We start from the raw sequence: 141,169 nt of genomic DNA, 5'->3' as shown, positions 1-141,169 counted from the left end.
AAAAACAGAACTCGTGCTGCAAAGAGCCCCCAGACCAGTGGTGCCCAGTGCTGGGGTTGGCTGTGAGACATGCCGGTCACAGGGGCCACTGCATCCTGCAGGTGTTGACAGTGCTGACCTCATGAGCCGTCTAAGAGTATTGATCCTGTTCGCATACTATCAGCCCAGGTCTCCAACTCACTCATGATTCATGAGTCACCCAACATTCTTTGAATACCCTTTTGAATATCTATTCTTTGAATATCCTCTTCTGCTTAAGTTAACCTGAGGTAGTTTCTGATGCCCTCAACTAAGAATATTGCCTTATATAGAAATTGGTGCAAGAAGTGGTTGCAGGCAATAAATGTTGGAGGAAATTCAGAGAAGCTGGGGTGGGTTATCTGGGCTGCTTGGGCGGGAGACAGTAAAAATCTAGCATGTAATAAAGGATCAGACCTGGAACGCTATAGCATGCAGAAGGACACTGGAATTCAGATTCTCCGCTGGGAATCACCTGGCATGAAGAAGAGTCCATGGGAGGCACAGCTTTGAGACTGAGACTCCAACCTTAGATGAGCATGAAAGGGCTGAAGAATTAGACCATGGGTGTGGGCTGCTGATTCTCACAGTGCTGGCCAGTTGAAGAAACAGAAGACAATCTCTTAAGTCCTAAATTCTTGGCTCAAGACTCAGATGAAATGAAACTCAAAATGTAAGCCTGCGGAATGGCAAGTGACACCATTAGCTGATGCCATGGCCTCGCCAGCTCTGCCCTGTGGAAGCAAGACTGTTGAGGATGAAAGAGTGAGCTCAGTGTTTGCAGGGAGCCACGGGCTGAACCTCCTGAATCCCCGGTCCCCGCCTGGCCCTCCATTGCTGGCTGAAGCAGCCTCTTCTCACTGTCTAATGAAGCTGGTCCTATCACCACCACCCCTCAGTGTCTTCAGACCACAGCTGGGTCCCCAGATGGCCAAAGGGATGGGGCAGGATTAAATATCAACCCAAACCAAAATCTGGGCAAACTGTTGCTATTTCATACCATCAAAACTCTGGTGACAACGTGTGAATGGATCGACTGAGTGACACCTATTAACACAACATTCCGACCAGCAGTTCTGGATTCAGGTGCCAGCCTCAGAGTCAGGCTCTCATTGTTTCCAGGGCTGGTCTGTTGGTTGGCACAGGGCACTGAAGCCCGACTCAGCAGTAGCCCACACTTATTGAAGTGGACTGACAGAAACACCGACGATAATGTCGGATTACCTACAGATGACCACCGCACCTAACCACAACCTTGTGAGAGCCCAGAATACCATCATCCCTTCCCCAAGATGGCACAAACCACCATGAGACAACCCAACAAACTTCCAAAGGTCTCAGAGTAAGGTGGGAGATGTCTGGGGTGGAAACCAAGACCCTGGGAGGGCAGAGGTCCCATGGCAGGTATTGGTGGGGCTAATGGGTCACAAGGTTCCCAGGGCAAAATGGATAAATGACCCACAAGGACATGTGGCTTTTATAACCAGAAAGGTGTGGTAAACAGAGGTCTGACTTGAACCCCCAGGTGCAGACCCTGGTCCCTCCCCAGGCCCAGACCCATAGTTCCCAAAATAAAGAAATAACCTGATGTTACATTCAGAGTATGAGCCATGAAGCCCCCAGGGGACTGTGGCCACTTCCAAGAGAAGTGTGCCCTGGGGAGCAGGGGAGAGGCTTGGACTTCGCTGAGTCCTTGTTTTCTCATCCGTAACACAGGACAACATTTGCCTGAAAGGATTGCCGGGTTAATTGAGTAGAATAGTGGGACAGTGCCTGGAATATAAATGCATGTGTTGGCTGCAGCTGAACCTTTAATCCCTCTGTGATTTTGTGTGCATTCTTTCAATTATGTCCATCTTCACTCCACCGTTCTGTGATCAGCCATTTACCAGGTGCTGAAAGTTAAAAAATAATCTCTACCATTGACTGTTCTGCAGTATGCATCAGGAGCAGTGCTCAGCCTCACTCAAGTCCCTAATCTGCAGCAGCTCTGCCGGGTCTGCAGCAGGAAGCAGCAATGCTGGGATGAGGAGCTAGTGGTGCGCTATTGCTAAACCTGTGTTCTCTCTACTGTGGCACCAAGCTCCTCAGAAGTTAATAAAATGAGATGGCGAGTACAGAGCTTGGGACATGGTGACTGTGCTAGATAGAGATGAAATGAAGGAAGTGGAGAGATAGAAGTGGGTGGGTGAGTGGCTGGATGGCTGGATGGAAGATAGATGGACAGATGGACGCATAAGTGGGTGGATCGGTAGGTAGATGAAGAGCTAGGTAGACGATGGATGGATTGATGGATGGATGGATGGATGGATGGATGGATGGATGGATGAAGAGGTGTAAACATGGAGGGAGATGATGGCTGGATAGACTTAGAAGGTGGATTTGACATGACCCCGTCCCTCAAGGATTTTCTAGTCCAGGAAGGCGTAGTGCTAAGCAGGGAGCTAGCTGAGAGGCTGAAATATCTGTCGTTAGTGACCCCTTCAGAGTCTGTAGTTTTCCAGCCACATCGTGAGGTGTGTGATAAAGATCAGCCAGGCAAGCTATGACTTGGGACTGACACACTTGATTACTCCAATAACAGACTTTTATGTTCATTCATTCAACAGGCATTTACTGAGCACTTACTATGTGCCACTCACTCTTCTAGGCTCTGAGGACAGAGCTGTGAACAAAATAACTCTATGCAGAGCTTCCATGGGGAGACAAGGAAAGATGCGCACGTGGGGTGAACCCAATGAGGACAAGTACTATGGAGATAAATAAAGCAGGGGAGTGAAGGGGTCTCTGGGCCAAGGTCTGTGCTTTTGGAAAGATTGGACAGGCAGGCTTCCTTGGTGGATTGACACTTGCGCGGAGGCCTGAAGGAAGGGCAGGGGCCGGTCAGGCCCAGAAGCTGAGGTGCAGAAGGAACAGCAATGTTCCCAGTATCACACAGTAACTAGCAGCTGAATCAGGACTATAACCCAGGTTATGTACAGGTGTAGGGGTTCTGGGGCTCCTGGTCTGACCCTTAAACAGAGTTGAAACACATCAGATATGGTGTTGGCAGAGGAGAATGCTATTGGGATTTGGCCATTGAGGAGCTGTGTGATCCTATTCTAAGCCTATTTGCCATCACCTTGCTGCTCGTGTCCTGAAAACAATCTTACGAATATTAAGAATTGATAGATGTTTTACTTTATAAGCGGTAAACACTTATTATTTTGTTATTTTACGGAGATGGCAAATGCTAAGTGTCCAAAGAGGGCTACAGTACTGCTCTCGTAGGTGTACTGAGCCTTCTAACTGCCCACTAATTTCCATATCCTAGTGAAGATGTCCTCGCCTCTTCCCAGCCAGAGCCTTCTCTGGTGCCCTGGGGACCCAGGACACCAGTGTCTGGTGGAGAGGGGAGGGTCCTACACACAGGGTTGGGCAGACAGAGGAAGGTAAACCCCTCTGCATGCATCGCCCAGCACCCCACAGGTGGACTGTACTTCCTCAAGCACAGGGTTATGAATCTTAGGGTGAATATAAACCATAGTGTTATAAAAGCGCCCAGTTGAGACAGACATGTGCTAGGAGCTCAAGAAGGTGAATGAATGAATGAATGAATCAATCAATCAATCAATCAATCAGCCAATCTCTCATTTATGGGGAACTCAAATGTTATTCAGTCTAAACTCAGCCAAGTTGTCACCAAACTTTTACTTCCACACTTCCTGTGACAGAGGGCTCACTACTTTGGGAAGCAAAATGGTTTCCATTTTAGATCATCCTTATGATGAGTCAGATTCTCCATCTCCTGGGTTTACCCATCAGCCCCAGTGGGTCTGCAGATGGGACCTAGAACATGTTTAAAATCTTTTTTATGGGGTGGTCCCTAAGTCTGCACAGGCAAGGGAAAGCACAGAACCCCACAGCTAGATTTTAGAGGTCACCGGCCTCCTGGTCATCTTCTTGTGTTTCAGATGAGGTTCTGGCCAGAGAGGAGTCAAAGAATTGCCCAAGGCCACATAACTGGTTAAGACTGAGCCAAGATCAGACTTCAGACCCGCCTCTCAGCTGTGCTCCTTCTAAAGCCCAGAGGCCCTCGGGGACCTCCTCTAGCCTTCCCCACATTGAGGACCCCTTCCAACAGCCAGTCCAGGTCTGTGATGCTGAGGATCTGCTTCCCTTATGGAGACCCTCAGGCTGGAGAAAGCCATCTCTGGTCACTGCCAGTGAGATGCAGAGGGCTGGGACCTGGGGCCGAGTGTCAGGAGCTGCTGCTGCAGAACCAAGACCTACCGAGTGGGCTGTGTGGCTCCTGCCCACCCCCAGATGGAGGCTTCCCTCAGAGCAGTAGGCCCACGTGTGTACATATGCATGTGTGAGTGTGTGTGTGCCTGAGCGTGCGCTGAGCCTCCCAGAGCGAGAGGAACACTCAGCAAGCTGTCAGCAAGTTCTGCCAATGCAGAAAGGGTACTTGCCACACAAGATGCCAACAGACAGACCTCCAGCTGATTCATTTGGTTTGGTTTTGTGGTTATTTTTTTTTACAACTTTAAATACGGAATATAAATAAATTTTACATTTAAAAAATAAAAGGAAAGCCCCCAAAAATATAATCACCAACTTTACAAACTGAAGGAAGCAGATTTTGGAGAGGGGGAGGGGGAAAGTGCAGTGGGAGGTGGGGAGGGAGGTGGGAGCTCAAAGCCCACCCAGAGGGGGCCCTGGGGATCTTTTCCCATTCTCCCCACTCCCAGCTCAGGAGCTGTTTGCCTGGAAGAAGCCCCAGAGGTGGACCCCAAAGGGATATAAGATGGGAGAATGAGCAGGAGGGCACAAGGGCTGTTCCCTCCCGTGGAGAATTTCTCTTGGGTTTTTCACACCTGCCTGGAGGAGGGACTGCTTGAGCTGAGGACTTGGGGAAATGGAGGCCAAATGGACAACGTGTAACCTCCCTGTCCCCCACCATGAGCTCGCTCCAATCTGACCACTCCAAACCATGGGCTGGGTCAGGGGCACAGCCAATCCACACAGAGCCTTTGTGTCAATAAGGAAAAGGATCCCTTGCCTCAAGATATTTTACCTCCACTTGCCAGAAAATTGTCATAATAAATATACAAATTGGTCAGGTCTATGATGCGAACAGTGACCCCTGCGTGCGGTGCCCTTGTGCAGTACACCCCCTGCACCACCTAACATAGCAGTCTCGCTGGGCTGGGATATGGTGGGCAGGCCCCCTGTTGCCCTGGCCCCTGGTCTTCTGCCCCAGGGAGCAGTCACTGGGGTCATTAGGAGCCTCAGTCAGGTGTGCTCTCCTTGGTGAAGCGGACAGAAGGGCCAGGACAAGAGGAAGATGCAGGGTGGAGGTAGAGAGGTGAAACAGGGGGAAGTGGAACGGGAGTGGGAGGAGACAGTGGATGCCCAGGTCACCACCTATGCCCACCTCCAGAGCAAACTTCATCTCTAACCCATCTGAGAGGGCACTAGGCTGCCTGGCACTTGGGCCACACCTGTCCGGAGGAGTCCACATCTTCAAAGATTTCATATGTATAAAATGAAAGAAAGCCACTGTGAGCAGAGGTGACCAGGGATAGGTGACTGGGCCTGGGCACTGTGGGAGGGGGTCTTCTCCAGTCTGTGATTCCCCACCTGGTGTCATCACAGGAGTATGAGGCACTCTGGCCTGCCTTGGGGTGTTCCCATCAGAGCTGGCTGGGGGTCCAGAGACCAGGCAGGCGGTGCTGAGAGGTCTTCAGGGCCACAGGCAGGGTTGATCAAGCCAGTCCATAGTGCTCAGGGGTGGCCTGGCCAGGCATGGGGGAAGGGAACCTCTACCCCCATCAGTCTCTCTTGCATTCTTATCCCAGATTCTCAGGGTCGCCTCGATGGAGTCCAGGTCCTTCATTTCCTTCTCAAGTGTCCACACAAGACGCTGGAGGCTGCTGAGGGGAGACCCGCTGGCAGAGGGGTGGACAGATGTGGACGTGTGGAGGGGTGGGGGAAGCACCATTGGCCGTCCGAATCAGGCATCGAGACAGACGGACGAGGGAAACAATATTATCACTCCAAGGACCCCATGGGGGCGATACAGCAAATACCATATTAAATAACCCTGTAAGCCAAGCAGAGGGACACAGGAGCTCAGAGACAACATAGGAGATCCACGACATGCTCACATGGCCCCCTTGTTCGGGGCAGGGAGCTGGGGCCAGCCAGTTGTCCCTGAGCACCAGCAGTACTTGGGGCTAGGCAGTTGAGGTTTAGGTGGCCCATTCTCTAAGGTATGCTGGGACACAGCTGGCGTCTCCAAAGCCCCCACCCACCTGCCCTATGGAAAAACTCAGTTGATACCTGGGCAAAGGGGATCAACGCTTAGGGCCTGCGTTTTGTATGGGAAAATGCCTCTCCCTCAGCCCCTTCTGCAGTCTAAGCCACACCCCAGAGAGAAGGAAATACAGCGTTCTTGGGCCTCAGTTTCCCTGCCTGGCCCTTACCTGCCCGCACTCTCCTGAAGATGTCCCTAGGCTCTGAGGGTCTCCTTCAGTGCCATCTTGTCATGCGCGTGCTTGAACTTCCTGTGCTTCCCCTTGGGGGGCCTGCGGACTCTCACCGTTCGAATGGCCACCCGAGTTTGGGGCATCTTGGCTGTTTGAGAAGAAGAAACATCTTGTCAGCAGGCTGAAGACCACTGTCAGGGGTGGGAGGGGGGTCTATCCCTCTCCACTAAGGCCTGCCACAGTCCTCCTCAGAGCCTCTGGGCTGAGAGAAGGAGCCAGACCTCCTAAGATCAAATCCCAACTCTACTGCTCACCAGCTACAAGTGCCTTGGGAACAATTACTGAACCACTCTGTGCCTCAGTTTACCCATATGTGAAATAGGGGGTGATAGGGCTGCAGAGGATTGGTAGAAGGACTTAATGACAGTAGGCTGGCAAACACAGAGGGGAGTGGATTATAGATTCAAGTTCTTGGACATTACCCCACAGACATACCCTTTATTTCCAGGCCCCTTGAACCTGGCCTGAACTTGGATCTGTTTACCAATAAAAGGAGGCAGAGTGATGCTGTGTCAGTTCCAGGCATAAGTCTGGCAGCTCCTACCTATGCACTTTGGGGAGTCCTGTGCTGCCACATAAGAAGTTACCCTGTTGTGGAGGGCCCGGATGACAGGGAGAGGGACAGAGACCCAGCTGTCCCAATGAAGCCTCCAGATGACTGACCAGCAGAACCGCCCAACTGAGCCCTGTCAGTCCACAGATCAGAGAGAAGGAAATGGCTACTGTCCCTGCCACAAAGTTCAGACTAAGCTGTGATCAGAGAACAGCAGCTGCTCTTATTAACTTTTCTCTCGTTTCCTCTGCTTGACCCCCTATTAAGGTCTCCTTGCACCAAACTTTTAGCCTTTTGCAGTCATGTCATGGGGAGCCACTGGGCTTCAGGCCAGAATCAGGCCTCCCACCATGGAGCTGGGCCTTCCTGTCAGTTGCACCTGTCATCTGCTTGGCCCTTACCACTTGGAGAAGCAGCACAGTGGGGCAGGGGGCAGGCCACCTGGGCACGGGGCAGACAACCTGGGTTCAAATCTTTTCTCTGCTTTGGGGCAAGTCATGTAAACTCTCTGTGGCTCAATTTCCACTTCTTTAAAACTGAGATGCCAGCAGCACTGACCTCCTAGGGTTAGGAAATAATACATGGAAATAGCCAGAAACTATTAGCTAGCACTAACCATTCACCTGGCAATGTTCTAAGTTCATTTGTTCTCACAGAGGGTACAAGTATCCTCGTTCAACAGATAAGGAAACTGAGGCAGAGAGATTGGGATTTCACCCAGGCATCTGTCTCTAGAGTCCACACGTCAACCCCACTGCTATAAATCATGGTGCCTATGAGCCTCAGTCAAGGTTAGCACTCACACCTCTCTTCCTCCTGGGCACAGGGGACACCCCAGCAGTAAAAACTTTCTCTGCCCAGCTCAAGACCACCCCCTTCCTGGAGACTTCCAAGTTCTCCCTGACCTCCTGCCTTGAGGATACAAACTCCCATGTGGCAGTTACCCCACCTCTGTGATTCAGGGACTCCAGTCCTTTGCACCAGGAGAACCACTGAAGGGCCTAGAGTTTCCAATCCAGAGACCAGGCCATCAGCAGGACGCTGGGCTGGCAAAGCCTGAGTCAGTTCAAGGTTGTCACACAGCTCACAAGGGATAGAGCAGAGATTTGAGCCCAGAGGTCTGACACTGACCACCGCATCACATGGGCCACACCAACAAGCCTTGGCCCAGCCCATGGACAGCTGCCAGAAGTACCACCCCACAGGGCCAAAATGCTAAAACTGAAATGGCAAGACCGGTTACATACTAACCAGTCCAACATGGCTCCCAAGAAACTGGTTGGGGAAACAAATGCATGTAAAAAAAAACCCATTCTAAACCCAAAGAAGAATATAATTTTTCCTAGATAAAAAAAAAAAATCATTACCTGTGCTAACTCTATAAATAATTTATGTCAGTTTGAAGCTGTCAAATGAATCAGCCTTCCCAGTGCAGCCGGGCCTCAGCTCAGCTCTGGGAACAGGATGAAAAGGATAAGAGCTGGCCCTGCCTTCAGGAGGCTTTGTTTGTTTATTGTTTTTATTCAGAGAGAGGAGGGGAGGCAGAGACAGATTCCCACATGTGCCCCAACTGGTATCCACCCAGCAAGCCCTCTATGGGGCAATGTTCTGCCCATCGGGGGCTTATTTTGTTGCTCAGCAACAGAGCTATTTTAGTGCCTGAGGTAAGGCCATGTGGCCATCTTCAGTGCCCAGGGCCAACTTGCCCAAGCCATTAGAGCCATGGCTGCAGGAAGAGAAGAGAGAGTGAAAGAGAAAGAGGGGGGGAGGGGGGAGGGTAAAGAAGCAGGTGATCGCTTCGCCTGTGTGCCCTGACCAAGAATCAAACTCAGGACTTCCACATGCTGGGTGGACGCTCTACCACTGAGCCAACAGGCCAGGGCCAAGAGGCTTGTTAATAATAAGTAATAGTGGGATTGTTATGTCCCCTAAATAGAAAGTTACTGAAAATCAAATAATAACATGGGTGATATTTTAATGTTCATCTAATCACATTACTTAATGATTTTTATTTGATCCTTACTGCAAACTTTTGAGGGAGAAAAGGCAGCTGGAAAGAAACCAGCACTAGACATTACAAGACCCAGGACCTCAGCTTCTCTGGGCCTCTGGTACTCCCTCTGTAAAAGGTGGAGAAGGCTATTGAACCAGGTCTTTTTTTTTTTTTTTGTCCCTTTCAACTCTTTAAGCTAAACTATACCCATGCCTTGTGAAATCTAATGACAGGAATGAAACTCTGATTCCACTTGTCCATCTGATGCTTGAACCCTGTCTCTCATATCCCTGCTGTATGGTTGCCTGGCCTTCACTTATACACCTCCAGTGACAGGAAACTCACTACATCACAAGGAAAACAATTCCATCTCAGACGTCTGAATAGTATACGGAGTTAAAATCTCTGTCTGGTGGCTTTGCCCCGCTGATTCTAACCCTCTACGTCACCCACCCTACCAAGGCCACATGAATTAGTTTGTTTTTCTTCCCCAGGACAAGGTGTCAAATATCTGAAGATGATGTGTATGGGGCTTTCTTTTGTCCAGGCTCTGGTTCCTCCCCATTTCATGCACTCATTTAACAAAGTAGGGGGTTGTGGTATCAAGTCTGGAATGGGTTACTTTGCACAGGGTAGTCAGGGCAGACCTCTAGGAGGAGGTGACTTTTGAGCTGAGACCCAAATGAAGAGAATAAGTAAGTTTGTGAAGAGCTGAGAGAAGTGAGTTTCAGACAGACTGGTACATACAAAGGCCCTGAGACAGAAATGTATTTGCCCACTCAAAAAGGCCAGGTTGGCTGGGGTGGCAAAAGTGAAGGGGATTGGTTGGCAGCAAGGCCAGAGGGCTAATCGGGAGCTGTGTCTTCACATAGGGCCTCCCAGGCAGGAGAGGAATCTGGATTGTTCTCGGTGAGATGGAAAACTTTAGGTAAACTTCACTAGGACAGGGCATGCCTGATCCAGTCCCCCCCACCGGCAGCTGCCATGGGAGAAGGAGGCTGCCAGGCTGAGCAATGAGAGGCAGACCCTAGGCTGACAGTTACCTCGCTGCTCCTGGGAACTTCCTGGATTTCGGGTCACGGGTCGTGCAGCAACCACTGTCTCACACCTGCATGCCAGGTGGTCCTCCAGCGTCACTGTGGCCTTCTTAAAGGTAGGCTTCTTCCGCACGATCTCAATCTTTCTCACCTGGAGGACAGAACAACCCAAGTGCCTTGGTAAGACCACGTGGGAAGGGGCTGAGGGAGCCACCTGCCTGTTCTTCCCACCCCAGAATCCCCTGCAAAGATCTTTCCTCGAAAGCCTGGAGAGCTACAAGCAGCAGGGCAGACACTGTGGCCCAAACAATAGCAGGACCTTGCCCTCTGCCCTTCTCATAGCTTTTCCATCAAAACAAGCCCTCCTAACCTGGCCTCCAGCTTAGCCACAGCCCCCCTTGGTGCTTCCAGAGAGGGAGAATGGCATTTCCGGGTACAGCATGGGGCCTGTAGTGTCCTCATTCCTGGAGCGCCAGCCAAGGTCAGGGGCTGTGGCAGAGGCGGGGAGATGGTTGTCTGGAAGGAAGTGGGGGAGGCTTTATCCAGGAGGGAGGCGGGAAGGGGGAGGTCAGCTGTCAGGTGTCCATCTATAGAGCTGGAGGCATTGGGGACAGGAGATACCATGATAGTGGGCGGTGTGGTAAAGAGTGACACACTCATAATCTTGGGCACGGGGCACGGGGCACGGGGCCCAGGCCTGGGATAGAAGGTGGGCACGAGGAAGGGGAGCAGGGCATAGTAAAGCCAGTAGAGTATTCAGCAGGAGGGCTCTTGTTGCTGAGCCCTCAGTGTGTCCACCACCCAGCAGCCCCGCCCAGCCTGAGCTGGTGTTCTGGTGAAGCTGGCTGAGGGCTGCAGAGACCTTCCCACAGGAATCAGAAGACAGCTGAGGCTTCTCTGACACTGCTCTGCTCGCCTTGAGGTTGGGAGCCCACCAGGACGTTTTGACTCTAAAATTTCCCTTGAGTCAGAGCCTAGACCCAATATTTCCAGAAAGAGGCAGGATTCAGTATTCTGACTCTGTGCTAGGGGCTGCCCCACCTTTTGCAGTGTCTGTGGCCTGGAAGGTCTCTGCACTCTCCTTGTTAAAGACACAGCTTGTCAAAGGGGGGTGAGCAGGTGTCACAGACACAGGGGAGCCTTTCTTTCTGCAAAATACAGAAAACTGACCGGCCAGAACAGGGAGAGCTTTGGGGAGTCTGAGCAGCTGCCCAGAACATTCTGAGTGTTCAATCTGTTTGCAGACCTGTCTCTTCACATTTTGGGATTTTGTTCCTGTGAAGGATGAGACAGCACCCTTTACTCAACGTCCTACACCCAGCTGGCATTGGGGTCTGTCTGCCTGTGGCTTTTGGTCACAGAAGCTTGGGCAGCCTCGACACAAATGTCCGGAGAGTTTCCTGCCAGTGCCCTCTCTGGACAGAGTCCAGCAGCCTGCCAGGAATGCCTTTTGACCCACTGCAAGCCTGCTCAGGGAGTCACAGGGCCAGCAGGGAGCCGCTGCCAGCAGCAGGGGGCTGCTCACCTGGACGTGTCGCAGCTGCACCTGCGTGGGGCGGCACTGCACTTTGTGATTGTTGCAGCAGCCGGAGCAGCGCTGCACCTCCACGCAGGGCGGCCACACCAGGTAGTTGGCATTGGTGCGGTCTATGAGGCTCCGGGAGATTTTGAACACCTCTGTGCGTATCTTGCACTCGGCAATCATGGCTGGCTCTGCGACCGTCGTCGTTGGGGAATCTGAAGGGAGAGGGGACCTCGTCAGAAGGGAGGGTCTGCCTAGAGCCCCCATCTGGCAGACGAGCACAGTAGAGCACCTCTGGGACTGCTTTCCCCCCAAATGACCAGCCAATTCCCTCTTCCTTCCATTTCAGGGGAGGTTTTGAGTCCTGGCCGTTATCTGGCATGGGATTTGGGCAAGTTACTGATGTGTTCTAAGCCTCAGTTGCCCCATGTGCAAATGGGGATGATCTACACCCAAGAACCATTGTCAAGATCAAGTGAGATGATCAGAGGGTGCTGGCGTGTTGTAAATGTCAGAATCCTTCTGCCAGCCCTCACTCGTTCCACTCTGATTTCACACCCTTATGGGTTTGCCTGACACATGACCATTACTTGTCCAGAATTATCTTGTAACCACTTTACTTCGCCACTTTACACTGTAATCTATTCTGACGTTATTGCTTCTTTCGAAGCTACAGTTTCCTCATATATTAAATGGGATGATAATGGTGCCTACATAACACTTGCAGACCTAAGGAGCGATGTGAGTGACACCCTGGCTCACAGAAAGCATAGAGTCAATGCTAGGACTTGTCTTTATTCACAGATAGAGAAACTGAGGCTCCGAGAACTACACTGCTCACAGAAATTAGGGGATATTTCAAAATGAATATGAAGTGATAAAATATCCCCTAATTTTTATGAGCAGTATAAATTAGCTGCCCAAATTCACAGAGCAAGGAGAAGAATTCAAGCCACCAGCTCTTACTGGATAGCTCTCCCAGGCACTATGTATAGTATTTGGGAGAATGCAGGTGGGAAGAGAGGAGGAGGGGCTTGGGGTGGGCACTTGCTTTCCCGGGAAGGCTTCCATGGGACCTAATGTTCTACATTGTCCTTTGGACTCTGCAATAGAGCAGGAAGCAGGTCCCAGGCTTTGTTCCATACTTGCCGTCCCAGACCACAGTCCTTACTCACAGCAAAGACATGCAGCCAGGAGGGCACTGGGTTCAACCGAGGGAAGCTGTTAGGGTCCCAGCCCTAACGCTTGTTAGCTGTGTAACCACACCCACTTCTTAATTCTCTCTGGGCTCCAGTTTCCGACTCTATAAAATGGAGTTAATAGTATCTATTTCTAGGGCTGGAGTAACAAAAAATAAGTTTAAAAGCATTATATTTAGGAATCAGTGTGTGTTGGGGGTAGGGCATGATGACCCAACCCAATATAAGGTATTTAAGGATGTTATTTTCTCTTAGGTCAACTTGATCCCAAGTGTGGGACAAACGGGCTAGCCCTCGCAGCCTTGAGCAGCCCTGTCCTCCTTCCCTGAGCCCCGCCTTTGCGGGGGACCCATCCTCACTCGCTGGCTTACCTAGGCTCCTTCTCCCTCGGGATAGGCTCTCCGGCTCGCCTCCAGAATGGGACCGGGTCAAATTCAGGTCCAACTCGGCTCCATCTTCATCTGCAAGAGTAGGCACAGTCAGATGCACTCTGATAACTGCTGGCTCGCCCAGCCTCGGGGTGGGGACTCCAATGGGAACTCAGGCAGCCGGAAGGATTGCTGCTCACCCCTAACTGGGACTCCGCTCCAGGGAACAGACTCCTCTTCCACTTCCCAGTAAACCAGAGGTCTTAGCTTTGAGGAGGGGCCCTCCGGGCAAACCCCAGGTAGTCACAGGTCTCAGGACCGGGTGGAGCCCTGACTTTATCCTCTGGGAGGCTTCAGCCCCACTCTGGGCTCTTCAGTCACATATTTGGACAGAGCCCATGTCAATGGAGTTAAAAATAACCCTTCCCTTCTGCTACTGTAAGCGAACCCTCCTCAGCCTCCAGGGCAGGGCAAGGACCCAGAGCTCTGAAGGCCACTTTCCAGTGCCCCTCCGCCCAGCGTTCCCATAGGAAGTGCTGAATGGAGAAATTCCCAGAATCCCCGGGGGGACCAGCATGCCCTGGACACAGCCCCTCTGGAGTCCTTGACAATGGCCCAGTTGGGCGGGAGAGAGGGAGGGAGGGAGAGGGACGAAGGGTGGGAGCTGAAGGCAGAGAGGGATGGGGAGCTGGGAATGATGGGATTGGTGAGCCTCACCCAGTGCCCTTCTAGATCCTGGTCTCTCTTCATTCTCAGTCTCTCATTGTGTTTCTGCCTTTCCCCCTCTAACTTTTTGCCTCATGTCTGCCCTAAGCTGTCTATTTATCCCTAAGCTCACAAGTACAGCTCCTTCTCTAGCCTGGGAAGCCTTCATCTCAGTGCCATCAGTACTCCTTGGAGACATCTTTCACCCTCTCAGGAGACATGCCAGAAGCCCGCTGCTGGAGGTGAGGGTTGGGCAGGAGGACTTTGAGTGTGATGTTGAGTGTTGGGCAGATGCTTCTAGCTCCAATGGCTGAAAGCCAGCAAACAAGTTGAGGGGTGTCAGGGGCCCGTTCCTACCCCCTCCACGCAGCACCTGAGGCACACATTGTCTCCCTATTCCACTGGCCCTGCTCATCCCTGCAGGCTCCCAAGGAGTCCTGTTTGGAGGAGACTGTCCTGTAACCGGTGCATTTCCATCTAGCCTAGTGTCCCATGTCAACACGTCTGTCTGTGCCACTTGCTCCCTTTCTTTCTCTCTGCCATCTCTGGAATGTCCCTGGTGGGGAGGAGATGGGGAAAAGATGTGCTTTGTGGAAAGGTTAAGTTGATTAGGAAAAAACAGCCACATGGTTGCCTCGAAACAGGCCTGCTATTGAAAACCTCGTCTCCCTGACCCCGACCCCCACCCGGGGTGTGGAGGGGCTGTCCGAGGGTGGGGGCGAAGGCCCTTGGAAAGAAACAGCAGAAAGGCTAAATTTGGAAGTTGCCCCATTGTGTTGGCCAGGGCTGGCCAGTCGGGCATGGGGTGGGGGTGTGGGAGACGTTGGGTGGGGGGGGCTGGTGAACAATAGGGGGGCCCAGCTGGGGCCCCCTCCCGCCTGCCTCACCAGCCCCCAGCACAGGCGGGTTTGAAAGGGCCCGGGAATGCTTTTGAGAAGGAGCCAGGGGCCCAACAGGGAGAGGAAACAAAGGCAGGAAATGCTGTCCCCCGTAGATAGCAGTCTGGGCAAGGATTACAAAGTGACAAAGAGACAAAACCCCAGAGGGAAGGGGAGCTGGGGGTGCGGGGGGGGGTGCTGACCAGGGCTCCAGGGAACAGGCCAGAGGTTAGAATAGAATGGAATTTGCTCTGAAGACAGCGTTTATAAATACATTCCCCACCCAGCCCGCCAGCCCTGCCACGTGTGTGCCACTGAGCACGTGCCCACTGGACGAGTGCACTCTCGGGCACGGGCAGGGCAGTCTGCTGGTCTGGGCCAGGTGTCCCCAGGAGACCTTCTGGAGCAGGCCTTCAGTCAGAGGGGCAGGGAGGTGGCTCCTCTGGCACCACCCTCCCCAGCTGAGTCCACACCTGGATACTCATTGGGCAGATGTCTTGGACATCTTCTCCCAGCCCTCCCCCTCCCAGTGCCCCACCCTCTAGAGCAAGCCAGAGACACCTGTGGGTGTTTCTCCTGCCACACCCCACGTCCCAGGTATCAACCCGTCTGCCTATTTAGCCCTGCCCCAGACAGGTGTGGTCGAGCCCTTCCGAAATGTCAAGGAAGTTTGGATGGCCCTTGCCCTGCCTGCAGACTCCTAGGGACCCAGTGGAGGGCCAAAGCAGTGGATGAGGGTTAAATTTACCTATGGAATCTCCATGCAGCAGGCGCTGGAGGTCATCGAAGGAGCGGATCGAATGGTCACTCAGCATCTCATAGAGCTCCTCGGGAATGGGGTCCCCCTGCCGGGCAGACACCATGGACTCAAGTGAGCTGGAAGTTATGGCTTTCAGCTTTGACCCTCTTCCTTCCAACACAGACACTCCCTCCTATTTAAAGTTCTTGCAGGGTCCCTTGGCCATAGACAGATGGAGAGCCAGACTAGGGGTGGGCAGGAGGCAGATTCCACTCCTGACAACCAGGAGCACAAAGTCCTGGGAGCCAGATCTGCCAAAGGTTCTAAGACCCAGCTCAGATGCCTTATCCCCGCCCCCAGATAGGAACATCAGCTTGCTCTGAGTTCGACTTGATTGAGTACAGCCTTCTCTCCAATCACACCACAGGTCTGGGAGGCTCCACAATCTTTCCACGTCTCTACAATAACAGCTACTAACAGCCAGTATTTGTCATGGAAGATCCAATTATCCCCATTTTACAGATGAGAAAACAGAGGTTCAAATAGGCGACATCCTTTGTCCAAGTCCTACAGCCGGTGATCAGCAGAACCTGCATTCAAACCATAGTCTTTCTGATGGCAGAGCCTGTATTCCCAGCCTCCTGGGTACACAGGTGTTTTAATAAATGCTCACAGAGTTGGATGGTCTCAGCAGGCCACAGCCACTAACGGTACTTATTTAGTCTCTCACTCAAAGAGGAGAGAAGGGAATCCTCAGATGCGGTCGGGAAACCTGAAAGTTTATCCATACCCTGTGCCCAACCAAACCCTATTTTTAGAGCCCCTCTGGCCTGTTACCAAAAACACTTGAAACTTAATAAGCACTTTAACAGGCCCTACTCAGAGCCGGGCTTCCTCCAAGGAAACCACAGGTCCCACGATGGCATGAGAAGAGCCCAATAGGAAGGACGTGGTCCAAGGGGATGCATCAGCGGGGGGCAGATGCCAGAGGTCTTGAGAAAGAGGTGAGGGCAGATGAGAGGCTGAGAAGCATGACCCGGACACCCACTGCCTCAGGGTAAAGAAAATGTGGGAGGCGCTGCCGCACACCCAAACTCATGCTATGTGAACACACACATGCATGCGCAAGCACAGATGGCATGGGCTCGCGGAAGGAGCACTGGGGAGGGTGTCAGCTGACTTAACTACTACTATTTAACCTTGGGTTTAACAACTCTCTGCCTCAGTTTCTCTGGATTAAGAAGGGAGGAGCTCCTGTTCTAGTTGGTTCACTGAACATTCCAAAGACGAGTTCTGGGAGGCTTAGCACAGGGGCCTCCTCTCTCTGTCCAGCAGCAGAAGGGACATCTCACTCTGTGGCCAGCCCAGGAGGCTCTCCCCAGAAGCTCTGGTAGGAGCTCAGTGATCACTCAGTTTCTAACCTCCCCCCAAAGCGCATGACTCTGATCGTGCTATCTGTCCTCCAGAGGTTCCAGCATGTCCTGCTGTGGCCACCTGAGTTGACCTTGTGGGCATAACCACTTTTAAAATGAATTCCTTGAAACCCCTGAGCTCAGTTTCCAGTTTCTTCATTCATTTTAACGTGGAGCTTCAGACCCTCGCTGGTGTCTAGGCTGTCAGGAGGCTGGAGGAAAGAAAGGTTGGGAACGTAGCAGTACATTTGTCTGCTACAGGGTCCACGACTGTGCAGCCAGGTAGCCAGGGGCTGCATGTGTGAGGCGAGGAGAAGCATTGGCTCAGCTGCCCCTCGCTTCCTCTCCCATCGCCACCCCGCGCTGCCTCCTCCAGCCCCAAGAGAGAGACCACACCTTTGGTGGTCTCCAAACGTGGACACAGGACCCAAACCAAGAATGGAAGCCAGGTAGCTAGTCCCTACCCCCAGACCAAGGCAAGCCACTTCCTGGAGGGTTCTGTGACCCCCAGAACTGGCGGAACAGAAGCGGGAGTCCACCCTGTACTGGTACTAGCCACTGGTATCCTCAGGCTGATCACTGCCCCTCTCTGTACCTGGCTCTCGCCTAGCTAAATCCTGTACTAACTACCAATCCTAAGAGGCTGGCGTTATTTTTACCCCTGTCTTTCAGATGAGGAAGCTGAAGCTTAGAGAAATTAGGTAAATGGCTACAGGTCAACAAGGCTAGTGAGTAGCATAGCCAGGCCCCTCCCTCTCTCAGCCCTCCATGGGGCTTCTCAGCACTATTTTCAGTTTTCAGTTCATGTTCCTCTTCTCCCTGTCAAGATCATAGAGCAGAGGTTCTCAAGTGGCCCCCAGGAACACTGTCTGTGTCTGGAGGCATTTTTGGTTATCACAACTACAGGGGTGTTAATGGCATCTAGTACGTGGAGGCCAGGGATCCTGTTAAACATCCTACTATGCACAGGACTGCCTTCCACAATAAAGGACTACCTGGCCCAACATTTCAACAGTGCAGAAACTGAGATGAAAGCAAAGGCTTCAGCTGCCAAGGAAACCTGGATTCTTCAAATAAGTCTTTTAACAACCTAAAATCTCAGCCTCTTAATCTTTTAAATGGGGCTAATAATGCTTCACCAGGGTTACTGGGAGGCCTAATTGCACTTAGCAGAGCAGCCAGCAAATAATGGGTACTTAATGAGCTGTCACTGTGGTCATTCCTTCGGTGTGGCTCCTTGAAGGCAGCAGTGAGCAGTACACGGGCCCAGGGCAGCAGCATGGGACATTTTTTTTCAGGATGCCAATGGGTGGGTGAAGAGCAGCTGACCCAGGGAGTGTGTGGCTCTGCATCACCCCTGTGCTAGGCCACAGGAAATAGCAACCTAGCCCCACAGTGCCAGTGCCTGGGCCAGTGTGGGATAGTGTGTCCCTTCCAGGGCTGGGGGTAAGTGAAGGGGAAAAAAATTCAGTCCGTGGTCAGCTCCAGGATGCAGTGCCAAGGGGGAGACCTGCCTGGGCATGGTACCAGAAGCTCCTCCGGATGTGGGAGGGTGAGCACAAGGCGAGGGATTTCCTGGGCACAGGTTCTAGAAGCCTCTTTAGGTGGACAGCTCCCCTTGGAGCTGGGAAAGGAGGCCAGGAACTCTGAGGAAGCTGCCCCAGATCTCAGGCCTGGGTTTTCTGGCATGGTAAGGGCGTGGCAAGAAGGCAGCTGGGGCACAGCCAGCCAGGGAAGCCAAGGCAAACAGCCTCCTCCCCACCCTACCCCACCCCCAGCACCAGCTGCAGAAGGTAGGAAGGGCACCAGCTAGCGTGAGGCTAAATGAATTACCTGCTCCCAACCAGGCTGGCAGATCAAAGGGGCTTGGACCCTACCCTCCACCTGGGCCCCAGCACACAGACAGATACACTCTCACCAGCTTTCCTGCCCTTCAGCTGAGAGAGATGACACAGGCTCAGCCCAAGCAACAGAGGCGTTGTCTGTGGCTGGCAGAGGGAGCAGCCTACCAGGCCTCTGAGCGCCTGCCCGCCCGCCCGCCTGCCTGCCTGCCCGCCTGCCTGCCTGCCTGCCTGCCTGCGAGTCTCAGGCCTAATTTAGATTCAATGCCAAAGCCAGGCCCTTTGAAGAAGCCCCCTCTGGGCAGACCACAGAAGCCATTTAGAACCAGCCTTCCCTCCTACCATTTTCCTTCCTTGTTACTCCAGGGAACCTCCCATGACCCTACCCCTGCTTAATGTGAGTCCAGCCTCCCAATGGGCTTCCCACCTCCCCCTTGAGCAGAAAAACCGTTTGAGCAAGAAGAGAGTGGCCAGTGCAGCAATCTAATCCTGGAAGCCCATGGCAATCACTGCCCCTGCCCCATTCCAACTCCTAGTAGGACCCAGGACACTGTATTTTTAAGAGTCTTGGTAACTCTGCTGCTCTTGGGGAACTCTCAGCTAATCCAATCTTCTCATATATTTAGGTGGAACTGAGCAAGATACACAGGACCTTTGCAATCTGATTTACCTTCTGTTTCTTCACCTCTGTTCTGCCCATTTTTGGCAGTCCAAGTCCCAAGACAGGGAAAAGAAAGACATGCTTGTCTCTCAATGTCGGGGGTGGTGCTTGAATGAGGATACCTGGTAGAGGGCAGTGGCCATGCTGGGCTGCCCTGAGGTAAGAACATAAGGACTAAATGAAACAGTGTTTATAATGCACTTAGCAAGTGCTGGCCACATATCTGGGCCCTCCTCCCCAGGAGTCACTGTCCTTTCCACAAATATTTACAGATTGCCCTTCATAGGCCAGGCACTATGCTAAGCACAGGAGATGCTGGTTACTAAAACGAAAGCTCTCTAGTGGAGTGTACACTCCAGTGAGGAAAAACAGATCATAAACAACTAAACCAGAAAGTGAAAAGAGCTGTCCATTTCAATGGCGAATGAGGGAAGACTTTGAAAGGAGCTAATGAGGAGCATGGCTAACACCTCTTTACCACTCCTGCTGAATTTCTCTCTCTCTCTCTTTCACACACACACACACACACACACACACACACATATACGCACACAGAGTTCCTAGGTATTGCACCAGAGCCTCCGAATTGTTTGATTCAGAGGAGGTTAGACATGTCTAACCTTATAGACATGTCTATGGCTGGGAGACTCCAGCAAGTTGGTCTCCCACCACCTAAGGCATTAGCAAACCAGATGGAAACTGGGTAGTGAAGGGCTTTGAGGCCCCTTTGCTCTTTCGCAGCAGAAGGGTGCTGAGGCCACAGACATAACATGACAGTGGGATTCACCCTCCCCAGAAGCCAACTCAGCTGATGGAGCCATATGGGACCTCATAGGCCTCAGCCAATCCCCTGCCACGCCTTGTCTCAGACCTCCCAACCATCCTTCCCAGTTTCTGAGGCCTCAACCTGAGTCTCCTGCATGCTTGGGACATGGTGAGCCCCAAGGGCATGTACCTCAGCAATCCCCCCTGGACTGGCCCTATGTCCATAGATTTTCCTTTTATTTCTCTTCTTCCAGAGCCACCTGAGGCTTGCTCGGGCTTAACAGAAAAATGCTTTGTAAATCCCAAAGCATCACACAACTTTGGGTTCTTAAGGGCCATGTGTTCAAGGATGCTGTAATTAAAGAGAGAAGAGGGGCATCAGCTTCTGTGCCATACACAGCCTCCTCCTCAAACATGGAGTTGTGGGAAAGGAGGATGGAGGTGCTGGATGAAACTGGGAATGGAGAGGGCAGGTCTGGGAAAGCCTTACCCAGCTGTCACCCAGCTTCTCCAGAGCATGCTGGGATCAGCAAAGAGGACAGAACAGTGGCGGGGTGGGGGGAGAACCCTTCAGTGGCACAGGGTTCAAAGAAGGGCTTACTTGAAGGGAGAAATGCTCTGGACATGACAGTGGTTCCCCAAGCACATCAACATCATTTTCAACCAAATGGGAGTGATTGAAAAAGAGCAACCACAGGAGAGTGATGCTTGAAGGGTGTGGAGCTGACCTTACCAGGCAAAAACACGCGGATGCTGTGAAGCCAGGACTGATAGGAGGTAGCTGTTCCCCTTTCATAGCACCCAGGAAGGAAATGGAGTAGCTACAGAGGTGAAGAGGTGCCAGGACCCATCATGGGCCCACCTGCGGCACAGGGGTGGGCACCTGGCGCTGGGCCGTGCGTCCGTGGGTGTGCACGTACGTGTGCTGAGGCCGAGTGTGCGGGGGCCTTGCGTGCGTGTTTGTACGGCGCGCACGCGTGTGTGTCCCGCGTGTGCACGGGCGTGGCGGCGGCGGGCGCGCGACCCGGCCGCAGTAGTGCGTGCCCGTCGCTCTGCGCGCCCGCCCTCCGGAGCGCAGCATCGCCTCCGGCCAAGAGTGTGCATGCGTGGGGTGAGTGAGCGAGTCGGGGGGCCAGACGGGGTGGGCTGCAGAGAGCAGCGCGGGAATGCCGCCGTTCCCAGGACGCCCTGGCACCGGGCCCAGCCCCCAGGCCGCACGGCGAGGCGGCAGCTGGGGCCGGCCGGCACCCCCTCCCCAACAGCTGGCCGCGGCCCAGGGGGCTGCAGGAGGAGAGGAGGGGGCGTCTGTAGGGGCCTGCAGGCGGCTAGGCCGAACCCTGCGTCTTCCCTCCCGGGTGTGGGCAGCCGGGGGCGTCCGCGGAAGGGCGGGGCCCCAGGGCGGGCGGCCGGCGGCCCTCAAGGAGCCCCGAGAACAAAAGGAGACGGCGACTGCTCTTCCGTGGTCAAAACAACCTGCGCTGGCGGCGGCCCAAGGCCCGGCCGCGGCCTCAGAGCCCTTCACCTTAACCCTTTCGCCGCCGCCGCCGCCTCCTCCCTTCTGCTTCGTTGGAGGCCGAGAGGGGACCCGCCCTCCCGGGAGCAGGCGAAGTGCGGGCTCTTGGCTACAGCTGAGCAGAAGCGGTACCGGACCCTGGCGCGCCGCGCTCCCCGCAGCGCTCTTCTCCCCTCCACCTCGCGCCTCCTCCCTGCCCCGCCCCCTTTCCCACCTGGATTCCGGGTACACTTGCCAACTCACTGCTACGCGAGGCTAGCAGGGGTGGAGGACTGATCAGACCCGATAGCTCTCGCAGACGTTTTTATACCCCACCTCCCTTGCAGCTAGGCTTTTCCAGGCAGCGCGTTCCGCACCCTGCAAGCGGGGGAGAGAGGTGCTTCCTCTCGCAGGGGGCGGGCGCAGTTATGGCGGGGCCTCAGGCACACACAGCCCTGGGGCTGGATTCCTTAAGAACCCCCACTCCCTCTAATCCCGAGTTCCCGAAACCCGTCTTTTGCCCCCAGTCTCCGCTGCGCCCAAGACAGAAGCGCCTCCTGAACCACGCTTTGGGGCCGTGCATGCCCCGAGCCGGCCCGAGGGCGCACACCCTGATAGGGAGTGGGAGCCAGGGTGGGATGCAGAAACCCGCCGATGGCTGGTGTGGCTGCCACCAGTGCGCGAGCTCGCACCTCCTGTGCAAGACGGATCCCGGACAGAACCTAAGCTGGAACCGAAGTGGGTCGGGAGGACACGCTGCCTTCTGCACCCTCGGCACCATACCATCTCCTCTTCATTAGGCAGGGAAGGGGCTTGACGGTTCCTGAGGGGTGACGGATAGGACTACACCTTCATCCGACGCTTAAAGGCGTGGAGATCTGGGATCGCCCCTGGGAAAGCAAGCCACCTCTGCCTCCTCCCCTTAGAGCCTGGCACCTCCCGGACCTCGCGTTTCAGCCCTCGGAGGTCACCTAGCGCCCAGCGCCAGGCCCACAGTCTGCAAGGGTCCAAAGTTCACTATAGAGAGGGGAGGGGGCGGCCAAAAGGTGGTGGGGGTGGGGTGATGAATGAAGCGAACTAGCCCAACGCCGTCGCAACTCACCTCGGCGCTGACCAGCCGCAGGTAACAGCAGAGAGACAGGAAGAGCGCCCAGCAGCGATTCATGCCGACTCCGGGCCCGGCCCCGCGGGGCCCCGGACGCGTGGACCGAGCGCGCCGCCCCCGCGGCCAGGGTGGAGGGCGGGGGCTGGGGAGGAAGGTGGGCTCCGCTGGGGTCTGCGGTGATCAGGCGCTCAGGCCACTGCAGCCGCTGCCGCGGCTCACCCGCATGGCCCCCGGGCGCCGCCGCCCCCGGCCCCGGCTCCGTCGTTGGGGGACTGAGCAGAGCCTGGGCGTGGGACCAGGGTCCGAGGCCGCTACCTGGGCGGATCCCGAGCCGGAGCGAGCATCCACGGTCGGGGGGCTGCGTCGCGAACCAGCCGAGGTGTCTAGCCGTGTGGGGGCGCCCAGGGCACTCCAACCTCCAAGAGGAAACAGAACACGGCAGTCGATGGTTTGTTTTCTTTCGCCAGCTAAAGGCGTTCTCCTTGCCCGCTGGCTTAGCTTTTTTGCAACATTTTCTGAAAAGATCCCCGAAGTGGAAAAGCGCAGAGCTGGGCACCTCAAAGCCAAAGCCTCCCCCCGAAAACTTTTTCCAAAGTTGGCTTTGCAGCGGCGGCTTGAGTACCCAGGCAGCGAGAGGTGCAAACTCCCGCCCGGGCCGGCTGGGGGGGCCGGAGCGTGTGAGCCCTGGCTCGGGGCCCGGGCGGCGGGCACGGCTGCTCCACGCGCGGCGTGCCCGCTGCGTTCTGGGCCGGATGCAGCAGACAGGTGGACGTGGCGCGAGTCCGTCAGTCAGTCGGCCGGCCTGCTCGCCACTCTGGCGGTCCTCTACAGGCTGCGAGCTGCGTCTGCTTCGGCTTTCTCTTTACAACGAGGCTGGAGGGTGGGCTTTTATTTTTCCTTTTTTGCGCGTGTGTGTATGTGTGCGTGTGTGCAAAATATCTCTATCTCGGGAATGAAAGATGGGCGCTGGCGGAGGGAGGAGAGCCGAGCCCTCAGGGAGGCTGCAAGGGTTGGCTGCCGGCTGGAGGGGAGGCAGAAGGGCTGCTCCCGGCGGCAGGAGGAGAAGTTGCCACCCTTTCAGCTGTTCTGGCCTTTATAAAGAAGGGAGAGTGCGAGAGGTGGGTGGAGACAGCCTTGACAGCCTTTCCTCTTCTGGCTGAGAGTCAGCACCAGGAGGGAAGGGGGGGGGGGGGGTGGCAGGAGCTTGGGAGGGCCTGAGGGGAGGATGGGATGCTTAGGGGTCTCCAAGAGCCCAGCGGCCCCTCTGTTCAGGAATTTGGCCCCTGGAAAGGGAGAGCTAGGGGCAGCCAACCTCTGAGGCCCTCAGCACAGTGGTGGTAGCCTGGTTTCACCTGGTTGGGGAGATGTCTTCAGGACCACAGCCAGGAGTCCGAGCCAGCTTCTCTAGGACCAGACATTTGCCCCCCTGGCACAGGCATGGTGGAAAAAGTCTCAGATTCTGCAACTAGGTAAAAATCCTGCCCTGATGCTGAGTAGCTGGGTCACCTTGGGCAAGTCATTTCCTTTCCTGTGCTCCTCCCTCTAGCCTCAAAGTGGGATGGGGTTACTGTGAGGACTTAATACCAGAAAGAGCAGAAAGCACCCTACTCCAAGCCAGCTGCAAGGAGGTCACGCAAACCCACAGCCAGCACTATTCAACTGAAAGCTGGGTTTCTGTCTCCTTCTCTTAGCTGGTTGCCTGGCACATAACAGGCACTGACAGTGTTGGCTGAATTTGAATTTGTTAAACTGCAAAGTCACACAAACCCCCACAGCCCTGCAGTATCCTAGCCACCCTTATGTTTACTACCTCCCTCAGCATCTAGTTTTGAGGCCCTGGGCCGCCTACCCACACCAGCATTCACACAGTTAACACCTTCTACCCCCAGCCCTGGGAGTTGCTATGTCCCTGCCTTCAGCAGTCACACGGGTCACAGTCACAGAGTCACACGCACACCCGCTGAGCCCAGCACCCAGCTCACTGCATCACCCTGTTCCTGGCTTTAGGATATTTTATGTAGTCCCCTTGCAGTGTCTCTCATCTGTCCTTTGTACACAAACATCCCTCTGGGGTGGCAGCTAGCTGCTCCTTACACTTGTACACATGCTCCATCACTGAGACAAGCACACTAGCATCTCTTCATATCTGCTCTGGAAGCACAGAGCAAGATGCCTGGCACATGGAGGCATCGTTCCTTCAACATAGCTTTTGAGTCTCTCCTGGTGGCAGTACCAGGTACTGGGGAGCCAGCATAATGCTAGTGCAGCCTCCAGCCCTGGAGAAGCCCCCATCCAGAGGACAGACAGATATGCAAACAGATGAATTAGAGTGACAGGGGAGATAGTATGGGGGGAAGATAACCCCAAAACACAAGATTTGAAGTTTAATGGCTTAGAGATTAAAACTGTTCCACTGGGCAGCTAGGTGATCTTGACCTTGACCTTCCATATCCTTATCTGTAAATTAGATGATAATAGCTACCATTATTATTGAGATGACCATGTGGCAGGTAGTGTTCTTACTCTGTATGTAGCCTTTTAATGCTCCTATGAGATATGTTACTCTTATCTTACAAGTGGAGAAATTGAAGCACAGAGAAGTTAAGCAGCTTGTTCAGGGTCACACAGCCAGCCAGTAAGTAGTAGAGCCAGGTCTTGAATCCAAGCAGTCCAGCTGCTGATCCCACACACTTAAACCATCATGATGTGCTGTCTCCTGGCAAGTGATGATGATGACACTTTTTTTTTTTTGTGACAGAGACCGAGAGAGTCAGAGAGAGGGACAGACAGACAGGAAGGAAGAGAGATGAGAAGCATCAATTCTTCTTTGCGGCACCTTAGTTGTTCATTGATTGCTTTCTCATACGTGCCTTGACCAGGGGGCTACAGCAAACCGAGTAACCCCTTGCTCGAGCCAGCGACCTTGGGCTCAAGTTGGTGAGCCTTGCTCAAACCTGATGAGCCCGTGCTCAAGTTGGCGACCTCGGGGTCTCGAACCAGTCCGACGCTCTATCCACTGCGCCACTGCCTGTTCAGGCTATGATGACACTTTTTACACAAAGTTTGTATATGCATCAAACACATTAATATATGTAAAAGTGCTTTGCCAACTGAAAAGTGCTATACCAATCAATATGAGCTCTCACTTGTGTACAACATACTATAGGAGCACAAGGGAGGGAGCACGCAGCTCAGCCTTGGGAGACATGTAAAGAAGGGAAGGCTACTGGGCATAGCATCAGTGAGTGCCTTCTGTGTGTGAGCCCTGGGTGATGCACTGGGAATGGGATGAGGAAGGGGTGGTGCACTGGGAATGGGATGAGCTCTGGGGGCCCCTGGACCCCCACCCCAGTTTATTGCTTGCTTTGGGTTTTCATAGCATGTAGCCGTGGTATTGTCATTGCCCATTCACAGGTCAGCACTAGACTGAGCTCCAAGTGAGCGAGGGCCTCGTTCCAGTTCCCACCATACAGTAGCTGCCCCATAAATGTCTGCTGAGTGAATAAATAAATGTGTAAACACCTTACCTGTTTCTCTCTCTGAGTCCTGGCCTACTAATGAGAAGATGACAGACCCTGCCTGACATCTTTGACAGGGGTGGAGAGAGGTGAGGAGGAACTTGAGCCTCTAAGTCCAGAAGCAAAGGCACATCAGGGGCACTGCCCTTACAGGCCTGGGAAGCCCCCAGCTCATGTCAGGCGGTGGGGCCACTGAGGAATCAGGTTTCCAGTAGGGCTGGGAAAGGTCTGTGTAGGGTGGGGGCCACACCCTCATAACTCTCATCCCCCAATTCCCTGACTGGGCTGAACCAAGTGGAAAACCAAGTGGCTACAGCCCTCAGCCAATGCTGGGATGGGGGCCTGACCAAGGCAGAGAGCATTTTAGACTGGATGTTTAGAGCAATCCATGCACGCTCTTGTCCGTTAAAATCATCTCACACCTGAGGAGTGAGGACCCAGGGCTGTGGAAGGAGTTGGCTTCAATCCCAGGGGCAGACTCAAGTTTAGAGGGTGGGAATGTACCAGGTACCCCCCCCCCCATTCCACCAAGGGGGCCCTGGCCAAACACATGCTGGGCAAGCATGCTTTTCCTGGCTTAATGGAGAAGGACATGGGGCTCCAAATTGGAGACAGTCCAAGGCCATGCCACCAAGGGCCTGAGCCCCCAGCCCTGGGCTGTATGATGGCAAAGTATATACTCTGCACCACACCATAGAAGTGCAGTCCGCTTGCCCGGGCCACGGGCTAGCCCGTCCCCACCTCCTCGTCTGCACAGTTTTGCCTTGCTTTACCCTCATAGTCACCAGCGAGAGAGGCATTACATCATACGTGCTCATTTTACAGTAAGGGAAATGGGCTCAGTGATGGTAAGGTATCTCATCAAAGACTGCCTGGGTTCAAAGCCCCACTCTACCCTGTACTTGTTCATAACCTTGAGCACGTTACTCCACCTTCTGAGCCTGTTTGCTCACTGTGAAATGTGGCTAGCCATGGCAATTCAATTACTGTGTGGAGTTAAGTGAGTTAACGCAGCCTGAGTGTTGAAGGCAGGAATAAATGATCTGCAAATACAGGTTCTCAGGATTATCATTATCATTACTCCAAGCTCCATGCGTGTGTGTGTGGGTGCATGCGCACACACATACACGCACCGTGAACTCCCAGACAGCTCGAGGAGAAGAGCCAAAGGCTGGGGAAGCCAGGACACATCACCTGGGGTGAGGGGGGTGGGAGGAGTTCCTCACAACAAGCCCCCACCCTGGTGAGACTCTGGGCTCTGTGGCTATGAGTACCAGGGAGGCAGGAGAGATCCCAGGAAGGCAGGCAGACAGACAGACAGACTGACCCCCAGACCTAGGGCAACCTGGGGGAGCCCACCTCACCGCCTCTGCAACCTTGGCCTTGTGTCCTGTATACAAAGGCAAGGGAAGCGCAGTGTTTGTTTTCCTGGGCCAAGCAGTGCATTTTTAGCTGCTCTAGTCTCCAGACAAGGAAGAGGATGTTTGGACGGGACAGTTCAGATCTACCTGTCCTAGAAACTGGCTTGAAAATTGAGTGAAGCCCCCCAGAGTGAGGGGAGCTGGGCCACTCCAGGCTGGGAAATGTCCCCAAAGGGATCTTTGTGAGAAATTTCATTCTCACCGCACCCCCTTTGGGCCTCAGGCATTCTAATAATGGTGATACCCTGCCTTACTTGGCCGGACCCTGAACTGATTGCAATGAGGGAGATACAGCAAGTATTCCTGTTTTATCAGCAAGGGACTGAGGCTAACTGAGTCCTTACCCACTTCCTGGAGGGCTGGTGCACTTACGGTGTTCATAACTAAGGGTGGGGCACTGAGGCTCAGAGAGGGATACTACTAGCTTGTCCAGCATCAGCCAGCAAGGAAGTAGCAAAGCCAGGTTTCGAGTCCAGGACTGTGATGTCAAAGCCCACACTTTTGCCACTTCTGTTACATGATACTTCTGTATGTGGCCTGGATCAGAGCTGCTCAGGTTTTCATGTCACTTTACACATAGAAAATTAAACAAACAAGCTAGATAGAAGAGGCCGTGCAGGTTGAAGTCAATGGGCTCCAAAATCCACCCACCACTCCAGCGTAAGAAGCCATTTGCAGACCCCCAGATGGGGAGCTACAATAGGTAGGAAATCTGTGTTAGCCAGCCCAGGGAGTCATTGTCCCATGTTCTGAGGATTTGCCTGGGGAGTGTTGAAGAGATGGGACAGGAGGGAAAGAGGGGTGGGCAGCTGGCAGCAGCCCCGCTTGGTGGGGCTATGGCTAGGACAGCATGGACCCCCACCAGCTTTCCAGAGGAAGATATTTGTAACTGCAGAAAACATGATGGGCCTTTCAAAAGAATGGGAAGCCAGCCACAGTGTAAACAGTCACCAATTTTTCATTAATATTCATAAAAGCAAATGTTTACGTGGCACCCATTCTGTCAGCAGCTTGCTCGGAGCCCTTCAAGCGTACTCAGTTAAGCCTCACAACATACCTATTATGAGGCAGAGCTCCTACTAGAGGAGCTGTGATCACCCCCATTTTACAGATGGGGAAACCAAGATCTAGAGCAGCTTTGCAAGGTCAAGGATGAGTGAGGGAAGAACTGAGATTTGAACCTGAGCAACCTGGTGCCAGCATCTCTCTCTGAAGATCTGTGCCCATCTGCAGACCAGGCAAAGATACATGCACACAGGTGCCCTGTTCACCCAGGCCTCAGCCTCACTCGCCTACCTCTTTTGGCCAAGCTCCACCCTGCCAGGGGAAGGCCCTGGGCGAGTGTTAGGCTGAACCCCTGGCTGAAGGAGCCTCCTCACTGTAGCGAGCAGTGGTCACCATGCTGGGCTGACACTGGACAGGGGACCCTAGAAGCTGCTAGAAAGGAAGTGCTGATGGAAGGTGCAGTGGCCTGCAGCACTTACAGCCAATCCCCTTCTTGTCCTCTCCCTTGCCTCCTCCTACCCACCCAAGTCCTCGCCTCGTCCCACCAGCATTAGGAATCTCCCCTGTGGGAGATGGTCTGACACAGTATCGATGTTCAAAACCTTGTGCCCAGTCCCCACAGTGCAAACCAAGGGTGTTCAGAGGGGACATCTGAGGTTCAGAGATGTCATGTGACTTGCCCAAGGTCACGCAGTGAGTCAGGGACAAGAAATGGGGTGACAGTCAGGTCTGCCAACTCTTGAGAACCCCGGTCCCCTGTGCTGAGGGGAAGAACCCCAGAGCAGTGACTCTGGAAGTGTTTTCAGTCAGAAGTGAGGGGAGGAAGAAGGAGAGGCTGGGGTTCACAAAGAAGAGCAAGTGGCTTGTTTCTACCGCAAACCACACCTTCCCTCCTGCTCTTCCCAGAGAGCCCTTCACATTCCTCTGCAGCTCAAGGCTCACCCCCTTCCTTACCACTCCTGCCTGCCCACTGAGGAGCTTGCCCTCCAGTGAGTTCCCAAAAGTAGCTAGTTGTCCCTTCTCGCCACTGCCTGGAGTCCACTTGAGGATGTTTCTATGTCCTAGGTATATCTTAGGTACCCACCAGGGCTATAAGCTTCACAGAGGAAGGACCAGGAGCCTGTGCAAAGGTTTGAGCTAATAGACAGGGACCCTGTAAACCTCACAGGCCTGGTTTTGAGAGCTGCCGTGCCAGTTTCTGGCATTGTGTCCTTGGGCAGTTTCCTCATCTGCAAACTGGGGGTGGCCACATTTGCCTTGCAGCAATGCTGTAAGGATCAGATGTGAGAATGGGCATAAAGGGGCCAGCCCAGTGACTGGCACAGTCCGTGCATGGTACTGAATATATAGATCTGTACTATTGCTTCTGAGAGTGTGGCCCACTGACCAGCAACTGCTTCACCTGGGAGCTTGTTAGAAATGCACAGTATCAGACCTACCTCAGACTTGCTGAGCCAAATCTGCATTTTAAGAAGACCCCGGTGACTCATGTGCACAGTAGAAAAGCACTGATCTAGTGGGTAGGTCACAAATGGTCATGATTTCACGTGGCTCAAACTAATACATCAGCCCCTGAACCACCTGACAATCCAGGCAAAGCATAGTACATCACGCCCATTTTACAGACAAGAAAACTGAGTTCTCATTCACATGATCAGGAGGTGGCTGAGGCAGATTTGAACGAGTGTCATGAGTGTCAGAGCTACACCTCCTGCAATAGTCATTCTAGGCCTGCCCAATGCTGGGCTTAGAGGAGCAAAATCCAAGACCTCAATGTCCTTTTCTGTAGAATGGGGTCCCAACTCCATCTCAGTGTGGGAAGTACGTGCAGACATGCCCTGCATGGTACCCCAGGGTTTTCCTCACATAGAATTGGGTCTTAGTTCCATTGCCAGCTCACCCCTTCAGGGCCCCCTGCCCCTGCAGAGCCTACAGGCTGAGGCAAGCAGGTGGAAGACAGACAGAAAGACCAAGACAACTGTACAAACACCCTTGGGCAGTGCTTATGTAAGTCAATAAGCAAATAGAGGGTAGCCCAGTGGGGTAACTAAGCATCTTAATAGTAACTATCAGAGCTGTGGGCACATCGTTCTTTGGGTGAAGATGACCACCCTGACCACTGAAGCCACGGTGTTGTCATCAATGTTCCCAGGTGGGAACACAAGGCCCAAGATAACTGGGCTGCCCTCGTCCCACTTCTTCCTCCCGCCCTTCCCCTTCTCCTCAGGGCTCGGATTAGATCTTCATTTTTCCTTGGATGCCAACAGTGCTGAGAAGCCCAGAGTTGCCCACCAGCCTCTACCACATCCCATCTGTTTGACCCTAGGCGAGTCCCTGCCCTCTGGGCCAGAGATGAGCATAATTCTGGAACCTACCACATTTGATGATAGGTTGATCTAGCAACTGAGTGTAGGTGCTAAGCACTAGAGAGTGCTCAGTCAACGGGAACTGTGGTTCTGACTCCTTTCACTTGGACCAGGCAGCCCCCACGATTTGCCCCAGAGGGAATGACCGCCCCAGAGGGAATGACCACTCCTTATTACAGACAAGAAAACGGGCTGAGAGAAAGAACATGACTTCCCTAAGATCACCTGCTGGTTAGAGTTGGAGAAAAGTCAAATTTGAACTTAAGTCACAGGACTCCCAGGACAGTGCTCAAGGGGAATGGAAAATAAGTAAGTCAGGAAGGCAGAGCCCCCCCGCCCAAGTCCCACCTGTTCAGAGTGAAATCTTTACTCTTGTGGGGTCTGGCAGGGGCATTCAGGGATGGGCAAGCATGTCTGTGTGTCATGGGAACATGGAAGCACAGCCTTTGAGTACATGGGCGTCTGTGTGTGTCTACGAATGTACACAGGCCTGGGAGGACGGGAGCCTAAAAATGCCCTGAGCACCTGGGACTAGCCCACATGGCAAGGGTCTGGGGGGTACCCCAATGGGCCCTGGAGTGCAGGCACCTAGGGGCTTCCCATCCCCGAAGACCACCACAGGGTAGAGGATGTGTCCCAGCCTCTACCCGTCATCTCCCTGTCCACCCTCCCACCTCCCCCAGCTCCTTCCTGTTTTTATGGAAGGAAAAAATTTCAGCTTTTTCCTTCTTTATTTTTCCAGACGGGTGACTCGCTCGGGAAAGGAATTCCCCCCTCCCCAAACCATCATAGCACCTATATATCGATGCCGTGGATCCAGGCCCATCCTGTTGTGCTGAGAGTCACGGTTATTTTTGGGTGCTTTACGGGGGTGGTAACCCAGGGAAGGGCATATGGGGGGTGCTCAGCTGCCTTCTCCCAGTCCACATCCCCCTCCCAGGTTTTTCCCCACCCCCACCCCATCCTCCCTGCCCGAGTTCTGGGAGGAGGGAAGGAAGCCAGGGTATAAATAACTCAGGTGGTTACTCAGCTTCTGAGAACATGATAACATGAGTCATGATTTGAAATCAAGAAGTGCATGAATAGCTTCAGGCCACTGCCCCAGGCAGGGCAATGGGGCTGCAGGGAGAGGAGATTTGGTGCCTGGGGACCCACAGGCGAAGCAGCCCCATGAAGGGTCTCAGACCAGCCTCTTTCTAGCTCAGACCTTCAGGTTACTCACCTGTAATGGGCTGGGGGTGGAGGAAGGGGCTGGCTTCATTCTCAAGTTCTTCCCTGAGCTGGGAAGAGGACAAAGGGCAGGGGCCACGCTCTGAGCATCACTGGTTTTCTCCCCGTGCTTGTCACAGGTCTGTAGGAGAGTGGGTCTGTTGAAACTTCTGATCTTCTCCCTCATTTTCAAAGTAGGTGGCCCAAAAACTTCCCCAGGCATCAATGGTACTGGCAGGACAGGAGATGATGGGGGTGGGGGCTTGGACAGGAGCATGAGACTCCTGGACACAGCCTGTTGAACCTTCCCCCACCAGTGTGGCCCTAAATTAGGGACAATGCCCACTCTTCTTTAGCTGCCTGGCCACAGTGCGGGCATCAGGCGTGGGTGCAGAAATAGGACACTCTCGAGGATCACTGGCCTAGCCCTTGTGATTAGCCCTGGCAGCTAGGCTGGGCTGCTGACCCAGCCCTGGGCTCTGGCAGCCCAGGGTCGAAGGGCACCCCCAACCTCGGGCTGCTCACCCAAGGATATCCTCAGATTCAGGTTCATCTTTAGAGCAGGGCAGGCTTGGACCCCAGGTTGCCATGGCAACAGGGTCTCCAGCCTGTGCAGGCAGAGCCACCCTCTCCTATCACCCTAATCACCCTCTCCTATCTCTGGGAGGGCAGCGGGCCAGGGTCACACTCCATCCCTGTGGCCTTCAGCAACTGGTTCCCAGGGTCTGAGCCTCAGTTCCCTGGCCTGTACAATGGCAGAGTAGAGAGGGGATTGACTAATGGTTGTCCTGCTGTTGTGAGAGTCACACAGCTGGGTTGTTGTTAGCCACTCAGAGCCCCCACCTCATCTGTGAGGCATCTTCCTTTCCACCTTCGGCCTTCATCCCAAAGGCAGCACCCCCAGACCCTGCACCCCACTGGCTCTGCCCTGATGACCCATGGCCCGGGTTTCCCCTTGGCAGGAAGGGGACCACCCCTCCCACTGCCCCCAGCCCCTGTATGTCCAGACAGCTTGGCATGGCTCAGACCCAGCCATTCAATGGACATTCTGCCCTCTGGCCCCTCACAACAATGGGGACTCCAGGAATATTGTCCAGCCCCAGCTGAATCAAATGCTCTAAATTTAGTTCATCTGATTCGTCCTCCACTTCCTGCCCCTACTGCCCTCCTTTCAAGGCGATGAGGTCACCCCGGAATCACCAACCCAGCAGCCAGACCCAGGGGGTTTCCAGGTCCAGGACTGTTCTGCTCTGGGGGAACTGGTGTGAGGGGACTGGGGGCCATGAATTGTTCTTCCCTCCTTGACTGCCAGCCCCTTGGCTGCTAGGCCCAGAGCTGAGTCCCTGAGAACTTTGCCACCAGCCTGGGTAGAGGAGGCCACAGAGGGCAGAAGGGAGCGTCGAGCACCCAGGAGGAGGCGCACATTGAAGAACCAGGGGCCTGGACAAGTTGGGAAAAACGCCAAGTCTCATAGGCACCACTTTAAAATGACTTACTGAGGGTCTCCTGCGTACTGGGCCCAGCGCTAGTCAGAAAGCCTGTTCTCCCTGAGTGGACAGTCCAGAGGAAGAAGGACAATCAGCAAGAAAACAATAAGTGACCAAGATCATTTTAGTCGTGACAAATGTTCTGAAGGAAATGGATCAGAGAGATCTCAAAACTTGGATGGCATAGAGGACCCTGGTTTAGAGAAAGGGTCAGGGAAGGCCTCTCTGAGATGTGACACTTGAGCTGAGTCTTGGATGACCAGAAAGAACTATTCGAAGGTCTGGGTGGGGCCGAGTCATCTAGGCCAGAGGAGAGTCAAGAACAGACAGCCAGGAGAGAAGACACTTGTCTGGCTTGGGGCAGTCAGGAGGCTGGGACACCACTCCCAGGAGGGCCATGAGGCCAGGAGGCAGCATTCCATGTGTGAGAGGTGGTCCCCTCCCCCAGGGGGATGAGCCAGTGCCCAAATCACAAATTTAAAAAGATCTGTTGGTTGCTGTGCAGCAATGGGACTGCAGGGAGACCAAGGAGGAGACCGAAGTCATAACACCTTGGGATAATAGAAACTGCTTGTTAGAGGGCATTTTCCAGATTGACCTGCTCCAGCCCTTTCCCAAGTCTCTGAGGCCCAGAGATGGCATGTGTCTCTCCCAAAGTCACACAGGGAGTCAGGGCTCTGCCTGGAAAAGCTTTTATAGTAGGTGGTAAGAGGAGCTTTGCACCCGAAAAGGGTGTATCTTTTCAAAATCACCATGTCTGAGGCATTGCCCTCTGCCCGGTCCCCCATTCTGTAGGCTGCACTGCCGCCCCAGCCCAGGTTCCTGTTGGGGTAGGATGAGCAGGCTAGAAATGCACAGTCCCTGTGAGATGTGTAGGGGTCTGCCCTGGCTCCTCCCACATCCTGTGGACAGGTGTTCTGAGGCTGGCCCCTCCTATAATCCTCTCCAACCCCAATCCTCACCCCCACACTCCTGCCCTCTGCATCTCCCAGAAGCCCCCGCTCTCCTGCTCTGCCAAGAATCTGCGGTTGGCAGGGAGTTGCAGGGGGCCTCTGGAATGTCGCTTTCCGGTGCCAGCATCAGTGTGCCAACCTCCCTCAGGGGCGGATGGGGGATCACCGGATCTTGTCTGGAATGGGGAGGCTGGCAGCCATAAGCCCAGGAAGGGGGGTGGTGCGCTGGACTGCTTGCCTCATCTCAGGTGGGGGACATCCTATACTGAAGCTGCCCTGAACTACTGTCTTGCTGTCTCTACTTACCATCCCTCCAGGACTGGGGAAGCTGGTTCCCTAGCAACAGTGCCCCCCAGTCACACTCTTCCCCCCAGCTATCCATACCCACAGTGCCTCTAGGTTTATACTTGGACCCTGTTGGACAGTGGGGGGAGGTAGTGCTTTATGTTGGAGATCCTATTAACCCTTCCAGCACTGAGTGTAAGGAAAAGAGCTTTGGACTCATCTGGGTTCAAACCCCATCTCAACAGTGACTGCCTTTCTGGGCCTCAGTTTCCTCATCTATAAAATGGAGTCCACTATGCAAGTGCTTGGTGCTCAATTTTAATAAGATAACACACACAGAGGCCCTGGTTAGTTCCCTTCCTCCTCTTCCCACTCCTACTTGGTTTTCCCATCCCTGACCACTTAGGGGAAGTAGAAAACCTCTTCCCTCTGCTGGCCCCAGGGAGAGCCTGGGACAAGGCAGGGGGAGGTGGGGCCCTGGAGTTATGAGGGCAGGGGAGCACCTGGTTTTGATCCTCACTCAGGAGTCAGACAGACCTGGGTTTGAGCCCCAGCTCCTCTACTGACTAGCTATATGGCCTTAAACAGGTTATTAAATCACTCTGACCCTTGATTTCTTCGTTTGTCGAATGGTAATAACAATGCCTTCCCCACTGGGATTGTTGGGACATAGCTATTATCATTAGTATCATCAGCTGGTAGGAAAAGAGGGTATTGGGGAAAGCTTGTGTCCCCCACAGTGGTCCCCGGTCGTTGGAAGCCTCTGGTAAAGAGGAGCAGCAGCTTTGATCGGCCAGAGTGAGGAGAAGGCAGCAGGCACCCAGACCTTGTCAGCCTGTGCCTCTCACAGCAGGACTAGCTGAGGTGCCGGTGATAATTCTGGGGACCCCCCACGCTCCCAGCTCTGCTGGTGGTGGAGCTGGGTGAGGCCTCCTTTTGCAGCCAGATGCCCTTCAGGCCTGGGGCACAGCCGCCCCCTCCTCCCCTCTGCCAGCAGGGCCCAGGCCAAGATGCCTTTATTTTTAAACCTGAGAACAATGCCTGGCCAGCAGAGCCTCCTGCAGAGAGGACAGAGAGATAGAGGATGGGCTGGGAGCCACAGTTCCTGGGCCAGCCCGCCTCACCTTCAAGACGGGTGCCAAGGGGACACAGCCTGCTTTCCCTCAGGAAGACTGGATTCTAGAGTCCTACCCAGTCCTTGTCCCCTGGCTGGGGCGTCACAGGCACCCCCATCACCAGCATGAACAATGCACACCTGCTGTGCTCACGCCCCCACAGGGGCCAATCCCAGGAGTGGTTCAGGACCCAGGACACCTGGCCTCTCCAATTCTTCCTTCACCCTACAGCCCCCCAAGCCCACGCTAAACATTGTGCTTCCTTGGGGAGGCTCCCCATCCCACCCAGCGCCTGTTATGCACTGTTGCCCACTCACACTTCTCTTTGCTCACAGCTTTCCAGAAAAGTCTTGCATTTGTGCAACAGAGGATGGAACACCTGGTGGTGACCAGTGGCTCAATACTTCCATAGGGGAGGGCACAATGTATGGACCAGGAGCCAGGATGTGAGTCTAGTCCTGATTCTGCTGTTAACCCCTGCATGGCCTTGAGCAAGACCCATACCATCCTTTCTCCCTCAATCCCCTCTTCCGTAAAATAGGGACAATTGAACCATCCTTCTCCCATCCCAGGGTTGGAGAGGACTGGTAAGCTGTGAGGTGCTGTGCACGTGAGGCACAGGGCCTCCGGATGAGCAGGAGATGCTGGAAACGGGTGTCCCCAACACATGGTAGTGTCTATGGAGAGCCTCAGACCTCAGAGCCACACAGCCTTGCTTCAGATCCCAGCTCTTTACTGTCAAGCTCAGATTTTGGGCACCCCACCTTGGCACCTCTGTTTCCTCATCTGTACCATGGGGTCATGAGAGTACCTGCCTCGTAGGATTGTTGGCAAGGTTGTGATAGAATACGTAGAGGGTATGTGCTCAATGAGCATCGCTCTCACCGTGTGTGCAGCAGAGCCACGGTGTGTGTGTGTGCATGTGCACCAGTCTGTGTGTGTTTGTGCGCACAGGCTGTGCTCCCAGAGAATGCGGCAGCCATAGCAAGTATGTGAAAGAGAACAGGCACCAAAAGTGGGGTATGGACTTGCACTCGGACCAGAGTCCACTGTTAGTGTGTGTGCCCTGGTGTCCAAGAAGAACATGTGTTCCCAGGGCAAATCACAAGTAACTACACTGGCTTGAGTCCCTTCACCTGGACATTGGGGTGAGAGCAGTGTGTCCATGTGTCTCCTCCCACTGTCATCTCCTCTTGCTGGGACAGAAAGGATTGGGACCCCCTCTACCAGGGTCTGGCCCTGCCTCAGGCTGCTGGGGCACCACTTCAAAGGAACACCTCAAGGCCCTGGCTGGTTGGCTCGGCGGTAGAGCGTCGGCCTGACGTGTGGAAATCCTGGGTTCGATTCCTGGCTAAGAAACACAGGAGAACCGCCCATCTGCTTCTCCACCCCTCCCCCTTTCCTTCCTCTCTGTCTCTCTCTTCCCCTCCCGTAGCCAAGGCTCCACTGGAGCAAAGTTTGCCCAGGCACTGAGGATGGCTCCATGGCCTCTGCCTCAAGTGCTAGAATGGCTCCGGCCACAAAGGAGCAATGCCCCAGATGGGCAGAGCATCACCCCCTGGTGGCATGCCGGGTGGATCCTGGTAGGGCACATGCAAGAGTCTGTCTGCCTCCCTGCTTCTAACTTTGGAAACACACACACACACACACACACACACACACACACACACACACGACACCTTGGGGAAGAAACAGGTCCTGAAGACCTTGAAATGAGCTTGGTCTCTCCTGACTCCTGCTTGGATTGTCGCATGGCATCGCTGCTTGTTATATTCCCTGCAGTGACTGTGTCCGCTGCCTCCTGCTGTCTCCAGCTGCCCCTGTGAGGACAGGGATTTTGTCCATTTGTCTGCTGCTGTACCTTGAACAGAGTCAGGTACACAGTAGGTGTTCAACAAGCACTTGGATGACTGAGGAGCCTAGGAAGGTTTTGTTGTTGTCATCTTTATCGAGGTGTAATGTATACACAATAAAAGTCACTAGTTGTCAAACCTCAATGTATATAGTCATATAATCTCCACCTCGATCGGGACATAGACCATTTTTGTCACCCTAACAGTTCTTTTGTGCCCCTTCCCCCCAACTCCTGGCAGCCACTAGCCCACCTTCTAATACGATAGTGTTGCCCTTTCTAGAATTCCGGCCGTATCTGAGAAGATCGCTCAGTCAGCCACATGGGCCCTGCAAAGGAGAACCAGGAGGATGGAGGATCCCTGTAGGATGGAGGTAACAGTGATAGGCCTGGCCCAGGACAGGTGAGGGGGCCACCTGCGGACTGGGTTTGAGGGAATCTCAGGACCAGGTGACCATCTGTTTCCTGGAGGATGTGGCCAGGTTTCCTGCAGGAGCAGCTGGCGAGTGGCTGAGAATCCCCTCATGGCTTGGTTGGGAAAGAGATGTGCTCACAGGCATGTGAGTTCATAGGTGTGCACATGCAATCACACCTGTACACACGTGTGGCCACAGGCACATATACACACACACATACACAGTGAGGAGGACAGGCAGGTGGTGCAGAGTTAGCCACCCTTCGAGGCACAGCCACTCAACGCCTGTTTCCGTCTTCTCTGAGAGGGAGACTTCTCCAGGCTGCATGACATGGAGGCACACGGTTGGCGGGAAGTGGGGAGGGGAAGCTCAAGTCCTCTGAGCCTCTCCCTGTCAGAGGTGGCTTGTGTGAATTCCTAACCTTAGGATGGAGCTGGTATCCACTCCCTCTTACAAATGCAGAAACAGAGGCCTGAGGAAGTTGAGAAGTTTGGTCATGTAACACAGTGACAGCACTCATATTGGCTTTTACTATCTGTGACAGGTTGCATTTCCCAGAGAGGACCACAACCACAGTTTTCATGGCACTTGTTCTTACAGTGGGGTGCTGGTGCTCCTCCCTTCCCATGCTTTCTCTCTTCGAATCTGCATAGACCTGAACTTGCAAATGCAGTGCTCTGGCTTTTGAGCTAGTTCACAAAATGCAATGTAGCTTCTGCATGGTTACTCCTGGGACATGGTTACTCCTCTGCAACTCTGAGCCACCATGCTGTGAGGAAGCCCAACCAGCCCACATGGAGAGACCAAGGAGCGGCCCCATGAGTACAGGAAGTGGAGAACCCCCCCCCCCAGCCTCTCCTGCCCTGCTGGTCCAGCTCCAACCACTGACTGCAACTGCAAGAGAGGCCACCAAGCCAAACCATCCCGCCAAGCCCATCCCAAATTCCAGACCCATAGAAACTATAAGAAATAACAAAATGATTCTTGTTTTGAGTTGGTTTGTTATACCGCAGTGGTGAATTGGAATCGACACATTGCAAAGGCTGTCTGACAGATGTTCAGAAATAATCTAGAGTCCAACAGCCCCTCACACCTCCACCCACCTCCCTAACCTGGCCCACCATCACCCCTTGCCTGGACAAATGCAGTAGCCCCCTAACTGGTCTCCCCCCTCCCACCCTCCACCCAGCAGTCTGTCTCACAGCAGCCAGAGTGACTCTCTGCTCAGAGCCCTCCAGGGATTCCCATCTCCCTCGAATTCAGACAGTGATCCACATGGTCTGACCCGACAAACTCTCTGACCTCTGCTCCCCTCACTCACTCCTCACTTCACTCCGGTTGTTTCCCCAAACTCATCGAGCACATCCCTTCCTCAGAGCCACTGACCATGCTATTCCTTCTGTCAAGGATTTCTTTTCCCACAGATGCCTGCCTGGCTCACTCCTCACCCCTTCAGCCCTCAGTTCAAATGTCACTTAGTGAGGCCTCCCGGACCACCCTGCCCCCTCAGGCCCCCCCATTCTCTTCTTCTTTGTTTTTCTTCATTGAATTCCCCATCCCAATGATGACAACACATTGTATTTCAGTTTTTTGTTGTCTGCCCTCCTCCATCATCAAATGAGCTCCCTGCCATCAGCGACTTTGTTTCTACTGCGTATCCTCAGCACCTGGCCCTGAACCTGGCCCACAGCAGAGCTACAGATGTCTACTGAACAAATGGATGGGTGGATAGATGACTCTAAAACTCTCCTATTCAAATGAAACGGGAGAGGGAGAGAGAAAGGGCATTGAAACTCTCAAAATGGCTTCAAATGGGGAAACTGCGGCCAGGAGATGGTAAGTCATTGGCTGAAGGGAAAAGCTTTATAGCACCCAAACCTTCCAGCATCTTTGAATCCAGATTTCCTGAGTTCAAATACCCTGGTTGCCACTTGCAAGCCAAGAAGACAAGCTACTTAACCTCTCTGTACCTCAGTTTCCTTACATCTAACAAGGGTAAATGCCTAGCCCAAACTGCCCTGCAGCTAATGAAATTGAAGCCCCAGCATCCCTCACCCGCACAGCCCCTTCCCAGGCACCATTCCTGGTCAATATTCCTGACAATGTATGGTCTCCTTGACGATGTGGAGACTGATCCAGCTTCAGGCCCCATCATTCTAGGACTGGCCCGCAGCCCCTACAGTGTTTTCAGGATTAAGTGAGTTACTGCCCACAGGACAGTGCCTGATGCATGGCAAGTGCTCGGTGCTACGCTGCATGGGGCCCACTGCGCTTGGAGCTGGAGAGGCAGAGTGAGCAAGATGAACCCAGCCCCTGTCCTCATGACACTTACGTCCTGAGAGGGGGAACAGACGACAGTGAACGTTGAGGGTAGGGGAGATGGACAGGGACAGGGTGGTGCGGTATAGAGGGGGTGGGAGACTTCTCTAAGGCGTGACGTTTGGAGAGGTGAATGATTTAAAGAAGAAAGCCATTTCGGACAGAGGGAAGAGCAGATGCCGAGGCACTGAAGTGGGGATGAGCTGGATGCGTTGGAAAACCGGTAACAAGAACAGTGGGAAACGAGTAAGGAAGTAAGCGGCAGGAGACAAGGTCAGAGCAGCAGATTGCTGGGCCCACTTCCTCTCCCCCTTCCAGCCCCTGAGGGACAAGCACTTGCAGAACTGCACCCCCCCCCAGCCCTGGCCTGAGCCGGGGTGCTGCTCTGCCGCCCTGCTCCTGCCTTGTGACCTCAGCCCCACCCAGCCCCCAGCCCCCACTTCCCCTTCCAACTGCGACCCAGAAAAACAGCAACCATATTTTTTTTCTCAAAGGCATCTCCCCTCCCTCCACTGTGCCCCAGAGTGGGCCTTGGACCTCCAAAGTGGACAGCAGGGGACGAAGCAGCTGACCTTCAGCCTGTGGCTGACTCCCTTCCAAATTCCCATCAGCCTTCCTGCCCATCGCCCACCCGCTGACACTGACTGTGCCCGAGCTGACAGCCTCCTCTCCTCTTTCACCAATCCTCCCAGAAACCAGGGAGTTCCCCAATGCACTACCCATTCCCTAGACCCAGAATGCCCTTTCTTCACTCCTCCCTCTGACCAAATCTCAGCTGTCACCTCCTCCCAGAAGTCCCTCAGTTATGAGCAAAAGATGTGTCTTACTCATCTCTTTACCCCTAGGGCCAGGAATAGGAGTTGGCACCAAGAAGAATCTTAGTAAATGAATAGATAGATGAATGGTTGGGTGGATGGATAGGTGGATGGATGGACCAATAAACAGGGAAGCTATTCCAGTCCAATGAGCCCATTATCCACTGGCCTGTGTACTGAGCACTGTATGCTTGGCACAGAAACCAGGGGTGACCATGGCAGACAAACTCACTCATATGCTTGTTCAAAGAGCCCATTCCTCAAATCCAAGGATCTGGAGCAGGTCTAGGCTCCACACTGATTTGCTGTGTGACCTTGGAAAGCCACTGACCTGTGCTGAGCTTCTTCTCACTGCCAAAGCTGGAGTTGGAAGAGACTAAAAAATCTTAGAGCATCATAGTCACAAACATGGACTCAAGCCAGACAGACATCCTGCCTTCAAATCTTGGCCCTGCCTCCTTGCTAGCTATGTGACCTTGGGCAAGTTTCTTAACCTCTCTGAGCATCCATTTCACCATCTGTCAGTGCTGAGAGCATCAGTACTTGTCCCACAGAGTGGTTCTGAAGGTTCACTGCTGTGGCTCTTGCAGAAAGCTCAGTATGGGAAGCGCTGGATAAGCATTAACCACATGGTTAATTTGACCATAATTAGGTCTGAGGTCCTTCAGCTGTTTCTACAGGGATGGGACAGTTTTGTGCAGATACATGGACTACGTGTCAGAGCAGGAGGCTGGGAGTGTCCCAGACTGAGGTTCCGAGGTTCTTTGTGGCCCCAAGCACAGGGATGACTGTCGTCCCCAGGTTGGAAGTGTCCCAGACTGAGATTCCGAGGTTCTCTGCGGCCCCAAGCACAGGGATGACTGTCACCCCCAGGTTGGAAGTGTCCCAGACTGAGATTCCGAGGTTCTCTGTGGCCCCAAGCACAGGGATGACTGTCGCCCCCAGGTTGGGAGTGTCCCAGACTGAGATTCCGAGGTTCTTTGTGGCCCCAAGCACAGGGATGACTGTCACCCCCAGGTTGGGAGTGTCCCAGACTGAGATTCCGAGGTTCTCTGTGGCCCCAAGCACAGGGATGACTGTCGCCCCCAGGTTGGGAGTGTGCCTGTACACACTGCCTGCCCTGAAGCAGTCTCCACCCTTTCCCCAACTGCTGGACCCTGGAAGGGGTCAAGCGACAGACAGTGCTGAGAGGAGCTGAGGGGAATCCCATCACAGCAGGCTGAGCTTCCAGAGGCCTGCTGAAAAATGTCCCCTCACACCCTCTCAGGGATTGATAGACTAGAAATGAAGTCTCAGGCCAACTTGGGAGGGTCTGGAGACCCCAGCCTATAAAGCTGCCTCTCAGACTCCTGGGTGTCCACTTTTAAGGGCCTGGATGAGATAGCCTCGTTTAAATAGAGAGAGTCTAGGAATCTTGGTGATCTTGTGTCGAGCCGGTGGCATAGGGGAAGCTGAGGCCAGGAAGGCTGAGTGACTCGTCAAGTACACAGAGCAGTGGGGAAGAGCTGGGACCCAGGACTCTAGCCCTCAGCTATGCTCCTCCCACACTGGTGATGTGATTCTGGAAATCACCACAGCTCTACTTTCCAAAATGAGTCAGGAACATCTGTACCTTCAGGGGCCAAAAACACCCCTGGGGCTCCCTGACAAGGATGCTGACATTTTCCTGAGGTACCTGATAGCAGAACTGGCCTTCTCAAGCACTGATAACAATAATAACATTCACTTCATTCAGTCAGAGTTCTCAAAGGCCTTATAAAGCCACATTTTGGTCCTGTTCTTGCTACACCCCGTGAAACAAGGGTACTGGGCCTTGTTTGACAGGTGATACCACCGACGCCCAAAGGGGTGGGCTGATTTGCCCAGGGTCACACAAACAGTCCTGATCCTGACACTTGAGTGGCCAACCCCCAACCCAGAACCTTCTCTGACACCCCAGTGGTGAGTTTGACCTTCCTTCTCAGAGACCTAAGCAAATCTTAGATAAGCATCCACTCCCACCACCCCAAAACCTAATTCTTTTTTTTTTTCATGGCTTTTACCATCAAAGCAACAATACATGTTCACTTATGAAAATCTGAAAAATGCAGAAAAGTCAAAATAAGGAAGAAAAATCGCCACCCACAGGCCCACCACCCAGAGACAATCATTGTTTAAGATTTGATGTATTTCCTTCCATAGTTTTTTGTTTGGAGACTTAAAAAAAAAAAAAAACATTGCTGAGATCATACTGTATATTAAAAAAGAAAAACAAAACGGTAGTATCCTGCCTTTGGCCATTATATCACAGGCACATTTCGAGAGCTTTCACGCTAGGCAACCCCGTTCCTTCTCCTCCTCTCTGAGCCTCATTCCTATTGGCTCCTATTATCTTGTCAAGTGGAAGTGCCATAGTTTATTTAGCCATTTCCCTATCATTGGACATCTCAGTTCCAGTTTTCTAACGTTATAAATAATATATTTTGGTATATATTTGTGAGGAAAGTTTTCTCTTTTTTCCATATTTAGGTATAGCTCCATAGTTGGAATGGAATGACTAGGTCACTGAGTCATATACGTTTCTGGCACACTCAGTGAAATTGCTTCTGAAGGACCTGCGTCATTATACAGATCAGCAAAGGAAGGCCCCAGGAGGTGCTAGGAACTGTCACTCAGACAATCAGCAATGCCTAGATCCTTCCTCTGTACCTCGCCTATCATCACGCGTCCCTCTAATCATTCATTCATTCATTCATTCAAAGAATATGGTGCACCCACTGTATGCCAAGCACAGGTCTCAGCCCTTAGAGATACTGCAGTTAACATAACACGCAAACCCCTTGCTTTTGAGGTGTTTTAATCCCAAAGGCATGGAGGAGAGGAGCAAACAGGAAGAAGGGCAGGTGCACTGTCACCTGCCTTTGCATTTGGCTATATGCAGATCAAAATGCTTATTTGCATCAAGGTACCAATTTGCATATCGGAATCCTGGGACTCACAGGGCCACATGCTGGTCCTGTTCCATATTAGTGGTGAAAAGGCACAGGGTGACATCTGGCAGCCCCATTAGCAGAATCCAGCCTAGTTTTCCTTGACCCCTTAAATTGTTTTCTAAAATTTGGCCTTTACCTAAAAATTGAGAGATTTAACAGGAGTCTGGATTTATGGCACCTCTTACACACCACAACCTGGCCATGCTGCGCCTGATTCCCAGATGGTCCCTGGACACCAATGTTCAGCTGAGGCACCCCACTGCTCAGGTCCTGCCTGGCCACCTTGACCCTGTGGCCATCCTTCCCATGTACATCCAGTCCATGGGCCTTTCTTTTTCCTTCCTTTCTTCCTTCCTTTCTTTTTCTCTTTCTTTCTTTCTTTCTTTCTTTCTTTCTTTCTTTCTTTCTTTCTTCAGACAGGGAAAAAGAGGGAGGGAGATAGAGTGAGAAGCATCAACTCATAGTTGCTTTCACTTTAGTTGTACATCGATTGCTTGTCCTACATGCCTTGACCAAAGATTAGTCCTTGGGCTCAAGTTGAGCCAGCAACTCCACGCTCAAGCCAATGATCTTTGGGCTCAAGCCAGTGACCCCACAATCAAGCTGATGAGCTCTTGCTCGAGCCAGAGACCTTGTGATTTCTCCCCAACAATGTCAGTGTTCTATGTCGGTGCTCAATCCATTACTCCACCACCATTCAAGCCCTTGGGCCTTTCTTAATGTGAGCTAGGCTGGAGGGACTTGGTAATAAGAACAATAACAGTAGTAACACTGCAGTAAGTAAAAAGGTGAAGTCACTCGGGCCAGATGATGGGGATAGAAGTGACAGAGGCAGGATTGGAACTGGGCGGTTGTACTCCTGAATTCAGGCTCTTAAGTGCATCGGGCTGATAGAGCAGCACCAAAGCCATCAGGTACCAGAAGCCCCACGGGTGGACAGGCAGCCCTGCTTGACCAGAAGAAGCGCAGGGGAGTCCCAGGACAGCACAGGTCCAAGGAGCAGCACTGAGAAAACGGGCCTGGGGGCTGGAAGTGAAAAGTCATATTAAAAACTTCCTTTTTCTTTGAACCTGAAGTGCCCTCTCTTTCTCCCTTTACCTGCTTAATGCTTAGTTCTATTCAGCTGATATGCCTCTTCCTCCAAGAAGGCTTCCCTCCAAGGGAAGGTTTACAGCTGGCTCCCGAGCCCTGGTCCAGCCCAGAGAGGGCACAGGGCCTGTCCGGGTGAGAGAAACTCGGAGCAAAAGCAACATTCACTTACTCAAGTTCCCACAACCCACCCCCAGGGGAGAGCCTCACTCCCTAGCCCCTAATTTCTGATTAAGGTCTGTGTGGGTTAGGAAAGGGAGAGTGAACAGTGACTACAGGACAGTGGGTGTGGCTGGTGGCCTTAAATTCTGGGTGCATGTCCCAGCCCCGGCATTTGCTCACCGCTTTCCTTAACTTCTCTGTGGTCCAGTTTCCTCACCTTGAATACAGACTCCCTCCCAGTTATTGTGAGACTTGGGGAGCAGGCCTGGCATGGATGCCCCAGTAAGTGATTACTCTGTTATCATGAATGAACAGGGAGCCCACGGGGTCACAGGCTTACAAAATGCTGGGGAGTTAGAGAACCCCAGACCCACTCTCCCCCTTTACAGAGGAGGAAACTGAGCCCAGAGAACAAGGAGGCCATGCCTAAACAAGAGCCCTAACCCCCCATCCCAGTCACTGTCGCCAGCTGCCCTTGATCCTGGGGTCCACCCTCCAGAAGAAATTTCTGATAAGAAGAGACTCAACAAGCCATGGGTGAGCAGCGCCAACCCAGGCCCCTGCCCTTAAAGAGCCAGCGTGTATCTTCTGTCCTGGGCCCAGCCAGGGCCTGCTCCCTGAGCAAATCACCTCTCTAGGAAGGAACTTCCCCTGAGAGACTGTCTCCCCTGGCCCTGGAGGGAAGGGATGACTTCCTGGCCTGAACAATGGGGCCGGGATGTTCCTGAGCCTCTGGCATGCAGGGGTGTGGGACATCTGATGAGGATGCTATTACCATTCAGGGAGCACAGAGAATGTGGGGATAGGGGCAGGAGGCCTGGGCTGGAGGCAGCAGTATCACTGGGGAACACTCCCCACCTTTGTTCCTGTGACAAGGGGCTCCATCTCACCATGCCTCAGTTTCTCCCCCTACAAAATGGAGAATGACAAGAACATATACCCCATAGTATAGTTGTGAAATTAACCCAATCCTTTTTGTAAAGAGCCTGACACCAATCGGATGGGGTCAGAATTCACACACAAGGTGAAGTTGGGCAGTGAGGGCGGTGGCTACACACACACTCAGCTGCAGCCAGCCTGGGTGAGAATTCCACTCTGCTGCTTCTAGCTGTGTGGCCTTGGGCAGATTACTTAACCTCTCTGTACTTTAGTTTTCTCATCTGCAAAACAGGAATAAGATGGTGCCCCTGCAGAGGGGTGTCTGAAGGTTGACTGAGTGAATATGTGTAAAGTGCTTACAGAACAGCCCCAGGCCCTAAGTGCCCAGCATCATTAGTACAGAACAGCCTCAGGCCCTAAGTGCCCGGCATCATTAGTACAGAACAGCCTCAGGCCCTAAGTGCCCGGCATCATTAGTACAGAACAGCCTCAGGCCCTAAGTGCCTGGCATCATTAGTACAGAACAGCCTCAGGCCCTAAGTGCCTGGCATCATTAGTACCGCCATACATTCTGTATAAGTGTCCTGTGGCTGCTGTAACAAATGACCACAAGCGAGGTGACTTAAAACAACACAACTTTTTTATCTTACAGTGTTGGAGATCCAGATGTGGACAGGGCGGTGTTCCTTCTGGAGGCTCTAGGGGACAGTCGTTTTCCTGGCCTTTTCCAGCTTCTACAGGGCCCTGCATTCCTGTGGTTGTTCCATCTTCAAAGCCAGCCATGTAGCAGATCTCTGCTTCTGACATCATATCTCCTCTCTGACGTTGACCCTCTTCTCTCCTTCTACTTTTTTTTTATACTTTTTCTTAAAAATTTTTAAAATTGAATTTTAGAAAGAGAGACAGAAACATCAATCTGGACCAGGGATCAAATTGGCAACCTTTGCCTATCGGCACAACGCTCTAACCAACCGAGCTATCCGGCCAGGGCTTGTCCTTTTATTTAGAACTCATTTTATCTTTCTAGAAGTTATCAAGATAATTCAGAGTTCTCATGTACTCGTCATTCAGATTCCCCTCATGTTAACATCTAACATAACCATGCTACATTTATCAAAATGAGGATGTTAACATTGGTACAACCCTAAACTACAGCCTTTATTCATATGTCACCAGCTTTGCCAGGGCGGTCCTTTCCCTGTTCCAGAATCCGTTCAGGATCCCATGTGACATTTGGTCCTCAATCTCTCCTGACTTTGACACTTTTGAGGAGTGCTGCTTGGATATTTTGTAAAATGTCCCTTCGTTTAGTATTTTTTTAAAACAGCTTTATTGAGATATAATTCACATACCATACCTTTAAAGTATACAATTTAAAGCACAATCAATGATTTAGGGTTTATTACATTATTAACTTTCTAAAATTATAGTAAACTATATCTCATATAACATTTGTCATTTTAACCATTTTTAAGTGTACAGTTCAGTTTGTCTCCCTCTTATAAAGACCCTTGCTAAAATCTTGAAATGTACCCCAAGCAACTGGTACCTAGCCTCTGCTCCAGGCTTCCAAATGTCCTCCAATGCTGCCAGGACACCCCCCCCAGAGCCCCCAGATGCCCTCATGAGTCAGTAACTACATAGCCTCTTCCAGCAGGGGGTCTCTGAGGTCACCTGATTGGCCAGTACCTGGGCCACACAGGGTGTGAACTATTTTAAACCTCTCCCTGGCTCTAGCACATAGTAGGTGCCTCAGTGAGTATGTTGTGAGTGAGTGAAGAGGGAAACTTGAAAATCCTCGAGGCCCCCTTACTCCCTGCCCTGCACTTGGTCCACTCAGACTCACTTTTGCCCTCCCCCCCGTGGCCTCAGCGCGACAGTAGTGCCCCCCCTTATTTCCCAGGGGCCCAGTGGGCATGAGGTGGGCAGAACAAGAGGGCTTTGAGGCAGCTCTATCTCCGGAGGGAAGTGGAGGAGATAACGCAGCTTCTCACATTCCCAGCTTGTTCCAGACCAGCGATAACCTAGGGGAAACAGGGTGCCCAGAGCCCTACTAGCAGCGGGGCCACCCACCTGCCCCCCAGGTCTCCCACAATCTCTCTAGCACAGTGCTCCAGGCTGAAACTTGAGGAGCTGCTCGGAAGAGCCGCATGAGACGGCAGATGATAAGCGGGGCCAGAGCTGGTGGGGAAGGGAACAAGTCTTCAGTGTCCCCTGCAAAATGACCCGTCGGCTGTAGCTGCCCTTCCCTGAGCCTGCTTCTACTCATACCTTCCCCAAGAAACTCACCCTGACCCACCCTAAGACACAGCCCCTACCAAGGACCCTTCAAAACACTTGGTCCAGCTCCAGCCGGTGGCTCAGTGGGTAGAACATACTCCCAGAATGCCAAGGTCGCTAGTTCGACCTCAGTGTTGCTGGCTTGATCCTGAGGGCACCTGCTTGACCTTGAGGTCACCAGTTCAAGCCTCAATCAGGGCACATATGAGAAGCAATTAGTGGGTGCACAGCTACGTGGAACAACAAGTTGATGCTTCTCTCTCTCTCTCTCTTCCCCTCTCTCTTTCTCATTCTCTCTCTCCTTCCCTCCTTTCTCTCTCTGTCAAAAAAAAAAGAAAAGCACTGACCCAACCCTTTGGCTGACCAGTAAAGAATCTGGAACCAGGGAGCTTGGTAGGGTGGGGTCACACATCTTCTTGATAGCAGAATGAGGGCTTGAACATCTGGCTGCTGCAATGTCCTCCTCAGCATACCAGATCCTCAAATAATGGTCAAATATTATGAGAAGAGGGGAAAACAGTTGCAGAGGGTGGGGGCGAAACTGAGAGGAAGGGGCACATAGTGCAGGAAGGAACCCAGAGCTGGGGGCTGGACACCAGGTTTCTGCCTCTTGCTCTGCCACTAACTCACTGTGGCAACTCAACCCAGTCCCTGAGCCTCAGTTTCTCCATCTATAATGGAAATAATAATGATTTTACCATAAGATTGTTGCCTAGTGAATTAAATGACTAAATTTGCTCAAGGGCCTTAAGACAGCACTGGGCCCCTCGCAGACATCCTGAGGCATGTCTCTGGTTGCTGCTCTTTCTGTCTCTCCTGCTCTACCGGGGGCTTCATAAGGATAGGCCTGGGTGTATTCAGCTGTCAGCATGGGTCCCAGGGTCGTGGTGTCCATCCCTCTGGCAAGTCTCCTGAGATGACAACCATGCTGTGGTCAGCATTTGCATCGGGATGACATTGGGCTGTAGAAGGGCAGCACCCAGGGCTGGATGGATGACTGATGAATGAATGAGTCAATAAATCATTCTGCTCAGTTTCTTACCAGAGGAGGGGCTCTCAGCCTAGTTTTCTCCTCAGCCTGATCCCATCAAATCCCCTTTCCAACTTCCTGCCTCACCCCTGCCCCCAGGTAGAAGCAGCAGGTGGACAGTGGAGAGGACGTACTCACCCAGGAACACACAGGAGCAAACATGAAGCTTCCCACAGACAAGCAGCCCAGGCACTGCCCACCTGCTGCTGTCCGCCAGCCTGAGCCAGGTGTCCCTACAGGCCCAGCACCTCCCAGCATTTGGTGCCCAAAAATGCAGGGTGGCTCAAAACCCAGACCCTCAGACAGAGGCCCCTGCTCACAGCCAGGCCGACAACTTCCAGGCCAATGACTGGAAGGCGAGAGACCCAGTCGTCTGGACCCACCAAGCCGTCATCTTGCCTTCAGTGAACTCACTTGTAGCAACAAATCTGATTCTCATAGCAGAATAAAAGCATGGGCAGATGGAGAAACTGAGGCCCAGAGCAGGAGGCGTCTTGTCCAAGGTCACAGAATGAAACAGAAACAGAGACTTGGAGCTCAGTTCTTCCAGTCTGCAGTTCTGGGGCAGGAGATCCTCATACCCCTGCCCCCCCAACAACACCACTCCCACGACTTCTAATGCATGGGCCCTTCCTCCCAAGATTCAGTGCCCCTGTGTGGTGACCCAGAGCTTGCCAGTCCTGTCCCTACCATCTCTCATTAGCTTCTCTGAAATTCAACTTTCTCATTGTCATTGGTGGAGCTGATAATATGTAGTATAAATCTCATGATGCTATGAAAATTGAATGAGATCCTGCCATTTAAATAGATATTTCTCAAAAAAATACATAGAAATGGCTAATAAGCACATGAAAAGATGATCAATATGATTAGTGGGTGGGAAAGTCAAAACCATTATGAAATACCAGTTCACACCCACTAGGATCTCTATAATCAAAAAGACAAATAGTGCCTTGGCCAGATGGCTCAGTTAGTTAGAGCTTCATCCCAAAGCACAAAGGTTGCCGGTTCAATCCCTGATCAGGGCACATTCAGAAACAGCCTGATATACCTGTCTGTCTCTGTCTCTCCTTTTCTCGCTGAAATCAATAAATTTTTTTTTTAATTAAAACAAGAAGACAATTATCAATAGTAACAAGTGTTGGCAAGGGTGTGGAGGAATTGAAATCCTCACTCATCACTGGTGGGCATATAAAACAATTCAACCATGTTGGAAATGGTTGAACAGTTCCTCAAACTGTTAAATACACTGCTCACAAAATTTAGGGGATATTTTATCATTTCATATTCGTTTTGAAATATCCTCTAATTTTTGTGAGCAGTATATAAAGTTACCGGATGACCCACAAATTCCTCCACTTAAGTATATACCCAAGAAAAATGAAAACTTTTGTCCATACAAGGATTTGTACAGGAATATTCAAAGCAGTATTCTTCATAATAGCCAAAACGTAGAAACAACCCAAATGTCTGTCTACGAAGGAGTGGATAAACCAAATGCGGTATATCCATGGGAGTTATTTAATTATGAAAAGAATGAAGTAACGATCCATGCTACAACATTACACTAAGTAAAAGAAGACAGTCACAAAAGACCATATATCGTATGATTCTATTTATAGCAAATGTTCAGAGTTGGTGAAGATTAAACTGGTGGTTCCACGGGTTGAAGAAGGGGGAATAGGAGTGACCACTGATGGGCATTGGGTTTCTTTTGGGGACAATCTAAAATTAGATTGTAAGGGTGTTTGTACACCTCTGTAAATATATCAAAAACCATTGAACCATATGCTTTACATGAGTGAGCTCTAAAGTATGTATATTGTATGCCGGTAAATCTGTTTTAACAAATGAAATGCTCCCAGCACTGCTCCTGGGTGTCCAATTAGAGCTCAGGGAGTGGCAGCAGCTGGGATTGGAGTTCTTGTTATTTGCATTATCATCCCTTGTTCTTTACAACAATGCTGTGAGGTGGACATCTGGCAGCTGCTTCAAACTGAGGCTTAGTGAAGTGAGATGTCCAACACAGAAAATAATGAAACCCAACATCTCTCTGGCCTTCCAGACAAACGAGAGCAGGGTCGGGGGCTGCCAGGGCAGTGTTTCCAGGAGTGGTGGGGGCTTTTCTGAGCCAGGCTCTATGTAGACTGGGGTGGGAGGCTGCAAGGGCCCCTAGGGTCTGACTCTCCCACTATTCCCAACTCCAGGCCTCTGTTTTCCAATCTGTCTAAAGGGCTCCAGCAATGTTTTTCAAACTGTGTTCCAAGGCACCCTAGGGCTACAAAAAGGTTTTAACCACCCCTGAGAGAGGATGTCCCAGAGGTAGGTCCCCCAGACTCCACCCACCTCCCTGCCTCCCTTCAGGCTTGCCCCACCCTTAAAGGCAGGATGTGGCTACCAAATGTAGGTGGAGAAGAGGAAGGCGTGGGGGGTCGTGCGCAGGAGTCCACATCCTGGGGACCAGGAGATGGGAATTCCAGGTGCTGTAGCCCAGCTTCCGGCTCCAGCCTAGAGAAGAAGCCTCAGCCGCCTGGCTCAGGGCCCAGAGCGTGTCCTGGAAATGGTGCCTGGTGCCGGCACTTCCACTTCCCTTCAGCTGGGGGAGACACTCTGGAGCCTCTTGCTCAGGATCTAGATCCCCAAGCCTGGATTAGTTGTGGCTCCTGCAACTCGAGTCCCAGACACTTCAAAAAGTGAAGCTGGGGCCCTGGCCAGTTGGCTCAGCGGTAGAGCGTCGGCCTGGCGTGTGGGGGACCCAGGTTCGATTCCCGGCCAGGGCACATGGGAGAGGCGCCCATTTGCTTCTCCACCCCCCCCTCCTTCCTCTCTGTCTCTCTCTTCCCCTCCCGCAGCCAAGGCTCCATTGGAGCAAAGATGGCCCGGGCGCTGGGGATAGCTCCTTGGCCTCTGCCCCAGGAGCTAGAGTGGCTCTGGTTGCAGCAGAGCGACGCCCCAGAGGGGCAGAGCATCGCCCCCTGGTGGGCAGAGCGTTGCCCCTGGTGGGCGTGCCGGGTGGATCCCGGTCAGGCGCATGCAGGAGTCTGTCTGACTGTCTGTCCTTGTTTCCAGCTTCAAAGAAAATTTAAAAAAAAAAAAAAAAGTGAAGCTGGGTCCATGCTGAGCACTGGGGACCCTGCCCTTGGGGAGTTTACAAAGCCCCCACTGAGCATCAAAGACCCACCTGTGGAGGAGGCCAGCAAGATTTGGTAAGAATGAATGTAAGTGAGCGATAGGGAATGGTAGGGCCTGTGGCCAAGTGGAGCACCCTTACATAAACCAAAGGGCTCTAGCCAGCTGTTACCAGACTTTTGATTTTTCAAGAGAAGCCAGACATCTGAATTTTAATGGGAAATCTCTCCAGATTTTGGAAACACTTCCATAAGCAGGATACAACCCCACAGGCAACTTGTTACCAACATTACCTCGTGATGGATACGACTGCCATCTTACAGGTGAGAGAACTGAGCCTAAGCGAAGAGAGGCAAGATGTACAAGGCTCCCCGTGTGGAGCACTGCAGAGCCCAGACTCGAACTCAGGTCTCCCCTTCCAGATTTGAGAAGGATGTTTCCATGAAACTGTTCCCTTACTTTAATAAATAAATAACTCTCCAGTCTACAGTCAGTTAAATAAACACTGGAACTCCCATAGGCCATGGCACAGAGCAAACCGAGGAAATGCTGTGCGCACAGATACAGGCGCTCCTCTGGAGGCAAGAGCATCGGTTGTTTACAGGGCGCACTTAAGGCGGAGAAAAGAAGTAAATATATCTTTGCATGTATCTGCATAGGCCCATATTCAACCATATCCGTGGGAGAAGACTCAGAACTGGATCAGAGAACCGTGTGGGAGGGAAACTTTTCACTTTTCAAAATACCTTTATGTATTTTGATTGTTGGACACGTGATTGTGTTAAGTCTTCAGCAAGTATATAGTTTGTTTGTTTGTTTGTTTTAATTGACCCCTCTTCTTCCCCTCCTGTCATTCTCTGAGCCTGGGACACGAAGGGGAATTTGCAGGTGTCTTGTGGTCTGAGGCCAGCAGCTCCTGGGGACCAGAGCTGATGTGGGAAGGGAGGTAGTAGGAATGAGGCCTGTGGTGTGCCAATCCCCTGCATATCAGCCATCCCGTTCCCCAAGTTTGTGAGGTGAGGCAGTTATAACCTCATTTTACAGATGAAGAAACTGAGTCACACGACCAGAAGATGTGGAAGCTGGCTCAGAGTTCAGGGGCCAGGTCCTCAGGGTGTCCTTACTCCTCCCCTAGGTTCTCTCCTTCCACAGCCAAGGATTCACAGCCTGGGGTCTGTCACTGGCCCAACCATAGGCCACTGGCTCCTTTTCCAGGTTCCTTCCTGAGAGCCAGTGGGGTAGTTCCTGCTCTCCCAGCCACACCCTCACACTCCTGCCTGCCCAGCTGGGCTCAAGGCAGCTGGATTCCTTCCAGGAATGGCTCAACCCCTGGTCCAGAGACCATTTGGGTTCCATCCAGAAGCTTTTCTACTCCTGAACCTCTGGTCCAGCTGGGGCTGCACAGTCCCCGACAGAGCCCCTGTCTGGGGATCCCCTCAGCTCATCCTGCCCAAAGTGGGATTTGTACCTCAAGAATTCATGGTGAAAAGAAAATTCATGGTGTCTCCTCAGACAGCACAGAGCATCGTCAGGATAGATTAATGTCCCATGGATTCCTCTGATAAGGAGACCAGAGAGGTTAAGCCCTCAGCCTAAAGTCACACAGCAAATGGGGACTTTGGGCCAGTCTCATCTTAGCAGAGCCTCAGCTTCATCCACTGCAGAGGAAGACAGAATGATACTCCTAGACTGTTACAGGGAAGGAAAGAGCGAGGGACCACAATGTGAACACAGAGATGGAAAATACACACTTCCCTGCCCTTAGAAGCTCCTGCTCTAGAGACAAGAAAGCAGGCTTGACTTCCAGAGTGAGCGGCTCTAGGACAGGAAGTGTGAGTTCAGAGGATGCCTAGGCCACCCTGGGAGTCAACAGCAAGGAGTTCCTGAGGAAGGGGTGTAGGGAAGACCCAGGAGCAATGCAACTAAATCGGGAAGTACCTTCAAGATTGGCATCAACCCTCCAGAGGCCAAGGGTATGGCTAGACCAGGGCAGGAAGCCCTCAGGGGACCTCCAAGAGGGGCATTCTGGGTAGAAGTAGAGGTGAGTTTCTCAGGGTAGAGAATGAGGTCAGGGCTTGGCCATCACCAGGTGATTCCACCTGGCCAGTTCCTGCCCTGCCCAGAAAGGCACCCCCACATCCATCCCAGGCCTTCCCTGCCACCAGCCAGTGGTCAGGCCTGCCTGCCCAATACCCCCTGTGCTGACTCATGTCTGCCCAGCTGGCCCTGGCTGGAGGGAGGGGGGGGACCCCACTCCGTGCTTGACCTTATCAGGCCTTGATTGTGGCCAGTGGCCTAGAGGTGGGCAGGGCCTCGGCACTTCCCTACCCCCTCTCTGCCCTGGCCAAGCAGGGTCTGCATGAGCTCATAGGAGCCCAATGCAGGGAAGGGCAGGCAGGGCGGTAGCCCAAGAAGGGAGGAGGTCACCAGCTTGGCTAGGGTGCCCTGTGGGGCTGCCCATCGGCACCCTGCCTGCTGGGACAGGGCTGGGCATGGCTATTTTTAGTTTCCAAATGAGGAATAGTGGGACCTGGATGTAGCAGCTGCTACAAGAAGTCTTTTCACTACAACCCACCCCTGGGCATGTACAAGCACACACACGGACATACCTATGCACACAGCACTCATGCAAGTACATGAGAACATGCACACAGAGACACACCTACACATACCTGCAGATGTGCACAGGTATTCATGTGTACACAGACATGCACACATGCACCTTGTATAAGCCTGTCAAAACACACAGAGGCCTGTACCCCAGGCCCACCCAAGTATACACTCTGGGTACAGAGCTGGGTGAGGCTCTTGTGGCTACATAAGCACTCCCAGGGAACCTGTGTGCACACATACCCTGTCCTCACTTTAGACATTTTAACTGCTTGCTGGCCCTTCTGATGATGCCTTCATGGCGCTCCCAGCCCATTGGCTATAAACAGGCTATGACCACACAGTGGGGCCCACATTGTGGCAGTGGGTAGAAGAAGGGGCTGTAGGTACACAGAGGAGGTGGCAACTTAGCCTGGGGTGGTCAGGGAAGGCTTCCTGGAGGAGAAGGCCCCTGAAGGAATAAGCAGCAAAGGATCTGCCTGTTTTTTTTTTTTTATTTTATTTATATATATATATATATATATATATATTTTTTTTTTTTTTTTTTTGTATTTCTCTGAAGCTGGAAACGGGGAGAGACAGTCAGACAGACTCCCACATGCGCCCGACCGGGATCCACCCGGCACGCCCACCAGGGGGCGATGCTCTGCCCCTCCAGGGCGCCGCTCTGTTGCGACCAGAGCCACTCTAGCGCCTGGGGCAGAGGCCAAGGAGCCATCCCCAGCGCCAGGGCCATCTTTGCTCCAATGGAGCCTCGGCTGCGGGAGGGGAAGAGAGAGACAGAGAGGAAGGAGAGGGGGAGGGGTGGAGAAGCAGATGGGCGCTTCTCCTGTGTGCCCTGGCTGGGAATCGAACCTGGGACTTCTGCACGCCAGGCCGACACTCTACCACTGAGCCAACCGGCCAGGGCCTGTTTTGTTTTTTTTTATAAATTTTATTTATTTATTTATTTATTTATTTTAGAGAGGAGAGGGAGAGACAGAGAGAGAGAGAGAGAGAGAGAGAAAGGAGAGACAGAGAAAGAGAAGGGGGGAGGAGCTGGAAGCATCAACTCCCATATGTGCCTTGACCAGGCAAGCCCAGGGTTTCAAACCGGCAACCTCAGCATTCCAGGTCGATGCTTTATCCACTGCGCCACCACAGGTCAGGCAAGGATCTGCCTGTTTTAATGAAGCCTAGAGTGAGTACTTTTCTAGTGGTTATGAAAATAACAACAGTAACAGCCAACAGTCATAACAGCTACCATTTACCCTGTGCTCACACTTCGCCCCGCCCCCTACACACACCATGCAGCATTTCTTTTCACCTTCTCAGCCCCTTACAGGGTAAATACATCACAATGTGCAGATGAAGAAACTGAAGCGGAGGAAGATCTTAGCACATGTTCAGGCACTGGTGGTGACTTTCTTGGCCACAGGGGTGTTCCAGTGCTTCTATTGCTGTATAACAAATGACTCCAAAATGTAGTGGCTTATAACAGGAGTGAGCATTTGTTTGGCTCAAAGATCTGCTAGCTTAGCAGGGCTGTGGAGGAAAGGCATATATATCCCTACACTAGTGGCATTGCTGGGGCAACTCAGCTGGGGGCTGCAAGCCCATTAGCTCTGCCCCTGTGAGAGCAGGGACCTCTGCTCCTCCTCTCTGCTCCTCCTCTCTGCTCCTCCTCTCTGCTCCTCCCGGCGGCCTTGCTGTGGCCCTGCTGGGCTTCTTCACAGCATGGTGACTGAGTTCCAAGAGTGAGGGTACTAGGATAGGGATATGGAAGCTGCAGTTTCTCACGGTCTGGGTCTAGGCTGTGACCCACCATCATTTCCACTGTGTTGTTCAAGCATCCACAGAGTCCAGATTCAAGGGCAGGGAACATAGGCCCCCCCCTTCAGTGAGAGGAGTGTGAAGTTGGGGGAGGAGCAGCATGCTCTAAAACAGCCAGAGTGAGGCCTTGGCCGGCTGGCTCAGTGGTAGAGCGTCGGCCTGGCGTGCGGGGGACCCGGGTTCGATTCCCGGCCAGGGCACATAGGAGAAGCGCCCATTTGCTCCTCCCCCCTCCCCCCTTCCTTCCTCTCTGTCTCTCTCTTCCCCTCCTGCAGCCAAGGCTCCATTGGAGCAAAGATGGCCCGGGCGCTGGGGATGGCTTCTTGGCCTCTGCCCCAGGCGCTAGAGTGGCTCTGGTCGCAGCAGAGCGACACTCCGGAGGGGCAGAGCATCGCCCACCAGGGGCGTGCCGGGTGGATCCCGGTCGGGCGCATGCGGGAGTCTGTCTGACTGTCTCTCCCTGTTTCCAGCTTCAAAAAGAAAAAAAAATAAAAATAAAACAGCCAGAGTGAGGATGGAGGTGGTCCCAAAGCAGGCAACCCCTTGCCCTCCCCCAGGCCCCCTGCCTTCCCTCAGACCCAGACCCAGACCTCGGCCAGGACTGGCAGATGAGTCTGGAGCAAATGGCCCTGTCTCCTCGACCCTACCTTCCCTTTCCATTCCCTTCATCTTTTGTGCCTCCCACGGAGGTGCTACTGAGTGTGGCTACAGAGGACCAACTGGCCTGGCACCTCGGCTGAAAGAGACAGCCTTGTGGGACAGAGGGGCTGTGTGCTCAGACTGGGGAGGTGCCTCACCCCCTGCCAGAGCTCCCTCAGAACCCCTAGGGTGCCAGGGCCCCAATTTTATCTCCTCTGCTTTCTCTCGGTCCATCCCAGGGAGACAGAGACCCAGGCAGGGTTTGGGATTGGTCGCTTCCTGGGTCCCCGCCGTGAGACCCCAGCATAAATGTTCTTTCCAAGACCCCCTATCCCTATGCCTTAAATTTTCATGATTCCGGAAAGTTGGAAGTATCTAACACTATACAATCCAAGTCTATTTCCATGCCCCTCTCTTTCTCAAGAGTCTAAGTTTCCAATTCCTTTTGACTCAATTTGACAAAATGAATTAAACTGTAAAGGAGCTTACCCTTTGACCCAGCAATTCTCCTAAGGAATCGTCTGTGCTTCAGAAATCATCAAGGGTTGCAGAAGAGACGGTGCAAAGGTGTTCACTGTGGCATTGCGTGTAATCGAGAGACTCTGGAAACGACTTCATGTCCATCAATGAGGGCTCCTTAAATAAAGGGTAGTAGAGGGACCCAATGGACTCTCTGTGGCCACTAGAAAGGACAGGGTTGACTGTAGGAGTAAGAACCCAGAGCCTTTTCCCAGCTACACAGGGCAGAGTGAGAGTCACCTATAGAACATTATGTGGGCTGTGCGCCGGTTTAAGCTACAAAAGCACAACCTCTGACATACCATACAGTTATTTACATGTGGAGAGCAGAGAGGAGGGACACAAAATAGTCTGTGAAGGGCCTTGAGATCTGGGTGTGTGTTGGTTTCCTGTGGCTGCTGGTAACAAAGTTCCACAAACATGGGTTCTTGAAACAATAGACATTTATACCCTGGCTGGATAGCTTGGTTGGTTAAGAGTGTCAATACACAAAAGTTACTGGTTTGATCCCTGGTCAGGACACATACAGAAACAGATCTCTCTCTCTCTCTCTCTACCCCCCCCCCCCCCTTGTTTTCTCTCTCAAATCAATAAATATATATATTTTTTTTAACAGACATTTTTTCTCACAGATCTGGAGGCTGAAGTCTGAAATCAAGGTGTCAGCAGGGCCAAGCTTCCTTTGAAGGCTCTGGGGGAGGGCCCCTCCCGCCTCTTCCAGCTTCTGGTGCATCCTGGGCACCCTTGGCTGGTGGCTGCATCGCTCCAGCCACTGTTCTGTCTCATGTGGCTTTTCCTGTGTCTCTGTCTTCACACGTACCTATCCTTTCTCTTACAAGGACACTACCATTGGATTTAGGACCCACCGAATTCCAGGATGATCTTATTTTGAGATCTTTACTCTAATTACATCTGTAAAACCCTTATGCCAAATAAGGTCATGTTCTGAGGTTCTGGGTAGACCTGAATTTTTTGGGAAGCACTATTCAACCCCTAAGGGTGGGAAGGCAAACGTGCTTTCTAACAATGAAAGTATGCTTATGAATTTAGGTATTACTTGTGTTATTTCATCTCTACTCTTTTGTTTTTTGTTTTTTTGTGACAGAGAGAGGGAGAGGGACAGATAGGAACAGACAGACAGGAAGGAGCGAGATGAGAAGCACCAATTCTTTGTTGCAGCTTCTTAGTTGTTCATTGATTGCTTTCTCATATGTGCCTTGACCACGGGGCTACAGCAGATCAAGTGACCCCTTGCTCAAGCCTGCAATCTTGGGCTCAAGCTGGTGAGCCTTGCTCAAACCAGATAAGCCCACGCTCAAGCTCACAACCTTGGGGTCTCAAACCTGGGTCCTTTGTGTCTTAGTCCTACACTCTATTCACTGTGCCACTGCCTGGTCAGGCTCATTTCTACTTTTAAAAATTACAAAATCTCAAAAGACCAGATGTCTTCAGAGATCCCTCACCTCCCAGGATCAGTGTCTCAGATTTTCTGTGTGGCCTAGTCCCCTCAGTTAGCAGGTGACAATGAGCAAAGTGGACAGGGCTGACATTTCGCCCACATGTGCCTTGGCTGATCAGGCTGTAAGTCACCCGGGGTTCTCCATCTCCAGATAATGAGCCTGGAGAGGACTGACTCTCATTCACAGCCCAGCACCTCCCTGAGTGCGAGCTGAGCACCCTGGGGCATGGTAGGGGTGGAGGGAAGCAATGGACTGGGGACCCTGTGTGGCACCCATGGCCTACTCACACATTAGAGGCCTCCCAGGGGTGTAGCATTCACTGATCCCCACCCTTCCTTTCACAGATGGGGAAACCAAGGCTGAAAGAGAAGAAAAGAAGACCTGAGGCGGATCTAATGGTGGGCGCACCGGGGGCACTCCCCGGGCCCTGACTTCTGAAAGGGCCCCGCGAAACCCCAAATTTACACTTTTTTCTAATGACACCAAGTTTGGTTTCATATGGGAAATTTTAACATTAATAGTACATAATTTATTTATTTAAAAATATGGTTAATATATATTTTTATTTTCCCTGTCTCTCTGTTGTTGTTTTTTATTAAGGGGCCTAATATCTTCTTCTGCAGCCGGGGCCTCAACCGACCTTAATCTGCCTCTGAGGAAGGCCGAAGTCACCTCCTGCATGAAGAGCCATTTGTCCTGTCCGACTGCTTCGCAGCAAGATCCCTGTCCCCAGATCTCCCCTACACCTACCGGCTACAGCTCCCAGTGTTTCCACTCGGTTGGATTCTTCCCTGTTTACCCCTGGAGGCAGGCAGGACAGTGAGGTAGATGAGGGAAACTGAGGCTCAGACTGGGCCCATCCTGTCCAATCACTGGTACTGGACTCAAGGACACAAAACCGCCAGTGTCCTGTGGGTTCAAACACACCCCATGTAACTGAGCCTGGGGAGACAGCACCCTGGTCACAAGCCCCATGGGGCTTGGTGACTAATTAATTGTCAGGCTGTTTAAAAATTAATGACAGCTGTACAATGGGGGGACAGGATTTCCCATTATGAGGGCCCAAAGGAGGAGCTGACCATTCCCTGGTGACCCCTAGACCCCGTGACATGAGTTGGCATATGAAGGAGGCTGGCTCTGCACCCCCACTCCTCCCAGACTCCCTTGGTTTCTAGCAGGGCTGGGGAGCTGGGGGGTGTAAGACGGGGCAAGAAAGTTGTTCTAAAGACAAGAATACTGGGATTGGTCACAGCCCCATTCATAGGTGGGTCACTCCCCACTCTGAGCCTCAGTGTTCTCATCTGCAGATGAGGGCACTGACATCATCAGGTTGGCTGATGATTCTCCAAGATAATGTGGAGGCTATGAGCCTGGAGCTTCTTCCATGTTTAATGTCTTCCTTCTAGAGATCTGACACCCAAAGTCTTGGCATCGTGTCCCTCTCCACCCTCACAGCAGAGTCACCGTTTTCTGAAAGTAACAGTCAAGTTCAAGTTTGATTCCAACCCAAAGGAAAGAGAACGTAGCCCTTTCTCCAGGGCCAGGTGGAGAAGGTGAGTCAACTTCCTCACCTGGGCTGATTCACACCTGTGCTGGGGTGGGGCAGGGAGGAGACAGACAGACAAACAGGGGCATATCCCTTCACTATGGTTCAGTCACATCCACAGTCCCAAGCTGGCCAATCGTAGCAGACCCAAGCTGGAGTAAAGGGGGGAATTCTAGATGAAGCCCCCAGAGGGGGTGATAGGGTGCCCCCTTGCACAGCACATGGGCCTCCTTTCTCGACCTCCTCCTGCACCGTTAGGTAGCAGAGCCCAGCCCTGCCCACCAGCATTGCAAGCCACCTCCCCTCCCTTCAAAAGTGCTCGAAGGGTCAGTAAATGAACACAGGTGACTCATGAGCGGGAAAGGCCCGTGAAGTCATCCAGCAGCCCGGTCACCTCGGGAGTTCCCCAGGAAGGAGGCTGTCTGCTCCCTGGCTGAAGGATGGTGACAGACCACTGACCAGTGGTGGCCAGCACAGCGGCTTCCAGCCCTTCACTCCACCTGCCCAGACTCCTTCCCTCACAGCCCCTGCCACAGAGAGGAGTGGAGACACCCCGAACAAGCCCTTGGCCCAGGGCCCAGAGCGTTACCCGAGTGAGAGTCTGAGAACATGACTATGATTGGTTTTATTACTGCTGGTCATTCCACCTGAGCAGTCTAAGCTTTCAGTACTGTGATCATCATAAAAGCTAAAACTCAAGTGTTGCTCAGGACCAAAGGCCCCAGACACGGGAATAAAAGAGACGTGGATTCAAACCCTGGCATTTCCAACTGCAAGGCTTGGAGCCATTCACAGCACTGCTCTGGGCCTTGGTTTTCTCATCTGTAAAATGGGAATCATAGGCCCTGGCCGGTTGGCTCAGCGGTAGAGCGTCGGCCTAGCGTGCGGAGGACCCGGGTTCGATTCCCGGCCAGGGCACACAGGAGAAGCGCCCATTTGCTTCTCCACCCCTCCGCCGCGCTTTCCTCTCTGTCTCTCTTGTCCCCTCCCGCAGCCAAGGCTCCATTGGAGCAAAGATGGCCCGGGCGCTGGGGATGGCTCTGTGGCCTCTGCCCCAGGCGCTAGAGTGGCTCTGGTCGCAACATGGCGACGCCCAGGATGGGCAGAGCATCGCCCCCTGGTGGGCAGAGCGTCGCCCCATGGTGGGCGTGCCGGGTGGATCCCGGTCGGGCGCATGCGGGAGTCTGTCTGACTGTCTCTCCCTGTTTCCAGCTTCAGAAAAATGAAAAAAAAAAAAAAAAAAATGGGAATCATAAAAACTACCTGGCCCAGAGGTACACGTCAGCATCCTGGCAAGAAACAGACATCTGTGGGCATACAGGGCGTGAAGCGCCTGGAGAAAGCGGGTTGTGGGTCTCCTTAGACCATTCCCAGAGCTAAGGGGCACAGAGGCCGAGGTCCTGAGGCCAGTGAGAGGGGAAGCGGGCAGGAAGGCCACACAGCAGGTGCAGCAGTGGAAGCCTAGCCGCTGCAGCTGAGACCAAGCAGGGGGCAGGGGAGAAATGTCCCTCCTGTGCCGGCATTTTCAAAGCTCTCGTTCTCCTGAAAACGGGCTCTTGCATGTCTGCCAACCACAGAACATAGGGTGTAGGTATGGACCTAAGAAAACAATATAAATGAACATGGTCATCAGGGTGAAGGTCGGTTTTAGGCAGTTTTCCTCACAGGATGAGGGTGTTCAGAACCAGCCTGGTAAAAAATTACACCAGGAGAATAGAGGCCTCCCCCACTGGGACAAGCCAAGTGAGGAGTGAATCTTGGGGTGTAAGGGACCAATCCTGTGGCTCCTAGAACCCACATGGAGTTAGCAGGTCAGACCAATCAACACATCAGACCTAAAGCAGCCCGTTGCCAAGCCAACAGTATTGGCATTTTTTTTTCATTTTTATTAAACTTCTGGTTTACTTGAAAGAAAGAAAGAGAGAAAGAAAGAAAGAAAGAAAGAAAGAAAGAAAGAAAGAAAGAAAGAAAAGAGGAAAGGAAAGGAAAGGAAAGGAAAGGAAAGGAAAGGAAAGGAAAGGAAAGGAAAGGAAAGGAAAGGAAAGGAAAGGAAAGGAAAGGAAAGAGGGAGGGAGGAAGGAAGGGGAAGAGAGAAAGAGAAAAAGAAAGAAAGACCCCCTCCTGTCTCCTCCCACACTCCGGTCTCCCAGCGGCTCCCGTGGCTGAGCCCCACTAGAAGCTGCTGAAAAGAGCCCACTGCCCCAAGACCCACTGAGTGAAGGCAATTGCAGGACAGGATGAGAAGGGCAGAGAAAGGACCTGAGGGCAGCAAGTAGAAAATAATCTGAATAATAACGGAAATGCCTTCATTCAGTAAATGTTGACTGAGTACAGCCATGGCCAGGCTTTGCTCTGTGCCCAAGGGACAGAGTGGTGACTGAGACAGACCACCACCCTTCTCCACAGAGAGAAGAATGAGGCTGTGAGGGAGGTGACTGGGCCATGAGAGATGTTTTAACCTGAGAAAGTGCCTATAGGGTGATCAGAGACCACAGATGGGGAAACTGGGGCCTGGAGGGAGGCCGAGACTTGCCCAATGTTACCAGGCAAGTCAGCAGCATGGGTAAGCTCCGTGCCCCTACCTCCATCACTCTTTCAAGGCCCAGAGAGGTTGCTCAGGCTTGCAGGGGCTGGGACCCAGGAACTTCTGGCCTGTCAGCACCTCCCTTGGCCATTCCAGGCTCTCAACCACATTTGACAGGTTGGGAGAGGCCAGTGAGGAAGCTCACCATGGAAGAGCAGGCTAGCACATTCCTGCTGAGATGCCACTGTGCCCCCACACGCATCTCCCTGGGCCCCCACACACTGTGCTTATTGTCTGCCCAGACATTTTGAGCTGTCATTGCCCCCAGCCTCTGACAACGCCCAGTACCCTCCTGTTCCCAGGTGGGGCTCCACAAGCCCAAGCAGCCCCCTCTCAGTGCCCAGCCCAGAGGGGCAGCCATGCCATTTATCTTGGCACCAAGCTAGGATCAGTGAGGGGAGGTGACTTGCCCTAAATCACACAGGCCAAAATCTAAACCCCAGGACCCCCAATTAATTACTCCTCCTCTTCCCAACACCCCCCCACACATCTGGTGGGCCACTGGGCACCCCAACCACCGCTCCTCCCGTGGGTTGATTGTGCTGGCCCTTTCTGTCCCTGGCCCATGTGCAATATTGCCATTTGCAGTTCAGGAAGCCAAATCAGGGAAGGAAGGAGCTTGCCAAGGCCACCCAGCAAGGATGCAACTAAGGTGAGATCTGGCCCTCGCCCTGCGTCTCCTGCAGGGAACAGCCTAGCACAGAGAGGCCTGGTGGGCGGTGTGGAGAGAGCATCCAGGATCAAGTGGCGACCAAACTAAATCTTGCTGCGAGGACATGTGCCCAATCCACAAAGCAGGCTAGTCTGCCCACATTGGTTTGGTTGTCCACAATATGTGTAATGAGTCCATGTCCCAGGCAGGCATGGCTGGGGGCTGAGAGGTGAGAGGGAAATCAGGGCAGTCAGTTCAAGAGAAAATAGACTCAGATGGAGACAGATAAGTGTTCTACAGGCAATAAAACCAGGGGCTAAGGTAACCCCTAAATATATCAGAGTAATCCATAAAGGCTCCTCACAGGAAGCAGGTCTGGCGCTAGGCCTGAGGAGCCTGAAGCAGGCTAACCCCCTCCTGAAGTCACTGTCTCCCCAGTAGTGACATCACTGGCAAGTCAGACTGCTCTGGGCCACAGAGCTAAAAGACCAGGTATGCAGGGGCGGGGCCATGTGGGCGGTTGGAAATAGATCACCAGCCCTGGGGCCAACCCCCATCAGGAGTCAAAGCCCCTGAGAAGTGATTGGCCCCAGGTGCCTTGAAAACCAGAGTAGAGACAATCAAAGTGCCCATCACATCTGGTTCAAGTTCCTCATTTTACACATAGAAAAATGGATGTCCAAAAGGACATTTCCCAATTTTATATAGCAAGTTAGGGGACAGATCCATGGAGGGACCCGGTCCTACTGTCTTCCAGCACAGTGCTCTGCCCTCTAAGCACGATCCCCGGGACATCATTCCCAGTGGGCGGCATCCTCCCCAACACCCTATTGTTAGAATGGTAGAAGAGGCATGAAAAATGGAAGAGAGCCTGACCTGTGGTGGTGCGGTGGATAAAGTGTCGACCTGGAATGCTGAGGTTGCCGGTTCAAAACCCTGGGCTTGACTGGTCAAGGCACAAAAGGGAGTTGATGCTTCTTGCTCCTCCCCTCTTCTCTGTCCCTTTCTCTCTCTCTCTCTAAAAATGAATAAATAAAATCTAAAAAAAATTTAAAAAAAAAGAACGGAAGAGAATAGAGGCTGTGTTCAAGAGGGGCTCAGAGGCTGCAAGGCCAGGCTGGTGTCCATACCACAAAGTATCATACTTTAAAAAGATATTAGTTTGTAAGAACATGTGATAAATAACTTCAAAATGCAATGGGTATTAACTTTTAAAGCATGCCTTTAACATTTACGTGAAATGTTTTTTGTACTCGTTCAATAGAAATTTATCTGGCCACTGGGTAAAGCTAGCAATAAAACTACCCGTCCGCAATGTGATCCACGCCCCCAGGAACTCAACGTAGGGGGAGCACAGCTCGGAATCTTCCCGACCACGTGCTCCTCCCACAACCTCATCTCCATGCTTCGTCCACCTGCTGCCCAGAAAACATGCAGCCTCCCTGATCCCATTTCCTGCACCTAGCCCTGTGAAGAAACCGCCCCCCTCAGCCATTATTAAACATCCACAAATGTTGCAAGCTCTCTTTTAAACAAGATCATTATTAAAATTAAAGTATTTAGGCCCTGGCCAGTTGGCTCAGTGGTAGAGTGTCAACCTGGCGTGCCAGAGTCCTGGGTTCAATTTCCAGCCAGAGCACACAGGAGAAGCACCCATCTGCTTCTCCACCCCTCCCCCTCTCCTTCCTCTCTGTCTCTCTCTTCCTCTCCTGCAGCCGAGACTCCATTGGAGCAAAGTTGGCCCGGGCGCTGAGGATGGCTCCATGGCCTCTGCCTCAGGCACTGGGATGGCTCTGGTCGGAACAGAGCAACACCCCAGATGGGTGGAGCACCGCCCCCTGGTGGGCATGCTGGGTAGATCCCGGTGAGCGCATGCAGAAGTCTGTCTGACTGCCTCCCCATGTGGGAGTCTGACTGCCTCCCCAGTGGGCGGCATCCTCTCCAACACCCTATTGTTAGAATGGTAGAAGAGGCATGAAAAATGGAAGAGAGCCTGACCTGTGGTGGTGCGGTGGGAGTAAAATTTATTTATTTATTTATTTTTTCTTTTTTGTATTTTTCTGAAGCTGGAAACGGGGAGAGACAGTCAGACAGACTCCCGCATGTGCCCGACCGGGATCCACCCGGCACGCCCACCAGGGGCGACGCTCTGCCCACCAGGGGGCGATGCTCTGCCCCTCCGGGGCGTCTCTCTGCGGCGACCAGAGCCACTCTAGCGCCTGGGGCAGAGGCCAAGGAGCCATCCCCAGCTCCCGGGCCATCTTTGCTCCAATGGAGCCTTGCCTGCGGGAGGGGAAGAGAGAGACAGAGAGGAAGGAGGGGGGGCGGGGGTGGAGAAGCAGATGGGCGCTTCTCCTATGTGCCCTGGCCGGGAATCGAACCCGGGTCCCCCGCACGCCAGGCCGACGCTCTACCGCTGAGCCAAGGGAGTAAAATTTAAAAAAGTAAAATTAAAGTATTTAAACTTTCAAGGAAATATATACTCAAAACTCATCACCTGCTATTATTTTTTTTTTTTTTACCAAATTTTACTATTATCTGTGATGCCTCTGGTCTCTGTAGAGCAGAAATGCTATAGTATGATGCATTACCTGTGCATCTGTCCCCCACTCTGAGTCCAGTGACTTCACATTAGTAGCTTGAAATTGACCAGAGTGGGTATATTCACACCACAAAAATTGGCAAATGCTACAAATCAGGATTTTCCCCAACCCAACCAATGGAATCCCCACCCACCCTGCAAATCAGTTATTAGCCAGCTCACCTCTGTCCACATCTAATTGATCAGTAAAGCTCTCACTCTAAAATTGTACCAGAATCTGACCACCTGTACCCCCTCTATGGCCACCACCTGGTCCCAGACTCCATCCTCTCTCACCTGGACAATTGACCCTCATCTCTCATCCTTCCTTCTGCCCTGCCACCCCCAACAGTCCATTTTCCACCCGGCAGCCAGAAAAACCTTCTCAACTGAAAGCACCGATGAACATCAAACCACATGAGACAAAGATGCCAATGCCTGCGTCACCTCTAACTTCCTCATCCCTCTCCCAGCCCCCTATAGTTTCTCCTCACTGATGCTGGGATCCTGTTCCAGCCTCTCCCTTGCTGTCTGGCCTACACAACTGGCCCCACCATCACAGGTCGCCTTCCTCTCACCACTTACATCTCCTCCCCAGGTGTCTCCTCCAAAAAGCCCTCCCTGATCTGCAGAAGCTACCCCCAGCCACTCTGTTACCCAGGGCCCATTTGATTTGTGCCTTTGCATAAACCTCCCTCTGCACTGATCTCCCAGAGCATATCTGTGTTTATCATGTGTCCTCACACATGTGGACAGGGTTCCTCTCTGCTCTATTCATAGCTGTATCCTCAACACCTAGTGCAATGCCTAGAACATAGTAGGTATTCAGTAAATATCTGAATCAATGAATGAATCCATAGAAGGATATCGAGGAACTCTAAAACAGTCATTGTCTTTGCACATCATGGGATTGAAAACAAAGGTTGGGAAACGTGGTCAGAGCCCACATTCCACACTTCCTCTGCTCTCTCCAGCCTGTCCTACCTTGGGTGCTCCCAGACTGTGGCTTCCTCTTACCTCCAACACAGTCTTGACATCCAACATGTTCCTTGCCCCTTCCCACAGCTCCTTCTTCCCTGGGGGCTTGTTGGGAGCAAGAGGGAAGAATTTCTGGCCCTGAGTCAGGGGAGGTGTCCCGGCAGGCGGGAGGCAGCACACACACGCCAGGGACCGCTCCAAATTCCAGCTCCCACGAGCCTGCTGGGAGCATGCCAAGCGGGGCCAGGGAGGGGCAGGGACTCTTCACAGTCAGGAGGGCACAGGGGAGCTTGGGGAAGGGCCAGGGGATGGGAGAAGCAGTCAGAGTGGATGTGGTGGGAGCCAGGCAAGCTGATATAGCTCACTGCCTCCCAGAGCCCAGATGGGAAGACTGAGGCCCCCTGGTGTCAAACTCTGAGCTCCTGACCTTGGAGAACAGGGGTGTTTGGGGGACAAGAGGGATGGGGGTGTCACTCTGTGACCAGAGATCAAATATCCAGAGAAAAGGGAAGTGTCTGAGGGGCTACTTAACATGAGACCCCCAGGAAAGAGCTCTGAACTAGCAATGGAGGAGCAGGGCAGGGGTCTTGAGCTGTCCCTGCCCTTGGTGGGACCAAGAAAGCCCCTTCCTCCCTGGCTCTGCCTGGAGTCCCCACTTATTCAATGGGGGATTGCCCTAGGTGGGTCCATAACGCTCAGCCACTTGTGAGTTCAGTGGGCCTGGCCTTTTCTGGGTCCCCTCTGCCCACCATTCCCTACTGGTCCTGGGTCAGGACCAGCTGCCATGAGCTCAGGCAAGGACCCTGCCCAGCTGTCAGCACAGGAGTTGCCACCAACATCCACACCAGCCCACCTGGCCTTTCACTGCACCACCCCACCACCGTCCCCGCCCTAGCCCCTGTGGCACCATGAACTCCAGGTGTGGCATCGGAACTACAGACAACTGGATCCAAACTTTTGGAATCACAGTGCCTTTGAAGTAGAAATTCTAGAACCATGGGTTCTTACAACCAGAAAATTCCAGGACCATAAAACATTGGACCATTTTTCGTTCCAGGCAGAAGAACTCCTAGAATGAAATAATTCCAGAAATGCAGCATCTTGCAACCAAAGATCAAAACCATGAAAACGAATTTAGGGAATTCTGGGAGCAAGAGCTCTTAGAAGCAGAAAATTCTCAAACAACAATCTCATTGTCCCAGAGGACATGGGCCTGCGTTCTTCCCATCACCCAGACTACAGACATCTAGGAGCAGAACAAGCCAGGGCCTGGAGGGGGCCGTTGCCTGTGGCCCCTGCCTTGGAATAGCAAGCATAGGAAGAGAGAGGGGAAGAGAAGGGGCGCTTCTGAGCAAACAGAAAGAGCTGAGGGCCCCTCTTTGGGGCCCTGAACTGCTACATTTGCCAAGAGAGGGAAGGAGAAGAAAAAGAAAGCCGTTGATGCCACAGGTTTGGGCGGCAGGTATGTGGTCACAGGGAGTGGCAGGGTCCCCCCACCCTCCCCAGCTGCAGGAGCTTGGAATTTTCTCCTGGCAGGAAAGGCCAGGAATTTCTCCTATGAATGGAAACAATCCTTGGCATCTGGCCCCTGAGGTGTGCAAGGTCTTTAACAATCACGCATTATTATCCTCCCCGCCTCACCCTCAGTCCAGTGCAGAGGGGAAACCGAGGCAGGTGGGGCCTCTGTCTAAACTGAGGACCGAACCTGAAGCTGCCCCTGGCAGACTCCCGTCATCCCCATCCCTGACCGCGAATGTCAAAGCACATCTGCTTTAGAACCTTCCCCCTACTCACACTACACACAGAGAGAGACTCAGAGACAGGGACACACACCCTTGGCCTCTGGGACTGGCTGCAGGAAGCACTCAGCTGTCCAAGCCTTTTTCACTTCAACTTTTCCTAAATTTGCTTTGAGGAAGTTGCTGCCGTCTTGGAGTTCTCCCTTCTCTCTCACGTGCTCCAGACCACATCCCTTCCCACCCTGATTCTCTGGAAACTTGAAGAACAGTGACGAAAAGAAAGGGAGTGGGGAAGAGACAGTAAACACGAGGAATAAGTTCAGTCTACAGATGGTAGCAGGTGCTGTGAAAAAGAGACACGGTGAACCCGCTGGGGCATCAGTGCCAGGGCGTAGGGTGCCACGGAGGTAGAGTAATTATGGAAAGCCTCACTGAGAAAGTGGCATCTCTGCAAATTTCTGCAGGACGGACAATCCAGAAAGAGGGAGAGTTAGTGCAAAGGCCCTGAGGCAGGAGGGAACCTGCCATGCTAGAGGAACATGGAGAAGAGAGCAGTGTGGCCTTGGATGAGTGCAGAGAGGGAGGGAGGCTGGGCCACCATGGTGACTTGGGCCTTCACTCTGCCTCCACTGGGGGCCCTTCAGGGTCTACTGCAGAGAATGGATGCATTTTATATATATATATAATTGTGGCAAATGGCAAACTACATGTAACATAAACTTTACTATCTTAACTATTTTTAAACATACATTTTAAGTGTGTCAAATATATATGCATTCTTATAACCCTTATCATCTTGTGAAACTGAAACTCAACATGGAGAAATGCAAGCTAACTTAAGTTTTAACAGAATTGCTCAGGCTGCTGGACGGGGAATAGACATGAGTGCTCAGAACGGAAGCGGGGAAACCAGACAGAAGGCACGAGAGGGTGCCGTGCTGCCCTGACCATCTGGGAGAACTTCAGAAAAATCTCTTTGTTCATTCTTAAATTTTCTTATTCATGCCTTCTGTCAATAACAAATAGTTATTGAACACCTACTATGTGCTCACTACTGTGCTGGGTGCAGAGGGCACAAAAATAGCACAAGAGATACAGCCACTGGCTGGAAAGATAGACTCGGAACCAAGAGAAGGAAAAATGATAATGCAGCAACAGCCACAGTGTGGGTGGCAAGTAAGAAGCAGAGGGGACAGAAAGAGTAAATATCAGAGGACCCTGACAGAGGTGGGAGTCAGGAGAAGCTTCCAGAAGGAGGTGACATTGGAGTCAAGCCCAGAGGATGAATTGGGGTTACCCACAGAAAATAAGGAGAAGCACTTCAGGCAGGGGTAACAGTCTGTACAGAGGCTCTGAGGCACTGGCCACCTGCCGCTGTGAAAGTCTTCCTCTCCTTCCTCTCCGCCAGGTAAAGATACCCAGAGGGGCCTGGGAGTGAAGTCCAGATTCCCCTCTGTGAAATGGAGGTCCCCCTAGTGCCTGCTTCCCCTAGAAGAGCAGCAAATGAGCTAGTGCAGGGCAAGCACCAGGTGTGGTGCCTGGCACACGGTGTACTACGAGCCACCAGGTAAACTTCTCCACCCCCACCCACAACCATCCTGGTCTGAGGAGGTGGAACCCTTTGTGATAAGGTGCAAGGGACAGTCTCAGGGAAGACTTCCCATAACCTACCCTCAACATTTCCACACACTTGCTTCCTGTGGTGCCTGATATCTATTACTAACTCATTCCTTTGAATTGTGCTTCCCAACCCTTTCTTGCATGCCTATTCAGATTAGCCCCGGTCAGGGTATTGCTCAGTCTTCACAGCTCAGCACAAGCATTCTCTTTCAGGAAGCCTTCCCTGATTGCTGCAGCTCACTGAATCGCTCTCTGTCTCTCTGTCTGTCCCTCCTCACACTGCACTGGCCTTTGGCCGTCAGCATCTCCCAATCTCAGAGCTGAAAAATTGTCAAACCCAGCCTTCCCTAAGCCCCCATGCTTCAAATGAGAAAACTGAGGCCTGCACATTGAGTTCTCAGGGCAGCTAGGACGAGGGCCAAACCATCCTGATGCCCAGCCTAGTCACCATCCCATACGACAACCAGCCAGTGCAGATCAGACTTGCCACTGGTGTTCGCAACATGAAGGAAATGTGAAGGCACCCACCATGCCTCAGGATTCATCTGGAAAATGCTCTCTTGCCAAGAGGTTCCTGTATAGCTGGTGTTCTTTTGTCCCCTGGCTGAAAAGGACCCCCAGGCTGAGGAGACACAGCTTATTGTGTCCGGTATGTGCTGTTGATCAGGCTTTTAAAGATAAAAGCAAAGCTGCAAACTTCCAAATTCAAAGTTTCATGTGAATCAAGCTCACCCTGAAAGGCAAACCAGTAGCTGGGGGGCTGATTGGCAGCTAATCGCTGCCTCTGGCTTGGTGGACCGTGGGTGTGGACCAGGCAGAGCCCCGTGATGGCTATGTGAGTCTGAGCAAGTCAACTGCTCTCTCTGAGACCTGGTTTTGCCATCTGTGAAATAGAAATAATACTGCCTTCTCATGTGGCAGCCACCCACTTGGTATTTACTGATGGAGAACGTGGGCAACACATTGGGTGTGCACCCCATGCCAGCAGCGGGGCTGGGCACACATCCTGTGTAGGATCCCAATGAATCCTCCCTCCAGCCCTATGAGTGTTTATGAGGCCCTGAGGGGAGACAGCCAGGACCCAGCCCTTGCCTGCTCTTGCCCCACTGCATGAAGCCACTTTGACACAACCACGAGGTCTGGGCAGGACAACTCTGGTGGCCCCACATGGTGGAGGCACAGCAGCTTGTGATGAGCTGGTGGCTAGTCTGGGGCCAAATTGTAAGGAGCCTTGAATGCCACACCAAGGTGCCTAACAGATAGAAATGCTTCATATATCTTTTGCATATATGAATCAATGAATGTGCAATGTAGAGCCACAGAAAGCTTCGGAGTGGAGGGGGCCTGCCTCTGATTATCTCTGTAAAGTGCTCAGGATAGTGCCTGGCCCAGGGAGGCAGAGAAGGTATTAGTCTTGGGGCTGGATCACTGTGCTTGCCTCTCCAGATCCTCGATTTACCCTCTCACCCTTTGTCCTGTGCCCCAGGTTGCTGACCTCTAGGGACGCATGAGCCCAGCAACTTTGCCAGCTTCTGGTTAGGTTCAGCCTGAGAGTCTCCAGCAGATCAGAAGGGGGAGGCCGGTTGGTAAGTGTTTAACAACCAGCTGTCTGGAAGAACAGCCCAAATGTAGTGTCACCAATTTCCCTGGTGTAAATGCTTCTACACGGTAGAGATAGACTCACAGGTAAATGGGTGCTGGCCTGATGTCTGAATGGGTCTTAATGTTGCCATGCTAGCATGTTCAGGGCCCTGGCCACATGAAAAATGGAGTGCTGTGTCAGTGTCAAGGGGTGCCCACAGGCACTGTTATGTGAATGGGCTCATGTCTCATCTGCTCTGGCTTCCCCCGAGAAGTGATGATAATGCACCTGCCCCTTGTCGAGGGGATTGCATGAGCAGGACAAGGCACATTCTTGTCTGGTGGGGTACCCAGAAGGTGATGGCTCTTCATACCATGACGATCGCACGTTCCCTGTGCTGTGCTCCAAGCTGGGTGACCTGGCTCCAAGGAGTGGCCTGATGGGGAGTGGGAGGGGCGCAGCTGCTAAGGAGCCATGAGGACAAGGCGGTGGCTAGTGAGGATGGGGAAGTCTCAGGCCGGCTATCTTTAGTGCCTTCTCTCATAGCGCTTTTCTCTGCTGGCTGTGTGGGGCTGGGGCATTGAGGCGCCACTTCTCCAAAGTCACATGAAGCCAGTGACCTGAAGCCAGCTGTGAGGACAGGGCCCTAGGAGGATGAGGCTGGCTGTGGTCGGCTCCCCACCCCCACCTGTCTGCTAGCAGCCCCAGGGCAGCATCCCTTACTGCCCCCATCTATCACTAAGCAGGGGCCCACGTGAGCCTGTGAGGGGCTGGGGCATACTGGGACAGCAGTGGCCGCTGGGGAGTGGCACCCTCTCCCCATCTCACAGGAGCCTCCAGGCCCCCACAGTGGAGAGCAGTGCAGTACAGTGGTTCACATTGAATTTCCAGAGCTGGGATTTGAAGCCCTGCTTCACAGCTCCTAAAAGCCTGAGCTGAGAGGCTGTTGCTCCATGCCTCAGTTTCCTCATTGTGAAATCAGGAGTGGTGACAGGAACTCGGACTCACAGCTCACAGCTCACAGACTGCTGTGACCACTCAGTGAGATGCAGCAACTGAGACATCCGGCAGAACATACATACTCTGGCTCTGTGTTCCTCAAAGTGTTCTCTCTCTCTAGACTCCCACATTCCCCATCTGTGAAATGGGAATAGTGGTTGTAAGGATTAGATAAAGGAACTCTGAAAGAGGCTAGCAAAAGGTTTGGCACAGGGTAGGTGGTCAATCAGAGCACCCCACTCCTCCCTTGAGGTGAAATGTGCCTTACAGACCCCTAGCAGCATAATGAGGGTTAGGGTCAAGAGGTGCCAGGCTCAAATTCCAACCCCATGAAATGCCTGGGGAACCCGGTCTGGGACACCCAGACACATGCACAAACATGGGTGAATCCCAGAGACATAGAGAATAACATTTATTGAGCACTTACTATGTGCCAGGCCCTCACTAGGGAAGCAGAAGGGAGCCAGTCCTGCCTTCACTGAGCTCCCTCAGACCCTGCTCTGGGGAGCTGCCTCCCAAGAATTTGAGCCCAGAAGCCTCGCTCCCACCTAAGGGCCTTTGCACCTGCTGTTGCCACTGCTTAGGTTGTCACTGTAGGCTGAATCCTTTACACTCTCAGGTTTCCCATATATATTGTGTGCCCCTGGGCAAGTTGCTCATCCTCTCTGAGCCCCAGTTTCTCATCTGTGAAATGAGGTGATAATAGAAACTGCCTGAAAGGGTAGAAGGTCATATTTATATACTAAAGTACTTAGGACAGTGTCTGATATCGGTAAGGTATTCACAATTACTACGACCCCGCTGGCTTGGGCATGGCATTCAAAGTCATTGTGAGTACTGGTTATTGTGAGCCAGGGGCTGATGAATTTGGGCCTTGGGCAGTGTTGTGCTGGTGGGCCCAGGGGGCTGATGAATGCTGAGAACATGACATTTTAACATTTCTGGTGTGTTAACAGGCCCTGGATGTTTCCGGGGTGCTGCTTCCCTCACTCCTAGACTCCTGGGCGTTCCTCCCCTGTCAACCCTCCAGCCTTGCTTTTGAGCCTGCTGTTGAAAGGGCGGGGATAGCTATTTGGGCTGCTGGGAGCAGGCCAGGATACTGGACCTGGCAGGGAGAGGCACGATGCTGGAGACTGTGAGTGACAGCCTGAGCAGGGAGACACCACATGGAGGGCAGGGAACCCACTGAAGATTTAGACGAATAGCTATGTGCTGAGAGCCAGTGGAAGGGGAATGGGGGTAAGAGAGCAGAGGGCCCAGCAGCGCAGCCCCCCACTGTCAAGCTCGTCAGCATGGATCGAGTGGAAAACACTTTAAGGTGTGCCCACCAGGTGGCAGCCAGCTACCCAACCCCCCACCCCCAAGGCTATCACCAGGTGAGCTCAGCAAAGTCACCGGTTGTCGTGCCTTTTAAGGCGATGGTGGCTCCTGCCACCTCCTTGTTCCCACTTGCTCAGAAATTCCCAACAGGTTTAAAAAAATTTTTTTTCCAGGAGGAATGGAATGAGATCTTTGTTCTATCACCACAGGATTCCAGCGAGGCCTGTCTAGGGGTTCTGGTGACAGGAAGCACAGGCCAACAGGCACTCAGAGACGCACCCTCAGCGACAAGCACAGGCACAGACTACAAGAGACAGAGACAGCTGCCCCATCAACCACAGGCCCACGAAATGCTTGGGGACCCCAGCCTGGGACACCCAGACACATGCACAAACATGGGTGAATCCCAGAGACATAGAGAATAACATTTATTGAGCACTTACTATGTGCCAGGCCCTCACTAGGGAAGCAGAAGGGAGCCAGTCCTGCCTTCACTGAGCTTCCTCAGACCTTGCTCTGGGGAGCTGCCTCCCAAGAATTTGAGCCCAGAAGCCTCGCTCCCACCTAAGGGCCTTTGCACCTGCTGTTCCCACTGCTTAGGTTGTCACTGTGGGCTGAATCCTTTACACTCTCAGGTTTCCCATGCCCCTATCACCCCCCCCCCCCCAGTGGCCTGTTTTATTTCTTCATAGCATTCATCACTCCTAAATCTCTGTTTACCAATGTTTACTGTCTGCAACTCCCAACTAGAAATTAAGGTCCTTGAGAGAAGGGCCTTGAGTTCTCCATCGCTCCCAGCACCTGCCGGACTGCTGTGTCCACAGTAGCACTCAGTATTTCTTAAGTGAAGCTGATCACACACACACACACACACGCACACGCACACGCACACGCACGCGGTTGCTTTCACACTGGCCCCAGGAAGCCCTTGTTGTTCATCTTAACCACATAACTCCAGCTGATCTGTGCACCCACTGAGTCTTCCTCATTTGGTGCCCAAATCACCACCGAGGTAGCAAGTCACCACTAGATGTGACTAAGGCTTGAAACTGTTTTGGGATGTGTCCAAGGTCATTCACTGGCCACGGGCAGGGCAGAAATTAGGATGGGGGTTATGGGAATGATCAGGAGCCAAAGGCTCAGCCACCTGGTCAAGCAAGCCTGCCCCTGAAAATGACTTTCTATGCGTGTGTCACATACAGGGGGACACATGACTATGGTGACAGCCTGTTACCTGTGTATCTGTGGTACTGCATGTGAATATGTTCTCAGCCTAGAAGGGCGCAAGCTACTCTTCTTGGGGAGAGGGGAACTTTTGTCCGCTGTACCCTACAGCCCCAGAAGTGCCCAAGCTACCTGTACCTACAACTGAACAGAGCCCTGGACAGGGCGAGACCGGCCAGAATCAGACCAGCAAAGCCCTTCCTACCTGGGCTGGGTGGGCAGCTGCACTCCAGGGCAGGCCTAAAGGTGGGAGGGGAGGCCCACCAGGATGAGCAAGGGCAGTAGGTGCAGCCTGCTCAGCATCCTCCCCAGGACCTGACTACAAACGGACTCCCGCAGAAGCAGAGCCCAAGCCCCTTTCGTAGCTCTGCCTTGGGCAGGTCCTGACCCCTCTGGTTGTGGGCTTGGCTCCCAGAAGTGGAGCATCATAGGACACCCTGAGGGGAGGCACTCTGCCCCCTTCAAAGCCAGTAGGGAGGCAATCTTGCAGAACCGAGGAGCTGGTCCAGCTGGGTGTCACTCTCGCCCCCTGGTGGCTCCATCCTGAAGTGCAGCTCCAGGCACTAAATCCTGAACAGGTGGGAAGCACTATGGAATTAGTGGGAGGGGGTCTTCTGTATTAGCCCAGAAGTGACTGCTTAGGTTCAATCCAAGTTCAGAAGGGGCTTCAGAAATGTTGAGCAGACACATGGGGGACCTAGGCCAAGGACTCCTGCTCAGTTTACTCCAAGCCTCCCCCTGCCTCAGGACCCCATCAATAATCTCCTCTGGATCTTGAACTATATTTTAAAGCCTTCATTCGTGGGGGTGCCACGCTTATTGGAAACCAGACAATGTGGACCACCTCCATTAAGAACCAGTACATGGGCCTGACCTGTGGTGTAGTGGATAAGTGTCAATCTGAAATGCTGAAGTCACCAGTTAAACAACCTGGACAAGGCATATATGGCAGTTGACGCTTCCTGCTCCTCCCTATCAACCCCACCCCATCACTTTTCATAATAGAACCAGAACCCAGGTGACTGGTTTAGCTACCAGACTGCACAGGGCAGTCAGTGGCTCCAGCTGTTCTCTGCCCTCAGCAGTGACAGATGCAGGGAACAGCCTTTAAATGCTGTTGGGGTTCACTGAGACCAATTCGATCCCTAAAAAGTAGGTCAAATCATAGGCGTGGCTGTTCTAGAAAAGCCAACGCTCAATATTCAATGTCTAGCCTGGTCAACGGCACACATTCAACATGCTGACAGTACAAGATAGACACCTCCAGCAAGGTGTGGGGCTGACCCAAATCCCCCAGGGAGACCCAGACCTAAATGGACCTGGACAGGGCATTTACCCTATACATGGCCACAGACTCCTCTTGAATAAAGCTGGGTGAACCCATTAAAACCACCAGGGCCTACCTGAGCCAATACAGTACTGAAGTGTTTCCACCCAGCACCAGGTGCAGGGCGGGCCTACATGACAGCCCCTCTCCCACCAGTCCTCTGCCAGTGTCAAAACCTGGCTGCAGGCCACGAGAGAACCTCAGCAAGCCGTAACTGGATCCTGCTCCTGCCTGGATTAACTAAATTGCTCATTTGCACACTCGACAGAAACGTCATGGAACAGCAAGTCCTCACCACCTTCCCATCTCCACAGCTGCCACCCAAGCTGTGCAAACACTGCTACAGCTGATCCCCCTCCGCTTCACCCAGGTGACAAACATTTTGCACAAAGCTTACTGCCCCAGGCTAGTTTCAAAAGTTCAAGGCAGACCCAGACTAGGCTTTAGTCTACCCCTACACCAGTCTGCTCCAAGTACTGGGCCAGGCAGGGGGCAGGGCAAAGGAGGCACACGGGTGTAAGGGGCCAAGGGCAGCCTGCTCGGGGAGCACGAGGGCCATGTGAAAGCAGTCAACACTGGAGAAAGTCAAATCAGAGGCAGATTATCAATGGAAAATAATTTTTATTGCAACCCCACCAGCTGCACAATCTATTCCTAACATTAGGCTCCTTCTTCCTTTGCAATTCGGTCTTTCTTAAGTGGTCCCTGTAAGAAAAGGTACAGGTGACAAAGTTAGAGGTGGAGAAAAAGGCAGGCTGTTGATTAAGAACAAGCCACACCCTACTAAGATCAGAGATTCTGGGCCAGTCTCCCCAGCTCCAGATGGGCAGAAGGCAGGCTGACAGATGACGGTAACTGCATGCCACGCCAACCTGAGCCCAAGGACAGCCAGGTAGGTGCTCACCATGAACGCCTTCTTCTCTTCCACTGTCTGGAAGCGGCCATGGCCAAACTTGGAGGTGGTGTCAATAAACTTAAGGTCAATCTTCTCCAGGGCCCGCCGTTTGGTCTGCACCAGCAAGGACTGTGGGCCAAGGAGAAAGATTAGTTCTGATCAAGGCTTTTCTCCACACCATCTTATTTCATAGGCCTAAGAGAACAGAAGATCAACTCTCATTGTTGGGCTGGTTGTAGCCAAGGAACTGGCTTCACATATGAAAACAGAAGCAAACAGCTGGGCCATGCTGGAATTTCCTCCTCCGAGACTTCAAAGAACAGCAGATCCGCTTCTTTTCCTTTGAAGTCTCCTCCTTAACAAAGCTCAGCCTATCTGCTGGACTGTGCTCCTTATGCTAATAAACTTCTCTGCCCTCCTCCCCAGGTTCCTGGTACCCCCTGGGCCCCCAATCTTACCTTGCGGAGGGTGAGCACTCGCTTCTTAGTTCCCACCACACAGCCTTTCAGCATGACAAAGTCATTGGTCACTTCACCATAGTGGACAAAGCCACCCTGGGAAAAAGCAAGACCATTAAGTCAGTATAGCTAAGAATGGGTAAGACCTGTTCTCAGAAGGCAGGCAGCAAGGAAGGTCTCTGCAGTACATTCAGGCACTCATTCCAGAGCCTCATCACGAAACAGGTAGGCCAGCGATTCCACTTCTCACCAACCAGTGGACAGATGACAGGCTCTTTGCAGGAAACAGAGCTGGCTGCTATACAGGAACCAATTAATTGACTGCAACACAGCCTCATGAATCAACCAGCCCCATAGGTGAAAAGAACGAGAGAAATCTGCCAGTCCCAGGACTTCAGAGGCTTTGAGAAGACAGCTTCCATTACTCACCAGAGGATTGATGCTCTTGTCAGACAGGTCATAATCAGTGGAGGCATTGTTCTTGATCAGTTTGCCATCTTTGATGAGGTAACCCTGGCCAATCTTATAGATCTGAATAAGGGAATGAGTGTAAACTCTTGGGAAAGGGGAAATGGGAGACTCACACATATCCCCTAGACCAGGGGTCTCAAAATCGCGGCCCGCCGAACAATTTTGTGCGGCCCGCAGACTAATCCACGGGCTTACTTAATTTTATCCAAAATATTTTGAACTTTGTGGATTAGTCTGCGGGCCGCACAAAATTGTTCGGCGGGCCGCATGCGGCCCGCGAGTTTGAGACCCCTGCCCTAGACCAGTGGTCCCCAACCTTTTTTGGGCCACGGACCAGTTTAATGTCAGAAAATATTTTCATGGACCGGCCTTTAGGGTGGGACGGATAACTGCACAAAATAAAATTATGTGACCAGCGTAAAAACTGTGGTATTTTTAAATATAATTGTTGACCTTACGAGACAAGTGTCAAGAGCCAGTCTTAGACAGATGTAACAGAGGGAATCTGGGCATTTTTAAAAAATAAAACATCGTTCAGACTTAAATATAAATAAAATGAAAATAATATAAGGTATTTACTTTCTCTGTGTACCGGTACCAGTTCGCGGCCCGGGGGTTGGGGACCACTGCCCTAGACAGAGGATGGCAAAGCTGCCATTAGGAACAAGTAGCCCCCCCCAGCAGTAGAGCTAGCCAGCAAAGGACTCTGGGAAAGCAACTCTGGCCTAGATCCTCTGGGGTCCAGGCTCAGAAGATTCTGCTATCCAACTGAGGCAGTGGACAGAAGCCTGACACTCCATGAGAAGGGACAAGGCTCTTACTGCCAGTCACTCCAAGGTCAACTGCACCAGAACCACCTTTGAGGGTGGTACCTTACAAATTACAGCACCAGAGAGCAAGAACTGTGCCCACTGCACGAGCGGCTAAATCCATGTGATGCTCAGAATCTTCACCACCAATGAAGTGCAGTGCCAGGGACCGGAATCCTCACTCCCATTATATTGGGATCCCTTTCCCCCTTCCCCCTCCCAGCATTCAACTATCCCGATGGCCACCCCCAGCACCTCACCTTCTTATTGATCTCGGTGCGATGATGGTAGCCTTTCTGCCCAGCTCGGGCCACAGAGAAGGCCACCCGGGCAGGATGCCATGCCCCAATACAGGCAACCTTGCGCAGCCCTCGGTGGGTCTTGCGGGGCAGCTTCTTGGTGTGCCAGCGGCTGGTGACCCCTGGAATAGACATGCTGTTACTGGGATGTTTGGCACTCATGCCATTGGCCCTTTCCTGCTAGGAAGACCCACTTGAGTTCATTGCTTAGTCAACATATGCAATCAACTACTGGATAAGTTTTAATAACAAAGATAGGTTTAATTTGCCTGTTACCCTCTAATGGTCCCATTGTCCCAAGTTGACTATCTGTCTAGTTCTAAATGTGCAAAGAACAGGTCTTCGAAATTAGTCCTTTACTAGGTCACATCCCCAGCCACCCGACCACAGGACTGTTCTCAGAAGGAAGGCAGCAAGGAATGTTTCCGCAGCATGACTCGGGCGCTGTGCCCAGCGCTCATTCCAGAGCCTCATCACCAAACAGCTGGGTCGGAGACCCCTTCTCCCAAGATTTAACCACAGCATTTGGCCACTGCAAAGCTCACCTTTGTAGCCTTTGCCCTTGGTCACCCCAATGACATCTATCATCTCGTCCTGTCCAAACACCTGGTTAACAGGGACCTGCTGCTCTAGTTTCTCACGGGCCCAGTCCAGTTTTTCGGCCACTGTGCCTCCATTCACTTGGACCTCCATGAGGTGGGCCTTCTTCTGGCGCAGAGGAAGCAGACGCATCTAGGAGGAAATGGATGCAGCTTAGCTCCGAGCTCCAAGCTGTTCTCCCACACGAGTCACCTTCTTGTGTTGTGACTCCCCAATGAGTAGAATTCCCTTTAAATTCTGATGAGCCAACTCGTAACAGACACACGGGGCCCACATCAAGGGAGGTCAACTTAACTAGATCCTGGCCACCAACTAGCTGAATGTTCCTGATCATAGCCCTAGTTTACTTTGGCCATCTACCTACTTCACTCTACTATCAACAAGACACTTATACTTTGGACAGCAGGACAGCACTACAGCTAAGAGCATAAACCGTAACATTTAGAAAACAAACCCAAACCTAAAACTTTTAGTTAAGACATGCCAGTGCTAGCCTACAGAACTTTCTTCAGTGATGGACTACTATAAATCTGTGCTATGGTTGTCAATAACTACATAGGGTCACTGAGCACTCAGAATCAGGGTGTATGCCCAGGAGTGTGTCCAGACTACAAAAGAGGCACCCACTGTAACCAAGCCAAGAGCTCCTTTGGCCAGGTTAGAAATGCATACGGCCAGTGTTCATGAGTCACACTCATTCCTTAAAATGGGGCCTGGTTTCCCTAATTTAAGAGTCAACATGGACACAGTGCCCCCTGCTGGCAAGTGAAAGTCAACCCACAAGTCCTAGAGGTACTATATACCCTTTCTTAGGCCCCTGTGCAATGGGCCTTAACCTGACCCCAGGAACCCAGGATTCAAGGGCAGACCAATGTCTGGGCTATGTTGCTGTGTAACTTCAAACAACCCCCAGGCTGCTCACTGATTTATCTCCTCCACTAGGAAATTAAGTTTGAGGAACCTGAACCAATCTAACAACCCCCTAAAATCCAGAGGCTTGGCATAAAATCAGTTTGTGCTGAGGACAAACTCAAGATAACAGAATTTCCCAAATAGGTGACTCCCAATATTCAAAGCCCCACCTCCACAGACAGGAAGCAGCAGACACATCTGCTCTCTGGGCACACTGGCGAGCACTCACCTGGGTGTGCGCGATGACGCGGATGACCTGGCAATACTTCTTCATGCTGTTGAAGTCCTTCTCCAGCTGCTTCTTGCCATCATCATCCTGCCATTTCTTGCAGTATTTGGTAAAGGCCTTCTTCTTAGATTTATGCCTTCAGGAGCAGAGCAGAGATGGGGAAGGGGACCGGGTGCAGGCCTTCATCACCCCACCACGGGATGAGAGGAAGGCATATGGGCACCACGTGGGGATAGGGCTCATTGCCGGCTTCTAAGGAGCCTTTTCCACTGGCAAGCGGAGCCTGGATGGAGCTCATCGGGCAAAGCCGAGCGGAGCTGAGCAGAGGTCCACAAGATTAATATATGTCACAAACATTCAAACACACACTAATTCATGCTCCAGTCTAGCCATTACCCAGACCACACCCCAGGCAGATGGACTAGGGAAGTTACACTGCTATCTGCTCGTTTCTAACTATTAGTAGTTCCCAGCAACCAAGAAAATACTGCAAACCAAGTCCTCAGCCAACACCCACTAAGCTGAATATTCAAGTCTTATGGTGCTGCTCCCAGCCCAGGAAGCCACCAGCTGCTCAAGGCTGTCCCTAGGAACTGTTTTATTCCAGAGGCAACAAACCCCAACACCAGAGCAGCTCCTCCCTGCTAGAGCCAAGAAGCCCCTACACAGATGTTCCTTCTCTCCAGCCCTTAACCTAGGGTGTGCATGGTGTCCCCTCCCTTACCAGTTCTTATAGAAGCGCCTTTTGCACTCATCACTGATATGCTCAGCAAAGATGGTTTTGAAAGTACGGAGGCCTCGAGGGGTTTCCACATAGCCCACAATGCCCACAATCACCATGGGCGGTGTCTCCACAATGGTCACAGCCTCCACAACTTCCTTCTTGTTCACCTCTGCAAAGAAAGCAGGCAGTCAGAACTGAATGGACTAACTATAATCCCCAAAGAGGGGTGTCCTGTAGAAAACGTGAGGTGCTCACATAGGCCAAGTGGATGACTTACTTCAGATAACAGGGAAGGTTAGAGAAACGAGCCCATGTCAGCAGTCTACACTACCAAGGGATGCCCTTATTACATACACTGACCTTTTCCTTTTCACTGATTTTAGAGCAGGGGTGGGGGAAGGGGCAGGTGGGGAACATGAAGCATCAACTCAGTTGCCTCACTTTAGTTGTTCACTGATTTGGGGGGGGGGGGCTCGTCCGGGATATGAAAGTTGTTTAGATTTTTATGTCCTATGTGTCTTGACTGGACAAGCCCAGGTTTACAAACCAGCAACCTCAGCACTCCAGATGGACGCTTCATCTACTGCACCGCCACAGGCCAGGCCATACACTGACATTTTTAATGAAAATAGAAAGTATATAACTCTATAATGGCAAATTAACAGCCTGGCTTCAGTTCTTGTCTACCATAGAAATCTCTAGAGGCAAACAAATTCCTTATCACTTAAACAATGCAAGATCCTAAGTATAATGGGGTTTCATAATACCACTATACTCAGGTAGATATTAACTACCTAACAGTAATAGCTACCATGGATAAGGAACCAATGCCGTGTCCTCCTACTTGGTGACTTCTACTTCAAACTTCACAACCCAAAGACAGGTAGTACACAAACTTTTTAAGTCAGCATACTTCTGTATGCTGTGACTTTTGTCAAATTTACCCACATCATACTCCTTGAGTTCAATACATTCCTTCACCTACACTTGGGAGGGCCAGCCACTTGTAGCCTAGTAATATTAATCAGTCCTAAAATACATTCATTTCTCTATTTCTATCAGCTACTGAGATACTGTTGATCTCTTAAGTCTGCCCTCTGGCAGTTTGGCCCCAACTAGTCTGGTGCCCCCACCCCCCAACCAGCTTGAAGAATACAATTTGTACATACTGGATCCTGGCCTATCGACCTCCCGCACGATGTGGGTCATGCCAGCCTTGTAGCCCAGGAAGGCTGTGAGGTGGACAGGCTTAGAGGAGTCATCCTTGGGGAAGCTCTTCACCTTCCCGCGGTGCCGGCTGCTGCGTTTCCGAGGTAAGAAGCCCAGGGATCCATGCCTGGGAGCTGAGAACTTCCTGTGAGACTAGGAGATGACCAACATCAATACCTGAATTTATAACTCACTTCTTGATTCCTACCTGTCTAAATGATCCTATGAGCAGCCTCAGCAATGCTCAATCAAACCAGAAACCCAGCAACTGAATTAGAATAATTTGACTCCTTTTTTTCAGGATCACACATCCTAAAGCTGTATTCACCTAGGTTTAACTTTTACCTCAAATCCTCATTTTATCATTTAGCAAAATGAAAACACCCACTTTTCTATAAATAGGAAAAAAGCACACCAAACTTAAAAAAACTAGTTTACAGGTGCCTTTATGATGCAATCAAAGACTTAACCACGAAAGGGACTTTTGAGACAAATGGATGGGTAGCGGGTAATAATAGTACTAAAGGCTCCTCTGACTATAATACATAGGCCACTAGAACTCGACAGAGCCAAATCAGAACATGACAATCAGCACACATTCTCTGTCCGCCCGTCAGTAAGTTCATCATCTGTGGTTCCTGGGAACTCTAGAGGCCTAAGGAGTTGTTCCAACCGCCCTACACATTTAAAAACGAGGACTCAACAACCTCCGCCTAACTGCCGAAAGTCTCCCCTCCTCCCTGCTGCTTCGATTTCTGCACCTCCCAGTTTGGTAAGAATTAAAGTGCCAAGCGGCCCCACTTAAGGTCCTCCTGGCCCAAGTGCTCATGGACTCCAATCTCGATAAGCACTAACGTGGTGAGATCAAGACCCAGAAATAATCCATGGCTTGAAAACTGCCGGGCCTGGGTCCCCCAGCTCCCGCTCCGAGGCCTTTCGCCAGCCGACCAGTAGGCCCAAACCCAACCATAGGCCTGAGTGTTTCCCGAAAATCGTACTGAATGCGGATCTCGCTGAGTGCCCCGCGCTACCAGAGCAGGCCCCCGGCGCTGGGTGAGCCGAGATGGCGGCGATGCGATGCGGCCTGAGCCACGCCGCCACTGCACACAAGAAGGAAGGGGCCTTACTACGTACCATGCTGCCGCCTAACGTTGCCGGTAGAGGTCGGGTGGAGATCGGCGCGCAATTTATAAAGGGCAGTCTGGCCCCGCCTCTTCCGGCGTGCGAGCGCGCACCCGCGGCGGAAGTCGGGTCGGGGGACTGATGTCGGTTGCTATTTCCACGCACACTCGTCGTCGCCTAAAACTTGTTCCCAGCTAGTTATGGATTACGGAGGCAAGAGTTAGAACCTCTACGGCGAGTGGCTGGGTTCAAACTTAGTGAAAAGCTTCGGAAAGGCTGACAAAGGGCTGTAATGCAGTGAGTCTGTGGCGATAGGAAGCAGCCAAATTTGATGAAATGTGCCATTCCGCTGAAGGAAGATGGCTGCGTCGCTTCTTTTCACATGAAATGTAGTCACCGCTGTATTGAATAACCCAGCTGTGGGCTTCAGTCCAAAGCAATTTCACACGTGCCCATTTCCGTCCCACACAGTAGGTCAGTTTTGTTGCCCTTTTGCAAGCACACTGAGTTGGAACGAGTTGCACTGCTCTCACCTGCTCTGAGTTGGAGAAAAAAGACTGAACCCCTGGCTTTCTGGCTCCCAACCCAGAGCCGCTTCCGCGACACCAACTTGCCTCTAATGCATCCTGATTTGGGGCACCCCTTCTTCAAACCCCATCTTGGCCACTCCTCCACTGTCCAGCTGCAGTGGCCCTAGCTTGGTTCTGACAGTCTCCGAAGTGGCAAAATGTCTCATTACCCGGGATCATGGGTCCAGCTGCCCACCCACAGGGAACTTGGCTGGTCTTCCCTGCTTTCCAGACCCTCTGCATGAAGGACCCTCTCTGATGTCTGCCTGGGCTCCCAGGTGACTCGGGAAGCTCCTATCTGCTCTCCCTGTCTCCAAGCTTGACCCTCCAAAATCTTTCCGAGAATCAAATCTCATCTTGTTACTTCCCATGCCTTCACCTGCTCAGGATTAAGCCTAATTCCTGAGGCTGCTATCACCAACTCTGTCCCAACTGGCTACTGCTATCTCACTGCTAAGGGCGAGCACACACTCTCCCTTATATCACTTTACACCTCCATCCCACCCTATCTTGTTCTTTGATTCTGAATTCCGGGCCTGGCCATTGCAATCTCACACCGTTGTTTAAAAAAAACTTACTCTCATTAAGCTCCCACCGTCCCTGAGGGGCAAGGCTGACAGATTCTCAGTCCCTTAATGGAAATCTTTGGGGCCAGAAGTGTTTCCAAATTAAGCTCTTTTCCTGTTTTAGATAATATCGCACAATATGGTGCACATATTGTATATTATGTAATCCTCCCAAAACTCTTTGATGAAACAATTCTGTAAAGAAACATGAATATTCACATGAAGTGGGATAAATATAAATCACCTCCCATTAATTAGTTTGAGGCTGACTTAGCTGCCTAAAAAAAATTCAGGTCAATTTAGTTTTTTTTCACCAAGTGACTTAGGAAGGTTTTTTTTATATCAGAATTGTAGAGAAGGCAATAATATGATCCATATTGTCTCCTCTTACCAAGAAAAGTAAGTTTCAGGCCAAGAGAAAATAATTTGACAAAAATTACCCAATTCATGAAGGGCAGAATTCAAGTCTGAGTCTACATTGTTTTTTTCATGACATTAGACTAGGGGTTCAGTAGCCCCTTCACTAGAAAAGGAGCTCTGGATCCTGAGTGTTTCATTTACTCAGCAAGAAATTCTTACCGAAGCTCCGAAGCTCCGTGGTTTAGGTACTGAACAGGCTGTGGGAACAGAGTAGATTGAGATGGTCACCATCACAAACCAAATAAGACTATTTAAAATTGTGATGAGATGCCCTGGCTGGATAGCTCAATTGGTTAGAGAATCACCCTGAGGCACAGAGGTTGCTGGTTCAATCCCTGGTCAGGGCACATACAGGAACAGATTGATGTGTCCCCCCCCCCCTCTCTCTCCCTTCCTTGCTCTCTAAAACCAATAAAATAAACACATTAAAACTGTGATGAGGGTTAAAAAAGATTTAACAAACAATGTCACTGAAGGTCCTGGACAAACTATTCCCAAAAGGAATTCCCTCTCAGCAGTCATGAGAAAGTACCATGCCAATTGTGCAAAAAGCTCACTGGGATATCACAATGGGCCTCAGTTTCTCCATATGTCAAATAAGAGATTCATTCATTCATTCACTTAACAAACATGTACTGAACCTGCTTTGCCTAAGAATGACACTATGAGGCCAACTAGATTGGGAGTAGCCAGCTAGGAGGTGGGGATAAGGTAGAAGGGCTTTTACTATTCTGTGCAAGCCATCACAGTGGATGACCTGAAAAGGGACCCTGACATAAAGGAGCAGAAGCAGGAGCTATTTAGGATGGCCAGGATCTGCAGACTATTTGTATGAGTCACTGGGGCTGGGCTGGGGCTGGGGCTGGGCAAAGGAAGCAGGAAGGGCCTGAGTCAGGATATCCATTTTGGAATATTTGGTATTAGTATTACTTTTAGAAAGGAGAGTTTAATTTATATATATATAAATTAAACATATATACATATATATAAATATATAAATTATATATACATATATTTACATATATTAATATATTACATATATTATATATTATATATATATATGAGTTTTGACTCATTTATGGGGTTAACTGTATCCTTTCTCCTTCCAAGAACATGTCTAAGGCTACATACCAAGAAAAAAAGAAGTGAGGAAAGCAAAATAAGACTAACCCAAACAGGGTTCACACCCAAACACACATTGCAGAACTCTGCTTATGTCCCTTCATTTGGTTCTGAGCCTCTGTGAGGCTAAATATAAAAGATAAATACACCTGACCTGTGGTGGTGCAGTGGATAAATCATCGACCTGGAACGCTGAGGCTGCCAGTTCAAAACCATGGGCTTGCCCAGTCAAGGCCCATACGACAAGCAACCAATGAACAACTGAAGTGAAGCAACTATGAGGTGATACTCCTCACTCCCTCTCCTTGTAAAATCAATAGATAAAATCTTTAAAAAAAGATAAATACAATTAATAACATGATTTACAATATCCACATGATAAAAACAAACCAGTGACCAAGAGTTCACTGTGCCTGAAATAAGACGAGACAAATTTCTCTTGAGGAGACAAGGTTCTCCCAGAGGAGCCAGAGTAGGATGCCACTGATGAGGCCTGAACACCGTCCCACAGTGAACACACAACAGCTGTGCAAACTCAGTGCAGACCAATGAACGCATGGCAGTATGCCAATCTGATATGCACAAGCTGTTTACAAGGGGCGAAAACAAGGGGATTGAGTTACCTGATCCTGGATTGCTGGTTTAACGCAAAGATAAAATCCAGAGTCTAGAAAGGAATGGATTGATTTTGTTTACAAATGGTCCTCCATCATTACTGTTTTCAAAATACAACTAGTAAGGAACAGAAAAGGGCCTGACCTGTGGTGGTGCAGTGGATAAAGTGTGGACCTGGAATGCTGAGGCTGCTGGTTCAAAACCCTGGACTTGCCTGGTCTCAAGGCACAAATGAGAGTTGATGCTTCTTTCTCCTTCCCCTGCTCTCTCTCTCTCTCTCTCTCTCACTCACTCCTCTCTCTCTCCTCTTAAAAATGATTAAATAAAATCTTTTTAAAAAGGGGGGGGCTGGCTGGTTGGCTCAGTGGTAGAGCGTAGGCCTGGCGTTCAGGAGTCCAGGGTTCGATTCCCGGCCAGGGCACACAGGAGAAGCGCCCATCTGCTTCTCCACCCCTCCCCCTCTCCTTCCTCTCTGTCTCTCTCTTCCCCTCCCGCAGCCAAGGCTCCATTGGAGCAAAGTCGGCCCGGGCGCTGAGGATGGCTCTATGGCCTCTGCCTCAGGCTCTAGAATGGCTCTGGTTGCAACAGAGCAATGCCCTGGATGGGCAGAGCATCGCCCCCTGGTGGGCATGCCGGGTAGATCCCGGTCGGGCGCATAAGGGAGTCTGTCTGACTGCCTCCCCGTTTCCAACTTCAGAAAAATACAAAAAAAAAAAAAAGGAACAGAAAAGCATCTAGGATTTTTCTCAAAAACCTGAAGGGCAGCTGTTCCCTGCTGCCAGGTAAAACCCGAGGCATGGCCTAACCATGATAAGGGTTAGGAGGACACGAGGAGGAGCAGAATAGGGAGGCAAGCGCACCAGAGAGGAGCTGAGTGAGGCAGCTTTAGTCAGAAGGGTGCTCTGACATTCATCTGCCCTACCAGACCGGAAGCTTTGTGACAGTAGAGACTGTGTCCTGCTCCTGTGCGCTCAGCTCCAATGCAGGGCCTGGCGCAGAGAAGGTTCCGTTTCACATTGGTCAGATGAGAGCATAAGCAGAACAGGCCCCAGTTAGGACAGCACAGTTTCACTTTCAAAGGCTGCCTACCTTGCCAATTGAAGCAATAATACACCCTCTTTGACATGAGCGCACATTCTGATCTTTTATGCTGTCATTGACTGTTACAAAACCACCAGGCCCAGATGATGGGGCATTTGGGCCAGAGGGTCAGTTAATATGAGCTTGTGGCATGAGCGTAGCCCCATGTCCTCGGGGCAGGAGCCTGGGCACAGAGCCTTTGGGTCATGAAGGACCCCACCCTCTGCTTCTCTACCACCAGCTGCCAGAGAGACGCCCCTCAGAATGGGAACCGGCTGGCCAGAGGCACCTGGCAGCTCTTGGTCCTGCTCCTGTGTGGGCCAGGGCTGGTGAAATTCTATACGCCCCACCTGGGACTCCAGGAGGCCATGGCAAATATGGCCTCCCACAGCCTTTCAGTCTATATGTTGGGTCTCTGCATCTTGTGGTGCAGCAGTCTGCAGCTGGGTGCTGTGTGCAACACTATCCTGGCCCAGAAACTGTGCACCATGGAGGTGCTGCTACATGTCCAACAGGCCCTGTGGCAGCCACTGATCATCACATGGGCCCAGGTCCTTCAGCTGCTCACCACCCTGAGCCACGGTGCACGTCACAGCATCCTGAAGCTCTTGCGGTGGGAAGCTGGCCTAGCCCTGTTCTCTGTGGCCCACTGGGCCTACTACAGCCTGGTCAGCTTCCGCCATGAGAACAGCAAGGGCTTGGAGCAGTTGCTGCGGGCTGTGCTGCAGCAGGTGGCTGTGTCTCTGCTGGTGCGCTGCCTAGACAAGCTGTGGGTAGCCCTGGGACAAGTGGCCCAGGCCATGCAGCACAGTCGTCTTCAACCCCTGGAATGGGCCAGGCTATTCTGGGTAGCCTCCAAAGACCTGGATGCAGTTACCATCATCCTTCCAGCCACCACTGTTCCTTTTAGCCAGCGCTTCCCTGGCCCTGACCCAGCCACCCTGAGCAGGCTCACACCAGCCTCCATCAACCTGTGCCTCGTGGTGGGAAATAAGCATGCCAGCAAGGAAAAGGGAGGCTGTGGCTTTGGGGCCACTAAAGTGCCCATTAGCACCAGGTTCCAGAGGAACAGGACAAACAAGATGGCCTTCAGGTCTTCATCCAAGCAGGCACTTGCACAACAAGTCCAAGCCACCTGTGTTCTCATAATTCTTCTGTATATCTATGCTGCGTCTCTCTTCATGCAAATCTTAAAATAAATGATCAAGTGTGAACCATCCTCTGGTATGTCCCTCGCTTACTTTGTCAGTGAGAGATTGAATAGCATCGGATCTGTCCCCTAGGCATTTACTGGGCTAGGTGCAAGGGTGGGTGGTATGCAATATGCAAGTCACATGCATGCCAGGGGCTGGGCTAGGGGACCTGGTTTCAGCTCAGTCATTACCATGTGTCCTTGGGGAGGTCCCTTCACCCTTCACAGCTTTAGTTTCCTTTTCTGTAAGTATAAATAATTAGGCCTGACCTGTGCTGGTGGTGTGAATAAAGCATTGACCTGGAATGTTGAGGTTGCCATTTCAAAACCCCAGGCTTGCCCAGTCAAGGCACATATAAGAAGCAACTACTATGAGCTAATGCTCACCTTTCTGGGTTTATGTCTTCCTTCTTTTTTTTTTTTTTTTTTTTTGTCCTTTTTGACATCCATTCTTTCTTTCCTTTTCCTAGCATTTTAATTTATTTTGCTATCTAGACTTTTCTACTATTGGTTTTGTTCTTTTTCCCCCCCTTAATTCTTTCTCTGAGGATTCCAAATACACTTTATTTTAAAGATAAAGTCTTTTTTCTTTCTCCGACTTCATATCATCTGCAGCGACTTCATCTTCTGCTTGTTGTGAGTGCTGAATTTGTTGCCCATGGGATTTCAACAAGGCTTTTGAAATTTCAGTTTCAAGCCTCGTTTGGAAGCAGGTTTTATTTTTCCTTCCCTCTTTTTCTCTCCCTGTGTGCTTACCCACTCTGTTTAGGAAAGTTGCTGTTACCTCTACCAGGCTTCTGGGCACACAATCCAGAAACAGATCTTAGGGTTCCTTCCCATGGCCACACTGGGGACCCCGAAGCCTCCATTGAGGAGCCAGCAGGAGGCTTCCTTCAGCATTCGGTGGGCAAGCTCAACCTCTGTCCTCCCTCCCTGCGACCACCACTTTCTCTAAGCCAGAGTCCCAGGCAGGGACCCCTGCCATTTCATTTTTTGTTTCCTTTCCCAGTGGTGGAGTACCACCCTTGTTGCTGGCTTCAGACAGAAGCCTGGCTCGGGTTCTGTCTCTTGTGGAGTGTATTCCTTTATTACCGTACACAAGCCAAGGCTTCGCTGCCTGCTGGGACCCAGAGCCCAAGGCCTTTGGCTTCAGTCCTCTCCCATTGCTCTGTGCATGGCGCAGAAGTTTCTGCTGAATTGTGGTCATGATTGTTATCAATTTCTGCACAAATACTCCAAAGCTTAGAGGCTCAAAACAACATCCATTTTATTATGTCATGGTGTTGTTGTACTTCAGGAATTTGGGCAGAAACTCGGCTGAGTGATTCTTCTTTTCCTTGTGACATTGACTGGGGTTACTTGGTATATTCAGCTGGTATGTGGGTCAGTCTGGAGGGTACATAGGGCAGTCAGTGGTGGTGATGGTTTGAAGGTTGGGCTCTTCTGGGACCCTTGTCTTGCATATGAACATGAGGTTTTTGGTGATCTCATCCTAGTCAGACTTTCAACATGATGGTGAGGGCTGAGAGTGTTTCAAGAGATGGAAAGTGAAAGGTGATATTTTCTTGAAGGCCTGGGCTAGGAAAATGTACAATGTTATTTTATTGATCAACCAATCACAAGCCTGTCCATGTTCAATAAAGGAGAGTCAAAGAATTTGTGACCATATTTCCTCAGCCTCCCTTGTTTATTTTTTCCCCTGGACAGTAAGATCCTTTAGGGTAGAGACCCTGTGCTACGTGAATGTTGGCTCTTCAGTGGCCTGGCACACAGTGTCACATATATATTGACCAAATATCTAGATGAATCTGTAATATAAACATTTAGAGCTAAGTGCTGGCTTAATTTACTGTGTTCATTTCCTTGAGAAATGGATGGGATTGCTTGGTCAAACGATACATTCTTTAGTGAATAGAAACACATTGCCAAACAGTTCTCCAGAAAGGTACCTATGGCAAATCTTTTTTTTTCCTTTAGAATTATTTTATTAAATCATAAATGTACAACAGCTTCTTAACTCTACACACGCACTTAAATTTTTTAAAGGAAAAACATTATGTCTTATTACACCATAATCCTGGCTAATAGCTTTTCAAAACTTTGAGAAAAATCTTTAAAAAGGTTTCACATGTCACCTGAAACTAACAAATTTAACATTATCAAAGAAGGAATGCTTCTACACTCTTACAAAGACCACTAGAAATAAACAACAATTAAAAGGCTAAGAAAATGTCTTAAAGGCATTTTTTTTTTTACAGTCCTTCCTCCACAGTAAGGTAATGTTATTAAATAATCCAATCCATTCACAAAATGGCTCTCTGCATCGGCTCTGGTGTCTTCTGCCTATCACTGCATACTTATGCATGACTGAGATAAGAGTTTCCTTAACATTGTTATTTCGATAACCTGAAACTGTTCTCTTACCTCTGGGCTCTCATCCTCTCCTATTTATTGTATACAGTGAAACCCATGGCAAATAGGAAGAAGCTCAGTATCGGCTTCTCCCTCCATAACCCCCACTTCCTCCACTTCCTCCAGGACCATAGTTGCCTCCACCATATGGTCCCCCCATGTTCCTGCTACCACCAAAATTTCCACTCTTCATTGGACCATAGTTAGAAGGTTGCTGGTTATAATTTTCAAAATCATTATAATTTCCACTCCCATTAATTTCCTCCAGGTCCTCCTCCATACCCATTATAGCCATCTCCAAATCCATGACCACTTCCATAGCCACCAGATCCTCCTCTAAAGTTACTTCCCAGTCCTGGTCCAAAATTTCCACCACCACCACCACGAGAATCTCCAAACCCAAAGTTGCCTTCTCTTCCACTTCTAGAACTTTGAACTTCCTGCATTTCTTGCCTAGACAAAGCCTTTCTTACTTCAGCATTGTGGCCATTGATTGTATGGTATTTCTGCAACACAATCTTATCCACAGGATCATGGTCATCAAAAGTAACAAATCTGAAGCCTCTTTTTTTTTCCAGACTGCCTATCAGTAATTATCTCAATTGTATCAATTTTTCCATATTCCTCGAAGTAATTTCTAAAATTATGTTCCTCAGTATCTTCTTTAATCTCACCAACAAAAAGCTTCTTCACAGTTACATGAGATCCCGGCTTTCCAGATTCCTCTCTTGCAACAGCCCGTTTTGGCTCAACCACTCTCCCATCAATTGAATGAGGTCTTGCTGCCATGGCGGCATCAACCTTAGCCATGGATGAAAAAGTTACAAAACCAAAACCTCTTGATCTTTTGCTTGCAGAATCTCTCATTACCACGCAGTCTGTAAGTTTCCCCCCTTGCTCGTAGTAGTTCCTCAAACTTTCTTCTACGGAACTGTTCCTTTTCTCTCTCCATCGCGGACTCAGTCGCTTCATCCCGATTTCCCGCAGCCGAGCGAGATGAGAGAGGTCTCCGCGGTCGGACGCGAACCAGGCTCGTCCTGGCGCTGTAGTGAGAACTGCCGCCGCTGGAGAAACAACAACGCTGGGAGAACCTCCGCACAGCGAGCTGGCGCTGCTGCTACCCCTATGGCAAATCTTTTTTTTTTTTTTTTGCATTTTTCTGAAGCTGGAAACAGGGAGAGACAGTCAGACAGACTCCCGCATGCGCCCGACCGGGATCCACCCGGCACGCCCACCATGGGGCTACGCTCTGCCTACCAGGAGGCGAAGCTCTGCCCATCCCGGGCATCGCCATGTTGCGACCAGAGCCACTCTAGCGCCTGAGGCAGAGGCCACAGAGCCATCCCCAGCGCCCGGGCCATCTTTGCTCCAATGGAGCCTTGGCTGCGGGAGGGGAAGAGAGAGACAGAGAGGAAGGCGCGGCGGAGGGGTGGAGAAGCAAATGGGCGCTTCTCCTATGTGCCCTGGCCGGGAATCGAACCCGGGTTCTCCGCACGCTAGGCCGACGCTCTACCGCTGAGCCAACCGGCCAGGGCTCCCCTATGGCAAATCTTTAAGTTTGTAATTATGCTGTGACTTATCCACTCAAATACAATGAATATATTTCCCCTCTGCCCTATGCAACTCCCCACTCAGAAAAGACCTGAACACCTTCTATACCAAAGCAGCCTCAAGGGGGCAGCAGAGGAGTAAAGGCGATATGCCGCTAGCCCTGAGCTAGGAACTCGAATTACCCCGCAGAAAAGAGCGAGGTATAGGCAGCTCTGGGGTTGCAAAGGCTTGACCTACAAAGAACAGCCTGACTTCCTCCTTTGGCCTTGCCGCTAAGGCAGAACGCAAAACGCAAATACAGACGGTAGAGGAGGGGGATGTTTCTATAATCTGCAGTGATAGCTATAAAGCAGAGGTTCATGGAGGAACCTGGAAAACTTACCAGGATTCTATAACTCCATTGCTAAGAAAATGCCTACATGCCTTGTGCGTACCTACCTTGAAAACCAACAGTGATGGGAAGGCTAATAACATTTACTAAAACCCTATCAGGCACTATTCATTAAGCCAGTGGTTCTCAAACTTTTTGAAGTTGGAGCGCATTTAAAATCCTACAAATAATTTATTGATTTTTTTTTTTTTTTTTCAGAGAGAGAGAGGGATAGACAGGAACGGAGAGAGATGAGAAGCATCAATCATTAGTTTTTCATTGCGCGTTGCAACACCTTAGTTGTTCAACACCGATTGATTGCTTTCTCATATGTGCCTTGACCATGGGCCTTCAGCAGACCGAGTAACCCCTTGCTGGAGCTAGCAACCTTGGGTTCAAGCTGGTGGGCTTTTTGCTCAAACCAGATGAGCCCGTGCTCAATCTGGCGACCTCGGGGTCTCGAACCTGGGTCCTCTGCATCCCAGTCCAACACTCTATCCACTGCACCACTGCCTGGTCAGGCTAAAATCCTACAAATAATTGTAGGCATACTATATACAAATTTTTGACAAATACGTTATAATAATTAAGTCAAATATTAAATAAAAATATAAAAAACCCAATCGTGCTTTTATGGTAATTAAACTAAATAAATATGACAAAATTAAATTTATTCTGACATTAAAAAACATTTTTATGTTACGTTTTTTGAGTTATGCTTTTTAGAATTCGTAAAAAAGAGGGGTTAAAAATTTTTAAAAAAGACAAAAAGTTATCTTTTTATATATATATATAGATAGATAGATAGATACATTCTTAGGAAGATTTAGTAAATTCGGCAGGTCCTGGCGCGAATATGTTAAGTTTTTTTGTTTGTTTTGTTTTGTATTTTTCTGAAATTGGAAACGGGGAGGCAGTCAGACAGACTCCCTCCCGCATGTGCCAGACCGGGATCTACCCGGCATGCCCACCAGGGGGCAATGCTCTGCCCATTTGGGGCATCGCTCTGCCGCAATCAGAGCCATTCTAGCGCCTGAGGCAGAGGCCACAGAGCCATCTTCAGTGCCCGGGCAAACTTTGCTCCAGTGGAGCCTCGGCTGCGGGAGGGGAAGAGAGAGACAGAGAGGAAAGAGAGGGGGAAGGGTGAAGAGGCAGATGGGCGCTTCTCCTGTGTGCCCTGGCCGGGAATCGAACCCAGGACTCCTGCACGCCAGGCCGACACTCTACCACTTAGCCAACCGGCCAGGGCGAATATGTTAAATTTTTTCATTCTTGCGTTTATGAGAAACATGAGCCTGATGTGTCCTAGCGATTTCTTCAATGTTTGGGCATGTATTTGAAAGGCAAACTCTTATTTCCTCAACAATACATTGAAGAATTCTTCTCTTTTTACTCTTAATTGTGTTGAGCGTAAGAAATCCTAATTCACATAAATAGGATGTTGAAAATTGTAGTAAAATGTGCAAAGCTCTTTTTTTTTGGTTTTTTGTTTGTTTGTTTGTTTGTTTGTTTGTTTGTTTTTTATTCATTTTAGAAAGAAGAGAGAGAGAGAAAGGGGGAGGAGCAGGAAGCATCAACTCCCATATGTGCCTTGACCAGGCAAGCCCAGGGTTTCGAACAGGCGACCTCAGCATTTCCAGGTCGACACTTTATCCACTGCGCCACCACAGGTCAGGCCAAAATGTGCAAAGCTTTTTAAGATATTGCCATATATTCTTCTTTTTATAGAAATCCAAAGGCTTCAAGAGACAATTCCTTACGTTTAATATGTTTAATCATCATCCACAATCAGTGGATATAGCTGCCAGTTCTTCTTCTTCTGTTAATGTTAAACCAAAATAAATCACTTGAAGCTTCCATGAATGGGTATTTAATCCAATCGTATTGTTCAGTGTTAAGTGATGGAAAATGCTATAAATTAAATTCTGCCCGTCAGCCTTCAAGTCCTATTTTATTTACACTTAACTTTTGCTCACTTCCAGAATCGGATTCTTTAATATTACACTTCTTTTTGAGAAATCTATCCATTTTATTTGGGTGTATTTATCTAAAAATAATATAATGATGTGTTAATAACAAATATAATAATGATGTATTAACAAAAAGACCGTAATAAAATGGTATAATAGAGTAACTATATTTATTTTTTTTATCTGGGCACACATGTGAACCAGCACAGCTAGTAATTCCAGGTCCAAAGTGGGAACGGTGTGGAATTAAGAAAATACAGGGTCAGAAGGGCCCTATAATTGCTGCTGGCAAAAACAAAGTGTGCCCCACAACCGCATCTTGCTTTGTTTGTAGGGCAAAGTGGGCCATGAGCAAATCAAAGAGATCTTTGATCATGTTTCCAAGGCAACCCAAGAATTTTATCAAGTGCAGAAAACCCCCACCATACATATCATCTAACTTTATACCAAACAAAGGATAGAAGAAACTTGCCTCCAGTCTTTCTGGGGAACATGGGGGGTAGTGTAAACAATCCAGCACCACAGCTTACCAGCCTTTTACAACCTAATCAGGCAAGTGAGGTGGGAGGTTGGGCAGACTGTCAGTTTATAGCCAACTCCCCACACCTCTGTCCCCCAAAAGTCTGAACTCCAAAAACCCTATCGGTTTTATGGTCCCCAACAGGTACATATTTCTCTGGAATACCATAGGGCACACCTGGAAATCTTTCAGGGCTCACACTTTGAGAACCACTGCATTAAGCTCATTTTGTGCATTCTCTCATTTAATCCTGACAATAATCCTGCTAGCTACTATTTCTTTCTTTTTTCCTTCCTTCCTTTCTTCTTTTTTCTTCTCTCTCTCTCTCTCTCTCTCTCTCTTTCCCTTCTTTCTTTTGAGAGAGGGGGAGGGAGAGAGAAAAGCATTAACTCACTGTTCCACTTAGTTGTGCACCCGTTGATTGCTTCTCATATGTATCATGACCAGGGCTTGAACCAGGGACCTCAGAAACAAGCTGGTGACCCCGGGGTGATCAGGCCAGAGACCTCAGTGCTCTGGGAAGATGATTTATCCACTGTGTCACCAGGTAGGGCTTTTTTTTTTTTTTTTCAAATGAGGAAACAGTGACTGTGAGGGGAAGCCCAGACTTTTATCCAAGAATTTCTGAGTTTGAAGCTCAGGTTCCTAAACACCACCCTTACTGAGATTTAATTTACTAGTGTGATCAAATTTTAGTGCTGGAAGATTAGAGACAGTTTCTAAATTCTTCAGTCCTTATATCCCCATGCCCAGCACAAAGCCTGTGTGTAATGGACTTCAAATAAATATTTATTGAATGAATAAATGAATATTAGTCACTGATGATCCAAATATTAATTACTCACTGATTTGTCCATCACATTTGCACACTTTTTTTCTCCTAATTTATAATTTAAAACATTAAGTATAACATATATAGTAGCCTGACCAGGCAGTGGCGCAGTGGACAGAGCATTGAACTGGAATGCAGAGGACCCAGATTCAAAACCCCAAGGTGGCTGGGGGCTCTACTGTAGCCACCCCCCCTTCAAGACATATATGAGAAAGCAATCAATGAACAACTAAGGAGCTGCAATGAAGAATTGATGCTTCTCATCTTTTTCCTTTCCTGTCTGTTTCTATCTGTCCCTCTCTCTGTCAGAAAAATAAACAAATAAACAAATATATATATAAACATATATAGTAAAAACCATCCTTTTTATGAACAGTTCTGCAAGCTTTGACAAACATATATAGTTAATTGTATAACCATCACCATAAATAGTATATATAAATGGTTCCATTATCCCCCTAATTTTTTTTTTTTTTTTTAGAGAGAGAGGGAGAAAGAGAGATGAGAAGCATCAACTTGTAGTTGTGGCACCTTAGTAGCTCATTGATTGATTTCTCATATGTGCCTTGACAGAGGGTGAGGGGTGGGGGGGTGTCTCCAGCCAAGCCAGTAGCCCCTTGCTCAAGCCAGTGACCTTGGGCTCAAGCCAGTGACCTTGGGCTTCAAGCCAGCAACCATGGGGTCATGTCTATGATACCACACTCTAGCCGGTGACCCAGTGCTCCACAAGCTGGTTAGTGTGCACTCAAGCCAGATGAGCCAATGCTCAAGTCAGTGACTTCAGGGTTTGGAACCTGGGTCCTTAGCGTTCCAGGCCAATGGTCTTTCCACTGCACCACTGCCTGGTCAGGCAAACCCCTTAAATTTCACATGTTCCTTAGTAGTAAATTCTGCACCCTCCCCTGCCACACCATCCCCACTCCCAGTCTCTGCCAACCACTGATCTGTTTTCTCTCCCTATAGTTCTTCTTTTGTAAGAATGTCATATAAAGGCTAATCATACAGTCTAGTCTTTTGAGTCTGGCTTCTTTCACTGAATATAATGCATTGGATGTTTATCCATGTTGTTGAGTGCATTAGCTATTTGTTCCTTTTAATTCCTGAGTAATATTCTACCATATGGCTGTTCCACAGTTTGTCTGTTCATTTCCCAATTAAGGGACATTTTGGGTTGTTTCCAGGTTTTGGCTATTGTAAATAAAACTGCTATAAACACTGCTATACAGAGTTTCTTGTGAACCTAACTTTTCATTTCTCTAGGGTAAATACCTAGGCAAGAGATTGCAGAGTCATATGGTAAATATACTGCTCACAAAACTTAGGGAATATTTTATCGCTTCATATTCATTTTTAAATATCCCCTAATTTTTTTGAGTAGTATATATAGTTAACTTTATAAGAAACTGCTAAACTCTTTTCCTAAGTGGTTGCAACATTTTATATTTTCACCAGCAATGCACAAGAGTTCCAGTTATTTTAAATTCTCATTAGCAGTTGGTATTGTCAAATTAAAAAAAAAAGTCATTTTAATTAGGTGTGTGAAAGTATCTCATTCTGGTTTTAATTTGCATTTCCTAATGACCAATGATGTTGAGCATCTTTTCATGTGCTGAGTTGACATCTGCTTATTTTCTTTGGTGACGTGTGCCTGTTGAAATCTTTTGCACACTTTTTTTTTTAAAGTGGGTTAGTTTCTGATCATTGACTTTTAGAGTTCTTTGTACATTTGGGATACAAATCCTTTATCAGGTATATACTTTGCCAGTATTTTCTCATATATTGCCTTTTTATTAATTCTTTCAACAATGTTTTTCAATGAGTGTTGTTCATTTTGATGAAGTCCAATTTATCCTGGGTTGTTATTTTTTTGTGGATCATGCACTTGGTTAGCATCTAAGAACCCTTTGCCCAACCCAAAGTCACAAAAATTTTCTATGTTTTTTTCTAGAAGTTATATATATATGGTCTACCAGAAAGTTCTGTCCGTTTTTGGAATAAAACAAAATACAAATTTTTCTTACCGTCAATAAACTTTATTAAATAATATAATTGCCATTATTATTAATGATTTCTTGCCAGTGTGAGGGCAATTTGTATATCCCATTTTTGAAAAACGCTTTATCTTTTGATGCGAAAAATTGAACCAGTGCTTGTTTGATATCTTCTTCATTTTTGAATTTTTTGCCCTTCAAAAAATTTTCTAAGGACAAAAACAAGTGATAGTCGGAGGGTGCTAAGTCCGGGGAGTATGGTGGATGCGACAGACATGCTTCTGTAGCATTTCTTCCTTGGTGAAATTTGTAAAAATTACAGTGGCGTAAATGAACTTTATCAGTAGCCATGGGTACACTATCACTTCACACATACGACTAACGTGAATCAACTTTGTTTAGTTAATTTGCTACGTCAGTATGTATACATTAAGTGATAAAAATAGAGAGGCACCCATACGCTAAATAAACGTGCTTACGTGTCAAAACTTGTGATAGAAATGGACAGAACTTTCCGGTAGACCTTTTATATATATAATATCACCTCATGAGTTTGCAGTATTAAAAGAGACAGTGGGCCTGACCAGGTGATGGCGCAGTGGGTAGAGTGTCAGACTGGGACGCAGGGGACCCAGGTTCGAAACCTTGAGACCTTGAGGTCACCAGCTTGAGTGTGGTCTCACCAAGTTTGAGCAAGGCTCACTAGCTTGAGCCCAAGGTTGCTGGCTTGAGCAAGAGGTCACTAGGTCTGCTGTGGCACCTGGATCAAGGCACATATGAGAAAGCAATCAATGAACAACTAAGGAGCCTCAATGAAGAATTGATGTTTATTTCTCTTTCTTCCTGTCTGTCTGTCCCCCTCTCTGTCTCTGTCACATACACACAAAAAAAGAGATAGTAGGTGTAAACCCATAACACAGGGTCTGGCATAGAGTTAACATTTAGTATAGAGCCTAAGACAGACATCCACCTCCATAATTTTTTCCTATGGGGTCCTGTCATCACCCCAGTGGCAAAAACCTCTGCAGCCATGTTTGTCCAACCTGCTTCTGGAACCAGTGGAAGTAACCAGAAGCATAGAGAGAAGCCCTGGGAACTACAGGTTGTCAGAAAGGTCAGACCTGGATTCTTCCCACTGCAGTACACATTCCACCATCCAGCCTCAGTTTCCATGACACCTAGAGATTTAGCCTGAGCTGTGATGGGGTCATGGGGACGAGGGTCTATTTATTGAACACCTACTGTGTGCCACTCCCTTGGCTACAGCAGTGAACAAGGTAGACAAAACCCAAAGACTAGCAAAGGAAGACAATGAACAAATAACTACATAATTTATTACTGGATTAAAGAAAACGGTAGGGTGTTGGAGTTGGGGAGATGACTAGAATCTATTGCTCTCCCTCAGTCTACAAGTCTGTACCGGGTGTGACAGACCTCTCTGGGCTGGGGATGGGAGGTGCGCAGACACTGAGACCCGAATGACGTCAATGTGAAAGGTGGAAAGGTCCTTCAGGGGGTTGGGCTGTGCTTTGGGGGGCTCTGAGAGAAGGCTTATTCAGCCGTAGTTCATTTATTCATTCGCGATATCATGCGGCACCCACTGTGTGCTGAGCATCCTCTGAGGAGGACAAACACTGCCCCTGCCCTCTTGCTATATTGGAGGTAGACAGAGCGACTGCCAATAAATAACGAAGATGGTTTCAGCCAGAGCCTTAGGCTTGGAGCGGCTGTGATGGGGGCAGGGCAGCCAGGTAGACCTGCAGCGGGGACACGTCCTGCGTTTATTACACACACTTTCCTCTCCCAACCCCCAACTTCGCAAAGAGGTCACTACGCTAGCGACAAGCGCACCCTCCGCAGGGTCTGCAGCAGACACGGGGGCGCACCAGGGCGCGCGCAGCCCGCCCACGCCCTCGGCGCACAACGCCCCCTCGCGGGAGCCCTGGGCCAGGCCCGGCGCCCGGGCCCCGCGAGCAGGGGACGGGGCGGGGGCGTCGCGCACGCGCACGGCCCGACGGCGCGCGCCGAACGGGGGGCACCGTGCGGGTGCAGGCATGATGGAAGGGGGTGCGTACGGAGCGGGTAAAGCCGGGGGCGCCTTCGACCCTCACACCCTGGTTCGGCAGCCACACACCATCCTGCGCGTCGTGTCTTGGGTAAGGACGGCTGGGTGGCCCGGCCGGGCCGGGGGTGGGGTGGGGCGCAGACGAGGGCGAGAGCGGCGCGCCCGGGTGGACCCCAACCCCACCGGACCCCGGGCAGGGCCGCGGCGGCCGGCGGGGAGCAGTCCTGCGGGGTGCTGGTGCCCGTCCCTCTCTCCGTCCGGCCCGGTGGGCGGGGGTCTCGACGCTCGCGAGGGGCGCCGGTTGCCGCTCCCCGGGCCTTGCTTCCCGGCGCCCCCAGTTGGTGCGCTCCTGTCCCCCTCCCCCGCCCCGCCAGCGCCGTGACCTCCAGGCCGCAGCCCTGCAGCCCGCGGCTCGGGTTGCGCGCGGCAGCCCGGGCGGACCGGCGACCGTGGGGACGGAGCCCGGGTTTCAGGTGGCCTTTTGGGGGGTGGGTCAGGGCGTACACGCCGCGGCTGCGGTGGACGTTCAAGGAGGAGAGGATAGGGGATCTGGTTTTTGTGGCTTAGTGGGGACGGTGTGGAGCAATGAGTCGGGAGCCAGATACCAGGCTTCCGCCTTGGAACTGCCTCTTCACAGCGTGACCTTGGGCTGGAAACCGCCCAAGAAATGTTTACGGGAAATTAGGAATTAAATTCTGAGGTGGGAGCATAACCTCTTCACTCATACCTCAGTTTCCCGATGTGTAAAGAGATGGGAGGAGCCTTCTTGAGGCCCCCTTCAGTGCTGCCACCAACATATATACACCTGGATGCCTGTGGGTTGGAGCCTCGGGAGAGGTCCCCTCCCCCCAGTGAAAAACAGAAAGACCTGATTTGGACTCCAGCCTGGTAGGAGCAGAACACCCCAGTGCAGAGGGCTGAGTGGGGTCCCTGTTCAGACCAGAGGTGGAGGAGAGGAGAATGGGACCAAAAAAGGGGTTTACATGGCCCGGTAGCACCCCTGGGAAAGAAAGCCTGCTGTGCTCTGGGAAGTGTCTGGGCTCCTGAGGGTTGGCTGGCCATTGCCCAGACAGCCTCACTAAAGGGTCTTGCTTCTGGCCTGGGGCAAATTCCTGTGCACCCAGACTAGAAGGTGCTAGATTGGAGCTCCATACACTAGTCAGTAGCACCGTTAGTGACTCCAGGAGGCTACACTTAAAGCCAGCTGAGGCCTTGGGGTGCTCAAGCTCCCTCTATTTCCTGGATTTGCAGGGCCCTATTATGGTCTGATAGAGCTATTTTTTAGGATCTTAAACCATTAAAACCTCCTGGTGTTACAGGGAGGGAACCCAGCATATGGGAGCTCTGTGAGGGCAGGGAAACCCTGTTCTGTTAGCCTTTGGGTCCATGAGGGTTTGTGGCACTGAATCCATTTATCTGTGCCAGCCTCCAGCTCCCCCAAACACCTGACAGGCCCTTGGCAAAGGTAGAGCTCTGAGTCTACCTGCCTGGTCGGGGGTTGCCTGTGTGCATTGCTCCCCTCTGCTGGCTTCTGGGTCCTTGACCTGGGAGGGTGAAATTACTGGCTTTGTGTGGGGGCGGGGGCAGTTTGTCTGCTTGGGTCACTTCTGCCTGTGATGGCTTCATTTGGCAAAGCTTTATTGAGTCTGCAGGGCCCTGAGGGAAGGCGGCATGACTCAGACGCAGCCCTTGGTCCCACTGCATCCTCAGTCCCACTATGGAGTGAACCAGGAGAGGGGTCTCCCTGCCTTCCCCGGGAAGTCAGAGAGCCTTCATGGAGAAAGTGGTGTTACGTTGGGCCTGAAAAGATGAGGAGTGTTCACATGTATATATGCACATTGGGGTGTGGGGAAGACATTTCAGGCTAGAGGAAGAAAAAGTAACTTTGATAGAATACCTATATGCAGGGTAACTGTCACAATTACCCAGCTAGTTCCTCCAACAGCCTGTGTCACATTTGAAGAAACTGAGGCTCAGAGAAGCCCGTGGTTACTCCGCATGTAAGTGGCAAATGGAGAATTTGCACCCAGATCTTCCTGCCCTTCCAGCCTCCTAGGCTTTTTACCTTTATAATTTTTTTTTCAGTGTCACCCCAGTAAATTCAATGAAAAGAAATACATATACATAGATTTTTTCTGATTGTAAAACCAGTTATTGGGAAATATAGAAGTTGCTTGTGATGGTTGCACAACAGTATAAATGTACATAATACCACTGAACTGTACACTTAAAAATGGTTAAGGTGCCTGACCTGTGGTGGCGCAGTGGATAAAGCGTTGACCTGGAAATGCTGAGGTCGCCGGTTCGAAACCCTGGGCTTGCCTGGTCAAGGCACATATGGGAGTTGATGCTTCCAGCTCCTCCCCCTTCTCTCTCTCTCTCTCTCTCTGTCTCTCCTCTCTAAAAAAAAAAAAAAAAAAAAAAAAAAAAAAAAAATGGTTAAGGTGGTAAGTTTTAATGTTATGTGTATTTTACCACAGTAAAGAAAAATTGGGGGGAAAAATCACGTGAGATCCCATCACTTAAGGAGGGCTGCTGTCTCCCCTCAGTCTTTTTCAAAAATAAGTGGTATGCTGATGCATTAACATGTTGGGGAGCATACCCTTCACCCTCTCGCTACCTGGGCACGTGGTGTATGTGTGTGTTTGGGGGGGGGGGTCTGGCAGGCTGGCAGGAAGCTTTGCCATCACTAAGAAAGCCTGGGCTCCAGGGCCAGGGGGCCAGTTCATCCTGGTCTGTGGGACCTTCCCAGCCTTTGCACTGCATGTCTCACAGCCTGGGTGCCCCCCCCCCCCCCCCCCCCCGCGCAGTCTCAGATACTCAGCTGAATGGTTTCTCTGTCCAGGAATCCTATGTCACATTCACATAGACTCCTTCCACAGTCCTGGAGGGGCCCAGCAATGTGTGCAGTGGGCTTGGAATTTCATAAAATTTGTAAAAACAAAAAAAAAAATCTTTTTCTGTTTCTTTTTTCTGAAAGAGGGCCCCCAAATCATATAAGCTTCAGGGCCTCATGAAACCTGAACCCACTTTGGAACCTGAGCCTCCAAGCCTTGTTGGGGCAAGGGCAGGTCTTAGGACCTCCCTAGTCTCTCTCTCTCTCTTTTTTTTCTGAAGTTGGAAATGGGGAGGCAGTCAGACAGACTCCCACATGCGTCAGACCAGGATCCACCCGGGGGCGATGCTCTGCCCATCTGGGGCATTGCTCTGTTGCAACCAGGGCCATTCTAGTGCCTGAGGCAGAAGCCATGGAGTCATCCTCAGTGCCCGGGCCAACTTTGCTCCAATGGAGCCTTGGTTGTGGGAGGGGAAGAAAGAGTCAGAGAGGAAGGAGAGGGTGAGGGGTGGAGAAGCAGATGGGCGCTTCTCCTGTGTGCCCTGGCCGGGAATCAAACCCGGGACTCCTGCACGGCAGGCCGACACTCTACCACTGAGCCAACCAGCCAGGGCCAGGACCCCCCTAGTCTCTTGACTAGAGCTTTCTCGGCTTCCCTCTACCTCTGTGCTACCTCCTGCACCCCCACACCTGTCAGGGTAATCGCTCACAGCAAGAATAGAGGAATTGATCCCATTGGTTAAAGGTGGGGAAGAGAGCTGGTGAGCCCTCTGGCAGATCCTGCTCTAGGTGAGGAGGGGATGGCTGAGTTGGGACAGTGTCCAAAGGCAAGCCCAGAGCTGCTTGTTGCCTCTGACCTAGGTTGGGGGAGGATGGGACTGTGCTTGCAGAGGGCCAGCTCTGTTGCCACTTCCTGCTCCTACAGGCACCAGCTGTGCCCACCCCCCATGCCTCAGTCTCCCCCTCTGAACAAGGAGGCCCAGGCTAGGTCAGAGGTGCCCTGATCCGTAACTGCCACCTGTGACTCCTTTCTACTGGAGCTGAGTGGGACAAAGGGAGTTCCAGCAAGGAATTAACTGATCTGATGTAAAGGACCTTCTATTTAGAATTTGTAGTCTCTTTCAGAGAGTGGATATGATCTGTTGGAGAAGAATATTGGTGCTGGTAGAGGAGAGGGTTTTTTTTTTTTTAATTAATGCTCTGTTTTAGCAAAATAAAACAATAAACTTTGAAATTTTGCCACTTTCAGGGTTGATGTCTTAAGGGCATTGGTTGTAACATCCAGGATTCTGTACGTAGGATGTATGTCATCCCTCCTCCCAGCCCCAGAAGACAGAGGTTAGGTACAGGATGAGGGGTCTAGTGTACTGGCTCAAGGCTCAGACTGTCAGGGCCACAGTTTGCACGTGGTCTGCAGGGTCATCATTCCATGTATTCCCCATGGCTTCCCTGTCTGAGTCGCAGTGGCACCAAGGGGTGGTTTAAGGGGGGAGATCTTACACCCTCTTTTGTATCAGTCCCCTTAATCATCTCAAGTGAACACTAAGTATACAAGCTGGCCATGCTTTGCAAATGCAGCAGCTTCAAGACAAGACCCCTTGCCTCAGCTCCCAACCAGATTGCACGCCCATGTCATCATACATCAGAAGGGTAGGTGAAAGGGGTCCAGGTGCAGACAGAGCCCCTGGCCAGCTCTGGCCTCCATTCATTCCTTCCACATATACCAAGCCCCTGTCAGTGCTGGCCTGTGGGATGCACCAGAGATGCCCTCAGTCCAATGAGAACGGAACTGAGTCGACAAGCACCATCCAGGAGGCTTGGGATGCTACAAGGAGATCCAGTGGGGCGTAGCTCAGGAGTATCTCTGCAGGGTAGAGGCATGGAGGGCTTTCAAGGGGAGGTGACACCTGAGCTGATTCTGATCAGGGGTATTTCAGGTAGAAGGAACAGAATGTACACAAAGTCTGAGTGGATTTTAGAAGTGATGGTGAATTCTTAGGGTCCCCAGGTATATGAGTGAGAGTGATGAGTCAAAAGGCTAGAGGGGCAGGTAGGGGTAGACAGCTCAGGAAGGGCCTCAGGTGTTAGATATGCAAGCTGAACTTTATCTGAGGGCCATAGAGAGTCACAGAGAGGGGTTTTAGGCAGAGAAGAGGTGTGTTTCAGAAGCTCCCTGTGGCTACCATATGGAAGCATGGCTTGAATAGGGCTGTGGGGCAGGTGTCCTGGGATGAAATGTGTGGTCTTCTCTAGCCTGTCCTCTCCCAGCACTGGTCACATCCCTGTCACTTACTCAGAGAGCAAGGTCCATGAAGGTAGGGCCAGTGCTGCTTTGGTGTTTATCGCTGACAGTATTGGAACCTTCCTTGCCTCTTCGCCTGCCAGTGGCTAAGCCTTCGGCTGGTCCATCTCTCAGGTATAGGGTTGGGTCAGACACAAGTTGGTCTTCAGGAAATGTTGGCCGTTAGGATTCTGCCAGGTGTCTTGGCATTTTCTGTGTGCAGGAGTAGTGCAAGAGCTTGAGGTCCCTGGGAGAGTTTGTCTGCAAGAGCAGGACCCCCAGAATGGGACCTTGGGAAAACCCTGGCCTCTGAGCCTCCATTACCTCCTCTGTAACATGGGATTGCAGTGCCTGGGTTTGGGGCAGAGGTGAAGGTTTTAGAAATGAACATACAGTCTGCTCCTCGTAGGCACATGAGATCCTGGTCAAAGTGGGTTTTGTAGCCCTGATTTTAGGTGAGAAGCTTAAATGGAGTTGTTGGGATCACAGCCCTCACTGGTTTTGAGGACATCACCCCTGCTTTCTGCTTTGGGGAGTCCCCAGCCAGACTGCTTGTGCAAAGCTGTTAGGCAGGCCTGAGCCTAGAGAGAAAGAAAGAAGGCTGGGGGAGGAAGGGCACAGGAGGAGTTAAAACCAGGAGGAGGGGGACCTGACCTGTGGTGGCGCAGTGGGATAAAGCGTCGACCTGGAACACTGAGGTCGCCGGTTCGAAACCTTGGGCTTGCCTGGTCAAGGCACATATGGGAGTTGATGCTTCCTGCTCCTCCCCCTTCTCTCTCTCTCTCTCTCTCTCTCTCTCTCTCTCTCTCTCACTGTCTCTTTAAAAAATCAATAAATAAAACCAGGAGGAGGGGAGGAACGGGAGAGGACAGATGGCAGCACTGGTGAAGGAGCCACACTGCATACCCATGGAAGAGCCAGCGTCTGTCCAGGGGAAGGGAGGCAGGGCAGGACACTGGGAAGTGCCCAGGGCACTTTCTACACCCACTCTGACCCTGCCTGGCAGTTCATCTGAGCAAGATGCCATGCTCTCTGGAACTCAGTTTCCTCATCTGTTGGATTGGAAAAAGGTAATCCAAATTGGGTTGATGGTTCCCAACCTTTCCACACTCAATCCACTCTTGCTCCTAGTGGATTTCCGATTAGGAATGTTTGGACTGGTTGGTCTCTAAAGAAGTGATAACAAGAACCTCTGTGCCCCTGCCCGCAGTGCTTTGTGGGGCCCTGCAGCAGGGGGCCTGGGCCCTAGGTTCGTGCGTATGAGCAGAGCAGTGACAGTGGAGCCTGGCAGGGCAGCTGTGCCCTGTGTTTTGGGGCAGCCTTCCCTCCAGGCATGGACTGTCACTCAGCTCCCCTTTGCAAGCGAGGAGACTGTGGGGAAAGGAGGACTTCTGGGAAGCTGTCTGACTGGGACAGCTCCAGGCCCTCAGACCCTGATTGTTAGAACGTTGTCGTCCAGGAATCTCAACAACCCTGAGCTTCTCAAATAACTTACGGGTGGGTGGCATGTGGATGTGGCCCATGTCCCCGAGTCTTCAGCACCATCTGAACATCCCTAATTGTGAATATCCCTGGCCCTCCCCGGACCTGCTTTCTTAGCAGCCCTCTCAGTGGGAGCTGGTCTTTCTCTTCTCCTCCCTCTGCTGGGCCTGGAAGTGGGCAGGGCCCTTCTGTCTCCTGAGGCTGCTTCCAGACCATTCTCCCCCAGCCTTGATTCGCATGATGTCCAGGATCAGCCTCTTCCCTTACCGTAAGCCAGCCCTGGGTTACTTTCCCCTCTCCCTCCATGATGCCCGGACTTGGTGGCTGCTCTCTCCAGCACCACCCCATCTTCATTCCTGGTCACTGTAGTGTCCGCTGTCATGATTCTTCTCACGCCTGGGCCTCTCGCTTCCTTGGCCTTCCCTCCTCCCACAATCTGTTCTCACCTGCCTCAGCCACTCTCGCCACGTGGACCCTAGGCCATCCTCTGCTGTAGAGGCACACACACTGGTGGCTGCCTCTTGCCACCCCTTCTGTCTCCCCAGCTCTCTCTCGCCTGATTCTAGAGGTCCTTGGGCCTGGGACCTCTGAGCCACTGACCCTCCTGCTGGGTGCCACCCTCAGCCAAGTGGTCCTCCTCCCACCGGACCCTGGCCTGTCACCTACTCAGGGACACCACTGGCTCCCTTTCTCCCTCCCTCCCTTCCTCCCTCCCTCCCTCTCCTCCACCCTCTGTTTTGCCCTCCCCGCACTGGCTCTTTCCTGTCACCTTACAGATGTGTTATTTCCATCCCCTGGCCCATTCCTCATGTCCTTTCGAAGGTTTGTCTGCAGTCACCATCTGCGCTGTTTCTCCTCCGGTTCTTTTCTCACATGCACCTTGCCAGGCTTTCTCCCCCGGTTCTCCATCGCCTGTGACCCTCACGTTCCCAAATCCTGTGGCTGATGGTTATTAATGGATCTCTCAGGCACATCTAGCAGGCTGTGAGCGGTCTGTATGTCCTCCATTGGGCCCGGAAGCTTCAGGATGCAGACAACCTCTCATCTTCTATTCAGCGTACACGTCAAGATATGCTGGGTATCTGCTCTTCAGTGAGGCTCATGGGATGGAGAAACCAGTTAAAATGGAGGAGCATGAGTCCTAGAGTGAGGGGACACTCACTCGGGTCAGGGATGGGAGGTGACAGTACAGTTGACATGAGAGGGGTGGGGCCCATTGGGAGAGTAGTGGGAAAGAGTTCCCAGCAGATGCAGAGGTCTGGAAAAGGCTGAGAGGTGCAGGAGAGTAGTGCGAGGCTGCGGGGTCCATGTCTGTTATATCCCTGACCCATCCCCAGTGCTGGACCACGCCTGGCATCTCGTAAGGACTCCACATGTGGGTGAACTACATTGTGAAATGCACTGCTCTGTCCTTCAACCCACCATCCCTATTCAGGTCTCCCACACAGCCTTAAAGGCCCAACTCAAATATCCCCTCCCCCTTAAAGCCTTCCAGGATTCCTCCAAACTTGCTTTGTCCTCCCCCTTCCCTTTCGCTCTGTGTGACCAGCTGTGAGAACTCTCAAAGCAGAGGGCTTCTCCCCCTCTGTCTGTCTTCTCTTCTAGAATGTGAGGCAGGGCCTGGTACCACATTATCTCTGAAGACCTGGAATTTTCACAGAGGGAGAGAAACGGGACCAATGTCAGGGGTTGGCAGGGCAGAGGCAGGCATTGAGGTAAGGAAGAGCAGACAGCACTGGGTGGTTTATCCTTCTTACCAGGGGAGGGACCTCACAGAGCCTTGTTTTCCCTGCCTGTCAGTTGGAGGTACACAGAGGTCCTGCCTGGGAGGGCCTGGCCACACTTGGTTGGTGTTAAAACCTTTTTCTGGGGTGGCATTGCTCACTACCCCAGACCTGCTCCTCATCTTGAAGAAGACAGAGATAGCAAGACCTGGGATTTAGATTATAAAGTGGGCATCCGGATAATTCTGCCACCAAGTGTGAGCCTGGGGCCCCTCTCTGGGTCTCAGTTTCCCCCTTTCTAATAATAATGGCTACTGGCTCCCATGTTACATCACAGGAGGGTGAGGATGGGGACAGTGTGGAGAGAAGAGAGATCCTTCAGATCAACCTGGCTGAGTCTCAGCACTTTGAGGACGGGATTGCTCGTCAGGCCCCTGCCCAACAGAGCCCATTCCCCACCCCCACCGCTGAGAGTCAGACAGGACAGCTTATGGGAAGATTATGGCTTAATCCCCAGCAGGTTACATCCAAGGCTGCAGAATGTGGTGCCTGGTCGGGGAGGAGAGAAGGGACCCCGGATGCCCCACCCACCCAGGTGCCCCACCCACCCTGGCTCAACCTTGCGGCTCTGCATGAGGCTCTTCAGGAAGCCAAGTGGCTGCCCAGTGCCCGTCACATGCCTCTGTCTTGGCTTCAGCCGTTTCCTCACATGACCGTGGGGAAGACAGGGCCCCGTTGCCGTGAAGGAAGGCCCTTGGCAGCCTGACTCATCCTTCAAAAGCATGGTGGCTCCTTTCTTCACTTAGCCTTTCCCTGGGTTCTCAGAACACAGGATGGAGGATTGTGGAGAGGACATTGGCAGGAAGGCAGGTTCAACTGGACTCAGCAGCCCCCTTGTAAGGGAGTGAGTGAGCTCCCCGTGGTCACAGGTGTGGGCACAAGCCAGGGATGCCAATGGGAGAAAGCTCATTTCTCCAGACTTCTGTGCTGCCTGTGCCTCTGTCCATCTATCAGGCTTACTGTTTGCTCCCCTCAAAGCCTTTCTGATTCTCCCTCTGGCTCTGGGATTAGAGGTACACCCAACAAGTGAACCAATAAATAGCCAAAAAATTTTGCAAAGTGCAAAGTCCCAGAGGCAGGAATAAGCTTGGAAGGCACCCAGAAGAGAGGGAGTGGTAGGAAAGGAGTCTGATTGGGGGGCAGGGGAGGATGACATGGTCTGACTTAGGTTTAAAGAGATCCTTCTAACTACTATAAAGAGGACAATGCAGGGGGCGGGAGTGGACGCCCAGACTGGGAAGCTGCTGTCACGGCCTGGCAAGAAGCAGTGTTGGCCTGGACCAGTGTGGGAGTGTGGAGTAATTTGAGTTATTGGGGGGGAGGGCGTGAAGCAGTAGGCTTGATGCCAGATTGGATGTGTCTGAGGATGATGAGCCCAGTTTGGGGTCTGAGCAGCTGGGTGGGAGCCAGGATTAGGGCAGATTGAGGTCATTGGGGTGCTGCAGCAGAGACCAGCAGCCCAAACGGGATCTGAGAGCCTGCAGGGAGGAGGGACTTTGCCCTCAGCCAGGAGAGGAGCTGGTGAGAGTTAGGCTTGGAGGAGGCAGGGACACCACTGAGGAGGTTGTGTTGGGTTAGGCAAGCGACGTTGCCGCCTGGAAGTAGGCCACAGTTGAGACTACAAAGGGGAGAGCCGGTGAGCAGGCCAGCTTGCTGGCTGCCTGTAGCACGGTATAAGGACCAGGGACTCCTCCCAGCCACTTGACTTAAGAACAGATGTCCCTGTGCAGGGTGATAGATGGTGCCATTAGGAGCTGGCAGGCCCAGAGGGCTGTGGGACTCAGACCTCATCTCTACAGCTTATCTGGGGGAAAACTTAGCATATGCCTGAAGATGTTTAAAGCCAAACTTCTGGGAATTTCTAGGCGAACAGCAGTGGCCTCTGCACCCCACACTGGCTGGGCCCAGCTCACCCCTGAGCCTGGGTTAGCCCAGTGTCCGGCAGTATCCACACAGCCTGCCAGCTCTGAATACAGCTGGTGGAGTAAGGTGGGCCTGCCCCGCCTCCGCACTGTGGGGTGGTGACATAACCCCAGACAGCAGGTAGCTTGGGACAGCAGATGTCCCTCATGGGTCTCATGCTGATCCTAGAGTTCGGGATCTGGAATTCACTCCTTCAGAGCCTTGGCTCCCATTCAGGAGTGGGGCTGAGGGACAGGCCTGGGCAGGAGGCCCGGTGCCCTGCCCACCTGCTTTGGGCGGGCCAGGTCAAGGCCTCTCTGAGCCTCAGCTTCCCTCTCTGAAACGGGCTGGGGGTGTTTTTAGGTTTATTTTATCTTTAGAGGTTTTGGTGAGGATTAAAGGAGATAATTTTTGTCAGGCACTCCCCTTGGTGCGGGCTGTGGGCTGTCGTGGTCTCATGGGGGAGACAGGCTGGTAAGTCAGTCTTGAGGAGTGTGTGCAGGGTCAAGGTCAGAGAGAGTGAGTGACTGGGAAGGAGGGTGTCGCAGAAGGTAGCAGGAGTCATCACCTCCCAATGGGTTTTGAAGGGTGAGAAGGAGTTTGCTCCTATTTGAAAGATGAAAAATGTGGGGAAAGGCATTTGGGGAGGTGCTAACAGCAAGTGCAAAATTATCAACCAGTGCCATCCCCAGCCTTCTGGGAGGGCTGAGTGGGGGTGGGGGAGGGGAGCCGCTGGGGGGAAGGCAGGGGGCACTTCTCTGTTTCTGTTGGTAGCCGAATCCAGTAGTCCAATCCTGAAATTCCGAGATTCTAAAATTCCTTCCGATTTGTTTTTCTGAGTTTGACACAGCTCTGCTCCAAGTGCCATCTGGAATCCATTTTTAAAAAGACCCAGGATTGGATTATAAAGATGGCAAAAAAAACCCAAAAAACAAAAAACCCACAAAGAGCCTTGGCCCGTTTACCTTGGTGGTTTTGTTTTGTTTAGGGGTTTTTTGTTTTCTATTTTCGCATTTTTCTGTAGCTCAAAGGAAGATGGTTTTTCCTGTGCCTGCCAGTGAGCAGCAGCCTGCCCGGGTCCTCCCTAGGCCGCCTCCCTCCACCCTCCTGCTTCCGAGGCCTGTCTCCTGGCCCTGCAGCAACCTGCTTGTTAGGATGAGTTCTCATGCTCTGCCGCACAGTATAGAATTTCATTCTGGCTTAATTTCCGGTTCTTCAGTGGCTGTTCTGTGTGCTCCTTGCTATCCCTGCAGATCTGGCCCTAGCAAGTCACCCCGGAGGCTGCAGGGCGCCAGCTTGGATTTAGAAACTCGGATTTGAGAGTGGATTCACCCTAACCATATGACCTGGGAAGCAGCTGTAGAATGAGAATAAGTGCATGAACCATGTGGAGTTAATTCGGAGTCACACAGTGGGGTCTGAGGCAACCCCCCGCCCCCACCCCGTTATCCTGCTTGGCCTGGAAGTGGCTGAGGAACAGAAACGGAGGCCCATGCCCTGTCCTTAGGCTATTCCTCACTCCGGGTGAGGAGATGGCAGCTAAATGGAGACGTTAAACAGGGGCTCAGGATCCTAGAGGGAGTTTGGGAGACCGAAAGGGGCTGACTGTGTGTCCTTGGCAACGTTTCTTCCCTTCCCCAAGCCTCAATTTCTCCATCTGTAGACTGTCGGGCCTGGCCCAGCCCTGCAGCCAGCAGAAGACCTGACACGCACACCGCCGTTCCTGCTTGTCATCACTCCCATCCCCGCCCCAACCTGCTCTCCACTCCTTCCCTCACTCCCCATGGCGGACATGTCAGCAGGTTCTGATGGCTTTACCTTCAGAATGCACTCAGCACCCCACCACTTCTTACATCACCACTGCCCACACCGGCTCAGCTCCCTCATCACTCATCTGGGTGCCGCTTCACCTTTGCTCCAACAGTCTTTTTTTTCTCCATCACAGCCGAGGTAATTCTTTTCAAACCTAAGTCAGATCAAGTCACTAACTTGCTCATAAGACTGAAGTGGTTCCTGAGTTCACCCTACCCCTCAAGGCAGTGGGAGCCAACCCCTACCTGCCTGTCATCTCACCTTACTGACTCTGCTTCAGCTACCATATGCCTCTTTAACTCACCAAGCTTATTTGTGCCCCAGGGCCTTTGCACTCATGGTTACTTCTTGAAATGTTGGTCTTCTGCTCAAAGGTCACTTCATCAGAACCCCTCGCTCCAATCACCTAGTCCGGCCCCTCTGGCCCTGCTTTATTCATTTTTAGGACTCTTGTCAGTACTTACCTACATATAATATTTATTAGTTTACTGTTTATCTCTCTTGATGAGAACGGGCTTTGCCACCTCCTCGGCCTCTTGCACAGGGCCTGGCACCTACTGTGTGATCAGAAAATACTGTTGAGTGAATGAACAACTGGTGGCAAGCCCCAGTCCTCGGGCCTCCAAATGAGACCTCCTGGGCCTAGGACGCAAGGGGCCCTGTGGGTACAGAGCAGTCAGGTCGGATAGCACATGCCCAGCAGAAGGGCCACCTGGCAGCTCACTCGACCTCCTTGGAATATACGCGGGAAAGTCAGTTACAGCTCAGGACGTGTGGCATGGAAACTGGCTTCCACGGAATAGGCAGTGGAAAGGGCCTGGGTGTGAGGAGGTGAGGCCTTCGCCACCCATCCTGGAAGCTTGAATTACACCCAGAAGGTAGTGGGAATCACTCCTTAGCCTCTTGGCTGAAATCATGAGCAGGAGGCAGTGGGGAACCACTTATGGGACCATTGTGCTGTGGTGGTGGTGGGGTGGGGGCAGGGAGGTCCATGATCCACAGAACCAGATCTTGTCAACCCCCTGTGACTTCTGACTGCATTTCAATTCCGTGTCCCCACTGTGGCCCTCCAGGCCTTGCCCCTCTTCCCCTGCATACCTCTCTAGTCCCAGCACCCTGGTCATACTCAGCCTCGCGCCTTCTCTCATATTCGGCCTTCGCCCTTTCTGTCCTGCCTGAAATGAGCATTCCCCTACCCTTGCAGGGTGGGGGTCCAGAGGCCTGAGGGCAAGCAGCAGGGAGCTGGTGTGAAGCCTCCTCCTTCCGTCCTGCCCTGTGTTTTGATCTGCTCCTTATCCTCATGGGGGAATGTAGCCTTCCACACTGTCCTCCTGGTCTCTCCAGGGACTCCCTCCTTCTCTCCTCTGAGAGGGACCTGTCTTAATGGTTCCTCCTCTGCTGTCTCCACAGGGACCTCTGCCCTCTTGCTTCTCCTCCCATCGCCTCCGGCCTGCTTTTGGAAGGGGGTCCACCCTTGTCCCCACTCTGGCAGCAGCCCTCAGGGAGAGTGTGTTTCAGGAAGTGCTTTGAAGTCAGAACTTTCTGTCTCTCCCCTCTGTACCCCTGAGCACCAGACTGGCTCTCCAGTCACACTGTCTGATCCAGTCACACTGATGCTTTCTTGCTGACCCCTCAAGTCTCAGGAAATACTGCTCCTCCTTCAGGATGCACCTCCTGAGGCTGAAAGTCAGCTTGATCAGATGGAAAAGAGCACAGGGCTGAGTTAGTGGACCTGGGTTCAAGTTCAGCCTGTACTGCTAACATCACTGTCAACTCTTTTTGAACCTCAGTTTTTTTTACTCTGTGATTAGGGACAGTACAAATTGCCCTCTCTGGTTCATGATAGTGAAGACGCAGACCCTGTGACAGGGCAGGGCTGTGAGCCAGGGTTCCTGCCCGGATCTGAAGGACTGGATATGTTTACCCTCCCAAATCAGGACAGGTGGACGTGTGGCTCACAATCTACCTCTGTGCCCATGGCTGAACCAGGACACGGCCCCACAATCCTCTCTCTCTTAATTGCAGAAAAATTTACATAACATACAACAAACCCTTTTAAAGTATACATACAGTTCAGTGGAGTTTAATGTTTTCATAATGTTGTATAACCACCACCTCTCTCTCGTTTCAAAACTTTCTTATGACCCCCTAAAATACCCCATACCCATTAAGTAATCAGTCCCCATACTTCCCTCCCCATCCTTTGCTAACCTCTAATCTAGTTTTTGTCTATACTAGGGATACAGTTCATAAAATAAATCATGTAATATTTACTTTTTGTGTTTGGCCTCTTTTGCTTTTTTTTTCACTTGTTTTAAGGTTCGTCTGTTTGTGGCATGCATTGGGCCAGTCAGGGATAGCTGGGACATCTGTGTTCTCTATGGCTGGATAATACTCCATTGTACGGATATAGTGGCACTTGCTTCTCCATTCATCCAATGGACATGGGAGTCAGAATCCTTCTCAGCACAGAGTCATGAACCAGTGGTCTCGTGCACGCCTTTAGGAAAAATGTTTGAATCAGTCCTCCCATTAAATGTAGACTTACTTGTTTTATATATATTTCGCTACTACACTAATATATATCCAGTGTGTTATAAAACCCATGTCAAGTGTAGAAATCTTAGATAAGATAAGAAAAATAATACTGTTTCCCATATTTTTTCTCACACCTGCCCCGGCGTCACTAACCATCCCAAGTGTCAGCTGAATATGAAAATATGTCTTGAAATTATAGCTTTTTGATAGAAGAAGCACAAAGCAAAGAGGAGTGGAAATGAATGCTGTGAATCTTCCTGGCCAAAGCACTGCCTTTTCGCGTGCATGTCCGTGGGTCTGGGCCTCCTCATCCTCACAGTTCCAGGGTAGGCAAGGCAAGAGACAGGAAAAGGCACGAACTTTAGAGTCAGGTGTCTGGGTTTGAAGCCAGCTCTGCCATCGACTGGTTGTGTGACACTGGGCACATTAACCAGTACCTGCACCTTAACTGCCATTCTGCAAAATGCTGATGATACTGATTTTATACTAGTTAGCTATTGCTACATAACTAATTACCCCAAAATGCAGTGGCTTAAAACAACACTTGTTATCTCACAGTTTCTGTGGTCAGGAATCTGGTTAACTAGGGGCCACTACCTCAGGGTCTGTCACAGGCTGCCTTCAGTGTCAGTCAGGGCTACGGGCTCATCTAACAGAACTAAGGGTGGATCCATTTTCAAGTTCACTTACATGATGCTGGTTGGACCCACTTCTTTGTGGGCTTTTGAACTGAGAGGCCCATTCCCTTCTGGCTGTTGACTGGGGGCACCCTCAGTTCCCTGCCAGGTAGGCCTCTCCATGAGGCCGTCCAAAACATGGCAGTTGCTCCCATCAGAGCGAGCAGGCAAGAGGGGCCAAGAACCAGAGCCTTTGTACCTCCTTGCAGAAGTGATAGCCCACCAACCACTTTTTGCCATATTCTGTAGCAAGTCACTAGGCCCAGCCACCGGGTATGAATACCAGGAGGTTGGGTCATGGGGCCACCTTAGCTGGTTGCCAACCAAACTGAAGTAGACCTGTTGAGGGTTAAACGAGGTACCATGTGTAACTCACTCAGGGTGCTGCAGGTTGCTCTGGAATTGGCAGGATTGTGACTGGTGTAATTTTTTCATTTATTACTTCTTCCACTTGTCAGGGCCTAGACAACAGAGAAGGGTGGGGCCTGAGACCCCAGAAAAGCTCATGGCTCTGTAGAGAGAAGGGGTGTACAAGATGGAGATGGAAGGTTAGCAAGTTCCCCACCCGGGAAGGCATAAGACCATTGGTCCTGGGAGGCTGGGTCCAGTCCTAGAGAAAACTTGGTATCAGAGCCCAGGAAGACCTCTGAAGACCTGTCTGTGGCGGGTGGGCCATATCTATATTGAGAGGGTCCTCAGTGTTTGGGGCTGAGGATGGAAGCGATTGACCCTGCCCTGTGTTATGTGACCCCAAGCAAATTTCCTTCCCTCTCTGGGCCTGCCCTCTGAAATGCCTGCTATTGAGGGCTCACAGAAAGGCAGGAAGCAGACTGAGTCCCCCATACCTCCCACACTGGACAGGTGCTCGGTGGGGCCTGCCTCCCTCTCATGCCTTCCCTCACCACTCCCTGCCCTCCGCAGGTGTTCTCCATTGTGGTGTTCGGCTCCATTGTGAATGAGGGCTACCTCAACACCCCCTCAGAGGGCAAGGAGTTCTGCATCTACAACCGCAACCCCAACGCCTGCAGCTACGGGGTGACTGTGGGCGTCCTTACCTTCCTCACCTGCCTGCTCTACCTGGCCCTGGACGTGTACTTTCCACAGATCAGCAGTGTGAAGGACCGCAAGAAAGCCGTCCTGTCCGACATCGGTGTCTCGGGTGAGCCCCCCACCCAGAGGGCACGCCCTCCACACAACAGTCTGCAGAGGGCTGTCCCAGCCCGGGTCCCACTAATCCGCATGCACATCAGTGAGGCCGGTGAAGGGACAGGCATAGGGCCACATGACTGGCAACAGGGCAGGGTGGGACCAATGCTGCCTGCAACCTCAGAACAGCCACAGTCCCAGTGGGGAGGGGAGTGCACCATCCGGGGGAGTCATCGCCACTCTCAATGGCTGCCTCCCTGGTAAGCCCCCTCAGAATGAAACAGCATGGTGACTGAAGGCCCTGCACACAGTAGGTGCCCTGGGGAAGGCCGGAACCTGGAGCTGGGGAGCCAAGGTGACCTCCTGCCCTTACCCTTCAGAAACGGCCTTAGCAGGGCTGACCTGACATCTGTTCCATGAGTTTGAGAATCTGATTGGTAGAGGCTGAGGTTAAGAGTCAGCGTGACTTGGCCTCATTAGCCTAGGCTGTGGTCTCAGGTCTGTGGCAGGGACCTTCCCCCATTTCCAGGCCTGGGACTCTTAGGATGAGCCTGGCAGCAAGGTCTGGGGTCCCTAGGCTTGAAGGAACTAGAACAAAACTAATAATTCTCACGCTGGGGTTCCACAGAGTCCAGAGGTTCCCCAGCAGTGCCTCTTAGAGGGGCTGGGGTCTAGATACCCCATCCACTGGGCACACCTATGGTATCTCTGAGCATCTCTGGTCCTTCCTGAACAGACCATGAGCACCACAGAAGATCGTGGTACCACAAGGCTCCCAGTGCTGAACTTCCCAGACCTTGGGTCTCAAAGGTACCCTCACTAACCTCAGGGGCTTTGTGAGGCTGCAAGTACATTAGGGGTAGACGCTCAGACCCGCTGGGCTTGAGCCCACCTCACTTTCCCCCTACCCAGTTCTCTGGAAGGCTACAGTCAGGCCTGAAGGGGTGTCTGGGGTGTCCTCCCAGAAAGCTGCAGGCCTCAGGACGGACATTGGGCCAGTCAGGGATAGCTGGGCAGTCTGTGTTTGGCTGAGGTTAGAGAAATGCCGGCCTGGGCTGATTGATTTTCTCTCTGTCTCTCCCTCCTTCCCTTCCACCCTCTCACTGCCCCTGGTTCTCCCTGGGCCTTGGCTGGCTCCTTTCCATGATCTGTCTCTGGCTGTGCATATGACTGACCTCTCTGTTCTCACCTTATCTTCTCTGTACTCCCCTCTCTGCCCCCGCTTTGGGGGTGGGGGAGCATGGGAGATGTGCTCTTGAACCTCTGCCTATTCCTTGGTTTCCGTTTCCTCCCAACTTTCCCCCTCTTCCCATGCATGGACTGTCCTCCCTGCCCCTGGTGGACACCCCAGCCTTCTGGGCCTTCCTCTGGTTCGTGGGCTTCTGCTACTTGGCCAACCAGTGGCAGGTCTCCAAGCCCAAGGACAACCCACTGAACGAAGGGACGGACGCAGCCCGGGCCGCCATCGCCTTCTCCTTCTTCTCCATCTTCACGTGGGTGAGTGCACAGCCTGCCCAGCCAGGCTCTGGGGCTGCTCCTGAGGAAGGAGACTGTTGCCATTGCCAGAGAAGACAATCACGTGGTGATGGCAGACCCTTGCTTTGGTAAAGAGCACCCACCACGGTGGCTTTGTGGTGGGTACTTCCTATCCTCTTTAACATACAGAAAGCTGAGGCCTACACGAAGAGATAAAGCTTTGATGTTCTAAGGCTGGGAAGGAGCCCAGGCCTCAGAGTCAGGAGACCTGGGTCAGACTTTCGGGCTGCCTCTAATTTTCCGGGCCTTTGTGTTCTCATCTATAAAATCAGGAGATTGGATTTGGGGCAGTGTCACTCCCCCAAGACTTAGCTGCCCGCCTGGCAGACAAGACATAAGAAGGGAGGGCATGAGCCGGCCAGGTGGCATGTCCATGCCTATACTAGAAGGGGCCCTGTTCTGAGTGGGGACCTAGAGCAGCCACGTGGTCTTCTGTTGTCCAGAGAAGCCAGAAACCGGAATTTCTTTGTGAAATCTGATCTTTATGTGTTAGCAGTTTACTCAGGTTTTTTTGTTTTTTTTTTAAAGCATGTGGGTCAAAGAGAGCGTGTCTCTGCACCGGACAGGCCAGAGCAGCTCTTTGTCAGCTCTGAGCCCCATGGTCTTGAGCACCCACTAGCATGAAGGCAAGACCCCCTGGAAGTAAGGCTCCAGGCCATCTCAGCTCATTTCTTCTCTCCTGCTCTCCTTCCTGCAGATGTCTGGGGCCACACTGGCTCTCGTCCCGTGGATTCTCCCCTCACTGCCCACGGCCCTCCTCCAGGCCTGCCAGCAGTCCTGGGCCTAGCTTTCTGCAAGCAGGAGTCCCTGTGCCCCTACCCTCCTGGGCCTGCCCTGGGTTGACTTCTTTTTCATTTTCTTGTGGGACCCCTCACCCCAATGCAATATTGGGAGCTAGAGTATGAAAGTGGGGGCTAGCCACGGTCACTCCAGATCTCTGTGTCCTCTAGGCTGGGAGGAAAAACCAGGTGACCTCAGGGTATCTCAGACCAGAGAAGGTTCCTGGACATGGGGCCCATGGGCCCAGGCGAGAGGTGTTTGGGAGCAGCAAGCCCCGAGATGGAGGCGGGGCTTACAGAGGAATGGGTGGTTGGACACTAGGATTTTCAGGGTCAGATAGTGGGTGCCTCCCTGGCCCACCGAAGCTGTCTCCCTGCTGGCACCTCTGCCCTTCCCAGCTCTTCCCTGCTGGCCTCACTCCTACTTTCTCCTGGCAGAGCCTGACTGCCGCCCTGGCCGTGCGGAGATTCAAGGACCTTACCTTCCAGGAGGAATACAGCACGCTGTTTCCCACCTCGGCACAGCCGTAGGCCTGCCGGCTTCCTGAGGCAGGGAGCCCTGTGTCCTGCCCTGTGGGCGAGGATATGGGGCGGCCTGCTGCCCAGCACGGCCAGGATGCCAGGACATCCAGGGCAGTGGGAGGCTGGCTTGAGAGGCCAGTTAAGACTTGTCACTTATTCATTGCCTCTTTTGTTTACTTTTCATGTGTCCATTCATGTGTCCATTTATTCAGTAAACATTTCTTGAGCAGCTATTTTGTGCGTAGTTGATGATCATCAAATGGGATCCCTGGCCACAGGAGCCCATAGGCTTGGTAGGGGAGACAGACAACCAAAATCTCCCCAAAAAGGACTGCTGAAGGCTGTTACAGGCTTGGAGGTAGCTCCATACATGGGCTGCCCGGGTGCTGAGCCGTGGACACAGTGTGTGAGCCTGCCCATGGCTGTGGCATGAAGGCTGATTGTATAGACCCAGTGCAGACTGGCTGCCAAGGGAGGCCTGGCTGAGGACCTGGCTCCGCCCGCATGTGCTGTGTGACCCTGGGCAGACCCCTGCACTCTGTGCGACTCCAGCAGCCAGGACCTCTTACTCTCTAATTCCCTGACTGAGGAGTGAGGATGGACCAGCCTCTCAGGGCTGTTGCACGGATGCTCAATAAATGTATAGAATAGAGTCTCTTCTTCTTTCATTTATTCCCTCATTCATTCATTTATCCACTCATTAATTTATCTATTCATCCATTTATTTATTTATCCACTCCTTCCTTTAGTCACTCATTCTGTACAAGGAGTCAGAACACTTCCACAATCTTGATTTCGGGGGTGATTCTCATGTGGTGAGTCCTTGTTTTTCCAAAGGACTTTGGCCTCCGGTTCTGCACAAGTTCCCTCCTTGGGGCCCTCAGCTGTCCGGGCAAGAGCCCATCTGTCCCTCAACTCTGTGTAGGAGTTGAGGAGGTAACAGCATAAGCAGGCCCCAAAGTAGAGCACACAGAGTGAGCTTCCTGACTCTGGAGGCATGCAAGTGCAGGCTGCTAACAGCACGATAGGCTCGAGAGAGTACCTGATCTGAGGAAGCAGAGCCAGGTGGACCGCCAGATTCCTGGGCTCTGAGCAGAACTCCCAGGCTCCCCCCTGTGCCCCAGTCCAACAGGGGCCCACTTCCCTCCTTTGCTTCTATATTGCGGCCCCTTGAGTGAGATGGCTAAGGGACGCCTTGACTCAGTGAGGGCAGAGGACTGCCCACAGGATTAGCACGAGGTGCCTGTAGTCCGAGGCCTTGCCCTGAAAGCCCATGGAGGTCTGCTGCTCTGGCGCTCTGTCACCGTGCAGGACACCAGCCGGGCAGTGCAGCCTGAGCCCTCTGGGAAAGCTGGGTCTGCAGCTGTTTCTCCTAGGAACTTACTCATTCCTTTCTCATGTGCTCCTGTGGGCTTGCTGATGGCACAGGGTGCTGAAGACCAGACCACCACCCCAGGGAGGCTTTCCCCCTCCCTGCTCCAGGCTCCTGCATCTGAACCTCCAGCAGGCAGGACCTCATACCAAGATGGCATAAAAGACACATGGGCCCCACCTGATTTCCTCAGCCAACTCCTGTAGGCCTGCCTTTCCAGGGCCCCTGACACTTAGCTTTAAACAGCCGCTTCCCAGGAAGGGCTGTCCCCCGGAGCTCTCTCCCGTAACAGAAACAGAAAGTTAATGCCTAGTCACTGGGCTTCTGGAACTTGGTGGAATTAAACCCCAAGCACCTGCCTCTGACCTGATGGCCCTTTTGGGTTCCTGGTTGATTTGGTCCCTTGCCAGGGGGCTGGTCAAGGGGAAGGAGTTGGGGAGGGCCCTGACCTTGGAAGGTCTGTGCTCGGGTCTGGGTTCTGGCACTAACTCTACCCTGAGGCCTCCCTTCTCTGGGTCTCAGTCTTCCCAGCTCAGAAAATCAGGGGGTAGGAGGTTGGCATGTTCCCATTGCAGACAGGTCACCTGGGCTGGAAAGATCTCTGGAGAGACTTTCAGTGTAAACCTACAAACGTTTTTTTTCTTTTTTCTTACATTTCTTTTTTTTTTTTTTTAATTGGCCATTTTATTTTTTTAAGTTTATTTTATTTATTTATTTATTTATTTACAGAGATAGAGAGTCAGAGAGAGGGATAGATAGGGACAGACAGGAACGGAGAGAGATGAGAAGCATCAATCGTTAGTTTTTCGTCGCGACACCTTAGTTGTTCATTGATTGCTTTCTCATATGTGCCTTGACCATGGGGCTACAGCAGACCAAGTAACCCCTTGCTCGAGCCAGTGACCTTGGGTCCAAGCTGGTGAGCTTTGCTCAAACCAGATGAGCCCGTGCTCAAGCTGGCGACCTCGGGGTCTCAAACCTGGGTCCTCCACATCCCAGTCTGACACCTTATCCACTGCGCCACCGCCTGGTCAGGCCCCCTACAAACTTTTTATAATAACAAATTTAACTTATTTCCTGGCTCGGTTTGGTCAATGCCATTGTCCTTAATAACAATTTAATTGCTTTTACCAAAAAAGAGTCTCTCACCTATGCATGTATGCTGTAGACAGTTTTTCCAACTGAAAAAAGGGGGCTTCCCCTTGCCATTTTCCCGTTGGGGATTCCAGCGTACATTAAATGGTCAAGGCCCTGACAAGTCGTATGGTCCTGACACCTGTCTCACTCTGTTTAACTCAGTTTCCCAAACTTGTTAGACCAAGTTGTTTCACTTAGAATTAGGTTCTACAGCAAATGACTGAAATCACAAATAACAGTGGTTTAAATGAAGTCCAGGTCTGGAGAGAGTCCAAGGCTGGTGTAGAGGCTCCCGAAGTCTTGAGTGACCCAGGCCTCTCTCCCTACAGTTTGGCTCATGGGTCTCATGGTCCATCATGGCAGCTAGAGTTCCAGCTATCACATCTGTGTTTCGGGCCGTTTTAACACTCCACAATGTAGAGTAGAAGTTTTGATGGCCCAGAATAACCTCTAGGATTCGGAGACATGGAGCAGGCGACTTCTGAAGTTCTTTCTGGCTGGACAGTGTGGTTCTGGGCCTACCAAGGGCTGGCTGCAAGGACAGCTTTTCTTCCCGTCAAGCTTGACTTGTCTTTGGGGCTCTGAGGACATTTAACCTTCTAGTTCCTGTGTCTGGTGCACTAACCACCACTAACCCTGTGCTCTTGTCTGTCTCTCCCCTAACCATCCCCTCCCACCTATCCTTGTCCCCACCGGCCCTCGTCCCCAGGCAGGCCAGGCTGTGCTGGCCTTCCAGCGGTACCAGATTGGCGCCGACTCGGCCCTCTTCTCCCAGGACTACATGGACCCCAGCCAGGACTCCAGCATGCCTTACGCCCCCTACGTGGAGCCCAGCACTGGGCCTGACCCCACCGGCATGGGTGGCGCCTACCAGCAGCCGGCCAGCGCCTTCGACACCGAGCCCCAGGGCTATCAGTCACAGGGCTACTGAGCTGGTAGTGACCGCCTCCTCCCCCTCCCCAGCCCCCCCTGCCCCAGCCCCCACCACCCCTGCCCCCTCTATCCACACCCAGACCCCTGCTTCCCCCCAGGCTGCCCTGCCTAGCGCCTCATCAGCCTCCCAGAGCTCCACTGAAGTCCAGGGCAGCTCAGGGCGGGATGGGGCAGTGAGCTGTTGCAGGCAGGGGTGAGGTCTACGTGCGTGTGCAGGTGTGTCCAGCAGGGGCCTGGGTGTTTGCACTCATTCACTGAGTCACCGAGCATTCACTGAGCGCCTGGTGTGTATGCAGCCCATGCTTGGCCCCGGGGTGTGAAAGGGAAATGGTCTCTGGAGAGGAGCAAGGTGAGATGTGCAGGAGGGCCTATTGGTGCCAGAGGTGTGAATGGTGGGAAAGGTAGAGAGGGATGCTAGGAAGGTTGGTTGCAGGGTAAGTGTGAACATCCTCAAGACCCTGGGGGTTGTCACCTGCCAAGGGTGATACCATAGCCCTGCTAGAAGTGGATGGGTTGCTAGGAGTTGTAGAAACTGAGGCCTGGAGAAGTCAAGAGTACTCATCCAGGGTCACTCAGGCAGCCAGTGGTGGAGGTGGGGCCAAGCCCAGACTGCCTGACGCAGGGCACCTGCTGTCCTGTGTCCCCACATTCCCCCGTACCCCAGCCTGGGGCTCTGCTGCTCAGTGCTCCAGTTACTCTGGGAGGCTTTGGGCACCTCAATCCATGAGACACCCTGACTCTGCTGCAAGCTGGGGCCTGTTCTGCCCCTGCTCTTCCCCAGAGGGACAGCCCTGCCTCCAGGCCCTCTCTGCAAATCCCCACGGCCCTTCTCAGGGTGGGCGTTTCCCTGCATACCACTCTGTGTGTCCCCCTGGGAGCTTGGCTCCCCCTCTGTGGCCTCCCGAAGTACTGACTACTGTCCCTGCCTCCAGGAGAGGCTCACTAAGACCCCACCCAGGGCTGGGTAAGGATAAGGAGGCCCAGAAGGAGCAGCTGGCCCAGAGTCACAGTGAGTGAGTGGCAGAGCTGGGCTTGCTGACTAGGTTTCTTGACCACAACTACCCAACAGATACCCCGGTTTCCTGTCAGTGTGACCTCCCAGGAAACAGCTGATCTAGGACACTGTCTAATCTTTCCCTCTTCTGGGGCCAGCCAGGGGCCTAAGGGCTCTCACAGCCACGGGGATGGAAAGTCCTTCCCCTGGCACTCCAGACGGCCCACCTTGGGGCCGCTTTCTCTGTAGGAGGCTGAGTGGAGAGGACAAGGACTCTGGGCTTTGCACAGCCAGCCTGGGAGCTGCTGCTGTGTACAAGCTGCTCCAAGATGCATGGTCAGAGTCCCTGGGCGTGGTCGGCCCTGGGAGCCACAAGCTGTAGAGGAAAGTCATAGGTGTCCCCATGGTACAAGGAAGGTTGATGGGGGCTATTTTACAAGATGGGCTCTTCGTTGAGCCTTTAGGGACAGGGAGACCTTGAACACTGGACGGAGATGTGGGAAGACCTGGGCCCCAGAGCCTCAGGGAGCAAGGCAAGGGGACCATGGGTCAGCGGGTGCCAGGTGTTCTCACTGCCAGCAACCCATGCGCTCACAGGAAACCCAAGAGGCAGATGACAGCCAGCAGTTATGGGCACCTGTGCTGGGATCAGGAGCTGACAGGCCGTCAGAGATGAGCACCACGCCCACAGCAGGACCAGGGTGCACCGTGGGTGGAGGCTCCCCAGGAGGGTCCTGAGGGTGGCAGGACTCAGCGCAGCAGGTGGGGAAGGAGAAGGAACTTCCTAAGCAGAGAAGTAGCATCACGGTCAGAAGGAGAAACTGAGGCTCAGAGTGAGTTAGCAGTAGGGTATGGATCTGAACTCACGTCTGTTCAAGGCCTCCCACGGGGCAGCAGTGAGGGGCGAGGACCTCAGAGAGCTGAGCAGTGGCGGGTTGTTACTGCATTTTTCCATGTCTGAGGAAGGGTTGTCTCTCCCTGGGTGGCCCACTTTGTGACAGGTTGGGGTCATGGTTTCTGGCCAGCTATACCAGACCAGAGGTTTGCGGAGCAGGTAAGGGGGTGGATCGGGTTGGGGTGCTTCTGGCAGAAGTTCTGTGCCCATGCAGGAGGCTGTGAGAGGTCCTACCCTTCACCCATTTTCCACCAAAAACACCCCCTGCTTATGGGCACCTGGAGACCCCAGGCTGCTGCCCACCTGTTCTCCCTGAGCGCCAACCAGCTCTGGTGACGCTGGGCAGAGGGCAGGGTACATTTAAGCTTCACCCAGCCCCTGGATGTTCACTGCAGACTCTCCCTGCCACCCCAGACTGGGAGAGTTTGCAAGACCCCTGCCAGGAGTGGGGGGCGCGGAATCATCTCACTCGTTCTTGGGTACAGCCCAGACATCGCAGCACCAAGCAGAGGAGTTGAGAAACAGGGTGAGAGATATCAGAGGGCAGGGTATGGGTGAGACCCAAGGCTCCCACTCCTCTGCTGGAAAGTTGGTGGGGAAGCCCTGTTCCTTCTGTTGGCTGAGGACACCTTGGGGGGCCCAAGCTGAAAGCCTGTGCCCTTAAGCCAGTAGTATCCCCTTTTCCCTCCCTGCTACTCCCTCTGCTTCTAAGCCTTTCCTTGGAGAAGGCCCCCCCAGCGTCCTGACCTTGCAGAGTTTGGGTTTCCTCCTCCCATCAAGCACAAGAGAGAGCCCAGGAACACTGGGTTCCACAGAAGTTTAGATTTTCAGGGACCCTTAGAGACAGAAGAGTCTGGGCCAGGAAGACAGTAACTTGTCCAAAGTCAAGCACAGAGCTAAAGGTTCAGGATTCAGGTCTCCTGCCTCTGAGTTGACACTCATCCCACACAGTCACAGGCCACCTGCTTGGGTGTGGCTCTAGGTCTACCCCAGGGTGTAACAATTGAGGGACTAGTTCCCAGGAGACTGGCATTCACTCCCCCCTCCAACCTTCCCTGGTGATTCTTGATCTTCACAGACTTTCGGGGTCCAGGTTTCCCCCATGTAACCAAGAGCCCCCACTTGTTACCCATGGGGCCCCCAACCTTGGGCCAAGACCCCTTTTGATTCTCTAAGGATCACAAAGGGGGAGCACTCCTCCCAAGAGTTTGTGGGAGGGTGGGCTGGTCCAGCTGTCTCCTGGCACTGCCCCTTGATGTGACCCTCCTCATCCCCTGGTGCCCATGGCCCTTGTCTGGGTGCCCCAGCCACTCCCGCAGCGTTACTGCCTGTGTATAGTATAAATATATATATTTTCTATATATAAGATGTATAATATAAGGCTCCACAAATATATCTCCATGTATGTGCGTGTGTGCAGTGAACGGTGGTCCCCATCCCGGGTCCCCACTCTGGACTCTCCCATCACCTGGTTAAGTCTCTCAAGAGGGAATCCAGGGGCCCCATGGCACCCTCCTTTATGACATCCGTCTATTTGTGGTGAACCAAGTGAAGGTGGTGACTTCTGGTGACTAATAAAGTGAAGACTCAGAACCCACCAGCATGCAGCTTGTGACAGTGTGTTTTTGTTCAAGAGTGTGGCTTGGGATTGCCCATCCATCTCCCCTGACCTGGGACGTGCTTTGTTCATCTCTTTTTAGTAAAAAGTAAAATCATTACAGTTGAAGCCAGTGTCCCCCAACTTTACAAGTACACACACACACAGGTGCACACACAGGCATACACGTATGTGCACAGACAAGTGCACACACAAGCATACACACATCATTCCCTGCCCTGGTCCCATCCCCAACTCCCAGAAGGAACTTCAAGATAAGAGTCTGACCTCATTTCTTCCAAGATTAAGAAGCATAGACCATTCCTATGCTTCTACATAGACATATGTTTGCAGGACACCATTTTTAAAGTTAGTAGTCCCCAGCTGGCACAGTATTTATCTAGACCTGATAAAGTGCCAGACACTGCTCTGGGCCTTAGGAGTTTCACGTTGAATGGGCAGACAGCCTTGCCCTCACAGAGATGTTTCTAGCAGGGAAGATAGACGCTAAACCCACATGCAAGCAAAATTGCAAATGGTAATAAGTGCTGAGAGAATGTCAGCACATGTGGTGTAGACCCCGGCGCGGATGCAGGTGACCCAGAACCTGAGCTCAAGGATGAGCAGGGCTTCACTGGCAAGGAAATGGGCTGGTGAGTGTGCTGGAGAGAGGGATAAGCACGAGATCCCTGGCTGGGGAAGAGCTTGACAGACAGACAGACAGAATAAGGGTACTCAGATTCCACAGCCAGGGCCTTGAGACCTCTGAAGGAGGTCTGGTCCGTGCTAAGTGATGTGGAAGAGCACTCCAGTGGTCAGAGGCAGTCAAGAGAGTGCTGCCTATTGTTCAGACAGAAAGATCACCATGACAATGGGAAGAGTAGAAATCAAGATATATTTTAGGCCCTGGCCAGTTGGCTCTATAGCGTCTGCCTGGTGTGTGGAAGTTCTGGGTTCGATTCCCAGCCAGAGCACATAGGAGAAGCGCCCATCTGCTTCTCCACCCTTCCCCCTCTCCTTCCTCTCTTATCTCTCTCTCCTCCCCTCCCACAGCCAAGGCTCCATTGGAGCAAAGTTGGCCCAGGAGCTGAAGATGGCTCCATGGCCTCCACCTCAGGCGCTAGAATGGCCCCAGCCACAATGGAGCAACACCCCTGATGGGCAGAGCATCGCCCCCTGGTAGGCATGCCGGGTGAATCCTGGTCAGGTGCATACAGGAGTCTGTCTGACTGCCTCCTCGCTTCTAACTTCAGAAAAATACAAAACAACAACAAAAAGATATATTTGAGGAATCTGCTGACCACGGTGGCCTGAGGGCTGCAACAGCTCTCAGTCAGATTCTACCACCCATGGGGTACCCACCACCTGGCCAAGCTTCATACCCTGCTCACCTGGGCCTCACCTGTCACAGCCCTTCCCCCAACAATTAATGGCATTATGATCACTTAACAGTCACACTGGCCCTCCATTTTTTCACATATGCCAACTCCAAAAAGGACTTTAGCATCTGAAGGCGAAGGATCTGCCACCAGTGGTGCTGGGGGATGGGGTGGGGTAACGAGAAGAATGAGTCCCAGAATGGGGTGGGGAGGACATTGCAGTGGAGAGTGTCAGCCCTCCAGGACGACCAGCCACCCACACTGATGTGGAATTTAGACAGTTACAATGTGATTGTCATTCATTGGACTGGAGGGAAGTCAGTAAAAGCTGAGAAGGGTTTTAATAGAATCGGGAAAATTAGGGGAAATACAAAAATCTCTTCAAAGAAATACTAGCTTTCAGAATCAGGGACCCTACATAATTTGCAGGGTCTAATTCAAAAGGAAAATGCACAGTCTGTTGTTCAAAAAGCAGTAAAAAAAAAACCAAACAAAAAAAAACAGTTAAAGGTACTAAAATATAAAGCATTTTTCTTTCAAAATATTGTATTCCTTATTAAATAATGGGATAAGAGTGATAACGTAAGTAATATCATAAACTTAAAATGGCAGCGATAGCCCTGGCCGGTTGGCTCAGCGGTAGAGCGTCAGCCTGGCGTGCAGGGGACCCGGGTTCGATTCCCGGCCAGGGCACATAGAAGAAGCACCTGTTTGCTTCTCCACCCCTACCCCCTCCTTCCTCTCTGTCGCTCTCTTCCCCTCCCGCAGCCAAGGCTCCATTGGAGCAAAGATGGCCCGGGCGCTGGGGATGGCTCCTTGGCCTCTGCCCCAGGCGCTAGAGTGGCTCTGGTCGCGGCAGAGCATCGCCCCCTGGTGGGCAGAGCGTCGCCCCCTGGTGGGCGTGCCGTGTGGATCCCGGTCGGGCGCATGCGGGAATCTGTCTCTCCCCGTTTCCAGCTTCAGAAAAATACAAAAATAAATAAATAAATAAATAAAATAAAATGGCAGCGATATATTTTGTCCTAATATTATATATTATAATAATATGATAGCTGATTGATCCTTAGGTTTTTCTGCAAATTCATTTATTAGGCCATCAAAATGTGCACTTTTGCCGGCTGCGCTTCAGCTGACACAGGCACCCCTCGTTCCATTGCACTCTGCTTTCCTGCGCTTCACAGGTGTGATTTTTACAAACGGAAGGCAAGACCCTCCACAGGGGAAAGATGATGGCTCGCTTTACTACGTGGTCTGAACCAAACCCTCTCCTAAGTATGCCTGTAATTAAAAGTTGCAACAGGTGTTCCTGTCAAATTCAAGAGCACAAATAACTTTTTTAAAATATAATTTTTTATTTGAGGAAGGATCTGTCTATGGATGCCACTGTTACTGGAGTTAATAGGAATTTGTCATAGGCTGTCACATTAGGAGAAATTTCTGATAAATTATTTCAAAAACGTAGATTTTAGTACATCAAGAGCTGATGATTCTTATGGGACAATTTTTTTAAAAAAGATTTAACTCCATATAAATCAATTTCATCTAAGTTTGAATTTAATTTTATATGTAAATGTATGTAGTGACATTTTTTAAAATACTTAAACATTTTTAAAAAATTGATTTGAGAGAGAGGAAGAGAGGAGAGAGAGAAATAAGAGAGAAGCATCAATTTGTTGTTCCACTTATTTATGCAGTCGTTGGTTGATGCTCGTAGGTGATCTGGCAACCTTGGTGTGTCAGGATGGTGCTCTAACCAACTGAACTGCCCGTCCAGGACTTATATGGCGACACTTGAATGTTTCCTCGAACATTTTTTGTGACTTGTGGAGGTTTTACATAAACTGAAAGTGACTTCATGACTTATATAATTTTAATAACCTCTTTATGCATTTGATTGCTGTATCTTTGTTTACAAGGAAGACTTAATCTTAAAATTGCCTTCCTCATTAATAATGAAACTTTACATAAAAATAGAACTATTGCTCTGAGCAGGTAGCTCAGTTAGTTAGAGCATCATCCCAATATGCCAAAACTGCAGGTTCACATATAAAAATCAACCAATGAATGCACAACTAAATGAAACAACAGATCAGTATTTTTCTCCAAATTTGTCTCTCTAAAATCAATTTTGTGGGGGAGGGGAGAGAAAGAGATGAGAAGCATCAACTCATAGTTGCATCACTTCAGTTGTTCACTGATTGCTTTTCATACATGTCCTGACCAGGGGAATTCAAGTCGAGCCAGTGATCCCTTGCTCAAGCCAGTGGCTTTGGGCTCAAACAAGTGACCTTGGGCTTCAAGCCAGCAACCTTTGGGCTTAAACTAGTGACCTTACGTTCATGTTGATGATCCCATACTCAAGCTGGCAACTTCAGGGTCTCAAACGTGGGACCTCAGCATCCCAAGGCAAAGATCTATATCTAATGCGCCCCCACCAGTGAGGCAAAATCAATCAAATTTTTAAAAAATAGAATTATTTTCTCTAGAATGTGATCTTTATTTTTTAAGTATATTTTAATTGAATTTATTGGGGTGACACCATTTAACAAAATAGAATTTCATCTTTAAATTTAATTTTTATTGCAAAGTCTGTGGCTATTTGCTTTGCAATGTTGCAGCAGTTTTCAAAACCAGAGATGCTAAACACTGACGAATTCTAACTCCCTGATACGCATCACTGCAGTGTCCATGTGCAGGCTCTGGTTTTGTAATAATTAACTGACAGTTTACTGTGTGAGTGCTGCCAGTTCCTGCCCAGACTTATATTTGTGTAGATGCTCCAGGACAGACTCTTCCATGTGGGGTTCCTTCTCTCACCGTGGCCTTGGTGGATGGCAGCCATCTGCTGCTGCTGCTGCCGCCAATCTGGGCACAGACCCCAGCCCAGAAGCCCCCTTGCAGCCCCACAGTGTCTCAGACTGCCCAGCCTTGTGGGTGCACACCAGGTGGCCGGGCCAAATGCTCAGCACCCACACTGCCCACTGCCCCACTGGTCTTGCTGGCTGGAGCCTGCTTGCTGCCACCTGGTGTATCATCTATGTTCACACACATGCTTCATTGCCAAATTGCCCAGAGACAAAATATTAAGAATTTCAAGATGGCAAGAGCAGATATTAAACCCGGAGCTGAGTCCATTCTGAGGGTAGTGTCCTGTGTGACTGCACAGGTCACATGCCCGTGAGTTCAGCCTTGCCCATAACACTGACTCCAGCCCCCTCTCCATTTTCCTTTTGCCTTATGATGTATCTTTTTTTCCTTCTGCGTTTAGTATCCTTGTCAGTCAGACGGCTACACTTAGTTGTGGGCCTCTAATATTATGCTATAATAAGAAATATATATTTGGTCTTCATCTAGTCCCAGGTCCTGGCACAGAGACCCTAAAATTTTGGGATTTTAGTGATAGGGTTAAGAAGAGTATCTTTTATTATTTGCAACAAGGTCCTTTTAACTACACTTGAGTGCATTTTAATGAGGTGAGTTTGGAAAGCCCCAAAGGATGGGGGATTGGTTGCCAGGAGAAACAACCTTATGATTAGAGAGTCTGAACTTTGAGCCCTACTCCCTAACCTCTGGAGAGGGCAGAGGGGCTGATGATTGAGTTCAAACACAATGGCCCGTGGCATAATCAAAAATGCCTATGTCATGAAGCCTACATAAGAACCTGACCAGCCTGACCAGGCGGTGGTGCAGTGGATAGAGCGTTGGACTGGGATGCAGAGGACCCAGGTTCGAGACCCTGAGATCGCCAGCTTGAGCGCGGGCTCATCTGGTTTGAGCAAAGCTCACCAGCTTGCACCCAAGGTCTCTGGCTTGGACAAGGGGTTACTCGGTCTGCTGAAGGCCCATGGTCAAGGCACATATGAGAAAGCAATCAATGGACAACTAAGGTGTTGCGACAAAAAACTGATGATTGATGCTTCTCATCTCTCTTTCTGTCTGTCCCTAACTATCACTCTTTCTGTCTCTGTAAAAAAAAAAAAAAGAACCTAACCAAAGGGGCTCATAGAGCTGTTGTTGGTGAACACATCAAGAAGCTGGGAGGGCAGAACACCCAGAGAGGTCCAGGAAACCCTCATCCCCCTCCACGTACCTCACCCTTCTCATTTCTTCCATCTGGCTGTGCCTGAGTAAAATCTTTTGAAAATAAACAAGCAATAGTAAGAAAACACTTTCCTGAGTTCTGTGCCCCATTCTAGCAAATTATTGAACCTGGGGAGAGGGCGTGGGAGCCCCTGGTTTACAGTTGGTTGGTCAATAAAGACTTGCGATCAGTATCTGAAATGAGAGAATTCTAATGCGACCGAGCCTTTAACCTGTGGGGTCTGACACTAACTCCAGGTGGATGGTGTCTGAACAGAACTGAACTGTGGGACACCCGGTTGGTATCCAAGAACTGGTTGATGTGGGGAAAAATACCACACATTTGGTGTCAGAGGTGTTGGTGCAAGTAGTAGTCAAGAAAACTGTGTTTGCCTGACTAGGCAGTGGCGCAGTGGATACGGCGTCGGACTGGGATGCAGAAGACTCAGGTTCAAGACCCTGAGGTTGCCAGCTTGAGCATGGGCTCATCTGGTTTGAGCAAAGCTCACCAACTTGGACCCAAGGAGTTACTCGGTCTGCTGAAGGCCCACGGCCAAGGCACATATGAGAAGGCAATCAATGAACAACTAAGGTGTCGCAACGAGGAAAAAAAAAAGAAAACGGTGTTTTTCTTTTTGGCCAGAGCTACGCTAAGCACTTTGTTAGCATTATCTGTCTTACTTCTTTCAGCACTTGTAATAGACACTGAGCTGAGAACATACTGCAGATAAGGAGTGGTGCAGCCAGGGTCACACATGGCAGAGCCTGAAGAAGTGTATGCATCCCCACCCCAAAACCCATGCTCTTAGCTACTGTGATGCCTTTTGTTAGATTATCTTTATCCACTCTTTAAATTAAAAAAAAAAATGTATTGATTGATTTTAGAGAGGGAGACATCAATTTGTTGTCTACTGATTTATGCATTCATTGGGGGGATTCTTGTATGTGCCCCGGCCAGGGATAGAACCCCAAACCTTGGTATATTGGAACGATGCTGTAACCAACTGACCTACCCAGCCAGTGTCTATCTTTATACATTTTCAGGTCACATATTCTTAAAGCAACATTCTTAATGTTGCTTTATGCAAACATTTCCCGACTCTGCATGTTTCTGGATCAGCAAAGTCTTCAGCTTTGGTTACCCATCCGTCCTCCTCTGTGTCTTCCCAAGCCTGTCCCTCTTACATGTCCTAGAAATGCTACTTCAAGTGTTTGAGAGGACTCTTAACAAAATCAAAAGCTTTTTCCTCAAGCTTTTCCAAAAATCTGCAGGCTTGTCGAAAGTGACATTAATTGGGCAGCGGCATCAGTGGAGCCTTTGCTGCCAACATGGCAGGCACCCAGGCCCATCCTTAGTGAATCCATCTGGTCTCATGGCTCTAAATATTCAGTGGGTACTGACTGGTCCCAACTGTGCATCCCTTGCTTGGGCCTCATGTATATCCAACTGCCTTCACACTGAGATATATAGTTGACGTCTCTCATTTAACACACTCAAAGCTAAACTGTTCATGTTCCCCTCCAACACTGCTCTTCCCTGCCTCCTCATCTCAGCGTATGGCAACTTTGTCTTCCAAGTGCTCAGGACAAAATTCTTAAGCCATCACTAGATAGATCCTCAAGAAAGAAAATTAACAAAGAAACAGCAGACTTAAAGGGCTAGATCAACTCGATTTAATAGATATCTTCAGAGCCTTTCACCCTAAAGCAGCAGAATATACATTCTTTTCAAGTGCTCATGGTACATTCTCTAGGATAGACCACATGTTAGGGCACAAAAGCAGTCTCAACAAATTTAAGAAGATTGAAATCATATCGAGTACTTTCTCTGATCACAATGGCATGAAACTAGAAATCAACCACAACAGAAAAACTGAAAAATACTCAAACATGTGGAAACTAAATAGCATGTTATTAAATAACGAATGGGTTACCAATGAGATCAAAGAAGAAATTTAAAAATTCCTAGAAATGAACAATAACGAGTATACATCAACTCAAAATTTATGGGACACAGCAAAAGCAGTCCTGAGAGGAAAGTTCATAGTATTACAGGCATACCTCAAGAAGCTAGAAAAAGCTCAAATAAACAACTTGACCCTGCATCTAAAAGAACCAGAAAAAGAACAGCAAGTAAAGCCCAGAGCTAGTAGAAGGAAGGAAATAATAAAGATCAGAGCAGAAATAAATGACATAGAGGCTAAAGAAACAATACAGTGGATCAATGAAACTAGGAGCTGGTTCTTTAAAAAGGTAAACAAGATCAATGAACCTTTAACCATACTCACCAAGAAAAAAGAGAGGAATCAAATAAATAAAATTAGAAATGAGAATGGAGAAATAACAACTGACACAACATAAATACAAAATATTGTAAGAAAATACTATGAAGAACTGTATGCCAAAAAACTAGACAACCTAGATGAAATGGACAAATTCCTTGAAACATATAATCTTCCAAAAATTAATCTGGAAGAATCAGAAAACCTAAACAGACTGATTACAACAAATGAGATTGAAACAGTTATCAAAAACTCCCAAAAAAGAAAATTTCTGGGCCAGATGGCTTCACAAGTGAATTCTACCAAATATCCAAAGAAGAACTAACTCCTATCCTTCTCAAGCTATTTCAAAAAATTCAAGAGGAAGGAAGACTTCCAAGCTCCTTTTATGAGGTGAGTATAATTCTGATTCCAAAACCAGGCAAAGACAACACAAAGAAAGAAAATTATAAGCCAATATCCCTGATGAATTTAGATGCTAAAATCCTCAACAAAATCTTAGCAAACCGGATCCAGCAATATATGAAAAATATCATACACCATGATCAAGTGGGATTTATTCGTGGGAGGCAAGGCTGGTACAATATTCGCAAATCAATCAATGTGATTCATCACATAAACAAAAGCAAGGAGAAAAACCACATGATAATTTCAATAGATGCAGAAAAAGCATTTGATAAAATCCAGCACCCATCATGATCAAAACTCTCAGCAAAGTGGGAATACAGGGAACATACCTCAACATGATAAAGGCCATCTATGACAAACCCACAGCCAACATCATACTCAATGGGCAAAAATTAAAAGCAATCCCCTTAAGATCAGGAACAAGGCAGGGGGTGCCCCCTTCCACCACTCTTATTCAACATAGTTCTGGAAGTCCTAGCCATAGAAATCAGACAAGAAAAAGAAATAAAAGGCATCCAAATTGGAAAAGAAGAAGTAAAACTATCATTATTTGCAGATGATATGATATTGTATATAAAAAACCCTAAAGTCTCAGTCAAAAAACTACTAGACCTGATAAATGAATTCAGCAAGGTGGCAGGGTATAAAATTAATACTCAGAAATCAGAGGCATTTTTATACACTAACAATGAACTGTCAGAAAGAGAAATTAAGGAATCAATCCCCTTTACCATTGCAACCAAAAAAATAAAGTACCTAGGAATAAATTTAACCAGGGAGATTAAAGACTTGTACTCAGAAAATTATAAAACATTGATAAAAGAAATCAGGGAAGATACAAACAAGTGGAAGCATATACCGTGCTCATGGTTAGGAAGAATAAACATCATTAAAATGTCTATATTACCCAAAGCAATTTATAAATTCAATGCAATACTGATTAAAATACCAATGACTTACTTCAAAGATATAGAACACATATTCCAAAAATTTATATGGAACCAAAGGAGAACACGAATAGCCTCAGCAATCTTGAAAAGGAAGAATAAAGTGGGAGATATCACACTTCCTGACATCAAGTTATATTACAAGGCCATTGTACTAAGCCTGGTACTGGCATAAGAACAGGCATATAGATCAATGGAACAGAACTGAGAATCCAGAAATAAACCCACACTTTTATGGACAACTGATATTTGACAAAGGAGGTAAGAGCATACATTGAAGTAAAGACAGCCTCTTCAACAAATGGTGTTGGGAAAATTGGACAGCTACCTGCAAAAAAATGAAACTAGACCACCAACTTACACCATTCACAAAAAAAACTCAAAATGGATAAAAGACTTAAATGTAAGCTGTGAAACCATAAGCATCTTAGAAGAAAACATAGACAGTAAGTTCTCTGACATCTCTCACAGCAATATATTTGCCAATTTATCTCCACGGGCAAGTGAAATAAAAGACAGGATAAACAAATGGGACTATATCAAACTAAAAAGCTTCTGCACAGCTAAAGACAATAAGAACAGAATAAAAAGACAAATTACACAATGGGAGAATATATTTGACAATACATCTGATAAAGGGTTAATAACCAAAATTTATAAAGAATTTGTAAAAATACCAGGAAGACAAACAATCCAATCAAAAATGGGCAAAAGAAATGAATAGACACTTCTCCAAAGAGAACATACAGATGGCCAATAGTCATATGAAAAAATGCTCAACATTACTAATCATTAGAGAAACGCAAGTTAAAACCACAATGAGATATCACCTCACACCAGTCAGATTGGAGCTCATCAACAAAACAACACAGAATAAGTGCTGGCGAGGATGTGGAGAAAAGGTAACCCTCCTGCACTGCTGGTGGAAATGCAGACTGGTGCAGCCACTGTGGAAAACAGTATGGAGATTCCTCAAGAAATTAAAAATCGAACTGCCTTTTGTCCCAGCTATCCCACTGTTAGGAATATACCTCAAGAACACCATAGCACTGTTTGAAAAGAAGAAATGCACCCCCCGTGTTTATGGCAGCATTGTTCACAATAGTGAAGATCTGGAAACAGCCCAAGTGTCCGTCAGAGGACAAGTGGATTAAAAAGCTTTGGTATATATATACTATGGAATACTACTCAGCCATAAGAAATGATGACATCGGATCATTTACAACATGGATGGACCTTGATAACATTATACTGAGTGAAATAAGTAAATCAGGAAAAATTAAGAACTATATGATTCCATACATAGGTGGGACATAAAAATGAGACTCAGAGACATGGACAAGAGTGTGGGGGTTATGGGGGGGGAGGAGAAGGAGGGGGTTGGGGGAGGGGAAGGACACAAAGAAAACCAGTTAGAAGGTGATGGAAGACAATTGGACTTTGAGTGATGGGAATGCAGTATAATCAAATGTCAAAATAACCTAGAGATGTTTTCTCTGAACATATGTACCCTGATTTATCAATGTCACCCCATTAAAAAAATCCTTGAACCATCCTCAGCTCTTCCTCCTCTCATATTTTACATTGGATCCATCGGCAAATCCAGTAAGCTCTTCCTGATTCTGACCAGTTCTCTCCACCTCCACTGTGGCCGATCTAGTCTAAGCCATGCTGGTCATTCTGGACCACTGCAGGGCTGCCCAAATGACATCCTGTTTCCACCCTGGCCCTTCCAGTCTGTCCTCACCACCAGCAGCCATGATAATAATTGTTATCATAATAACTGCTCCCAATATACAGTGCTTAGAATGTGCCAGATGCTGTTCTGAGTGCTTTCTTTTTTTTCTTTTTAAGATTTTATTAATTTATTTTAGAGAGATGAGAGAGAAAGAGCGAGAAAAAGGGGATCAGGAGGAGAAGGAAGCATCAACTCGTATGTGCCCTCACTTGGCAAACCCGGGATTTCAGCTGGCGACCTCAACGTTCCAGATCAATACTTTATCCACTGTGTCACCACAGGTCAGGCTCCAAGGGCTTTTTTTACATTAACCTTAATTCTCACAATAACCACATAAAGCAAGTACTATTATTATCCCCATTTTATAGATAATGAAACTGAGGCATAGAGAAATTAAATAACTTATGCAAGGTCACATAGCTAGAAAGGAATGGAATGGGATCTAAAGACCAAGGAATTCTTAGTCACTAACCTTTTAAAATACAAGTCAGCTCATGGTCTCCTCTGCTCAAAACTCCTCAGAAAGCTTTCCTGTCTTTCTCAGCATAAAATCCAGAATCTTTATAATGACCTACATGACCCCACAGGATCTGCCTCTGCCTCTTCTCCCATCCCACAGTCTGCCACTCTGCCCTTGCTTCACCCACACTGGCTTCTCTGCTGGTCCTAGAACACACCTAGTATGTTTCCACCCGAGGACCTTGCACTCGCTGTTTCCCCTAACTGGAGCGTTCTTCCTACCTCCAGGGCTCTGTACACACGACACCTTCTCAATGGGATCACCACTGCTCATA

The 141,169-nt window shown here is 51.0% G+C and overlaps 3 protein-coding genes, 4 non-coding genes and 1 pseudogene across 10 annotated transcripts; 1 reads left to right on the top strand and 7 right to left on the bottom strand.

Annotated features, from left to right (window-relative positions):
• Positions 1-2,709: 2,709 nt before the first annotated feature.
• Positions 2,710-23,872, bottom strand: PDGFB (platelet derived growth factor subunit B). The gene is made up of 7 exons (XM_066257715.1): positions 22,819-23,872; positions 15,555-15,651; positions 13,227-13,316; positions 11,660-11,871; positions 10,141-10,285; positions 6,489-6,639; positions 2,710-6,106 (listed from the first exon to the last, which is right to left on the bottom strand). The coding sequence occupies exons 1-6, from the start codon at positions 22,879-22,881 to the stop codon at positions 6,515-6,517; spliced, it is 732 nt and encodes a 243-aa protein (XP_066113812.1). The 5' UTR covers positions 22,882-23,872; the 3' UTR covers positions 2,710-6,106; positions 6,489-6,514.
• A 55,044-nt stretch (positions 23,873-78,916) lies between these two features.
• On the bottom strand, positions 78,917-86,207 carry RPL3 (ribosomal protein L3). Its single transcript, XM_066257701.1, has 10 exons — positions 86,056-86,207; positions 84,882-85,074; positions 83,713-83,881; positions 82,989-83,124; positions 81,793-81,979; positions 81,209-81,369; positions 80,098-80,199; positions 79,669-79,764; positions 79,220-79,339; positions 78,917-79,020 (listed from the first exon to the last, which is right to left on the bottom strand). Exons 1-10 carry the CDS (start codon positions 86,056-86,058, stop codon positions 78,976-78,978), a joined length of 1,212 nt encoding a protein of 403 aa, XP_066113798.1. The 5' UTR covers positions 86,059-86,207; the 3' UTR covers positions 78,917-78,975.
• Positions 79,814-79,894, bottom strand: LOC136321315 (small nucleolar RNA U83B). Its single transcript, XR_010728579.1, has one exon. It is a non-coding gene; the product is annotated as a small nucleolar RNA U83B (small nucleolar RNA).
• On the bottom strand, positions 81,639-81,732 carry LOC136321314 (small nucleolar RNA U83B). Its single transcript, XR_010728578.1, has one exon. It is a non-coding gene; the product is annotated as a small nucleolar RNA U83B (small nucleolar RNA).
• Positions 83,125-83,180, bottom strand: LOC136321339 (small nucleolar RNA U82P). The gene has a single exon (XR_010728600.1). It is a non-coding gene; the product is annotated as a small nucleolar RNA U82P (small nucleolar RNA).
• On the bottom strand, positions 85,492-85,555 carry LOC136321156 (small nucleolar RNA SNORD43). The gene has a single exon (XR_010728446.1). It is a non-coding gene; the product is annotated as a small nucleolar RNA SNORD43 (small nucleolar RNA).
• A 7,733-nt stretch (positions 86,208-93,940) lies between the features above and the next one.
• LOC136319941 (heterogeneous nuclear ribonucleoproteins A2/B1 pseudogene) lies at positions 93,941-95,043 on the bottom strand (annotated as a pseudogene).
• An 8,068-nt stretch (positions 95,044-103,111) lies between these two features.
• On the top strand, positions 103,112-129,547 carry SYNGR1 (synaptogyrin 1). 4 transcript variants are annotated; one of them, XM_066257660.1, is made up of 4 exons: positions 103,112-103,409; positions 119,552-119,789; positions 121,128-121,273; positions 125,832-129,547. In XM_066257660.1, exons 1-4 carry the CDS (start codon positions 103,308-103,310, stop codon positions 126,051-126,053), a joined length of 708 nt encoding a protein of 235 aa, XP_066113757.1. In that variant the 5' UTR covers positions 103,112-103,307; the 3' UTR covers positions 126,054-129,547. The 4 variants fall into 4 exon arrangements, with proteins under 4 accessions (XP_066113757.1, XP_066113767.1, XP_066113785.1 ...); XM_066257670.1 differs by lacking the exon at positions 125,832-129,547 and adding an exon at positions 121,841-121,974; XM_066257688.1 differs by lacking the exon at positions 125,832-129,547 and adding an exon at positions 122,010-122,523 and having other exon boundaries at positions 103,113-103,409.
• The last annotated feature ends 11,622 nt before the right edge of the window (positions 129,548-141,169 follow it).

Source organism: Saccopteryx bilineata, chromosome 1 (assembly GCF_036850765.1).
Source record: "Saccopteryx bilineata isolate mSacBil1 chromosome 1, mSacBil1_pri_phased_curated, whole genome shotgun sequence".
Lineage (NCBI taxonomy): Eukaryota > Metazoa > Chordata > Mammalia > Chiroptera > Emballonuridae > Saccopteryx > Saccopteryx bilineata.
Note: the sequence above shows the minus strand (reverse complement) of the source record. Positions and strands in the feature narration are given on the sequence as shown.

Excerpts from the sequence above, each read along its gene's own strand:
- PDGFB (XM_066257715.1), bottom strand. The coding sequence starts at position 22,881 with ATGAATCGCTGCTGGGCGCTCTTCCTGTCTCTCTGCTGTTACCTGCGG. Across the intron at positions 13,317-15,554 it reads GCTGCATGGAGATTCCATAG|ATGAAGATGGAGCCGAGTTG; the intron begins GTAAATTTAACC and ends CTACTCTTGCAG. Across the intron at positions 11,872-13,226 it reads CCGAGGGAGAAGGAGCCTAG|ATTCCCCAACGACGACGGTC; the intron begins GTAAGCCAGCGA and ends CTCTCCCTTCAG.
- SYNGR1 (XM_066257660.1), top strand. The coding sequence starts at position 103,308 with ATGATGGAAGGGGGTGCGTACGGAGCGGGTAAAGCCGGGGGCGCCTTC. Across the intron at positions 119,790-121,127 it reads GTCCGACATCGGTGTCTCGG|CCTTCTGGGCCTTCCTCTGG; the intron begins GTGAGCCCCCCA and ends TGGACACCCCAG. Across the intron at positions 121,274-125,831 it reads TCTTCTCCATCTTCACGTGG|GCAGGCCAGGCTGTGCTGGC; the intron begins GTGAGTGCACAG and ends CCTCGTCCCCAG.
- RPL3 (XM_066257701.1), bottom strand. Across the intron at positions 83,882-84,881 it reads GGTCGATAGGCCAGGATCCA|AGGTGAACAAGAAGGAAGTT; the intron begins GTATGTACAAAT and ends CTTTCTTTGCAG. Across the intron at positions 81,370-81,792 it reads CAAGGGCAAAGGCTACAAAG|GGGTCACCAGCCGCTGGCAC; the intron begins GTGAGCTTTGCA and ends TGTCTATTCCAG.